We start from the raw sequence: 136,960 nt of genomic DNA, 5'->3' as shown, positions 1-136,960 counted from the left end.
TAAGTTTTTTTTCTACCCCAAAAAGCTTCTGTAGGGAAAGTCTTTGGCTTATCAAAATCGAATATTTTTAGGTACATAAAATTATGTCCGTTTTATAATAATAACTATTTTCTCGCCTAATCTATTGACTCATGTTCTATGAAAATATTTCGTAAACTCGTAACTGCAGTGTGGATTTTCATAAGGGTCGTCCGATTTATGCTCCTGATTTTATGTAGTAGATATATATATTTGTCAATTATTGCTGTTCCTGCATCGAAAGACGTTACCCGTGACAAATTAATACAGCATTACAGCCCATACATTTTACTGGCTTATATTATACTTTTAAGTATAAATCCCAAAAACACAGTAATAATAACACCAACCATTATGTAAAGACGTTTTGCAATATTATTACTAATGAGTGAAATGTACCATTGAGATTCGTTCACTAATATTGAAAAGTCTGGTGGAAATATTGTTGTTTCAATTCTTAAAACTGAATGAAGATGTTTATCCGTTACCTGCGATCTATGAACCTGATTTTATGTTTTTCACGGCACACAAGACAAATAGCTTTCCCATTGCATCCAATAAAAAGTATTTATTATTGACAATTTTTCATTGAAAATTCAACAATCTTTTTTAGGTTTATTATTTAGGTTTTTTTACACACATGTGTTTTTGGCCGGATAGAACTTTTTTCTAACCGATTTCCTTCATCGCCATGGAAACACGATTTTAACAATTAAAATATTCTGAAATCAATCTTTAATTACAATATTACAGCATTCTACTAGATTTTTCTTCAATTTTTTTCCCAAAAAGATAATATTATACACCATGGTTCCTCAATTTGCCTTGCAGAGGAAAATATCTAGTAACATGGCACCTACTTTTTAAATCGAAAAAATATAAAATAAATAATAATTATAATGCATAATATAATATTTCTTTTTCCGATTACACATTTTCTAATGGACATTTTACAATTTATCATCAACTTGGTGCTCTATCAAGATTTCAAGAGAATACTGATCTAATTAAATAACCATATTACTATTATAAATTTATAACTCGTTTTTGTCCATCAAAGTATACCCCGATGTCTAATTTTTTTTGATAGCCAATAAAAAATAAGAAAAACAAGTCCATTATTTTTTTTATCCTATACAGATATAATGTACAATGACTTGTTTCCGATATTTGCGACTGTCTATTCGTATTTTTATATTTGGTGGTCAACTCAAAGATACCATCTAATTTTTTACTAAAATGATCCTCTGAATAAGAAAGGTGTAACGTCCGTGATGTATAGACACACACACATATATATTATAAATATTCTCTCACTTACAAATTACAATAATATGTATAATACATATTATGAATATAATTAAAACGCGGATCGCTTAATATTATAATATTATTATTCAGAGCAAACTATCCGTTTGTGCTCGCCTCGACGCCGCCGAGCAGTAATAAAATATATTTTTGTATTTTTTTCCCCCTGTAGGCCTATCTCGTGGGTCATCTATATACAGGGTGATCCAACAAGTATGCTCAGCCCCCGTTTTTTCTTTAATAATGAAGTTTTTCAAAATCTGATTTTTGGAATCTTTAAATATATTCAAAGGTCATATTTTCATATTCTAGAGATTTTTTTATGCCACTTAGGGAGTGTCCTGTGAAGATACGAACCTTTGTTTTTCAAATGAGAACTCCGCTTTTTTTCTTTAAATTATTTAGTGGATGATTTTTTTGAGAAATTTGATTTTGATGTATCGAATTCAAAATTCGAACTAGTGATTTCCTAGTTATCGGACGATTTGTACAAAGGATAAATAGTCCATAATAGGGATATGCTTATACAGTTCTACACGTGGAATGAGAAAAATAACTAAATGAATCAAGAAGGATTTCACTTGCCATTTACCTAAGTGTTTGACTAGATAAATATAAAATGAGGTATTATTTTGTATTATGTGTATAGACTATAGACAACAGCGTAAACTTGTGTAAGCATATCCTTCTTCCCTATTTAAAACTATATTATCCTTAGCAAAAAATGTGTAATAACTAGAACACTACTATTTTCAACTGCGCTAACTTGACTTAATACTTGACTTTAACTTAACTGCAACAACTATTCGCTACTGGTTTCAATACATCAAAATTCTCAAAAAAATTATTCGCTAAATAGTTTACAGTAAAAAAGTGGGGTTCCCATTTGAAAAACAAAAGTTTGTATCGCCACAGGACACTCCTTTAGCGGTACAAAAAATCTCAAGAATATGAAAATATGGTCTTTGAGTATTTTTAAAGATTCCAAAAATCAGATTTCGAAAAACTTCATTATTAAAGAAAAAAAAGGGGCGAGCATATTTGTCGGATCGCCCTGTATATTTGAATAGCTGTGGAAGTATATATAGTTATATTATTACTTTTATTATTATTATTCCAGCTGAACACTTCATACCGCATACCAATTAAATACCTACCTATACATAAGACATATATACAATATTATATATTGTATAAGTATCCATATGCAGTATAATGCAGGTATAGACTACGAGCTGCAGACGGCTAGTCAATTATTATGATAATAATATTCTCGTAAGTCGTATATAGCCGAATTCACCGGGACGAGGACTACACAATAACAATATATTATCGTAATAAAAAAAAAAAAAACACTACACGCGGTCAGCTTCCACGTGTGAGAGAATCCGACCGCCACCGCCGCGGTATACCTAGGTATATAACGCTTGGTATATACATGTGTAGTATATAATATATATATATGTGGGTAATACACGCCGCTGCGGCGCGGACGACGAATATAAATTATGAACATGTCGGACGTGGAGAATGTCTTTTTCCCGATGTTTTATCGGCCTACAATAATATTATAATAAGGTCCGCCGCCGCGTTTGGGGGGGTATAAGCTTGTATAATAATAATAATAATAATAACAACTGAGACGCGCGCGTGGTGCGCCGACGAACCGAAAAACAACAAATAAATACGACCGCGGCATATATATATATATACGCGTGCATATATTAATGTAGGTACCTATAGGTGGTATTATATATGCTATACAGGACGGTTGACCGAACATGACCCGTGGTGGTCCCCCCCCCCCCATTTTTTTCTACAATGACGGTGCAGCCGTTCAAAATCTGATTTTAGGAATTTTTAAATATACGCAGCTCATATAGGCGGGTTTCCCCGAAATGAGCGGAATAGGGTGCTGTCCGGGGGGGGGGGGGGGGTTTTTAAAAATATATTTCGTTCGTATGAAAGCAGCACTAAGACCAGAAGACACTGACATTCTAGCAGTTTTCATATTAATCTATATCGATATATTCTATTATTTATGGTTTGTGGTCCAAGTGTATTCAATCATCGATTCAGTGTCACATGTATATTTTTGTAAAATCTTTTTTATGCACGTCATCGAAACTTTCGAGGAAATACTGATTTCGTAAAAAAATCCCGATGATTCGGAAACCCGGTCTCAAACATCATAGCTATTTCGAAAGTCAAAAGTGGAACGAATTAGAAAAGTAGGTATATTATCGCCAAGGTGCCTTGGCCGGACGGTCTTCGCTCCGTTTTTGTTCAAGCCCAACTGCCTATGCCTGTCGCTTGAACTCATCACAGATCCTTGCAGATTGTCGAACAGTGTTACTCTGATGAAAATGTAAAGAAAATCATCGACCGAAAATAACCTCGCGGAGAAAAATATATCAAGAGTTCGAAAAAATTATATTTACTCAAATCGATATGATAATATATAATATGACGAGGGTTCGAAATCGCTATAAATCACGATTCGGACGAATTAGAAAAGTGAAAGCGAATAGTGACGATCGTGCTCGGCGAATCGCCCTGTACAGCGGGCATATAACCTCGCCGGGATTAGAGTTCGAGTTTTCGACTTGTGACGAAGTCGCCGGCACACGAATAGCGCCCATAAATATATATATAATATATATATATGTATATGTATAAATATATATGTATATGACATCGTGCGGTGCGTTTCGGCGTGTAAATTTACATATTATACCTACGTACCTCATCTATATATATATATATACTTGCGGACAACCGCGAGTGAATTCGTGAGTACATAATATATTTTTTACCATATTCCTTTTTTTCGAAAACGCCATAATATACAAGACAAACGCATTAAGTCGTTAGCCTGTACATACGCGATGATAATATGCCTATATACATAATGTACATAAGTTATGGGATTCCCTCGGACTGCTCGGCGGCGGCGGCGGCGGCGGCGGCGGTGTCACTTGGTATATACCTAGGCGTTCGTATGGGTCTTGTTTCGACCGAAAGTCGGATGACATTATTGTGTTTATATACATTATACATATATACATATGGCCGAGTCTTATCTTGATTTCAGCCGGGTATAATATGTGGTGCATAATAGTCCGACCACTTTGTCCGGTTTGTATAATAATATAAGACGTTGACTCGACGCGATTCGTTACGCCGCCGCCACTTCACCTCGGACGCGTGTCGTGCCCAATAATATACATAATGATACCTATGTGAACCTAACCAGCTATACCTACCTACAATAATACAGTCTTTATTACTAAACGAATAATGATAAAAAAAAAAAAAAATAAATAACGAATTAGAATATTATAATCGACGTTGCAGTGTATTTTGTAAGACGTCGAAATGCAGCAGTTTATCCGAAAACTAAAAAAAAATAATAAGAACGTATAATTTTTAGAACGACCGATAATAACCTTCGATGACGTTGTACATGTCATCAATCCAGCGACTTGTGGAAAATTGATTACCCATTGTGGTAAATTTTATGCGTTGGTGCTTCTTGGGTGGATGATATTTTAGTGGCTTAATGATTTTAGCACCCCAACGAAAGTCGTAAAATATAGTTTATAAAAATTTCGCAGTACAAATTAACAATCAAAAAAAAAGTTGAATATACTATGCACAATAAATGTGTTCAAAAATACATTTATTTTTTTATTATAATTATGTTTAGAAAACTTACAGCCTACGAATAATTATACACCACAAGTAAAATCGATGGCTGTATATGAACATATACGTAGCAGCATAAAATAAGACACAAGTAGCACTTAACGAGGGAAGTCAGGAAGTCATCCAGCGATGGGACTCTCTAGAAAAAATAATAAATTAAAAATCAAAGTTCAACTAAAGTAATTTTTTTGAGTTTAGAATATTATTTACATCATAAAATGGATTAAAAGGTCCAACTATTCAAAGAATATTCAAAAAATAAAAATATGTGCTCGTTCTGTAAAGCCGAAATCTCGTATCGATCTCTGAGTTTAAGATGAAAGCACAAAGACAAAAAGAGGTGACATTTTTTTTTTTGCTGTACGTAACTGCAATTTCTATCATAATCATAATTTTGATTGTTATAAATTAATAACGATATTTTTTTATGAGATGGTACAATATTACATAATATGTTCACTTCATATTTTCAATCAACTTTCGACGACAGTACACAATTGAGGTAACTATTCAAGTGTATATTGACTATCAACAGGTGGTATTGAATCATGTTACATTATTCTGCGGCCAAATAAAAAAAAACACATACACAAACGTAAGTAGTCGACATTAAAGCCTTTGGTACGACCCCACAACTTAATTCTAAATCAAAGATTATGTTCGATTTTGAAGAAAGTGAAATTTATGCAGAGAAATCTGTTTATTATGACTAGGGCTCGGATTTAAATGCCCTAAAAATATCAAAAAAATGCCCTTTCAAAAAATGCATTTATGACCTAAAAACTCTAAAAAATACACTAAAAATATAAAAAAATTATAATTAGTTGAAATAGTTCAAAATGAAAATAATTTTTATTACTGTACTACTATGTAGTATTTATATTTCAGTGAGGTTAATTTTTTTAGTCATAATACGACAAATAGGTCAAAAATGTCCTAAAAAATTAAAAAATGTATTAAAACAGTCAAAAAATGCCCTAAAAATGCAAAAAAAGCAAAAAATTATTGTGGTTAGATTGCGAAGTATTTGAAACATATTTATAGCTTGGAAAGCATAGCGTAAGATATCCCAAAAAAAGGATGCAAATGCATTGAAATCTGAGCCCTAATTATAACATATTATATTAAAGCAGTGAATCACGATAATTTTGTATTTGCACTATAATTTTGAACTTGAAACAATTCTGTTGTACCGATATGATTTTATTATTAGTTATTACCACGTCATTCTTGCAGCGAAATGTTGACGTGGATCACGATTTTCATATCTTTAATAAAGCCCTCACATATATTTTAAACCCATTATCATGGGTCATGGACTATAATTATCATTAGCACCACGAGCACAAGTGGGGGGGGAGGGCTAACTCAAAGCCTACTCAAGATAAACATTAATCTTCAAACTCATTGTAGCGGATCACATAGTATGTGTGACACCGTTACATACTGTACACTATAAGCACAATTTACTGTCGATTGATAATAAGGAATATGAATTACTGGACATATTATAGTCATTCGAGTATGGTGATAATATTTTCAGAGTATTGTTTGTGTCGTGTTTTCTTTCACGTGGGTAGGAAATTAAAACAAATATTTATAAATTATAATACTATTATATGGATATAGTTAAAACTTGATCTTACACGATTAATTTTAACCAAATAAGACGCAACTTAAAATCAGAAAATGCATATTATATAAATAGAATGTCACCATTGATTTGATAATTTTAAATTATTTATAAAATGAAATGTTTAAAGCTTCTATAAAATAAATATGATTCCATGATGTTAAAGTAAAAACCACCGAATTATTTTGATATTTTGAGAAGTTAAGGAACGCTAGATTGTTGCCAAGTATAATTTTCAAAACAAACTCTAAACTATTCACCTGCAGTTCTAAAACTAGAAAACAACCAAAAATTAAGATAAAAAAGTTAGTTACTTTTTATTAATCAATTGATACCAGTTGGTTCTATAGTGATTTAATATTAATTATTACATCTGTGATATGTATCTTTATGATACAAATATAGTAATTTATCAGCTAACATGTAAAGCTACATCGAGTTACTTTTTAGGAAAATGTATATAGTGGGTTTAGCCCCTCCCCTCAAAAAAAAATTACAATGGTAGGTACATCTCGTGTTTAATAAATAAGAAACGGTATTTTTGTAATATTATGCGGTCGATCGAACGTTTCTAAACGTCATGCGGTCAACCACAGGTTTTTATATTCGATTAGAATAAATGTTAAAATCATAGTAAAAAATATTTATACATTTCAATTTTATCAAGTAAAACATTATTCAACCATACACAAAGGTGTTGTCTGAAATTATTATCTAATTCTAAACACAATGATTTTTTTAAACTATTTTTATGCATTATTAACAATTACAAAAATACATAATGTAATATAATGTTTAAAATACTATTAGTATTTATGAAAAAGGGGGTGGGTGGATGTTTCTCAGCTGTACAAGGTCACAAGTGGATCACTGTAATTGGATGGTGTTAAATATTAATTCAATGATAAAAAATCGTTGTTTACGAAAAACGATTCTGAGCGACGACGTCCTATCAGCCTATATGATATTATTGTGATTAAAGTAATTTATTTTACTATTTTGAATTAGTACTATAGTAGATTAACTACATTTTTGCTAAAAAAATTACATTTTAAAGTTTCGTTGTATGTATAAAATATAATAGTACACTCTAAAATGTTCATATACCCACGAATAATACTTTTAAATTATAACAAAATGACTAAAAATTGTTATTCTTTGTGTTTGTGATTTCGTCCAAATTTGAACTTTGAATAACAATAAAAAATCTGTGTTTATGTATATTTTTACTACTTGCGTGGAACATTTTCGATCGTAAATTTTTAAGCTTTTTGACCCAACAAATAAAATTGTAGTGACATTTATAGAAAAAAAACTTATCATACACTTTACCTAACCTAATGATTACGGACAATCCAATTTTTTTTTTACTTTATGAATTTGTTAAGATTGCCAAACTTGTGGTTAAAAAACTGTACAACGTGGCGCCGTAAGGGCACTCTGAGCACTTTCCAGGGGCACCGTGACTCACAAAAAATTTTTTATTGTAATTTTTGTTGATATCAAATTGAATCATGTAAAAATAATGTAATTCGTGTTCTCCGATTGGGACTGGTCGCATCGAAACATATTATCAATGAGAACAAGTGTTTTATACATGTATTTTTCGGGATATTTACTGCATTGCACCGTGGCTGAATTTAGTCATTATTATTATTATTATTATTTTTTTTTTCGATACCCACTGTATCCCCAGGTCAAGAGTATCAATTTGAATAAGTTAATTTTATTTTAAAAACGTATAACGATATTTCCCTCTGACTGAATAATTGAATTGAAAATTTGGTTACAATTAACAAAATTAGCAACTTTGATTAGTATAAAGATTAATCGTCACTTCCATCGACTCGGTTACAATAATGACTCGGAGTAGAACCGTGGTAGACGACAAGACATATTGTAGTAAAAAAGTCCTAGGAAAAAAATCCGGTGTAAAATATATTAATATTACATATTTACATATGCCTAATATAATATAATATTTAAAATAACATATTTAAAAAAAAATCAAATTAATTAAAATGTATTCAAAATAATACATAATAATAATTTTTTATGTCAACCTAAAGTGTGATCTTTCATGTAAATACTAGACTTTTTTTTTAAAGTAATCATTTAATTAAAATGTATGTTCAGAAATAACAATACCAATTAGAAACATCACGTCTTATTTTTCATTTTACCGAATAATTATGTGTGGCCGACTTTTTTACTATTGATTTTTTTCCTCGAAATATTCGGTAGTCCGCTGACAAAAATACCCGAGAAAACTACTAGTATTTCATTCTAAATAATAATTATTTAGATACATTTCCAGAAATTCCGAAAATTTTTTCCAAAAATTCAATCTGCTGGATATTTTAGAAGAAAAAAAGATGGTTTTAATGTTAAAAGCAATAAGGGTTTGTACCTCCACGAGGATCCTCGACTAGCATTAATAATCTGAGAATCTAATTGAAAATTTTTTGATATTTTAGTGTAGGTACCTACCTACTTAAAAATCCACAGTTTTAATAAATGCGTATAGTAAAATAATGGATACTACACACTTTAGGTATATGTTATGTTTCATGCGATGCACACCTATATAAAATATGTATATTATTATAATAATATAGTGGTATCTTAGTCTCGTTTTTATGCGATGCGATGCATTTATATAATATATATATCGCTGACGGCAGTCGAAAAGACGGATTTAATAATAATTATTGTAAAAATAGTGCTTGGTTATGTTAAAAAACGGTTAGTTTTTTCAGTATACCTAACACCATATTATACCTGTATTGTACCGGTCTTATACCATATAGAACCTTGCAGTAGGTATCCAAAAATCAGTCTTGTCGGAGTATTCCAAATACAGTATTTGGAATTGGAATACTTTTGAAGTTCTCTATCCAAAAGTATTTTGAATAAATATTTAAAATACTTTTCAAAAGGTATTTTATTCCTATATAAAAATACATTTTATTTACATACGTTTTTATAATATTATATACATTTTAAATCAAGCATCAACAACTTCAATGCAATTATATTTAGAATTATTAAATTATAAATGTTATTGGGACTAATTTCAAATTTGCTCCAAGAAAATTACCATGATTTGTTTGATATTTAAAATAAAAACTAAAATGTATTATAAAACTATTTGGAATACATTGTTTTTCATTGCTATTTTCCATAGGTATTGGAGTATTGGTTCTCAACATTTTTTAAGTGTATTTTACCCAAGTCTGCTAAAAATGATCGGATACATTGGACACAATAGTTATAAAACTATTGTGTATTATGACCAATTTTTACACACTTAAGACAATTTTTGACAATTATTATCTATTGAAATTATCAATAATGATTTATAAATTAACTGTATACCATGTGTATTGCGTATCATATACCTCGCGATATAATATACAAACTCAATTATATTATTCTTTAGTAGGTATTGGTACCTACACGATATCATATCAAAACAATGAACAGCAATAATTACAATACGTTAGTGTTGAGTGTGAGCTAAATAAAAACTCGAATTGCTGAAACGTGATTGAAATATGTATCATTATAGTCTTTTAACAGGAAAACAATATAATATAATTATTACATGGCACCTATACTTGAAACAATTATGCGTTGGTGCTGACTATTATAAGTAGTGTGTTTAGTGTAAATGATCTACGAGAAATAACAAATACAATAATGTTATGGTGTAATATGATATTATTCATTATATTATTTCCATTTAACATTCTCGAATTTGAATAACTTTTATTGAAATATACTGCGCGTCTAGCCAAGACGTGTAGCTGAAGTTAAGTGATGTGCAATGGAGGTTAAAACCAAATTAATATTGTGTCGACAGACAGTCGAAATATAATTTCTTTAAACGAAAGTCGTTACTCGTTAAGTCTACACTGTTGATTCACACAACTACACACGTCTTGTAACAAAATATTACCTATACGGTACTATAAACAGACGAAAATAATCGGACTGGTCGGAAATACATAACTAACATTGCTGATGAGACAAAAATATGTTCAATGCCTTTGTTTTAACTATAAATTATAATATTAATAGCTTTATTTCAGTTAGTATTAATTTATTATCATACATTGCGACTCACCAGTCACCAAGCAACCTCATCTCATTTTTCAAAAAACGATAATTCAAATTTTTAAACATACTTTAAGACCATATTGCCAAATTCTTGAGATTTATCTACCTATACTTAAGGAGTGCCATGTGGACTGTGGAGGTACAAGCTTATGTTATTCAAATGAGAAACTTCTCTTTTCTATAAGAAATTATTAAGTGCATTTTTTTAGAAACACATTTCATAATTAAAATCCACACAAGAAGTTTTTCAAAAAAAAAAAAAAAAATGGGGCGAGCACCTCCTAGTTACATTTAAAGTCCCGCTTTCAAAAATAATTCAACCAAAAAGAACAGAGTTCTTAGAATGGTTTCAAATTAATTGTAGAATTATTGTGAAGATTTGGATTTGATCGGAGACAGGGGGAGGGCTGAGTAAGTGGACCACGTTCCTTGAAAAGACACTTACGGAAAAAATAAGAGTTTTCCACTGTTTTCAAAACTGGTTATCAAATATTTCGGATTATTTTCGAATAATGGTTTTGGTTTAGCAATAATTGAACAATTAGGGGAGGGAATGCTTCGCACACGCTGGCAACAGTTAAGACATAAGTTGCAACAACGGTCGTGGTTACCAGGTGGCGAGTGATTTAAATTCTCCACCGAAGAAAACTCAAATGGCCAATTCACCAGCAGTGGCACTTTATTTCTCTATTAATTGTCAAAATTACGATGAAGTAAACGACAATCGTCTGATACTCCGATATTAATTGATGCGCCGAAAAACGATTTTCAATCGACACACACGGCTCGGTGTAACCGTATACAATTACTACAATTACTACAATAGTGCTGTGGTGCTGCGATATTTACGACAATATTTTCCAACGATATTCAACAGCCAATTTAAAATCAAATTTGTTTTTTTTTAAACGAATATAATAATATTGCAGACGTGCATTGTGTTTAGGAAATGGAAACACCACAACGGTTTGTGCATAAAATAAGAATCAATAATTATTATTACAAAAGTAAAAAGTGTGCGACGCTTTTTGTATGAAAAAAATTTAAAACTCGACAGGTGAATTAAATTAAATTAAATTTCATTGAATTGCATTATTGTTGAAACGTTACAAGTTCGAAATAGCCATTTGATTATCCGACGGTAGGGTGGAGTGGAGTTGACGGGCTTTATCGTGTATTTTGTACTAATTTACCTATAATATATATAATAAACAATTCGAACAATATTCATGCGTCGTGGAATCCATACATTTAAAATATAAAATAATACAAACACCGACCGTCGCAGATATTTAAACCGGCGACTGAAAATACCCATAATATTTATCATACTCTGCAGACGTTTCAAATACTGCGGTCAGCGGCCGTGCTATAATAGGGTATTATCGATTGTTGCCGACTGTATAAGAATTATACCGATTTAATTTTGTCATCAGTCACCACTTTCTGCCATACATGTGTACAGTTCGTATTCTTGAGTAATTATTTCTCGAGTCAGTTGCTCCGTTCCACACCGTTACAATATTCTATGTTCAATATAGCAAAATATTGCGAATTTTCGTGTGTACGATCAACCAGTGGTGGATTTATGGAGTGGGGTCCAGTGGCTCTCCAGACACCGATATAATGTATTTATTTTGAAAAAAGTCAATACTTGTTGTCAATAAAAATAAATACATGTTACATTTCAAGATCCTCATGACACCCACCCGACCAAGAAAAATTTTGAAAATCCGTCGCTCTACGCATTGCGTATGCAGAGTGCACACCAAATTGTTCACCCCCCTCGCCACCTTAAACAATAATGCATTTATTCAAAATATGATTTATGACATTTTTGAATATTTATTTGTTCGTTTGTAAACAGAGAGATTCACATCAAGCAATTAGGTAGGGACCTATAATTGTTATCTTTAGTATAAAGAGTGAAGCTATCCAAAAACTACTAGTACGAATTTTGATTCTGCGGATGCCTACGTCATTATGTTTAGAAAAGTTTAGCATACCAAGCTAGAAATACAAGTTATGGATACAATGGTGAGTTTGAAAATCGAAAATGTTTATTTTGTATACTTCGTCGATTTGAGGGAAAACTGATTATTTCTTTATTGTCATGCGTATATTAAGCATATTTAATATTTTCTAAAAAAAAATGAAGTTTTTCTTTCTAAACCTTGTATTTTAAATAGCATTGAATATAAAACTCAATATTTTATTTAACGTGGGCATTCATTGTTATTATCGCAGTCGACTGAGAATTTCTTTAGAAAATCATCTTAAAAATATATTGAAGGTTGAATGCAACAACTTGAAAGGTATTATCAAACATGTGTTTATTTCGCATTTAACTTTACAAATACTGAATACATATTTTTCAATTAATTTTTTCAATTCAATAAAATGTCGAAATGCCAAACAATTTTCCACCGCGTTTCAAAAATTATAAATATATTTTCCATATTTTCTATAAGAATTTTTTTTGGAAACTTAAATAATTTGTATGCATATTATATATTAACTTTTTTGCATATTATTTAACATTTTTTTACAGCATATTTAAGGATTGTTTTGAGTATAATTTGCCTCTTATAGCTTCTATTACTTACTTTCGAGCCTTAGCTACAATAATATCGAACGTAATAGCAAAAATGTTCAAGTACCAATGAGTAATATTTCATAGACAACATCAAAATAAATTACTAAAATCTTTTTTTATTTGTTCTAATAACCAATTTCGTCAAAATGTGAATTCCGAAAGCTTAAAAAAAATTTAAGTACCTTCAGTTATTCATTTTGAATTTCATCTATAGATTTTGTCAAAAATGAATGTGATGTAAATATTACATTTTTCGAATTATTGTTTTAAATAGGTATCTATTTTTTTATCCTTCAAAATACTATAACTAGATCCAATTTCCTACCTAATCATTGATATGTATTATATAAGTCCAATATAATTTTTGTATATTCAAATATTCACATTTATTTCTTGTGTACAAAATTCCTATATTTAATACCTTCTTATTTGGTGATCAATGCAAGTATCTGCTCTCTACGGTTATTTCTATTTGAAAAATAACAAAAAATAAAAAATAAAAATATTTCCGTTTTTCCATTTTTCCACTGTTTTATTTTAGACTGTTATTATAGATTGTTAAGAAAATTTCCAGGAAGTGTATACTTTTTACTTTTGAACCACCACTTCAACTAAATCCAATTCGCTACCAGGAACATAAAAAGGCAGAAACAGTTTTACTAATCAAAAATGTGATGAGAGACTCAAAGAAACAAACAAATATAATTTTATTGAAAATCCATTTTGTTCACCTATTCTTAGATCCACTCAGAATTTAAAATAAAATATCAATGTATTATATCATTGTATTTATAAACATGGTAGTTTTCTTAACGTAAAACATGCTTATTATTTTGAAAAGTATAAACATTTTGGAAAAATTATTGAGATTTTCACCTTAAAATTGTATACATTTTTAAACAAGTATTGTCTCTATCATTTTGCATTTCGTTAATAAAAATACCACGGAGTATCGACTTATGATATTTAAACAACAATAAATACTTCCATTTATTTTCATTTTTATAATCTAAAGCTGAAATTGGAAGTATTTAAAGAATTATTAAATTAATATTATAATTAAATTTCTAATATCAAATACTAAAGCAATCTATTTTTAAAAACAATTTTAATCAGCCCTCATAGTTGAGTGTGTTCTGTGTAGTAAGACATACATTCCTGCAGGGATCTGCAACCTGTTTGATGTCAAGAGCCAACAAATAAATATACATTTTTCAAGGGCCACAGTTTGAATACCTATACCTTATTTTATTTTGAACTAATATGTATACAGTGTTAAAGTCATATCAAATTTATTCATTTTTAAGTTCATAACTCTCAGGCTCGTTCATTAAACAAAATACCTACAACCAAGGTTTTAATCCGCAGTTTCCAGTAAATACTAACTTATTTAGTGACTTGTATACAAATTATAAATTTACCAAATACAATTACAACGAGGGCCACACGTGTGGCCCGCGGGCCTGTATACAGACTTAAGTCGAAAATGCTAAGTGTAGCATTATGGATTTAAAAAGTTCCTCTTGTTGTGATTAATTTGATCAAATTTTCCAAGTGGTGTTTATGGCTTTGCTCTTCCTCCACAGCGTTGATATAGAAAATCTGTTTACTGCAATTGTGCCTATTAAAAAATAGATGAAAATAATAATAGTTTAAATCAATTTCATAATAATTCATTTTTATAGTAATACTTATACATATAGATTTTAAAAAACTGGAGGTGTTTATTTTTTGATCTGTATAACCAATATTTTAGTTATGAATACATTATATATTTATATTATAGTTTTGAAAATGACTTGGGATGGCTTACGTATTTCCTTTGGGTAAACACTATGTTAACCTGAGAGAGTTTACACATTTCCTTCAGGTAAACATAATGTTGATCCTGAAGAGTTCACATATTTACTTCAGGTAAACATAATGTTTACCCAGGAGAGTTTACCCTACAATCGAGAGAGTTTACCGCAGCCCATTCAGTTTTAGATTATGGAATCAAACATTGAATACTACCAATAATAAATAGTAATATTTAATACCTACTAAAAAAGGTGTTGTTTAAAAACCGAAAGTCGAAAAAAGGCTGACTAAAGTACAGAAGAACTGTAAAAAACGAAACAAAATGGGATTGATTTTATGAATAGAGTATTTGTGGCAGCTAAATCATTAATATCGACAGGTAGGTTAGGATAGAAATCCTATTACTTCTGTTATCTTTAATTTAAATTTAAAGTTTAAAAAATAAATACTACTTCAATACTATGTACCTATTGTACCTATTGATTATGTGCGTAGTATAGAAATGATGACAATAGCATTCAATTTTAGATTGTGGAATCGAAAATTAAAAACCTTCTAGCCCGTCGTTAAAAACCCTAAAGTAAATAGTTCACGTTTCAGCAATAATTAATGTTATTGGTAGGGTGAAAAAAAATAAAGGTAATATGAAATATAAAAGTTTGATATAAAACCTGTTAGTATTATGTAATACCAATAAATAGACAATAGTGCATAATTTAAAATAAAAACAACGAAATCCATTTTTAAAATTAATTCTTAACAAACATTAAAAATATTCATAGAAGACAAATGTTTGAAAAAAACTCTTCCCTAAGTATTAAATATTTCGAAAAATAAACTTTACATTATCTCCAGACGAAATTGGGTCAACACGAAGTAGTTTTTAACGACTTGTAAATATTTTATGGAGTTAAAATGTCATTAAGATTACTCTACAGACGGAATTAATTTGTGTATTATAGAATACCCACACAAAAATCAATTTAAATATTTAGATTTTAATGGAAGATATTTACCTAAGTATTCAGCAGCCTCACATTTAATTCTCGGTACCACGAAAACTAACGTTTTCTCAAGCCACAAGATAATTTTATAACGTTTTCAAGATCAAGCGATCACTTTAATAATATGTTTTTATTGTCATCAATTATTGTTTATAAACAAAAAACCATATAACTATAGATGTAATATACTCATAATATATTAAATATTTATATACAGGTTATACGGGATTGCAACTTTCGATAATTGTCTAATATAATTTGGTGTTTTTAAAAAGGGTCAGCACCCGCATTCTTTACTATCTTACTTTAATTTTAAACATTTAAACACATACTTATCTTTGTAAACAGTAAAATGAAGGATTGTTTAACAAGTTTATGCTTGTTAAATGTACACCAAAATATTAATATTGTATGCCAAAATTTTATGAAATAATAGAAATATTTTTCAAAACAAAAAAAAAAGTATGGAGTTTGTTGTCGAAAATATTTTATTTAATAAAACTAAGTATAATGTGTAAGTATGATAGATTATTTATCGACAAACTTTCGTTCCAGGTTAGAATATTCTTTAAGCCCCTATTGCGATTTATCGTTAGCTCGAAAAATGACCTCCCCCCATGCAAGTCTCTGAAGACGTGCCTGACAGGGGCTAAACTCCTACTATAATAATATTGAATAAGCTTAAATATATAAATGATATGTTTGCAAGGGGCTATTGAAATTTTTGGGGAGGTTTAGACCCTAAAGCGTAGGAAACCTACGTAGGTGCTAAAGAGAATATGAACGATATCTGAGTGATATGAGTAAAATATGAAATATAGTTATCTCTTATGACTAATCCATTTAGGTAATTTGTTCTAAATTAAAATTTAATATTATTATAATGAAGTAAACCTTGAATGTGTTTGTTACTCCCCAGTTCTTACCAAATATACGTATTTAATTATAAAAGTACAAACCAGATGTTGAATACTTATAACCGACGAGACAGAATTATTAGATTAAGTCATACTGAAGTCATAGTTATTTAGTCATAGATTAAGTCATAGTTGAAATAGGCAATTTATTGAAAAATTCAAAACTATTTTAGGTGCCTAACCCACTTGAACATTTTTCAACGTGTAAAAATATCTGAGTCCACAAAAATAAAAAAATCTAAAAAAAACTTATGATTTTAAAATCATAGAAATGAAAAACAAGTACCTACGAGTATAATAAGAACTTTAAAATTTTCTTACTCACACATAATGTTACACTTAATGCCTGTGGTGCCTATAATAGGTACCCAAAAATTACTTAAATATTATTATGTTTACCGATAGAGAATAATAGTTAACATTATATCTATTTTATTTTATTTTTTTTATCTATTTTATATTTTTATAGATTATTTCATTTAATATGTTAAATTATTATTTTATTAGGTACTAGATTCATTATCGACCAGAAAAGATACATTTGAGCAGAAAATCAAAGCATTTTATCAGTTATAAATCGTTTACACATTCACACACAAATAAACACACTGTAAAATCAATAGATACATTCGATTCCGCTTCACTCGGCTCAAAATCTAAAATAGAGGGACAATTTCAAGTACTCAACATCGGTGATTTTTGTCCATATTTTTGTTACTGACGGAACGGGCAGTTACGAACAGTGATCAACCGACTATATTGGAAAAGATTAATATTAACGCATAATATTATTATGTATATAATAATAACACTTTGACCACAATAATTTTTTTCGATTTTATTCCATACCGAATTACAGGTAAATGTTATAAATAAATCTGCCCTGTCATAGACATAATGACGTTTAAGCATAACGGTTGATCATCGTTAACAGCAGCTGTGAAAACAAAAACGTCTTTGTCATCTTATATCAAACTGCACTAGACAAAACCGAGAGAAAGAGAGAGAGGGAGAGAGAGAAGTCCGACGCGTTGGATAAATGGATCGAATAATTGTATTGTATAAATAATATTATTATTTGATTTAGTCAACAAAATGTAAATTTATTCAGAACAAATATCTGATTTTACGGATAACTCTGTTTTGTTGTAAAGTTGTAGGTGTCGAGTGTACTCCACCATTCAAGCATAGGCACTGTAATGGACGTGTTAACGAATGTAAGTATTTTTTTTTGGTTTTTCCAAATTATTTTTAAAAGTATACTTACAACTTTCACTTTGACCTCTCAAATGTACCAACTAGATACAATTTTTGCCAGAAGTTTCCCTCGAAGTTGATAATCAAATCATTTTTTTTACTATAAAAAGTGTTTGAAGACTCGAAAAAAATTCAAATACTTACCAACAAAAAATATTAATATTTGTATCTGCTACATAATAGCTATACATACACATAATATTCTATAATATCATATGTGGGCAATATCATATTGTTAAAATGTTGCCTACCGTAGAAAACTCTGTGATACTATGATAATCGGCCGAAAATATCAGTTTATATAATATTGCCGTCTATTAAATGGATCAGGGTGGTCCAACCTTTTGTCATTGGCGGGGCAATTTACACATTTATAAACACTAGGGGGGTCGCTAAAAGAAAAAAATATTTGTATTTTATTTCATAATCATTGCAAACGTATTATAATAATATAATACACAAGTTATCACATTATAAAATGCGTATAAATTAGGACCGCGGGTTGGACCCGCTCGATATAGATAATCTCATACTATGTATTATTTAGTATTTAATTCAGTATGTGATTTAGCCGATAAAAATTTTAATTTATTCAGAAGAACAATTCCGATTATATACCGACAACTCTGTGCAGCTGTGTAGTTGTTTAATGGGTGTCGAGTGTACTCGGTCATTGAGTAGGTATGTGGGCACCGTAATGGATTGGTAAAATTGTAATTCAATTAAATTTAAATCATCGCACGTCCGCACGTGTACGATGAAAAACGGTTCTGTGGGAAGACGATCTACATGTTTTATGCAAATGTCACAAATCAATCATTTTAATAATAACATACCTGTACATATCGTAGAAACTAAAATAAAAATACTATTTAGTATGATTACGTTATGTTTATCGGCCGAGAATAGTAGTTTATATATACCTAATAATATCTTCGTCTAGCTGTTGTACGGATAATCTCATGATATATTATAACATGATTTGACGTGGTTTTGCCGATAAAAATTTTAATTTATTCGGAAGAACCATCTGAATCCGACTATTCGGATAACTCTGTTATTTTTCTGTACAGTCTGTGTGGATAGTGTACTTCGCCAGTGATTATAGAAACCGTGATTTATGACGTGATGAATAATTGGAGTTAAATCGTGTAAATCATTGCAGGCACCTGTTGTATAACAATATTGCGGTGGAGAAAGAAGATTCCTCGGGAAGGCAGTAAACATTTTCGGTAACCCGCGAGATTTCAAAATATCAGTTATCAACGACGTACCTACCTACCAAAAAATCTTGGAAATCAAAATCAAAATACTACTTAATATAGTACCTGCCCATATGTTGTATGTTTATCGTCCAAGAATAAGTATACTATTAGTTTATAAACTAAAATAAATGTCTTCGTCTATCATAACAACTTAAAATAGATCATCTCACATTTTAATATTTCGTATTATTATTGTTATTAATTTAGAGTTTGAATGTTGATGACTTTTGCATTTTTTTCTTTTGATTCTACACAATGCTGCCCTAGCTAAAAATTTGTTTCATGCTCCCTTGATGCAGAATATTCTAATTTTATTTTGTATTTTATGCGTTTTTAGCTATAAATGCATTTTTTTGTTTTCTTTATTTTTCAACATTTTTCAACATTTTTTCAAATTTTAACTCATTTTTTGTAGTTTTTATACTATGTGGAGCATATTTCTCAAATTTTAGATCAGAGCAAGTTTTAAACCCAAGTTTGATTTATTTTCAGTAGTTTTATATAGGTAATAATCTTAAAATGTAAAACATGTATACTATTGTCCGTTGATATTATAATTTATAATTCATATTTTAAATTACCATTACACCCTCTGTCACACCCATATCTCCAATGTCTCCAATATAATATAAATACATTTTTTTTCACTTACTTAATTAGTTTTTTGGACCTTTTTTAAGTTTTCCGGTCATTTTTGCACTCTTTTTAGGCCATTTCTGTGTGTTTCTTAGGTCGTCAACATCCCCGCAACCCCATAGTAACTTATTATCATTACGTCACGACGCGATATCAAATTTTAGTCGATAATGACGAAAATAAAAACGTGTTCGGAAGGACCATCCGATTATTATTATCATTATCATTATTATTATTATTATTATTATTATTATTATTATTATTACTACGGACTACGGATACGGCAATAATACACGATTGTGTAATATAATAATATTGTGTACGACTGTCTTGTTTAACCACCTCGCTCCCCTCCGCGGGTGAACCACGCACCGTGTACGCACTACAACAACTCGGTCGTATAATATATATGTGTGTGTGTGTGTGTGTGTGTGTGTGTGTGTGTGTGTGTGTGTGTGTGTGTGTGTGCGTGTGGAGTAAAGTAATCCGCCGAGCCACCCAGCCGAACATAATATAGAATTGACCAAAAACTGAGCCCTGTCCGGCGATCGGCCGCGTACCGCCAGTCAGTTGTGTGACAACTGCCATTCAGCGCGTGTCAACCGCCGTCCTCCCGCTCCGGTCCAAAGGTAATCACTGCACGTCAACTACAGTCGTATTTATTAATACTTACTTATGCCCGCCTGATATTATCGTTTGTACATTATTATTATTACTATTATTATTATTATAACGATATCGTGACGATGGCGTTCGGATTCGATTCGCTCGTCAATATCGTCCGTCGTCGTTTGCGACATGTTCGACAAAACGCAATAACGTCCAAGTGTGACCATCACCTGCGTATTCCGGTCGACCGTTATTAATCCAAATTTTTTTTTTTATTTATTTTTTTATTTATTTATTTTTTTTTTTCTGTCCGTTAGCGTTTGCTTGTAGTCGGCGTGACCGCCGGCCGCCACTTCGGTTTCGAAAGATTTCCAAGCTACCGGGCAGCCAGACGACAGTTCGATTTTCAACGGACCGCGGACCAAAAGTAGATGTGAGTATATATTCCTTACGAAACAACTACCTACCTATTGTATTTTTGCTGATCAGTCGAGTATCAAATAAAAAGTCTACAGCACTTTTAGCACTCCATGGTGATCATTTATTTGTAAATTAAGCACCAATTTAAGATTATATATAATAAATCATTACTGCTTAAAATATAATAAAAACAACACTGTTTTCCCGTGATATTTTTTCCCAGCTGTAACCATAATTATTATATTATACTGCATGCTTTAACTATACGTTATTATACTACGCATTTGAGCAGCGGTTGTTTTAATTAATATATTTTTTTTTTTTTGTTTGGAATTTTTAAATTCTATTTTTTATTCTCTAATAGTACATTAAGGAAAATATACTATATTTTAATAATACCGCTTGGTTGATAGCTTTGTTATAAAATTTAAATCGAACAAATATTATTCTTATTTTCAAAGCAATTTGATATAGTTTGTAATTAATTTAAAAAACGTCAAATGATTATTTATTTAACAAATATGCGGGTACCCTTCAACAGTTTTTAACATTCCGTACAACGGCGGCGACACGAATTTGAGCTTACGGGTAATAGTTGTTGTTTGTATTTTAATATTTATCTATGGGACCTGTGCTTTAAAACTTTTTATTTATTATAAATTATGTATATATACATATATAATATATAATTTAAGTGATAAATAAATAATACAAAATTAAATAACAGAATTTAACTGAAAAAAAAATATTATTTGAGTTTTTACCTATGTGTTTTATTTGTTAAGTACCTTAACGACAATGATATTATTTGGATTAAATCATCATACAACCATGCGTATATATATAGGTATATAGATGTAAAAAAACTTAACCCATTTCTACCAAAAGTGTGTACTTTCCCTTATCTACCAATACCCGTTCTCGTTAAATGTGATATTGACAGGTTCCACATTTTCACTAGATAAATATATTTATAATATTAAAAGTTGCTAGTTTATTTAAAATACCGTGAAATGTTGAAAAACAGTACATTTGATGAATACATTTATAATTAAATACATTGTACCTACTCACAGGGTACATTGAATAAAATTAAAATTATTATTGATAATTCATGCGTACGAGTTCGTTAAAAGTGTGTCTTACAATATTTACAAAAAACCAAGAAAACTATTATTTATGATATTATTAATTGACCTATCTTTTACTTTTATAATTTTTATTACCATTCTCGATTATGGTGTGTAATAGCTTTAATAATGGTACTCATCTATTGGAATATTGTCCTGACGGAAACGGGCGTTTGTGAAAATAGCCAAAGGGAAAGTTATACTTTTGGCGGAAACTCTGGAAACGTGTTCTACTCGTTAATACAGGTAGTTGGTACCTACTTATATATATTATAGGTATTTTCTGAAAATAACCGCATAATCGTGGATTACGGAAACGTGCTATATATGATTGTCACATTATTGAAACATTCTGTATCTATACGCATACGGCCGACTGTATTTAAGTACCTATATTGATGATTGATCGATAAATGAAATAATTGTGAAAATCCAGTGGCATTGTAATAATAGATTTTGAATAATACCTAACTACGGTATCGGGTATATCCGCATGTAGATTAATATAATGGGTCGATTTGATTACAGATTACGATACATTTTTTTTTTGTCCAAACGATTTAGCGCGGACTAGAAAATTATTATAATTGTACATAGTGAAATTATTTTTTTGAGACCAATACGTTTTTTTTTTTAACTATTAAGTACCTATTTAACGCCAGAATATTTTTATGTTTTTTTTTTGTTTTTTAATTATTTTTTATTTTTTTAATAACGTAATCATAACTTGAACATTATTAATGATATAAATATCTTTAAATTAACGTCTTTGTAAACGTTTCAATGTCGAAATCAATAATATTTAACTTATATTAATTTTTCATTCCATTTAATGAACAATTTTATTGATCGGTTTGTTCTTTGTACCTGCATCACGCGCATAATATTATATCATAACGTAGAAATAAGGAGTAGCTGGACAATTCAATTTTTTAATTTTTAATCGCCTCCACATCAGCAAGGCTTGAGTACATTTTCAACTCTGAAATGTTGACTAGTGCAGACATATAAACACAAACTAAAATCACGATGGCTCGAAATCACTGTGCTGTAGATATTGTGTTTTGAACTTTGAGTATAGATTGGTATCTCTCGGTAATGATACAATACCTAAATGAATAACAACAAGCCGGGATTTTTTTTACGTATTCGTTTGTACTAATCGCCTTTCTTTTGGTTTTTTATACATTTTTCTACGTAGAAAAAAATCAAATTTTTAATAATTTGTGTCCGAGGTACTTTTTAGATTCAAATTGCAACATAAATTTTTAATTTTATATTTAATTAAAACAAAATATTATTTTGAAGATTTTAACGTATAATTATTATGTCAAACACTATTCCAAATATTTTTTCACTTTACTTAAACATTCAAAATGTGAAAGTAAACAGGTAGAACTGCATGCCTATAAAGCTTAAAAATAATACAGTGAACAAGGTATTATATTATAGCTTCAGCTTATGAAATCAAAAATATGAGTAAAAAATGTATTCTTTCACACTGTAAATGGTGATTCGCCAATTACGCCCAATCCCATTGTTTTCTTTAATAATGAATTTAATATTCAGATTTTTGGAATTTATGAGTAGCTATGCCAAATTTATATTTATTTAAATATTCATACCATTATTTATGTAGTATTCTGCGTTTATATACACTTCTCATTTTTAAATAAAAACCAACCTTTTTTCCTGTAGATGATTTTTTTGGAAATTTCGATGTAGGTATCTAAATCAAAATTTGAACAGATTCTGAGTTATTAATACATATAGTTAGTAAACCTAATAATAGTTTTAATGAATTAACGAAGAAAATATGGAGGTAAGCTTGCTTGGTGAGTCACTCTCTGTGTAAGAGAGTGCATTAGTTTTTTCAGTCAAAGTTTGTGATTTAAAAAAAAATGTATAATATAATTCAAGGAACCTAACATTTTTGCAAAAATATCCTAATTTTTACAATATTTTTATCATTATTGTTTTCATTTTTTTTAAACTGCTATCACAATATTATTCTCAGACTATCGATCAACCTGCATAAAATATATCAATCAATAACTATAGAGCAACAGAATTTTTTTGTGTTTATTAACATAAAAAATAAATTTATAAATTATTAATTATTAATTTTTATAAATTTGAGTCAGCTGTTCGGAATTACGTTGCGATAAAACGATATAGAGCACTAAAATACGTAGACACCACTCACTTAAACTTTTGAATAATTCATAACTTAAAGTACAAAAGTTTCAGAAATTATTCGTTTGATATTCAATTCGGGAGTCTAAATGTTTAGACAAACATCCAGAGATTAAAACTGTAGTACATCGATAAAAAACCTAAAAAATCATCAGATTAAAAATTATATTGTTTTTATTACTAAGATTTACTTTCACATATAGATGTACAGTATAAACATTTTTAAAATCACAAACATTGACCGAAAGTGACTGTGTGGTTAAGTTGATCGCTTTGTAGAAAATTAATTTGAAAATGATAACCATCCCCTCCCCCCCTAATTACCACCTCCGCTGATGATAAGTTCATTATTTGATCGCCTGCAATAAATAAACGTATTATTTTAAGTTGTTGTATATTTTATGCACTGCAGATGTCCGACCAGCAGGGAGACGACGGTGGCGACGAGTGGAGAAGATCGTTGCCTCCTGGGCTCTCTCGGTCGGATATAATGCAGTGTACGCCCAAGCAGATCAAAGAATTGAATCTGGACGAATTGCGCCTGGACGAGAGACTTTGGACGGCGTACGAGAGGGGCTGGTGCGATCTGTTGCAGTCATACATGAACATGCAGCTGATGCAGTCTGAGACTTCCTACATGCTGCCGGAACTCGCGAGGCCTGGGCTTCCGGGCGCCGCAGCTTCCGGTGCGGCAGCAGTGCAGGCCGCCGCGGCGAGCGCATCACTCGATCCGGAGAGCGCATCTTCGGCTGGCGAGCAGGCGAACGCATCGGCTGCAGCTGCAGCTGCAACGGACGTGAAGGACTCTTCGGACAAGGCGAACGGTGCACCGGAACCAGTGCGTTCGCCGGATTCGGTGGCATTAAGCGCAGCCGAAATCATGATGAAGGAACACCCTTCTCCCAGACGGATCGACGTTCGCGTTCTCTCGTCGCGCATAAAGCGGACTTACAAGTACGCCGACGTCCGTCTGTGCGAATTCCAGGGACTCGGGCCACGCGCTGTGGTGGATCAGACGCCTCCGGACGCGGACAACAATGGCGAATCGGAAGTGATCGCTAAGCAGCTGTCCTCGATCAGAATCAAGATCACGACACCGGAAGCGACAGAGTTCGAACTCACCGACACGTTCGACGAAGACGAGGAAGGCGACGGTGACGACGAGAAGTCGAACGCCGAAGACGAGTAGTTGCCGTCTACTAGGAACACTGCAAACTTCATACTTTTTAATATTATAATAACCGCTTATCCGTATAAATTTTATAATCTGCTGCAGGGCTTGGAAGTTGTAGAACTGTAATAGTTACTTTTTAGCGCTTTGATGTGCAATGCTTATTGGAAGGCCAAACCATGAGCTATAAATAGCACTAAAAACTGAGGAATATGCATATTATAGCTTTTCGAAGAAAAAAAAAACATTACATTTTTACTTATTTTTTTTTTTTTAATACTTTTAACTTTTGCGTTTATTATTAATTTTAGAACTTTTATATATTTTTCGAAAAATATAAGATTAGGTGCTTCGGAACAAGGTAACTTGGATCAGATTTTCCATTACCACCGGCTGTTCTATACATTTCCATATTATTAATTTCAATTTTAATCTTATAGACATCCTGGATGAGCAAATACAAACAAAACAAATTCAACAAAATTTGTTTATGAGGTGATACCCATAAAAATACCGCTTATAAATTTAAAAATTTAAAATGTTCATGCCAAAATGCACTTAATTTCGCACAATTTGAAAATTAGAAAAAATAAAATTTCGTATTATACATGACATCAACAAATTTTAATATCACTTAGAATGCGTTTTATGACTTACCGAAAAAAAAAAATGCAAATGATAGAACTTCCTAGCCCTGGGATTCATTATATTATTTTTTTTTTTTTCATTATTATTATTATTATCATCATAACGAGTATAGTTTAGCTGTCTTTTTCAAAATCCTAGTGTCTTCTCATCATTACTATTATTATTATTATTATTTCTCCGACACTGGGATATATATTTAATTATTCGATTTTATTATATAATTTATTCAAAGCGTATTATTATAATTTTTTTAAATTATATATTATTAATTATTTTATATTATTTTTGTTTTTCCGTTGACATAATGTTTCTATAATATGTTACACACACATTATACGCGATGCAGCTCACACGCGTATTGGAAAGTGTGTAATAATATTATTTGTCAATTAAAATATTCAAATTTAATTAAAAATAAACAACGCTATTATATTATATTGGAATGTACTTATCTATTTAATTATTGTGCTTAACCTACGAATATTGTTGTTGCTGTTGTTGTTGTTGTTGTTGTGTAACGAGAGTGTTTGTAAACAGATGGCAAACATAATATCATTGTATGATAATAATATGATGATGGAACATGATAGGTATAATATCACGTTTTGGGAATCATAAACACTATAAAACGTATTGTTCTGTATATAACATAAATAGGTAGGTACTTAACGTTATTGAATTTGAAAAAGGAGAAAACATTTTAAAGACGAAAATAGTTTTTCATACAAAAAAATGTACCTTCATCCATAATAAGTGTTTATAAAATCGTAGTGAACTCGCAAGAACGGTTTCCACGAAAGCGTTTGCGCACTTTGGTGTAGAGGTATGTCTGTGGGCTGTGACACAATAAATTCTAAGAATTCATTTTCCACAAAAGAAATATTTTCATAAAATGAGAGATATTTTACTCGGAGAAATTTGAAATACAGTTTATTTTCAAGCTAAAATGTTTGACAGAGGTAAATAAATATTATAGTTTAATTGTTAAAAACGATCTCGCGATCGTAGTGGGTAGACAATTCAGTTATTATTCCGTTATGCGCACCTATGTTCATCGTGTCTCAATATGATTTTAAGCTTAAGTATGATTTCCTCCGGCGTAAAAAATTTAAATAATATAATCGATTTCCAAGTACGAAATAGGAATCAAAAAAAATTTATGAATTTTGATTTAATCATTATTAATTATCGTGCTTCCGTTAATTTGTTCATTTCAAAATAAAGTAAAATACCTATCGATTCTCTGTTATTGGTCGATTCATTTTCAACGATCAACACAAAATATGATCACATAATTGTTGGCCTGTGTCTTCGTCGACAAAAACGTGTTATTTTTTAATGATCACTTACTGCAGAATTGTTTGAGTGTACACTGTACGGATATGAAATTATGGATATTAGTCGAATCATTTATATAATTATTTTTTCTAGTCTTACAAACTAAGATAAATCTCACTTGAATTGTGTTCTGTAATTATTTGACTAGCTGCTCAAATCAGTTATGCACCTACCAGTACCTTACATGTAGTGTATATACCAGCGGTCGCCAACTTTTTGAACCTTAAGGACCACTAAAACCATATTCTAAATTCTACGGACCACGTATAGCTTTTTACATGAATAAGGTTCCACTACTGATAAATTTTACACCAAATTAATATAAAAAAATACATACGTTAAATAATAAAAAATGTTTCATTTTTATTAATATTGCGCAAATTTTGGCTCCAATGTAGTCACTACAAGCCGTAGAGCTTTACTTATTTCTAGCTGATTTTTAGCTATTTTTCTGTGGACCACCTAAATTTTCTTGCTGACCACCAGTTGGCGACCGCTGGTGTATACAACGTCTACAATAATATGTAACAGATATAATAAAAAAATAGAAAATCGATACTAGTTAAGAGTTATAATGGTATGGCAAAAATAATGAAAATTAAATGGATGGTAAATATCTAATTTAAGAGGTATACTTACTTCATGAAATTCCCAAAAAGATTTTTTCGAAAAATTTAATTACGTTTCAAATTAACTTTCTTCAAAAAATATTGATATTTTCAAAAATTGTAAAAAGTAAATGAGTTTTACCACCAACATTTGTCTAAGAATTAGATTTGAAAATTGGCTATTTCAAATGTTTCCAAAAAAAAAAAAACATTTAACAAAATATAAAATTGATTATTTTCAGTGTTCAAAAATAAAAATTAAATAGTGTTATACCGTACTTGTAGCACAAGCGTCTATAAATAATACATAAATAAGAATAAAAATAAATGTTTAAACATCGACGAGAACAAAAGTTATATTTGATTTGACAGGTCCATCTACTACACCTTGTACATATTATGCTATATTGTGTATTTATTATTTAATAACAATAAGGAACAAAAACAACAAGTGGAATATCTCGTTACAAAATCAATTTTTCGTGTCGATGAATGAGAATAATTGAGTCTCAAGACCGAATTTAATTAATTGAACGTTTGCAAATTAACTGCGACAATGTCAAGTATAACAATACACTGATATATCGGTGTACAGCGTTTGTATTTCCGAGTAATCGAAATAATTAATAGAAGTTCAGTTGTAGTGGTCTCGTTGTTTGACAATATTTATGTTGTTCGACGTTTAATTTGATTTTATAAAAGTATGACGATTCTGTGCTACTGTATTATAATAGGAATACCTATATGTGTATTGTGTACTGTTATATGAGCAGATCCTGGATTTCAATGGAAATTGCATTATTTTTGGCTGTTGCGTACCGAGTAACTACACGATTTGTTTTGTGTAGCTGCAGATGCGCCAAGGTGAAACTTTTGTTTTCCCATTTTTAGACCGAACGATTTTTCACCATTTTCCGACCATTTTAATTGTTTTCAGCGGATATTACATCGATAAATTGTACGAGAGTTTAGAGTAAATTAAGAAATGCACAACATTTCATGATGAAAATATATTGTTTTCATATCATATTATTTGATTTAATAGTTTTTAACAATATTTTTCATCCATATTATAACATTATGGTTAACTACGTAATGCGTGTTGTTTGTCAATCGTATTATTATATTGTTTGGCCGCAGTGACGTACGCAGGGGGGGGGCGGTTGTCAGGGATATTGCACCCTCCCGTAAATAAGTATCTGTTCAAATAAAAAAACTAAAAAAAAAATTGAAATTTTCTAACTGAAACATCATCAAGATCAGCCCAGTTACTCTCAGCTATTCAAACATCAGAATTTAATGTAAGTCATATTATCACTCATAAAATATTTCAATGTATAAAAACTCTTTGTTCATATTTACAAAAAACCAACATAGATTTATTTCAAGCTTTATACCATATTGACCTGGTAATTTCTGAACTTCAAAAAATAAGAGAAAAATGTGATGATGAGTTTCATAAGTATTTTGAAAAGCTCACAGAAAGGTCAAAGAAAATGATAGAATAAATCAAATTATTCTACAGATGGCCCTGAGTATTTTTTTAAAATTAGTACATCCCCTCCATTTGTGGACAGCTTAGTTCAACAATATTAAAAGACCGATTTTTAAACCATAAACATATTATAGCTGGCTTTTTTTTCTAATTTCCAATGAAAATTATGATAACCTAGTGATCAAAGACTTAAGTGAGTTTTATTCAAATGGTATTGATCAAGAAGTTTTTGAGGAGGAAGTAAAGCTTTGGCGAATACATTTGCAAAAATTAAATGTGTAAATGGTCTTCTAGATGCTCTTGGCAAATGCAATGAAGACCTCTTTCCAAATGTGTTCAAACTGCTTAAAATTTTTGCAACACTACCTTTTGCATCGTGTTAACCAGAAAGAAGTTTTTCCACGCTAAAAAGAATTAAGACATATGTTCGGAATTCTGTGGGTCATTTTTAAGACTTAATGGTTTGCCAGCTCTTAACATTCGCCTCAAAATTGATACTGAAGTTGAGGAAGTAATCAAAGTACTGAAAAACAAAACCAGTACGACATTATTTTACAAATAAGTATTTTGCAACCATGATTATATATTCATTATATATATTATAATGTATAAATGTTTTGTTTTATTTTATTCTATTTGTATTGACTATATTCTATCATAACACAGTGATAGATGATTTTTTAGTGACGAGTAAAAAAAGAAAAAAAAAAGGTAAATTCATATAATATATTATTATGAAGTATGACACTCCCCGTAAAAAAATCCTACGTACGCCGTTTGGCGTTTAATTTTGATTCTATGAAAGTTTGAAATTTCTGTTAAACTATAACATAGGAAATTAACAATATGTGTATTGTTATATGACCACATCCCGGATTTCAATGCAAATTGCATGATTTTTTGGGTGCACTGTGGCAATGCGTTCCAAGTTTCTCGTACGTAGTTCGTTTCGTGTTACAGCAGATGTGCTTCAAATGTGAAACTATTATTTTGCATTTGTCGGTGTTTACCCGTGTTTTTTAGTCAGTTCATTTTATTTACTCGTAGTGTACATGTAATATTGATTAATATTGATATTGTTTTCATATAACATTCGTTTCGTTGGGTTTTAAGTATTTTTCATCCATACTATAGTTCAAGTATAGTTAATTATTTGTCAATCGGTCTCTATATAATATGAATGCTATAACGTCTTTATACATTTGGCAGTTGTGGGGGGGTGGATGTTTAACCCCCTCCCGCCACCAAATTTTTTCTACTACCACTGTATTATTTCTAATGTTTGTACACGAAAACTGTAAGGAACTCGGTTTAAATCACATTTAACCCTTCCCCCTACCATTTTATAATTTTGGCTGCGCCACTGTCTTTAATACGGTGATTATCGGATGTGGTATCTTAAGCGTCACTGGAATGCCAACAAAACATAATAAATTGGTTGGAGGTGCATTGCAATCGCATTTCATTTTCAGTACTCACCTTTAAGTACTGTAGTCATAAGCTTGATATTTTGATTTTTATATTATTGTTTGTTTAGTTAAGATAAAGAAGACATAATAAAAATACCGATAGCTATGCCGCCATTTTCCAATAGCATGCACATCAAAAATGTCGTCATTTTTCAGGGCATTATTGTTTTGAAAAGGCATTTTCGATTATATCTTAGATAACTTTTTGGTAGTTTTTAGAGCATTTAAATCTGAGGCCTAGAGTCATGAGATATAATTAATAAGTTATAACCAGTGCTCGAGACTTGTGCAGTATTTGCATATTTTTTTGAGAAATTCGCCCCCTCAAATATAGTAAGTGCACTTAGGGTCACCTTAGAGACTACTTTAGGTACCAACATTTCTGTATCACGTTTAGTATCTCCATGGCAAATCTATAAATTTAAATGTGTTTTTTTTTACAGTAATAAGAATAAATATTCTAATTGAATGATATAAGTTTGAAATTTTTTTTTAAGTTAACCATGTTTTATTATATTTTTTAGAAAAGTCTTAAAAAATAATATTGAAATTGAGTGCATATCTACCAAGTTAATGCAAATTAAGTTTTTGGTTTTCAAAGAATAATAGTTATATTTCTATATTAAATACGAATCACTTGATTTAATCAATCTCGATTTGAACGCGGATAAAGGTACTGTATGACAACATGTAAATATCTAATTAAGTATTAGCGAAACTTTGCAAAAGTGTATTTTCAATATTGGAACTCAATAATAAAGCAATTTTACCCATTTCTAAAAATAGAGACATTATAAAAATCTGTTGAATATTGATATTTGATAGGTATCATAACATATTGTACGATGGTTTTTCACGATGTGGTTACTTAATTCTATAGCTTTTCAGAAGGTAACTTTTATTCTTTCGTGAGTGAAATTATGTTTCTTGTCGATATAATCATGTATACATTCATTTTTCAAATGTTATTCAAAATAGGTATGAAACAATGAAGTAGATTGTCATAAGGAAAATCTACGAGATATTGAATCATTACTAACATATAGGTGGCTATTATTCTTATAAAATCAAAAACTTAAGCTTTAACTTAGTCGATTCTCAGTCAATGTTAATCATATTTTTTGAGCTGTTTCAAAATACATGATCAATGACATGGTTGTATCTTAAAATTAAAAAAAAAGCTTAATTGTTTAAGAAGGTGTTTTGCTAATTTTTGAATTAAAAAAAAAATTGAATCTTATGCCATTCAATTAGAATTTCCTACTTATTACCGAAAAAAATAATCTCCACGGAGATACTAATAGTAATACGGGACTTTTGGGACATACTGTAGGTATAGTGCTTAACTTTCAACTAAACTATAGTTTGAACACAAAACAAAATAGATAGGTAGATTCAATTTTACTGACACGAATCGATTGAAGACTTTCATGTGTTCCTATCTATCTTATCTCTTTAAAGTAATTTTTATAGTTCACAAAATATGATAATGTACTTCACATACATATATTACATTACGTAAGAGTACTGAAAGTACTAAGTAGCACGTATATATACTATATAGGATGTATGAAATAAATCAAAATTTCCTTTTTCGTGATGTTTAAGGTTAGATGATTTTTGCAAGGGCATAGAAACGTTGATAAGCCTAAATATACAACAATGTGTTTTTTAAATGTCAATCGCCTCATAAATGATGGAAAATTTCAGCCTATTTACATTTTACATGATGAAATCGACTACAATGAAATACACGAAAATACTCGTATAATCCACGCATGTTACGTGTGTGCTGTGTGGAAAATGGACATGGTCTACCATAATCTAAGGTGGTTGAAGAAGTTAGAGGGCAATATAAATCCATTAATAGTGTTATAATATATAGTGTTGATGAGTAAAGTTTCAACAAAGTTCGTGTTGATCATTTCAAATCTGAAACCACAAGTCATATTAAAATGTTTGCCTAAAGAACCAGTCATCAACTTGAAGTGCATGGATTAAGGCACCTAAGTATATTTTTTTGCACAATATTTTGAAACTTTTTTGTAAATACTTATTAAAGCGCATATTTAGACACTTACGTCCCCCAGTCATAACTATTATGTATTAAAGTATTAGTATACAGGGATGTTCACAACCATTATTTTCAGTTGGTACCAACAATTTGAAATTCGAAATTGAAGAAAATTATTATTTTTAATAATATTTGAACATTAAAATATTAGAAACAAACAACAAAAATGAATATATATATATATATATATATATTAGTTGTTATTATATTATTATAATTATTTTGAAATTGTTCACCTTGATTTTTCATCATATTTTTCTATGACCCTCTCTTTGAAATCAAAATAAATAATCTTGGTAATTAGTCAAATCTTTTTCCAAATTGTATACTAATCATTGCTGTGTTACTGTCTACTGAGTCTATCGTTAATCATATAGTTCTTCTAAACCAGAGATAATCTAGATAATCTACATAATCTTATAGTAACTAAAAAACAAACAACCGTAAATATTTTAAATTTTCACCAATTGTTTACACGGCCATTTTGTATACAAGATAACAATAAATTTTCAAAATTTTTTGACTGTTTTTGATATATTTAATATACTTATAAATATACTTATATATTTTTATACTTCAATTTTGTTTGTTTATTTTTTTTTTTAATGTCAATATAAAATTTGCGGCTTGTTCAAAAAAGTTTTAAAATGTAATTCTTCGTGACTTCTTAGCTTTTCGTAATACACCAATTATGTATTTATTTATTTTTATTGAACTTAAGTCGGCAACTATGACCATAGGCTATTTGTAGGGAGAGATGTGGTTGGTTTGAAACAGGTGTATGTGTGGAGAGGATTTGGCACTAAAAACCCTAGTGGTCACCCATTCGGGAACTAGTGACACCAGTCGATGCTTGCACTCAGAACACGTTCCGTGAGTAAATACAAACACAGCGTCAAATACATAGTCAAATTTTTTTTATAATTTTTTTTTTAGTTACGATCCTTACAACATTTGCCAAAATCACGAAAATTTCGCAAACTATTTTGTATTAGAAATGCTGTTCTTTTTTTATAAGCATTTAAAGTTTAAATTTCGAACATTTTCAAATTATTCTATAGTTTAAAAAAAATTATAACATGTTTAATTTTTATAGCTAAGGATTGAAAATTCAAAACAAGGTCTCTCATAATTAGCTTTTCTTTTCAAAAGATGTATTTTCAACTAAATTTTTAAAAAGTCTAAAACATATTATATAAGCACAGTTTTTTTTATAAATATTTTATGTTGAAATTTGGAGGAAAATTAGATTTTTAAACAGTGAATAACAATTTTAGTCATTTTGTTGTAAGTAAAAATAGTATTCATGGGTACTTGGAACTTGTAAAGTAAATTATAAGTACGTTATTATATTTTATACACATAATGACATTTTCAAATGCAGTGTTTTCGACAAAACTAATTCATCCTACTGTAGTATTATTAATAGTAAAATAAATTACTTTGATAGCAACAATATCATAAAATATACTTAGGCTGACAGACCGTTTTCGCTCAGAATCTTTTTCGTATACGATTATTTTATATTATTAAATTGAGATTGAACACATCCATTACAGTGAACCACTCAATACCTACTACGGCAAGGCAGAGTGGTACACCTTTGCGCCTTGCCTACCTTTTTTAATTCGTTAGGTATTTCGTTGTTTTCAGAGAAAAGTAATCAGAAAAGATTTCAATTTGTATCGTTATTCAAAGTTAAGCATCGTTTTTCATTTATAGCGTTTTAGCTCACACAATTAAGTAATGTAGGTAAACACTAAAATATATTATTAAATTAAAATTCAAAATTTAATCGCAGATTTATTTTAAAGTTAAATACATTTTTTTTCTTCATGCATTTACTTATTTGGATTTCTATTTGTTTTCCGTCTGGAGATTTTTTCTGAGTAGATTTTACAAATATTGATTTAATCAAACTATTTTGTTATTGCATATTGTCGGTGAAGGGAAGTAATATCTTGTATCTCAAAAAATATTATTTTCAGGAATTTAAAAATGTGATTATAATATCAATTTTATCTTATACACAACTAACATTTTTAAAGAAAGTTGATACAATATTTTTTAATTATTACATTTTGTTATTTTTGAGTCTACCAATTGTATTAATTGTCTTGTGTGTGCACTAATTGAAAATTTTAAAATACTCTGTGCTGAGAAAAGTATTCTCAACCAAATGATTCATTATAATAATAAATTATTAACTAAATTGTTTAATAATTAATATAATAATTTTATCAATTTCTATATTTGCGTGATTAATTTTCAATATTTTGTGTAATGATATTATTTTTAATAAATTTAAATTTAATGCACTTGACACATCTCTCATATCAAAAATATTAAATTAAAGTTTCAAATTATGCAGGTATAAAAAATTAAATCGATAGTTCACATTCTTATTCAATTTTATTTTTATTTTATTTGAAAGCATAATTGAAACCCATACAAGTTTATGTACGAATTTGATAAAGTGATTAAAAAACGAACATTTCAGATGGATAACCCTGAGTAGTGCCGAAAAAAAGTAAAAATATAATTATTATTTGACATAATAGTAATTTAAAAATATTTGTGTAATGTATATTTTATAAAATTGGTATTATAGAATATATATTATGTTATTGTATAATACACAGAGCATAATATGGAAAAAAAACCAACTAAATTATTACTATCGACTAACTTGTAAAATTAATGTAATACAAGTAACAATGTAAACATACAACTAAACATGTTTAATTAAAATAGTAATATATATATATATAATTTGTATGTTGTAGAATTATTGAGCCTTATTTGGTAGTAATGGATTTCCAGTGTACGATAACTTAGAATCGGAAAAGTTTGTTCTGATATATCTGCAAGAACCCAGTGCGGAAATAAAACTTCGACAGGATCATCAGACCAGAGGAGAGATCTCTATAGTAGGTAGGTACTCCATTACAATTAATCGATTACTCAGTCTATATTTAGAGAAGAGTGATGTCATAGAATAAATATGATATAGATTCAATGGACATAGGTATTTAAAAGCAAGTATGTGAATAAGCAATATGCAATACAAGTTTATAATATGTCAATATGTGAACATCTTACCAGCCCAAAGTGTTGATTCTTATCATACAAATTACACATCTTAACTCCGATTTATAAAAAAAACCAAAACTATTTAGTACCTACATATTTGTTTAGTAACCATATCGTTTAATAGTATAATTTCTTGTTTTCAGGAACATTATACCCAACTCTATAAACATGGACAATGAGAAAAACACACTGTTACCAAAGTGGAGTGAGTGGAGAAGCACGGTGAAACGTCAAGTAAACATTTTTAGTTGCAACCCAAACAAATGTACTTGTAACTACTTGTATGTTCTAACACTACAAGCTGTTGATTTTTTCCGGGAATTTAAACACGAACCACTGAATGGCACACGCCTACAATCGGTTGTATAGGTGATAGGTACTATAGTACTGCAGGGTTGTTTTAGACAACACGTTTTAAATGCAAACAATCTATTGACGGCACCAATGACCGATAGAGTTTTAAATTTGGTTATGACACCAGTGACGACGTTTATACGTACAATCGTGGACGATGCAGAACCAGATCGATCTGTATGTGTCTAACAATAGGCGTGATCACAGACCAGTTACTTCAATCGCGATTGTTGACCTTAAACGAATATGATGACTAAACAATAAACATTGCAATGAAAAAAAAACTAACTGCTAACATATTTTAGCTTATTGAATTTAATATAAATTTTATTTTAGTTCCCAGGTCCGTTTCTTCATAGTGGATTTTGAATTCACTATGATGGTGACATATTATTAGTGTCCGGCGCCATATCAAACAGCTTAGACAAATAGGTATAAGCCAGTAAAACTTGAGGGAAGCCCTCTCATACTTACTAAGGATGATAATTTGAGAAGGTTCCGGCGCTGTGACTTAAACACCGTTGTGCAAGCAATTAAGAGGATATCTAGACATAAGACAGAACTGATGATACCCTTGTTGGAACAGTTATACCAAAGTGTTAACATACGGGGGGCTTCTAACTTGTCTACGAGCTACGACTTATCTTCAAAAATATTTGCACATTCCTGAAAGGGATCCAGTAATAGTATTTTGTAACGGATCAACAGATATGACTATAATTAAGCGTCTAAGGTTAAGGGGTATACTTAAATATTTAAATTTAACGGCATATAGCGTTAAGAATAATAACGAATTTAATACAAAACTAATAAACGTAGAAATTAAGGAACAATTATATTCAGGGTAGTATAGGGTACATAGGAACAATAAATAAAAATGGCAGGATGTTAAATTTACTTGAGACACATGGACTAGTGTGTAATATAGATCATAATATAACACATTGTCATGATCCAGTAGCTGATATAATTTTAACAAAATGTATTTTTAGCTATGTTGTTATGTTACTAAAATTAAGCCTATTAAATTATTTTATAGATTATGTAGAAGGGATAAGAGACGAAAAAAAATGCATAGTAATATATTTAATTAGAATGATAGTATAAGCGATTACAAATATATATAAGTAAAATAATAGTAAAAAGTATAAAACACACTAGATGTGAGGTAATAAGGGCTTCCTATTAATATACATTACGTTTATTATAGAGAAAAGAAATTCATCTAGAATTAAAAAATATCATCGGCAACGAAGTGCGTATATATTTAGATATAATGAAGATCAATTTCAGTCGATATGCATGTGTCGATATTTATTAAAAGCTAATAAAAGGATTAGTCAACCTTTTGAGTTTAAGCGACTAAACAAAATAACTAGGAACATCGAATTATTTATGAAGGATCATTGTAAGGGGGAGTGTAGGGAACTTTTGAAAATAATCGAAAAAATTATTATTATTTTTATTATTAAATGTAAACATACGAATGCAATAATTTTGGGATATATTATTCACATTAATTGGTGAAGGATTTATAACATTATATTAACACAAGGGAAATTAATACTTATTATTATTATCAACATTATCATAATCATTATTGTGTATCAAAAAAAGAAATATATTATTAATATTATATACCAACGCTAACACAATTATCTGTTAGTCAAGTAAAGTATTATAAATCAATCAATGAATATTATTATAAGAACATAAATAAAATGTGAACTCTGGAACGAAAACCTATTATAAATGGCATAAGCCATAATAATAATAATAAAAAAAAATGTAAATGAAATATGTAACAAATTTTTAACTCGTTTTCCAGACTATGAAATTATAGATTGTAATGGAAATATGACGTAACGTGATAATAGCATTAAAAGAAAACAAAAATTGTAAAAATTTCCGTCTTGCAGACATAAACGTTTTTTTTCGCGGGGAGGTGTGGCGGGCTTTGGAATCTCCGCATATAAAATTAACATGTAACATGTAATATTATAATAATGTAGTATAGAACATATTATTATTGATCTTTCACAATGCCCAAAGTATTACCGAAACCGCGGTCCTCATGAAACATCGTACGAATATATTATTATAACCTGTCCCAACATAAAATACCGTCAGCACGTGACGACCGATGTACTATGACGGGTTAGCATCCACCTATGTAATAGATCACTGGACAGGTACACGATTAGAAATCACGAACACGAGCCGCTGTTCTGGGGATCAGCAAAAACAACCGAAAACTGCACATTACACCATGCAATATACAAGCTGCTGGTACATCGAAGGAACCGCCACCACTTGTAAGGGAGCCCGTGGTACAGCCTAGCTGGGCGGGAGATTGTAAATTCCGCCCGAAATGAACGGGTAAAAACAAGGTCTGTGGTAAATTCCACCCGGAAAAATATCCAAGTAAAAAAGGTACATGTAAACTCCGCCCGAAAAATTATAGGTACAGGTACAAAAATGGTTCAGCTCGGAAAAATAAATATTTTTAAACTAAGCGTTCAGTGACTTGTACGACGCGACCGTATACTTTTCGCGACGCGGCGCGTGTTATAACTTATTATATAGTATTGGGAAGTCACAAAATGTTCGAACACGGAACAATCGTACCTCAAACGATAATCGTCAATCATTATTTTGACTCGTATTTGTTATTATAATAATTTTTACTATTTTACGATTTTTAATACTTTTATATTATAATACATTGTGTTAATTATTGATTATGATTTAATTTTACTATAATATTATGATTGTTACATTTACTTTTATAATTATTACTATTCTTACGATTATACATGACTTATGCTGTAATTATCGACTTAATATGTGAAATATATATTTATTTAAATACCCACTTCTAAATTATAATGTTTAATCTACGTTATGTCAGTAATAATATGATTAATAAGACACATTCAGAAATTTGTTTATTAACAGTACTACATTTTTTCGGTCGGAATTTTCATGTACCTTATTTTACCTGTAGTTCATTTTGTGCGGAATTTAAAATTTTCGGGTGGAATTTACATGCGCCCGCATGGGCAGATGTATCGGCTGGTTACCGAATTGGTTCCCGTTTGAAAAAGATATTTTATTGTGGTAAGCCGAATTGGTACCCGTTTAAAAAAAAATGATATAATGTATACAATTTTAAATCGTTGATTTGGAAGTCAACCATAGTCATCACTAGGTGTAGGTACAAAATACACATTTCAATAATAAAATATAATAGGTAAATACAATTATTTAAAATCATTAATTTGCAAATTTGAAGCAAACTTTCTTTAAGTATTCAATTCGCGTAAGCGTCTCATTAGTGTACTCAGTCATATAATTTTCTAAGAATTTGTTATTTTTTTCTTGTTTGCTAGTAAGTGTTCTAGTATTATCACTTCGAAATTTAATATAATTTAATATCTGAATACTGTTTAGTGTCTCCATAAAATAAAATATATTAGGATGGGCACTAGTAAATTCTTTATTCTATTATTCAGCTTTGAATTGAACGATTCGCGACAATTTGTAGTCCTATCAATATTTTTGTCAAATCTAGCCCAATTCTTCGGTGGAAAGTTACTGTCTGCATCATGAACGTAGTCAAAGAACTGATCCAATTTTGGATAGCAAGGTTTTATGGCGTCTTCGGGTGATAATAAGGGCAGTCCAAAAAATATTTTCACAAGTTGAGACATTACAGTGCTCACTGCTCACCTACATTATTGTCATTCGTAAATAGGATATAAACGATATACCATACAGCGATAAAAGTACATATATCTCAATCGGTATCTTAATTGATCGGGATATCACCGATAATTTTCTAAATTTCCAATACATAAATATATTGCCATCTTATTGTATATTATACTTTAGATTATAGAGTGTAGCCGTGTAGGTACATTTATATTTTATACCGTCTAATTTATATTTTGTACCAATTATTATTAAAAATTAGGTACCAGTACACAAACGGAAACCAATTCGGCTCAACCTAATAAAATACCTTTTTCGAACGGGAACCAATTCGGTTACTCCCGATGTATCATAGCCACGGAGACCAGAGCAACTTCTCGTCACACACGCACACGGTATTATACACTTGAAATATTTTCTGCTAAATAAACGTTATTCTATTCAGTTCAATTTGGTACTTATTTGATTTGTCTCAAAAGCTTACGGCGTTTGGAGCCTTTGAGATTACGCACACAGCAGTACTATCAATACCGTAGCTAGAAAAATATTTAGGGGGATCGTGTTATATTAAATATGAAAATATGAAAATCGAGGCCTTAGCCAGAAATTTCGGGTGGGGGGGATCAGGATTTAACCCCCCCCCCCTGGCTACGGCCTTGTGTACTTTATTAACTTACACAAACTTATCGAACATTGTGAATTTATAGTTGCATTTTTTTAACGTAATATTATGCGTAGGTAATATAATATTGTAACTAAGACAATCGTTATTAATTCAGTGTCAGTTGTCGCAGTAGGTACCTATACTTTATACTACATTCCTACTCGATAGACGGAGAAATACAAAGACAGAAAACATTAATGTTTAACTCTATGTCTCTATAATATGTATTATATGTGTCACTGTGTCAGTATGAGTACAAAAAGTGCAGCATTAGGATTATTTATCAAAGTCACAAGAATTTCGTGTAGAATATGCAACGCGGAATGGCCCGAACGCATAAATAAATATTAGACTGACGTAGACTGTTCGCATCGTACAAATGTGACACGTAGTCGACTAAAATTAATTACATATTAAAATTATATAAAACTTAAACATAATTATAGGTATTATACTGCACTAGAATTCTGTAATATATGACTTTACATTATGCGTAGGATCAATAATATTATAATAAACATAACTAAAGAACAACACACTAAAAATTGTACACCAAAACGTTTTATTCAATATGTATACATAGTATTAACAAAACACATGTCAAAAACAGACCCTCATTGTTGTACATCATTCGTAGTAACATTACTTTTTATTCGTAAATACGTCTATAAAAAATAATATCGCAGGTACAATTTAATACGCAAACCTACTCTTATACCTATGTAACAATAATAACAATAATTGTGTTTAAGATTTGTTTGAATAATACATATCATTTAGTGAATCCAAACGAGACATAACTTTACTGTAAGTCTGTAACAACTATATAGTACATGAGTATAATAATATGACCTATTCATTTCACTATCCATCTACTCTCGTTGTAAACATGCAAGAGAATTCATTTTGTGTCCTGAAATGGCTGAAATACATTCTTTAAATTCACGCAGGTGGTATCGGAAAAAGCAAGCGAAGTAAAACTGTAAAACTTTTACAAGACCCAGCAGAACTTCTGCAAAGCTTTGAAGTAGAGTATTTTAATCTTTATAGAATTTCAAATTATTATTGCCCATATTAATTATAAATTTTAATTTTTGAATATTTATCGTAACTATCAAAAAAATGATATTAATATAAAAACTAGTAGAAAAAATAAATCATTAAAAAAATTTCTTTAAGTTTAATCTGATTTTAATAATATATAAGAGATGCTTCGAATTATAAGCTTCCAAAATTCACTTTTATAAATTACGAAAATTCAATAAAATCTCGCAATTTATTAGTATTTTCTTAGTTTTGTTCAACAGAACCTAAAATATTATTATATTAAGTATGCTTATATAGAGTGTGAGAGAGTTGAAAAGGAGTATAATTAATATCATGATCTCATATAGTTTTATTATTCCACGATCAAAATATATAATTTCAAATTCTAAAAAACAACAACCGATCGGGACTATTAATTTTCAGTGATTTCAGACTTAAGTAAATTTGTGAGTTAATATACAGTGGTTCACGAGGTACAATTCTATAATTAGGTGAATTTATTTGATTAATAAATTTTTATTTATTAATTTATTTAATTGTCTAGTGCATTGAAGTTTAATTTTTTTGATCTATTTTCATTGTTTATGTTTTTTTCTCTTAAATTATTTAAACCCCATCTACTGCTAACAATTGGAAATTGACTGCCGGAAGATTAACTGGCCATTGCAGTTTAAAATGATATACTGATATATCAGGTAAAATTGTTTAGATGCCATGCTGTTGATATATTTTTCAAAAATGAAAACAAGATCATCTTATAAATGAATAATATTTTTTTTTGATTAATAGTTAATACAAATTTTCCTAGGAGCTTACAAAGTTTTAATTCGTATAGTATGTACATTGTACAATATTGTCGTTATAAAATATAATAATTACCTACCATATGTATGTTAATGATGTTGTTACCTGGTTAATACAAATTGTAACGATTAGAGTAAAAAAAATTTAATTTACAAAATATGTGAAGTGGGAATGGTAATTTGATAAACATGTAAATAGATATGTGCTTGCGAGCGAAGAGATCGGTTTTTTTTGCTACCCAATTTGTCTGGTCAAAACATTTACCCCCCCCCCTCCCTAATGAAAACTGAAATTACGGTGCTGTTCATGTTTTGTTTGACATACGATTTAAAAGTTCGATTCAAGTACTCTTCGAAACCATACTCAAGTTCGACCCACCTTTACTACCTAGGTACGTAATAGGTTTAGGCGAAACTATACATCTCGTGCCTATATAATATTAATTATTAATATTTAATATTAATCTGTGTGGACGTTTAAACTATACACACCTTCCACTACTAAATTGGTATATGTGCAAACGGCTAGTACAGTATTTATGCAATACGATTTACATAGGTTCAATTAAGTGGGACAAGAAGAGAACCTAACCTAACCTAACCTTTTTTTTAAAACTATATTTTAGTTTGAAATATCAATTACATCAGGATCTGCGCTGCTGATGCTATTCTAGCCCCCCTTCCGGAAAAAATCTCTAGTTGTGCTTATGATGATTCAAACCCATTTTTCATTGCATTATTAATTTATTTAAATTCTGATTATTGGAATTTTTAAATATACCTACCTAAGAATATTATACATACATATCTATATTATAACAATATTATGTAGATACTATCAATTACCTAATAACCAAGTAATATTTCATCGTTTATACCAATATTGAAATTTATGATATCATAATATCATGTATACTAATATCATTAAATACGGCACTGTAATAGCCTCTTATACTAGTTGTAATTACTTACGTACTGTCTTTACTGCAGTTAATGTGTCTATTGTCTATGTACACCTAATTTATATTTTTTATATACGAGGTAGGTAGCCTACCTATATTAGATGTTATGATGATATTTAGCTTAAATGTTTGATGTTTTTGATTATTATCTACCTATCGTGTAGGTTTAGATTATGATTTATGATAGTGCCTTATCTAATACAATTATAAAGTTGACGTTCTGTTCTGAGTTTCTGACAGTGTATAAATTATAGATAGGAATATATGCTCAATTTTCTCAACTATTTCTAATCATAGTTTGAAAATATTTTGAAAATTATACCACATAGGAACCTATAAAAAATGAGTACCTATATGAATATTTTATGATTGATTTTTGTAAAATGAATAGGTACATTGAATATAAAATAGATAAGAGAAGATAATAAGTTATAATAAAATTATTATAATTAAATATTACATTGATTAACTCCAGTACTTGTACATAGGACTAGTATACATGATATAAAATTAATTAACTGTAATTTAGAACTTGGAACTGTTTATCTTGCTTGGTGGGTTAAAAAAAACATTTTTTTTTTTGTAAAGGAATTGCCATTTGATAAAATTATTGAAAGAATCATAATTACCTTAATTTTGCTTTTGTATTTGTACTGTATCATGAAATTAAAACGGGTTTGTAGCGCGAAGAGTAGGTTTTGAATAAGGGTATAAGAAATTGGCTTTTTGCTTAGAGCTCTGGACAGTAAATTAAATTATTTAACAGTCTATATTATAAGGAAATAATTCCATTATTTAATTATTAAACATTTAAACGTATATATGCAAGAAATTGTAGGTATAGATATTTAGTTCTTTGGACCTACCTAATTGATAAATTGTCAATTTTTCCAAATTTGCAACTACCAATAATATTATAAAGAAAACGATTTTTTATACATTTTATCTACGTATTATGATCTGATTGATATCTTTAATGGCTCAATATTAAAACTATTATTTATTTTATTTTATTTATATTTTATTAATACACCTAGTTTAATTAACTCATTGTTGGCATAATAATTTTAATAATAACGGGAATGTTTAAAATACGCAGACTCGAGAATGAAACATCCCATACCAATGCAGTTAAGTGAAGCCACATACAACCTGATCTTCAATAAAACGTCAACATTATCAACTTCCTAAATGAAATCAATTCTTATAATTTAATTTATTACTTAATTTAACGCATATTAACTATTAAGAACTAATGACCCAGTAGCCGATGCTTTTTTGTAAATAAAAAAAAAGTTAATTTAATTTTACTTATTCACTATGACAATATATGGATAACATATAGTATATTATTATAATTTAAGCCTACCTAGGTACTAGGTAAATATTTATTATACACCTATAGCATGCATGTTTGGTATTTATAAACGGCTCGTACCGAATTGGTTCCCGTTCAAAACAAGTATTTTATTAAGTTGAGCTGAATTGGTTCCCGTTTATAATTACTCATATATTTCCTCTCTATAGTCTATTTCACAGACTTTGTACCATCAACTTTAGAGTAAGCTTGGTTAAAAATGTGAGGTTATGTGTGTAAAAATTAAAATATAATATATATATACAATGAAAATCGTTGATTTACAAATCTTAAGCAAACTTTTTTTCAAATATTAAATTCGTGTGAGTTTCTCATTATGTACTCAGTTATACAATACAGTCTTCCAAACATTGGTTATTTTTTCCTGTTTCTGATAAGTTTCCTTGCATTATTATTACTTCGATATTTTACACAACGCAAATAGGTACAACAATTTATTGCAATTTTACTATACATATATATACGGCTATACTATAGAGTGTGGGTATATTTATATTTTCTATACCGATTATACCTACATTCATATGATTTACTATTGCAAAAGAAAGCTTAAAAATGAAAATTGTATTTATTTGACCTGAACACCAACGGGAACCAATATGGCTCAATTCAATAAAATACCTTTTTCAAACGGGAACCAATTAGGTTGCTATCCCTTAGAAACTATTTATTTTATATTACACTGTTTTACACTGTTTTATTAATAGGTATTGTAATTGTAATTGAATTCCATAAATAAAGATTATTATTATAAAGTACCTATATAGATACCAATTATTGAACCATGTTCAACTAATGAACGTATCAATGAACAATGCAATGTTTTGAAACAAGTGTGGCCATGACAGTTACCAATCATTCACATTACTTTATTACAAATATGAAATAATAGTAATAAAGTACCACGGTAATTAAATGTCACGACGTCAAGTCACTAGAATACTACCTATATAGTATAGGTAGGTACCTATAGATGGCTAGATAAGAAGTGTTCTAAGATCTTTAGTATGCGATTTATATGCCTAGTTTAATATTATTCTAATTTAATATAGTATATATATTATACATATAATAGGTATACCTTTTGAACACACTGTGACGTGGATAATTCGCAATAGACCTAAAGTAATTGACATTTTACTTTATCTTGAAAATGACGAAGGTGTTATATTACAATTACATAAATATGTTACATGATTACCCAATGAAAAACAATGTTTAGAGTACTTACCTATTGTTATTAAATATAATATTAAAATTATAAAAAATTACACTTTAAAAAGCGAGTAAATCGATGTCACTCTGCTGTACATTAGGTGTCTAAGATAACGTTGTAATGAATGGTATCCAATTTGATTGCAATGATATCATATTTGTATACGAAAAACGATTCAGAGCGGAGACGGTATATCAGTCTAGGATATTTTATATTGATATTGTCTATTATTAATATGGTAGCCTTGTAAGTTGAATTAATATTATTATTAAATTATGATTGATGCAAAAAAAATATTGAACATACATATGTAAAATTGGGCTGTTTTAGAACCAAATTACAACAAAATGATAAACGTTGTTAATATGTTAATATGCAATTTTATCCAAATTTGAACTTAAAATGTCTGTAAAAAATGTATTTATATATTTTTTGGATTTCTTAGTTATAGAAAAAACGGCTTAAGTGAAATCTTGTTTTAAATTTCCAATCCTCAGCTGTAAAAATTGAAAATTTTATACATTTTTAACTACAAAATCATTTTAAATTTTCAATTTGATAAATGTAGTCAAAATTTGAACTTTGAATGCGTATATAAAAAAAATCATGCCTATTATATGTATTTTTAATATTTTTCAACTTATATTGTAACAATATATCAAGAGTCTTGAATTAAATTTTCATGCTTTCTGACCCAATCATTAAAATTTTATTGACATTTATAAAAAACGAAAAAAATGAAAATTATAAAATGTCCGTCGCAACAACTTAAAACGAGTAAATACTTTGAAAAATTTATCAAGTACAGTGAAACCAGTCTTATCCGAACCCTAGATAAGACGGAATCCTTTTCTGTGCGGAAATTTTTTATGGTCCAATCTGGCAGATTTCTATTATTTAACATAGAATTAGACCCTTGATAAAACGGAACCTGTTTAACGTATAACGGAAAGCTATTAATTGATCCCGCAAATCATATACACCTCATACTCACTGAAAAACACATCATTCAATAAACAAAAATATTTTTGATACCCACATTTATTTTGCTAATAAGTAATAATCAATTATTAAGGTCAGCGATTAATACGTATCAACAGATAAGTACCTACATTTTATCTTGAATCTCCACACAAGCGCGGATCTAGAACATATTTATAGGGGATACGGGGGGGGGGGGAGCATCTTGAATAAAATTAAAAACGGGTACGGCCGACATGCTATCGGCGAAACAATGCATTTTAACGGCTGCAGAAAATAGATATAATAGACAATTCACCAGAGTCTACGGGGGGGAGGGGGCATGGCCCCTTGCCCCCCCCCCTGGACCCGCGCCTGTCTACACATCAGTACTTATTATTGTCAGTGAATGTTAATTATATATGTCATGGTACTATAATTTTACATAATATGATGTATGTGATTATGCTACTTTAGTCGTCCACGATACCTGGGGTTATAGCAATTATAATAATAAAAAATAAATGTTGTATATTATGTTATTGCAATCGAAAAAGTTCATTAGGTATCTCAAATCTGGCACCTATCTATAAGTACATACATTGGAAAAACATTCCTAATAACTTTTTTATTTATCTACCACTATTTTATTATAGGATATTTTATCTACTACCTATCTTACACCGGAATTCAAACAAATAACAATTCAGTTGGAATTCCATCTTGATAGCTTTTATTTTGAGCTTACTGTTAAAAATGCCGAAAGCGAAACCATCGTAGGATACATTTCTATATTTATATATACCTATATAATATGTATAAAGAAATATTTAAAATAATGTATTTTCAGGATATACTACATATACCTACCACATTTTTTTATAAAATGACAATTTTTTACATAAAATACAATATTTATTTTAATTCTGATGTATGATTATTAATTTGTAAAATAAATTATTTATATTTAGTCAATCCTCATTCCTCAGTATGATGCTACTGGGGATTTTTTTTCCTGGATATTTTTTTGCCGCAATTCACTTGTCTTGTACTAATATAATATTATATACATATATAGGTACCCATCTAAGTCATATAAATCAAAATGTACTATCACATATTATTATGTCTAATGTCTCTTGATCTATATACTGTACATCTATATACTTTACCTGTACTACAAAGAAATCTGTGGGTTATTATTCATCACGAATCACGATGGATGAAATAAAATTTATCTCGATAATATATAAATATTCATCATTCCCGATTTTCGGGATTATATTATTATTATTATCATCATCATTACTATCTTGTAATATTTGTTATCATGGCGCCCGCGACCACTACTACCACGGTCACTTGGCAATGCGCACCGCAGTGCACTGGTGCTACAGCGACAGTTGACCACCGTCACGGCGGCGGCGACGACAACGACGACAAGTCGACAACGTCAATACCGCAGATTACAGCGATTACATACGTTTTTTTTCCCTTCTATCATTGTTATCGTCGTCGACCGCCGTCGCCGTTGTCAGTGAACGGAGACCCAACAACTCTCGGCGTGACGACCGCAGCGCAAAAGCGTCCGACAGTTTATGACCATCTCGTTGATTTTGCTGGAGCCCGACGTCTTGCGAGCGGTGGGTGTGCTGGACGACGTTTGCGTCTGAGACCGTTCCCAGGCAGTGGGTAGGCTGTGTAGACGGGCGCCATTGTCGACTACTTACAGGACTACCCAGGCCGATCGGCGGTAGGCGGTCCCCCACGACGGCCGAGAGATTGAGTGAGAGATTCGTGCACGGTGTAGGCAAAGGTTGGGTTGCTCAGGTTTGACGGTAGTGAACGGTCGGCCTCGCACGGCCACCGACCGTTATGGCTCACCGGCGTCCGGCCGGCGGCACGTCGTCGCCGTCGTCGTCGTCGTCCGTCACCGACAACGAGAATGCCATCAGGCTACTGGAGTCTCTGCAGAACGATTTCAAGTGCTTGTCCATGGAGACTAAGAAGAAATATCCTCAGATCAAAGAGGTGAGTGCGTCCGTTTTACATTACCGTTGGTGTGTAACTACGCCCGTGTCGCGGTTGTTTCCAAACAAAGCCATATCTAGCTGCTACGTTGTTAAGATAATATTGTTGTTATGATGTGTTCGTACAGGCGTCCGAAGAGGCTATTGTCAAACTGAGAAACTCTGCGGCTGTTGCCGCCGATCACTTACAACAACAGCAACAATCACACCATAACCATCACCAGATCTATTATGTTGTCAACCAAATACTATACCCTGTTGTGCAGGGGTGCGAGACCAAAGAACCAAAAATCGTCAAGGTATGTACTAAAAACATGTTGCCTAGGTGTATTTAATGGGGTATGTGTAGTAATCTTATCATTTTTCAATTTTAATTTGTTAAACTTTGATTTTCTTATTATTTCAAAACGATATAGATGTGTCTTGGAACCATACAGAAACTAATTACACATAGAGCAGTCGACCAAAAAGGTGCCCGTTACATAACTGATACCTTGTGGATGTTAATGGAGTCAGGGACTGAGCATGTAAAAGTATTGCAAAGTGTCACACTACTATTGACCACTGACTGTGTGGTGCGCGGCGAAACTCTTGCTAGGGTAATTTTAACGATTTATGGTTAAGAAGAGTTCGCACATTATTTGTTTTCTCTTTCCCACTTGCAACAGAGATAAAACACTTACATCTAAAATTATTTTTTATGACTTGAATAATCTTTTTAAGTGTTTTTTGAGTGTATGAATTATTGGTTTTATATTTTTATGTAATTTGACTCTTTTCGTCTTTCAAAAAAACTAAAAAAATTGTAAGTGAATTTTATTGAGATTATTTTGAGACGATATTTAGACAATTATCTATGGCATACACTTAAAAATATTATTCTCTATTGTGAATAGGAAATTTTACTCTAAGATTACTTAAAAACATAAAAAAATAATTCCCCGTTAATGCGTTTTGTCAATGTTGTATGTGAGTCACAGAGAGAAAACACACAGTGGGCTGCATCCTCTTAATGATGTAATAAACTACTACTATTAACTAATTATTTCCATGCATTACAGAATTTGGTGTTATGTTTCCGACTGCATTTTACCAAAGACTCTCAAGCCGTCATCAACACGGCTGGCGCTACTGTGCGTCAGCTTGTGGCTCTAGTATTTGAACGTGTTATGCAGGAAGATGAGCAGCACGAACAGCAACTTAAGGACTGCAATAATGACGATGACTCACAGCAGCAAAGAAATGGCGTAGACTCCTCTTCCCCTTCTCAAGATCACAGGCAACAACAAAGTAGTAGAACTCAACCATTGCCTCAACTTCACCACCATCATCAGTATAATGGTTGCAATGCAAGTGGCTATGAGCCTATCTCTGCTGTGTCTTCATTGGGCCCGTGTGCAGCAGATGCATATCATATGTTCCAGGTATATTTTAGTTTTATGATTATTATGAACTATTGTTTTTTATGCCTTTTCTATTGTATCTGTGTGTTTAATGCATACTTTATTCTATAATTCTCTAGGACCTTGTGCGATTGGTGAACACCGATCGCCCATATTGGCTGGTGGGCATGACAGAAATGACCAGAACGTTTGGTCTAGAACTACTGGAAACTGTGCTCTCTGATTTTCAGCCTGTGTTCTATAAAGTAATTATTTATTGAGTTGAAAAATTATGTCTGTCAGCTGTTTCTTTTATACCATTTGGACAAGATACATCTTATAGATTATCTCAACAGTTATATTCTAATATATTAAATATTATCTCTAATAAAGCCTAACAATAAATATTATACATTAGGGTAGTACAAGTTATATGTGACTCTAATTGCCCAAATTACGATTGCGATTTAACTAAATTAAATAGGTAAATACTTGGAGCATAATTTTAGCATCTTTTTTGTGATTTCTTTCATCAAAGTTTTAATCTTGTATAAATATGAAGTATAATTTAAACATGCCATTTCTAGATTAAAATGTACTGATACATAAGTGCATACAGTGCATAAGAATTAACAAAAAACAGCTATTCTATGTTAATTAAATGAAAAAAGTTGATAATTTGGAACGAAAAAATCAAAATTAAAATAAATCATCTTTAGATAACCTTACCCTATAAAAATTAATGCATACTATCTATAAAATAATATGATAATTTCTGTTAAACTATGTTTTTTTTTAAAAAAACGCAAATTAATTTAGTTGTATTCTTTTTAAATCAGTATCTAAATGTTATCACTGCCTAATAACATTTCATATTGTATTGAATGTTACTTACGAATTCAACATGACACTTTTTATAATATTGTGTAACTAAATTTAATCTCATTATTTAAAGATACATACATTTCATAAAATTAAATGTTATGTTTTATATACAAAAAAAATTGGTAGTAAACGTATGCAAATACATTAAATTTAATTAAAATAATTCTAATGTTTGGATTTTGCATAAATATTAATTTTTAATTTAATTTTCAATGTTCACGAAATTATCAATTAAATAACCTAATTTTTAAATTACTTTTTTTCTGTTTTTTAATAGTTTTGTACTTACCTATATAATATTAATTGCTAATATTTTAAAAGTAATAATATTCTTTCATAGTGGATAAAATATTTTGTTTATCATTTTCAGTATTTTTAAAAATTAAAAATATTAGTATGTTATTTGCGGTTATCAATTTTTTAAATGTCATAATTGTTTACATATGGAGGTCAGATATACAGTTATAATTAAGAAGACAAAGTAAAAAAAAAATATGTTTTAACTCATATTATATTATTCTATCTTATTCAGTATAAAATGTTTTAAAACTTAATATTTTAAATTGTGTTTATTCAAAATTCAAAATTCAAATATTACTAATTCTTATATTTAATTACATTTTATATGATTTCATGTAATTAATAATATTAATTTCATTATGTTTATTATAAATAAGATATTTCTCAAATATAATTCCAAGGATGGTGCACTAAGTTTCTAATTTATGTAATTTATACTGAATTTTAATATGTGACATACTGAATGAATTAAAAAATTGCAATCATATTTTTCATAATTCTCATGTAATATTAATTAAGAAAAATAACAAAAATAATATAACTTGTAAAAAGTGCTCGCCCTTAAATTATTCTGGATTAAAGTAGGATTGTTTAAGGATACAATAAATATATAATAGTCAATAGGTATATAAACAAGTTAATTCTGTTAATATCAGTTTAAAGAACATTCGACTGAGCTAATAGCTTAATAGCGTCAAATTTATCTTAATAATATATCTTAAAGAATAAACGTCATATAGTTCTATAATTGCAAAAGAGACCCATACTAACATTATATTAATTTATTCTTATTATAATCTAGGGAATTCTAATAATTTTGACATGATTTCATTGTCACCTGATATAAATAAATTAACTTCTATTTAAATTTAAGCTGTAATAATTAATAATATTGTATTTTGAATAGTTGGAAGACACTATACACACAGTTTAAAAATTCTCATATCTTATTTAATAACTAAATCATTGTAAATAAACTAACATACAGACACAGATAATGTTCTTTTTACCATTAAGTTTCATAATAGGTCCATTTACTTTAATTTGTGTACTAACAAAGCTAAACATGAACTGCTGAGCTTAAATTAATGATGTCATGCACTTGTAAGACATAGCCATCAAATGTTTGTTTAGTCTTTTTAATGAGTTTTATAGTTTTAAGTATATAATATTATATGTTAAGTATTTACCATTTTTCCTTTTTAGCACATGGAGTTTAGATACCTATTAAAAGAGCGTGTCTGTGCACTAGTCATCAAGTTGTTTTCTCCTAACGTCAAGCATCATAGTGGCAATAGCTCTGTTAGGAGAAACACAATCACAAACACCGGAACTGGTGGTTCATCTGTTTCTGGCAATAATAGCTCATCGGTAATGATGATGGGTGTTACTGGTGGTGCTGGTAGTCCTACCTCTAATCACCGTGGCGATGATAGACCTCATTATGCTATCACTGTACGACTGTTGCGTCTCGTCTCCATATTGGTTCGAAAATACCATAAACTCCTGGTACGTATGTAATTCATTACATATCATTCTATAGAAGTATTTGATTTTCATTTTAACACTGAAGAGGATGACTGTAATTTCTTAAAACAAAAAAAAAATTATGCTTTTATTTGTTATTTTCTCTAGATCACCGAATGTGAGATATTCTTGTCATTGATTGTCAAGTTTTTGGATGCAGATAAACCTGCATGGCAGAGATCTGTTGCTTTGGAGGTGTTACATCGTCTGGTGGTTGAACCTGGCCTGTTAGCTGCATTTTGTGCTTGCTATGATCTCAAGTTACATAGCACTAAGATATTTAGAGATATCATTGACTCATTAGCTGGATACGTGCAATCATTATTTAATCCTGCTATGGTGGTGTCAGGTAGCGGCTCTATGAACAATGCTGCAATGATGGGTGTGTACTGAAATTTATTTAAACAATGCAGATAATAATATTGAATGTAATTTCATGTATTTAGCGGCAACTGCGAACGCAGCACTTCAAGGACAATCGCCAGCTGTGTTGGCCGGCATGCCAGTTGGGCCCGGTGTATCACCACAACCGGGTTTTTTTGGTCGTGGTGGTGTATGGCTACCAGTTGTGATCCAGTTACCAACTGGTCAAGCTAAATCCATCTAGTGAGTAGCATATAATATATATTATATTATAATCAACTAATACACAACATCAAGGCTGAGAATTAATGAGTTAAAAAGTTAAAGTTAACTTCCTTTTAACTAAGTTGTGTAAATAGTTTCTATTTTTAAATAACTTATTTAGGTACATCGTTATATGCATGTTGAGTTATTCAGCTAATATAATATTATAACACAATCAAATAATTATATTACATTTAAACTACATAACTAAAAGATGAATATTAATTAATACATATTTTCTTAATCCTATATTTATAAATTACATTACACACTACACAGCGTGCTCACAAAATAATACCACAATTTTGATAGGTTTTTCTATTTTTTATTTAATAATAGAATATTGTATGAATTAATTCGTAAATTAGTTGTTAAGTTCTGCATGCCATGGTATTTGAATATGTTCTGTTCAAGTTGTCTTCAATTATCAATGATTATTGTAAAATATTGTAAAATTGTGTTGAATTATTCATTAAAATCTATTGGTTGTTAATTTAATAGCCTGGAAATGAATGACAAACACGATGAACCACCACAAGTTGCTGACGGGTATGGTGTGTCTGTGGCGTATGCTTGCCTAGTAGACGCTGTCCGCGCTATTCAAATTGAAGTGCATCCAGACATACATCAATCAGTGGTGTCTCCGCCTTCGACCACAGCAGTGTCATCCAGTGCTGGTGACGATGGCCGTGGTCAACAACGACATACTGATGGTGTTTCCCAAAAGAATACCCAAGAAGAAGATGATAATGGCAATGATGAACAGAGGCAAACAACAGGAGTTAAGAGATCTCCTTTACATGAACAAATAATCAACAGTAGCTGGTATGGACTACTAACAACATTTTGTCCTTTAATCGAGTCATGGTGTGTATTTATTATTTTCTTTGATATTGAATAGTCTAATCATATAGTGATGCTTGTGTCTTTGTGATTGTCTAATTTGTATTATTCTGTTGTAGTACTGACGAAGGAATCACAGAAAACATGCTGAAAGCGATGCAAGCATATATTGGCCTTTGTGGTCTGTTGGATATGCGGGGACCACGTGATGCCTTCATTACAGCTGTGTGCCGTGCATGCTTACCACCTCATTATAACCTGACAGTATTTAGCGGGACTGTCAATACTTGTTGTGTAGGTCAACCATCAATGTCTTCATCGTCACCAACCGTACAATATGCGACTTCCTCGACGATGTATGATGACCACCATCACCAACAATATAGTAGTGCTACTGGAGGAGGGTATGGCCCAGAATCAGCCGATTACAAACAACAACAGCAAGTTATAGTAGCTGTAGGTACTCCGCTGGCTACTCCTTCATCAGTTCTGCAGACCTCGTCGCCATCGGGTAAGACTATTTCTACTTATATTTACATACATGAACAACTATTTTAATCACATATTTTACATTGGATTTTATTTTTTGATCACAATTGTGCTTTTTAGGTACCTCACTTCAGAACCATGGGCCTGTTATGCTAACTGCTAAGAATCTGCAGTGCATGCGTGCTCTATTAGTACTAGCTCATTGCCATGGTTCCATCCTGGGTTCATCGTGGCATCTCGTGTTAACCACTCTGCAGGTATGTGTATCGAATAATTTATTTCTATCTAAAAATTCTTTGTATTAATTTACTATAAAAATATAAATAAATAATAATAATATTAAGTATATCAATGTATGATGACTCTTTGTACTCAGTGAAATTTTTTAGGATATATCATAAATAACTATGGATAAAATTAAACAGTAAATATTTTTTTTTCAGCATCTTGTCTGGATATTGGGTTTGAAACCATCAACAGGTGGCAGTCTCAAAGCAGGAAATAGTGCTGCTACATCGGTGCCTAACAGACACACAGGTGTCACCACTTCTACCACTGCTGCAGATGGTACAGGGGTGGGCTCATTGTCATCGTCTACTTCTTCAGTGTCAACAACTTTGTCGTCTTCAAATGTTGCTGTCATAACTACGGCTGTCATGGCTGCTGACCTGCCTGTACTTTCAACGATGCTCAGTCGGCTTTTTGAGTCCAGTCGGTATCTGGATGATGTTGCCCTTCATCATTTAATAGATGCATTGTGCAAGTTGTCCCATGAAGCTATGGAATTGGCCTATTGCAATCGGGTAATTTTTTTAATTGTTTCATTATATAACAACAATGATTTATTTGTGTATATTAATTTCAGGAACCATCACTGTTCGCTGTTGCTAAACTTTTAGAAACTGGATTAGTTAATCTTTCACGAATAGACATACTTTGGAGACCTGTGACCAATCACTTGTTGGACGTATGTCAGCATCCACACATTAGAATGCGTGAATGGGGTGTCGAAGCTATAACATACTTAGTGAAAGCCGCTTTGCAGTACAAATATCAGCCTCCACTTAAAGATAATCAAGTCAGTTTAATATTTATGGTTTACCACTTTTACCTAAATTATCACTTGGTACATTAATTATCTTATGGTGGAAAAAGGATAGACTTTATCATTGATGCTCATCATAACTTGATTTAAGAATTATGATATTAATTACATTTCCCCTCTTTTTATAACATATTTGTGTTTGAAATAATAACAAATTATTCTTAAAAACAAATGTTTCCTTGTAACTCATTACAATATTATGTTATCAGAGAAAAATTTTATTTTTATTTTCATAAATAATGAATAATTTCATAAAAATAAAAATAAAATTTTTCTCTGTGCAGTTGATGTTAATATTATTATTGATTGATAAACATTTTAATAACAGAAACTACAGACATTGTTGCTGAGCCCATTATCACAACTATCATTAAACATGAATGGTGATGTCCGACAACGACAATTAGAATGTGTATTACAAGTACTGCATGGATCAGGGCAGACATTGTCGCATGGTTGGCCATTAGTATTGAACATAGTTGGTGCTGTATCAGATCGTCATGGGTAATATTTTATTATTACATTATACTTTATTTTCACTATTACAATATATTATGTTATACTTGTATATTAATATTATTGTTAAAGGTTGTTGAACTGCTTTGACTAATTGTTTAAATTGTTTAGAGAGAACCTGATAAGGATAGCATTCCAGTGCTTGGAACTGGTACTCACTGATTTTTTGCCTCTGATGCCATGCAAATGCTTACCCTTGTGCTTGGAAACCACAGCAAAATTTGGAATGCAAACACGCGATTTGAACATATCGTTGACAGCATTAGGATTAATGGTAATTATATATTTTTATTAAAATAAAATTGTGTTAATAAGCTAATCAATTACAAAATAATGGAGTATTTACAATTTATGTGTTCAGTTGCACAAATTAAGTGGATATGGGAGTTAAGCCCTTCAAATTTGATTTTAGACAATATTAAGCATCATTACAGAATGATAAATACTAATATAACTTTATGATGTTCACGTTTAAGTAGGTACTATATTATAAAACATATCTACGTTTTATTTATTATTTTAGAATACATTATATTAATATAAGTTCAGAAGATTGGTAATTAGGGCCCGGATTTTTATGCAGAAATTATTGTTAAATATGCACATATTTATGCACTCAAAAATTTAAAAATATGCAAAAAAAATTTTTATTGTGTGTTAAAAAAAATGAGCATCTTTAAAACAATTAAAAAATATATTATGTGAAAAAAATAGAATTTAAATATAAATTATTGTGCTTACAAATATATACAAACCACACATTTATACCTATATTCTTCAATTAAATAAATGCAAAATTAAAAAAATAATAACAAAAAATGTAACATTTATTTTGGAACGAGTTCCAACAGGAGGTTACAAAATATTTTTTTTTATTTTCAAATTTGAAATATCTACGGTTGTCACATAACATAGATTTGTATTTTGAAAAACTTCTTTCTACGTCGCAAGACACCGATAGGTGCATACTTAAAACAACAAATGTCTTCAGGTGTCAACTCTTCAATGCCTCCATTGTCATTACTTATTTCTCCGATTAATATTCCAAAAAATTTTATAATTTGAGAATACCCAGGATTCTTCGATAATACTTGCATTAGTTTAAGTTTAGCGAATTCTTTGCCTATTGCTCCTTTTACTTAACCTAATTTCAACATTTTTAACCAACGAGATAGTCTCTCGTCGGTTAGAACCCGATTTTTCTATTTGTAAGATGGTTTCTGTGATTCATTGAAAATTGGTTAATATAACTGCAAGTTCATTTTTTATTGAATTGTCTTTAAATACATCTTGAACTTTTTGAATAGATATTGCATCGTTGTCATTTAATGTATTGATAACTTCTTTTACCTTATCAAAGTTCTTACCATAGTAAAAAGCTGCAATTAGCCATGTACCCCAGTGTGTAATAACAGACTGTGGTGGTAAACTTAAATTTGGGCACATTTCTTTAAACGTATTTGCCCGAGCAGGGGCTTTTAAAAATATTTTTTTTGTGTTAGAAATTAACACGTCAACTTTTGGCAACTTATCTCTAATGGCTTCCGATACCCTATGAAGGCCATGGGACATACATGTAATGTGAGTTAGTTTAGGATAAAACACTTTTAACGCTTTTCCAGATTTTATCATGTATGGTGCAGCGTCTGTGACATAAAGTAATACTTTATTATGTAATACTTTTTCAGGCCACAGTATACTCATGGAGTCATTGAACAATTTTAAAATCGTTTGAAAGTTAGCCTTTTCTAAGTTTTCAATTGTTAAAACTATTTGTTTTGTTGAATTTTCTGACGATAGGGAACCAATAATTACACATGCGACGTAACACCCATCGACATCGGTGGTTTCGTCAATTGATGCCCAGATGGAACTATCCCCTATTTCTTCTCGGATTTTACGTAATACGTCTTCATAACACAATGAAACATAGTTTTTTCGTAGTGTCGATTCGTCAGGTAGGTAATTTTAATTTAATATATCTTTCGAAAAAACATTTGAACTCCGGGTTTTGTAGTTTCCAAAGTGGAATAACATTTGCCACCATTAAGGTACAAGTATCTTTATTGAACTCATTCAGATTTTGATTATTTGTTCTAGTTTGATCAAGCAAATTTTTTATAAACTGTTGACTAACCTGGTCTTTGTTTGATTTCAACTTAGTGTTTTCTATGTGATTTAAAGTTCTTAAATATTACTCAATTTGTGATTTTCTATCAGACGATACGTTGGTTTCACAAAAAGTACAACATAATATAGCTCCATCTGTACGAAAGACATCTGGGTAATCTCTCACGTAACAATGAACTTTCTTTACTTTTGGCATTTTTTTACAGAAAAATAAAAGTATTATTTTATACGCGAACACAAAAACACCAACAAATTTCCTTCGCTAACTAATTGAAATATACAAGCCGTGCATATTGCGTGAGCGTATACCTAATAGGTGCAGATAAGTTATCTGAGTTAAATACACAAACACACAGACTGTCAATAAAAATCGGCGACGGCAATTTTCCAATTACTTAAAATAACTTATGTCGACAGTAAACTTGCCTTGCTTTGTATAAAATCAAAAAAAATCATCAACTATTAATAACAAATGTGAATTTTATGCAATTATATAGAATTATGCAATTAATATGCATTTTCATTCAAATATGCAAAAATAAATATTGGTGGCAGAATCTACGTATTACGAAACGTCCATATATTTAATTAGAATTTCTATACGTCAAATATAGAAAAATATGTATTTGCATAAAAATCGAGGCCTTACTGATAATATTATCAGTAACTCACACATTGCTGCTTAATTAAGACGACACACAATACCATCTAATGTCCTTGCAATTCATGGGGGGACACTTATCAGTTATCCGTATAGAACTGTGGGCAGTTAAAGTTCTAAAAACGGAGAGTATATTATACAAATATCCGGGTTGGGAACACACTACCGATACTGGATAATATTAAAATGTTTATTTTGTAAGTTACCCAAGTAATTTGTACTTTATATCACTGAGTAAGTTAGTACATACTTTGATAAAATAAATATTTAACTAATAATAATTGTTTTTGATGAAATGCATGCAATAATATATATTTTAGAAGTTTTATCCACAAACATTTTTACTTGAAGTAGTAAATGTTCAATCATTCTTGGTGGTCGAGGTTTTAAAAAATGTCTATGTAAATGCTCATCAAATAAATATAAATGCAGTGCCAATTGAATTCTTTGAAATCCTAAATGTCACCTAAACTCTAATAAATTGTTTCAATAAATAAATATTATATTCCATTTTTAAATAATTAAGTTGTTCAAATTAATAATTTAATAGTAATCTAATAAAAAATATTTATTTTTAATTGTTGTGATTTGTTTATTACTACTAGAATCATACAATGTATAATAATTTAACCTTTTGATGTGTTTGGTGTGTTGGTACCCTACCAAGATTATCAGTTTATAATTATAAGTAATACGATTATATATATACGATAACTATATCTGCTGCACACTTGCTAATGTATACATTGATATTTTAGGTAGATAATAATATATTCATGGTACTGTTAATACAGATGAGGCATACATTACATGATTAAAACATGCACTATCCATTTTTTTTACCATATCAGGAACATACATAACTTCAATATGTCACATTTTATGAATATTATTGTAGGGACTCAAGCCTGCCCCCATTAACATTTTATGAGATATTTTGTACTTCAGCATTTTGAATATTTTTGTTGTTCCATATATTATATTAAGAATAATTCTTGAAATATTTACCAAAAACAAATATTGTTCTTATGTGTGCACAGTGGAACGTTGCTGATTATTTCAAAGATAATAAAGACAAACTGCTCTGTAACAACAGTGGTGGTGATAGCAGTAAGCAACGAGGAGCCAGTCGTGAAGCATTGGCTGATAGTAGTAACACAATAGATTCAACAATATCGGGAACCACTGACCCACAAGAACTCGTGTATCCCGATTTTCCAGGTGTCACTACGCTAGCAGAAATGTCCGAGTTTGATAAGTTGTGGATGTGCTTGTTTACAAAACTGGGTGAGTATGCAAACATAAAATATTATAATTTCTGCAATAAAATGTCCATGTATAATATTTATTGTAAAATTATTCTTGTTATTCCAATGCATATTTCAGGTGAACTCTGTATTGATCCCAGACCTGCTGTCAGGAAGTCTGCTGGACAAACTTTATTATCAACAATTTCAGCTCATGCGAATTTGTTGACGCCATCGTCGTGGAATGCTGTCTTGTGGCAGGTAATAAATTCAATTGATTTACCATAGCCTGTGTGTTTATTTATTATTTGTGAAAAATTATAATAATTATGTTGTCTTGTTTGTCGTAGGTTCTGTTCCCGTTGATGAACAAAGTACAAATGCTCTGTGAGTCGGCCAGTGATTCTACATGCAACACAGTTGCGGCTTCTGATGGTACAGGGGGTAGTGGTGGTGGTGGAAGTGGTGGAAGTGGATCGGCTGGTGGTGGTACTATCCTAATACACCATTCACGGAATACTGACCAGAAACAATGGGCAGAAACTCAGGTTAGAAAAAATATTTCATTTTCATTTTTTTAAATCAATGCATATGGAATAACAGTCTTCCTATAATTGTGTATATTTGGTTTTGCATTTCAAATAAAGGTGTCTACGCTGTATGGTCTAGCCAGGGTATTTAACGCAGAGAAATACTCTATGACAGTGGGTGGAGATTTTGTCAAGGCATGGACGTTGCTGTTGGAATACATGGAAAAAGCAGCTTTGAATAGAAATGTGGAGGTTTGTATATTATAATAGACCCACAACTTTTCTGTACTTAATACTTATTATAAATGATGATGTTCTATCATATCAGTAAACAATTAGAAATACTTAATTACCTGTGAAGGATCTGCAGATTCAAATATCGTTATAACTTATAACCAATAGAGTTGTGTAACGCTGGAGAGTAATCATTCCAATTTTTTTCTCCAGAAAAAAACTAGATATAGAATCGAAAATTATTTTGGAAGTTATCTGTTTGTTAAAAATATAGTTTTCTTAATCATTAACATTATCTTAAAAAAATATGTATAAAATGTAAACATAAAATATATTATAACTAACCAGATTCATTGGCTAAATCACTAACAAATTCTGCTTCATGCCTTGATTGAATATTATTAAGGTCGAGAGATTCTACTTCAAATGGTATATTTATCATTCAATTTATGATTTGCCCGTTTCTAGTTTCTATTAATTAGGATTCCATGGTCAGTTTTTGTTTTAATATTTATTTTAAATTATTCCATTTCTTTTCCAAAATATTTTTCAGGATCTATTGTTGCCATTAAATTTGTTGTTTAAGCTCCCAACTTGACTGTTTCTGTTTCAACATCAATGAATCAGATTTCTTACACTCTATTTTATCCCATAGGTTATGTACTAATATTTTTAACAACTTTTCTTTATTGGAGGTAAAGTTCCGACTTTATTTTTCATCTCAAGTAACAAAATAAAACTTTTATGATATGCATTAAATATTTAAAATTGACTTTTAATATTTTAAGAACATTACCTAATTCTTAACAATTTTAAACAACTTTTTTAATAATAGGTTATATTATTATAAGTAATTAACAGCAAAAGTAAAAGCAAGCAATTGATTACAAATTACTACTGACATATACCATGGTCTAATATTATGAAACATACAATGTAGTAAATTTGAAAAGTTATGAAATTGATAAATATACATATAATATATAATTTTTTCGAAGCCAGATGGATGATTAAAATGAATTTAACCACACGTTTGCCACTTAGTTCACCTCAAATATAGTTTTTTTGATTTAGCTTAAGTCTAAGATAAACCACCACTAGAGTGTGCTGCTGTACCTTATTTATTTTATTTATTTCTGAAAAAGCCTTCGGTTTATACTTCTTTAATTAAATGGATCTTATTTTGTTTTAGGTATCATTGGCAGGGTTGCGCTCATTGCACGAACTCTTAATGGTCTATAGCAACTCCAATAACGTTGGCGATGTTACAAATATGACGTCAAATGACAAAAATGCAGCGGCCATGGACCGGCTGCAGCGAGAAGAGGATTGGCAAAGTAAAAATGGCCTTAGTGGATCGACTGCGTCTCCAGCGGCATCACCGTCTCCATTGGTCGAAAATGAGATTTGGACGATTACATGGACTGTGTGGATGCGAATCGCAACGGCCGCCACTGAAACGACAGTGGTCGAAAGTCCCATTAACCCTCCGCCGACAACGACTACCAGCAGCGGCTCGTCAACGGCCGGGACAGAGGACCGCCGTCGTCGCGAGTATCCACTACAACAGCATCATCAGTCTTTGCAACACAAGCAGAAATTTTTAACTGCCCTATTGCAAATATTTCCATTAATATTCACTCGCATTAAAGCCAGGTTCGGGATGTACCTATCTTATTTTGTTTTAGTTGCCTTATTATTAGATATAATTTTTTTTTTGTAATGGGTGGATGTGAAATTGTGAATTTTAGTGCAATCAACATAAAATCCATAGCATGCTACTCAAAATTTTTGCTTTATTAGGAAAATCTATGGACCTTAAATATGTTTTTGCTAATAAGCAACCATGGCACCAGAAAATCAGTTAGAAACAAAAAACTTGTATCTAGCCCATAACCATATTTATGTTGTTAACTTTTTTTGAATTCTGAGTAGATTGATAAATGTGTTGGTCTTACAATGATGGATGTTTATTACTTTTATTTTGTGTCTGTTATCACAATGTTGAGAAGTAAAAAAACTTCAATCTTAAAGTTTAGTGGTGGATTCTGGTATCGAATTGGATTTTATTAGTATTGGTGAAGGATTGAGGTCAAAAGTGAAACAAAGTACATAAAATCGAGAATAATTACACAGCACCAGTTTTTAACAAAATTCATTTTATTTTTGTTGCAATTGAAAAATTAGTAATCTTGAACTTGAAATTTTCTCCAGCTGTATGTATAATAGCAGTTTCTGCTATAAATCGTGATTTATTTTTAAAAATGTTTGGCTTTTTAAACTTATTTAGCTTTTTGAGTTTTTTTTCAAATTAATTTTGATAAAATTTTCATATTCTATAAATCAAGAAGCTTGAAAATGTAATAAAAATTGCATATAAATTAGTTTTGAGATATTTTTCTGAATATATTATTGAAAATTCACATTTTCTACACACCATACAGTTTTAAAATATTTTGATTAGTGTTGTACTATTTATAATAGGCATATGACATTTTCGATTATTATTAGTTTTTTAAATTAATGTCGATAAAAAAATTTTCGCTCAGTAAAAATCTTGAAAATATAATACAAGGTTTCTCATTGATTTTTAATGGAAATTTAAATAAAAAAATTCAGCCTAAATCTAAAATAATTTTATATGAGTAAAAATTATGAAAATTTGTTAATTGCAATTAGTTAGAAATTTGAATAAAATCTTTTTTTAAGCGTTTGAAGTTCAAATTTTTATATATTATATATTTTTATATTTTATACACACAATGACATTTTTAAATGCAATTTTTTCGGCAAAAAATAATTAAGCCTACTGTAGTACTAATAGCTAAAATAAATTACTTATATCATAATAATATCAAAAAATATACCTACTTAATAATACTACAAGCTGACGTTCAGTCTTCGCTCAGAATCGGAAATATTTCATATTATACAATGATTTTAAAATTAAAGTTAACACATACATTAAAATAATACTGTGAATATCTAGACACCTAATGTACAGCAGAGCGTTACTCACTTACCTGCTTTTTTATGGATTGAAAATACATACTTACATTTGCACAATTTTTTCTTAGAGATTTGAAAAGTTTGAATTTATTTACATATGTTGCAGCTTTATGATTTGATGTTGATTTTAGTTATGGAAGGGTGTATTGCGTTTATCTATCATTATTATTTGAAAAAAAATTGACCATTATTATTGATTTTCTCTAAAAAATTAGTGTATTATAAAAAAAAAAAACATTATTTTATACATTTTTTCTTACCATTCTATTAACATTGTATTTTAAGGTTCACCGACCAAGATTTAAACGATCTTTTCCGAGTATTGGATGCAGCAGCCGCTGTTGACGGATCAGCAGCTGTAGTCCTATCTGATCACCATCAATACTATCACCATCAACAGCAACTTCAACAACAGAACTACTATGGTGGTAGCTATAGTCAACAACAATTGACCCGATTGCAGGACGAAATTTTACAGTGTCTGGAAACGTTAGAACGGGAAACACTGATTTTCGACGACGAAGAATTTGCCGGTGCTTCAACATCTAATACCGCTGATAACGCGCCGGCAAGTAGTGACAGTGGTTACGCAGACAAGAAAAACTTGATGATATCGTTAGAGCAGCAAAAACATCGGCATGAGTTGGTCCAGAGATTTCTGTGTCCTCTGTTCGATCAACTGTTGAAGTTCTGTCGCTTCGTGTGTCCTCCGCTACCGCCTTCTGCGGCCAACACCGGTGGCGATCGACAGCCAATGACAAATGGTGCAGCGGCGGTCGACCATTTCCACCACCACAATAAGGTACGTTCATCTTTTGTATATATGTTATATGTATATATTTTATTTTCAATATCATTTCCCGTTCGTGTTAAATACAGTTCGCAGCGGCGGTGGCTGTCGATTCGAATTACGTAGCGTTTGGTGAGAAAGCAGTGCTCATGATTGTCGATTTATATGGTATGACAGCGGCCGAAACGTGCGTTGTCAAAGGCGAGATTCTGAGACGAATCATTGAGGTAAATTATAGTTAATCGGAGTGTGCAGTAAGACATTAATTATTTAATTAGGTATTCTGTATACATAGTACAGTGATAATTTGGGTTCCTTACTGACAGTGTCCTACAGAAATTTGTGAAGCACTATTATACTGCTGTCAATATTTTAAACATATTTTTTATTATTTGATTTATATGTCATGTTATATTTCAAATGGATCGTTTAAATAGGTACTAGGTGTATTATATATTATTCTTATTTAGTTCTTTAAATATTTTATTTTACTTAAATCCAGAATTATGACCAAGAAATTGTGTACATGACGTTAAAGAATGACATTTTTATTTTGAAGTGCGTTTTTTTATTTTGAAAAAAATCAAAAATATAGATAGGTAGATCTAAAATAAAAAAATTTTCAATCAAAATTACTGTTTTCGAATTGTTGATGCTGATTACTTACACAGAACTTATAATAATAAGTTAACATATTTTAGTTTTTTATATAGTATGTGAAGTGCTAATAAATACATTTTGAAATTTAAACTTCGAGATTTATAATAATAATTTTGCTCATTTCGCACACAGGTGTTTTCTGTGCCTCTGGCGGGCCGATACTCCTCCTACCCGACTTCAGCTCCGGCATTTCATTACCACATGGACGCTACCCCCTTGTCGTCAGGAAGTACGCAGCAACAGCAACAGCAACACGTCCAACAGCAACAACAGCAGCATCTCATGTTAGTGCGGAGGCGTCAGCAACAGCAACAAAACACGTGGAAACTACTTGTGGTGGGCCTAATGAACGTGCTGTCGGTGGGCGTGCCCCTGGCTCGAGACTCCTCTGGAGACGATTATATTTCTATTTGGTCACCACTTGGTTCGGTTCTGGAAGACATATTGTTCCCGAAAAAGTTCGTATACTCTCAGTTATTTTTGCATATGAAAAATGTTTTGTTTTGTTATTCGTACCTAACTCTTTTGTTCTTGCTCTGGTGTGATATGTGCAGCTTGCCCCCAGCGTCCTCGATGTTGAAAAGCAACAAATTGGTGGACGACAACGACGAGAATGATTCCGTGATCATCGACTGTCAACTGGTGGAATTCCTGAAGGACGAAATACTATCGCAGTCAACCAACGTGCCTCGGGAGTTCATCATGCGAGTGGTGGTGTTGCTGAACCGAGGCTCGGTGTTGTCCACCACCACCTCGTCGACATTACCAAACTATCCGTACGGCGGTGGTACGTGTTTTCGTCGAAAATAAATTAAAATTAAATAAATGTATATAGACGTTGTGATTCGAAGATTTGTAAAAACGACGCCATTGGCACGCTATTCGCTTCAACGGTCTTGTTTTCGTGTACTAATGGGTGCTGTTGTCGATTGTGTTTATAACAGGATATGATACGATGATGATGGTGGATTGCCGTGACGGAGGCGTCTCTGGCGGTGTCGTCACGAGCTCCGGCGTCGGCGGTTTCTCGCCGCCATCCCTCTTGCGAGAGCAGTTTGCCAAAGTGTGTTTTGAAACGCTCTTGCAGTTTTCATTAGTAGATGGCATATCATCGTCATCGCCTCCGCCAACGGATACCGGGGCAAACAGCAGCGGTAACGATTCGAACGCAGACGCTGAACTGATAACTGGCAAACTTGCTGTAACGGCGCTGCTGCACAGGTTCCAGGAGGTTGTCGAGAAGTTCTGTCACGATCAAAGTTTGACCGGAAAGTGTCCATTGCCCAGGTCTATATGCAATCACCAATAAATACTTAACAATAGTAGATTTAAATTATATACCTCACTATAATATGTTTGTCCTCGTATGTGTTCTGCCTCAACTTAAATACTTACTAATAAGGAACTGATGTATATGCACAAAAAATCCCTAAAATATACTTCTAAAAAGTCATCTTCACCATTAAATTTTTAATCCACATTAATAAAATATGAAAAAAAAATGTTATTCATGTTTAAATTTATATTTTACTTTATTGCACTAAATGATCAAAAGTTGTCTTATCTAAAAATCGTACATTTGACGACTGGTAGTAATTTTATTATCGTTATAAATATTGTTGACCGTCTATATTTTATTCGATTGCGTTGCTTAATATTGTAATAATGCCTAAAATTGCATTTAAAAAAAATACCAACATGGAAAAGGACGTGGACAAACTATATTATTTACCAATTTCTATTTTGTGTCAACAAATATTAATATGTTTTTTTTTGTGTAGGTATCGCATGTCGGAAATATCATTTGTCCTCAAAGCAATTGCTACGCTCATTGTGTCATTGAAAAAAACTCCCGACAAAGGTAAGAAAAAACAGACCCTTATATAAAGAAATAAGTAAAAATGTTATTTAAGACCTTATATGATGTGAGTAATCTAACAATATAATAGTACAAAGTGATTTTTTAAGCATGCTCGATTTTTATGCTATTTTATGCCTAAATTATACATAAATTCCAATTATTATTTTTGGAATTTTCAAATACACCCGAAGACCATATTTTGAATATTTTAGATTTTTGTACCACTTAAGGATGATCCTATAACAATACAAACTTCTGTTTTTCAAAAAAAACCCCCCTATTCACTTATTATTCAGCAGATATTTATTTGAGAATTTTTACGTTTCTAAATCAAAATTTAAACTAGTAGTCTTAGAGTTATATAACTTTGTGTTCTAAGGATAATATGTCTATGGTAATGAGTTAAGTAAATATGGTGCTTGGGCGGTTTTAAAATGTTATTAATGACTATTGATGTATCAATATAAATAATTTGTAAAAATGATCTATGTATAATGAATACCTCATCTAATATTACAAATTATTAATACTTTTCTAAAATAATATTTAGGATTATTGTCTTTAGTACAAACATTTTATAGCATTTTATAACTTGGAAACTATTTGTTAGAATTTTGATTTAGATACAACAAAATCTCTCACTAAATAATTTACAGTAAAAAGGCATGCTCTAACTTGAGAAATAGAAGTTTTGTATCGCCACAAAACACTCCTTGAGTAGCACAAAAAATATCAGGAAATTGAAAATATGGTTTAAGGTATACTTAACAATGTTGACGTACCTATTCTCTGACCAATATTTATAAAATAGCACCAAGTATAAATATGATCAATATTATGTTTGATGGAGAAAATACCCTCTTTGCTCCTCCTCCTCTCCTTTTGGATCCACCAACACACATTAATTGCTACTCGTATCCAAAAATGTCTGATTTGCACTAATCCACTTGCATTTTTATTTATTTTTTCAACAGTTGGTAAAGCCGTGTGGGACCAGTTGATTAGACTCTACCCGTGCCTCGTGCGGTGTGTACCATACACTCAACAATGTTGTTCGTCACCTCAGGTCACGGACTCGCTAACTGAAGCTCTGCTCCAGTACGGCGACCTGTTGCTCAAGGCGCCGCCCTCAACCGCTGCCGACGCTCAACAACAATAACTCCAAAGACGACATTATCGCCGCCTCTCGGAGACATTCCTCTCGTTGCTTCTCGCACGCCTTCATTATTTAATCGTATTTTTTGTCTCATTATTATTTGTTTTCTTTTCCTTGTCGAAGCCCATGCCGCCGCCGCTGCACTCACAATTAATAATGTGTTCTCAATTGTGAATAATTTATATGTACCTATTACCTATAATTATTATTATCTTTATTAGGTATTATTATTATTATTATTATTATTGTTTATTATTATTATTATTCTCATAATTTCCTTCGTCATCGTCACTTAGGTATTGATTTTATTAACCCAATGCAGTTGTGCCTATCTTATAGTTTAGTGAATAGCAGTTTTTAATTATTGTTATCATTATTATTAGTTGTATTGTTATTTACTATACATTACAAATGTTTATTTAAAAAATAGGTATAAATTAGCCGTGGGCGCATAAAAGATACCTATTGAATGACGAGCTTATATTAAAATGTACTGTGTGTGGTATGATGGTCGAGACTGTCTCGTCAACTAACGCATATTATATCCAATGTACTACGGAACGAATGAATAAGTATAGTGTAAAACGCCACGGCGGTGGTGGCCATATTATTATTATTATTATTATTATTTTATTTTATTATAGTGATGACGACGATTATCGTTTCCGTCCTCGTCAATAATTTTTGGACATTTGTATTTGTATTTATAATATTTATACTGTGGGATGATTCCAGAAGAGAGTCTATTTTTTATTTTTATTATAATATTTGAATGCACGTTAATACAATCATGTATTTGTGTAATTTTTTCTATAATATTATAATATAATATTATGTTATGTGTAGTATTTACTACTAACTATATAGGTACTGCTCTCACGCTAAACGCGATAATAACTATACTTTGTACAACATCGTAAAATATTTCATATGATTGTTGTAGAAAATATTGACGTTTATTACTACTATTATTTTATATTGTATTACGTGATGTGTGAGTGTGTAAATATAATTTAAAAAAACTGATTATTATTATTTTTGTTATTTTTTTTTTATTAATCATTTAAAGTCTATTAATGCCTTGCTATTTCTACCTAGTTAGTGATACAGTCAATTTATTTTTTTTAAAGCGTTTAAAGTTAAATCTTTGACGAAATTCATAAACCATTTTCTTTTTTTATTAAAGATTTATAAGTGTAATAAAAAATTACTCATCAGTTTTTCTGCCTTTAACAAAAATAAAAGTTAAATGAAAAGTCAGTCACATTAATTTTTTTACAATTCTTTGAACTGTTTAAGTGCCTTTTTTGACATTGGGTGGTACTTAACACAAGTTAACAATGTTCCCTCATTGATCGAATGTAATAATTTTAATATTTAGACACTATATTTTTAACTTGTCAGAAGTTATTGGACTAAAAAACTACTGAACCACTTTCATTAAAAGGGCGTTTAAAGTGTATTTTTCAACACCTATAGGTAACTAAAGCATAGTTTGCACATAAATAACTAGTGAAAAAATAATTTTTTTATATTGGTATTTATGTGGTTACTATTGGTAACATTACTTTAACAATTTGTTGACATAATATGGTATGTACATTTGTTTTACAAATATATAAATGAAAAAATAATAAAGCTTTATTCAGCATGGATAATGTCAGACTGGACGGCTGGGAAAAACGGAAATGTCTTTTTAATAGAACTGTTCTATAAATTGTTTTTGTTTATAAATAGGGTTGTCAGATTACACATTATCGTAATATAGTATTAGAAGAAATTAGTTTATTTTTCTATGCAACTGGTTGTCACAGATTACATATAAAATAGGTAGGCAATATTGTTATTATGATTGGACATCATTTTGATTCATGTTCACTATATTTTTTATTTGCGTTGGTTTATTTAAGTTATTAGACTCAAAAACTACTGAACTGCTTTTCAATTAAAACTTATGCCACTCAATTCCACGAGCCTTGAAGGGTGTTAATATCCTATTTTTTTCAACCCATATAAATTGTTAAATGGTATTAGTGCTCACACATTGTTTATGTATTAATTACTATTAGTAGAAATATGGTATATATTAAAAATTAATTAATAAAAAAATATTTTATGAATATAATATTATTATTAATTATGAAGTTAGTATATCAGTTAAATATGCACTAACAAAAAAATGACTGAACAAATTACATTTTTTCTTTAAATATTTTCTTTGTATAAATGTCCCATATGTATAAAAAAAACAATATAGCTAATACTGATCTCATTCTTTGTTAAATTTAATATAATTGTTGACCATGATTCACAAAAAAAAAATATTTACCAAGCGCTTTATTTTTCACAAACTATCACTATATGCACTAAAAACTTAAAACATGCTCTTATAATCAAAAATATGTCCTTTAAACCCAAAATATCAATACTTACATGAAAAAATATGCACTAACAACGTTGAATGGGTATTTGATCAGTGATCACATTGATATGCCATCATTTCATCAAGGTTTTTTTTAACCAATCATTTAATTATGCATGCTCACAATGAAAATTTAGCTTAGATAATATTGTGTTATACCTTACTAGATTGAGTATAATATCTAGTATTTAAGCAGGTATATGATATAATAACATAAAACAAAGCCCCCCCCTCCACATACAAATTGCCCAAGTTACAAACATGACAGTTAGGATCACTGCCAGGATTGTCGAATTACAATTAATAATATATAGTGAAGCGTGTGGGTATAGTTTTGTTATTTATTAATTTTTCTCAGAAATTGCAACGACTTCAATTGCCGACAAGAAGAATATACCAATTTTATTGGATATATGACCTGCAGTCGATCGTACTTATTTTTAACGCGGTTACCGACTATACCAGTGGAGCTCATCGTGTTAAATTTAGTACCATCAACAACTGTTTTCCATACAATGTATTATGTACTTACGATTTGTTACTTGTGGATTATTTTTACAAAACTGAAGTCTGCGGTGACTAGGGCCATTGGAATAACGCTATTGTATATTATCTTATATTTTATACATTAATCAAATGGTTAGTCTGTTGGATATAATATTAGATTTTGCACATGTATTTTGAACTGTATAGAAATTAAAAGGTAGAGTTGACATTGCACGGATCGGGATTGAGTGATTCAGGAGCTAACATGGAATGTTTGATTTTCTTCATTCCTTTTCATAGCTTTTTCATTCTGTGAGAATATAATTGACGGTAAGGGAAATACCACACCTGGTGCAAACTGGAGGTTCTTCTCTCTTCGTGATGTTGTTGGTGGGTGATGTGGGTGTGCCCTGTCCTAAGACGGGTGATGTAGGTCTCCTGTTTTTTGGTGATATTTTCAGGAAACGCTTAGGGTAGGTATTTATTTAGATCTCGTATAATTTGGTAGATAGTTTTACCGATATGTTTTTCCAATGGTCGTGTGTGTCACTGGCTATAAATCTTTTAATATTCCGATATGAGGAGTCCGAGGATGTGAGAGGACTAATGAATAAATTGATTAGTTTGATGGCCTTATTAGCATATTCGGTGCCTTCTATTTTACAATTTCCTAGTATCCACATGTACGATATGTATTTAATAAAAAAACGTGGCTCTAATGTGTGTGTGTTTTGTATTTTTCTAGCTATGTCAGTTATTTTCCATTGGTTCTAGAGGCTGGTAAGGCTAGAAAAGGAGTCACAAAGAATTATGACCTGGCTAGTTACAGTTTTGAGTGATACCAACTCTAAGGCTTTGATGATATCTACCGCTTCAGCAGTGTAAATAGAACATTTGTTAGATAACTTCCATTGGACTTGTGTGTCATCATGGATGATACCCATTCCGGTGCATTTTTCAATGACTGAGGCGTCAGAAAATATTATTCTTGTTGAGGTGTTAATAACAAAAATTTATCCGAAGATATTTCTGTAGTAAATGGGGCAGGTAGATTTCTTGGGGAGATGGTGTAAATCCGAGTTGATTTTTATTGATATAATCCATGACGGAGAAAGACTGGTTTCAGTTGATAGTATGTTTTCAAGTTTGTATAGATTGTTTAATATGGAATAAAGCTTTGGGGTGCTCTTACCATTCTGGCTGCGATCTTGGATGTTTGTTCAGACCATCTGATTGACAGAGAGGAGGGGGGCATTCCCGCTATGCTGAGGATTCTGCTAATGGCACTGGATCGGAAAGCGGCAATGGATAGTCATATTCTAGTGCTATGTACTAGTTATCTACTATTTTAACTTGAGTTTTGTTTTCAATAGTGTGGTTGTCCATGTTTATTGACATGTTTTCCTTTTTCGTTTTTTGATTGATATGTAAGAAACTTGCTTTAATCGGCGCAAAGCAAAGTACATACGTTTTGGAAAAGGATTTAAATTTTTTGGTTGGGTCTTGCAGAAATTGTTGTGTAGTGCTGCTGTTGTAACTGCGGCAACTGATTGTGAAATCGTCTGTTTATAATAGACTGATGTTAGAGTTACATACATCTTCGGAGATATCATATACAAAAGTCCAGTTAACTTGATGTCGTCATGATTATAGGACCAGGACTCGATGAACAAATAACAACATATAATGTTCCCAATAATTAATAATGTCGGTGACACAAACTATGGGGTACGAAACATTAGACGGTGAAAAAAATAATTAAATCCTTTGTCTGTGATGATACCACGTAACTAAGATTGTGGATGAACAATTCAAAGAGTTTGGGTCTTAACAGGTCTTTGAAATGTTGTAACTTGTAAGTGAACTTTTGAAATTAATTTTTATTTAGAAAATATTATTTTCATTTTTCAAGGAATGATTAAATGTGTCAATACTATATCGAAAATTCGGCTGGAGTTTCAAATTAATAGCAGAGATATTATAAAGTTATACATTTATTCTATTTATACTATTTATGAAACAAAATATGAAATATTTTAGAGGTATGGAGAATATACTCATCTACTTTGATGACATATTGATTGCAGCATAATCAATAGATCAACATGAACAAATAATGAGCAACGTAATAGACAGGGCTAGAAAATATCATATCAAGTTTAATGTAACAAAATTACAATGTAGAAAAAATAAAAATATAGAGGTTAAATTTTTTGTATTAAATCTTTACAAGAAAAGTGTAAGTTCATACAGTGAAAGAATAAATGTAATTTAAAAATTAAAAAGTTAAATTAATAAGAAGAAGCTTCAACAAATTTCCAATGACAATTTATACCAAATATATCAAAGATAATTTTGCCAATCAGAGAGCTATTATAAAAATTCTGTGTGGAATTGGACAGAAAGGCATAGTCAGATATTAGAAACAGTAATAATTTTAATCAGTGAAAAGTCATAACTAGTGCATTTCAATGCACAGATACAGTGTTCCGCCCTAATAGGAGTTGCTGTGACCAGGTTATGGCACTTACTACCCATATAGAAAATGGGCATGATAGAAATGTTAAAACAGCAGTGGCATTCATTGACCTATAATCTGCCTATGCCCTATGACACTGTCTGGAGGAAAGGGCTTTTATCAAAATTCCTAGTGATTCCATGCAAAAAATTATTAAAACTTCTCAATAATATGCTTAGTAACAGATTTTCTAAAGTAAAATAAAGATGCTAAATAATGGCCTCCCTCAAGGTTCTGTCTTAGCACCCCTTCTCTTTAACCTATATGTCAAGGACCTACCAGCGACAACTACAAGAAATTTATATATGCTGATCACCTAGCACTAGCCTACCAGAGTAAAAAATTCGAAGACCTTGATGTCAAACAATGTCTGAAGACCTTGATACATTACATAAGTTCTACAATCAATGGAGACTCAAACCAAATCCATCAAAAACGGAAGTCACCCTCTTCCATCTGAATAACAGAAGAGCAAATTAGAAGATACAGGTGCAGTTTGGAGATCAGCTAGTGAAAAACAACCCCTATCCTAAGTACCTGGGTGTGGTATTAGACAGATTGCTCAAGTTCAAGAACCATCTAGCCAAACTTTCAGCGAAAATAAAGACCCGTAATATTATAATTTCCAAATTGAGTGGTACATCCTGGGGAGCTGATGCAACGAATACCCTACGAATCAGCACGCTAGCACTAGTATATTCAGCTGCAGAATTCTGAGCCTCAGTATGGATAAATAGTGCACATACAAATAAACTTGATACACAGCTCAACTCAGCAATGAGAATCATTGGGGGAACATTAAAAACTACCCCTTTAAAATGGCTCCCAGTACTTAGCAATATAGCTCCTCCTAAGATCCGAAGAGAACAAGCTCTCATCCGGGAATGGACTAAGATAAGCAATAACAAGGACCTTCCGATACACGCAGATGTAAGACTAAATGTGGATAGACTACGTCTTAAGTCACGCAAACCGCCCTGGAAAACCGCAGAGATTCTATTACTCAAACACACAGGGGGAAATACCAAATGGCTTGAGGATTGGATGGCGAAGAACCCTGATGGACAAAACATTGTTACCAATCCAACTTCCAAGCAACCAGGCTTCGATCTGCCTTGACAAATTTGGGTGACCCTAAATCGCATTAGGACCGGCCATGGAAGATGTAACCACATGATGTACAAATGGAAATTACACACTACTGCTTCATGTGACTGTGGAAATGATATGCAAACAATTTCCAATATAGCAACTGAATGCCCTTCCCGTGCATTCAAAGGCGCTATAAATGATATCCATACAGCTAACATGGATGTGATTGATTGGATACGAAATCTAGACATGAATCTATAGCCCATAGTTCCAAATTCATCTCAGCTATAATAGTTACCATCTGTCATATTAGACATATTATTATATTATTATTATTTTTTTTATCCTATTACATACAATTTTATTATTATTTACATGTTTAAATTTGTTGCTCTACTTTGTCATACGAAATATATATATTGTGATGCTTCTAAAGATGCTTTTGCATATGTTTTGCTACACCCAAACAAGCCAGTGTGGTTAACTAAGTCGTGAACTGATACTATGCAGCTGTATGCGATTACAGAAAAATAACTTTTGCAGTTAAGAAATTTCACTATTACATATATGGGCACAACTAAAAAATATACACTGAACACTAACCATCAGTGTCGATTGTAAATTAGAATTTAAAGAAGGTTGAAAATATCAGACTAAAAAGATATAAATTATTAAATTATAACTTCACAGTAGAGTACTTACCTGGGAAAAATATATGAATACTGTAGACTTACTGTCAAGAAATATAATATATACAAATAAAAAGATGATGAATCATTGAGGAATTTAATACATACACTAAAGATTGCGGAAATAAAATATGGTGGAGAAAAACTGAAGGAGTTGAAGTCAAAGACTAATAAAGATATAACACTAAAAAGAGTTGAAGAATATTATATGAATGGATGGCCAAACAAACTAAAGGAAGCAAATGAAATTAATCATTTTTATAAAATTAAATCAGAATTAGTAATTGAAGATGAATTAGTATATTATGAAAATATGGTAGTAATCAAGAAAAAGTTATCAAGCCGTGGAAAAAACAAATCAGTTAGCTAAACAGCATGTAGACTTGTCACCTGCCAAAGTATTACAAAATAGAATGTTAAGAACAAAACTGCCAAAAAAAGATATACAGGTCAAAAATATAAATATATATGTAAAAGAAAAAATAATAATACAAAACTAAAAAAAAAAATATTTTAATAATAAAGGGATAAAAAAAGAATGAGTATTTGAAGAAAAAAAAGGTATGGTTACAGGATAAATTTTAAGAAAACATTTATCGAGGCAACAATAATAAAGAAGCTAAACTGGCCAAGTTGTTACTTAGTAAAAGATTGGAAGGGGAGATAGTTAAGAGGGAATATAATACTTTTCGAAAAAAGAGAGCAGTAAGTTTAGAGTTTGAGGAGGAAGAAGTTAAAGAGACGAAGAGATAAATAGTAAACAAGTAAGAAAATCAAAGATCACAAGTCAACAATTTGATAGGTTAATATACTATAGATAATAAAATGTAAGTGTATATCATTATTATATGATAAGAAAAAAAAATGTAAATCACTTATTATTATAATTACATTACAAAAAAAAGAATGTATTTCACTATGATAATGTATGACAAATGGGGGAATGTAATGATAAATAATTATTATCATTGTTATTATTATTACGAGGCTGAGAGGTAATGTTATAAGTTTCATAACATTATTGTTAATAGAATATTGCAAACGTACTCTCTTCATTCTGCCGGTATGACCAACACAATATTATGTAGTTATAAAATATAAATGTCGTTTTAAATAATAATTGTTAATAATATTATTACTCTTATACTTGTAATGAAACATTTAATTACAATTATAACAGCTATAGTAGGGAGAATGAAAATTTACCGCTAGAAATATGATAGGAACATTTTTTTTTCGATAAGCAAGGATTGTCAAAGTAAATCACGCAAAGCGTGGTTGACATTATTATTAATAATTCAAAACGCTTTGTTTTCAAAATGTTTGGGACACAATGATAAAAATTTACCTCCGGGCGTGCGGATATCAGTGGCTACTTTTAATCAGTGGCGGCTCGCCGGGTGAGGCAAGTGAGGCACAGCCTCACCTGAAATTTATCATTCTAATAATTTATTATTAACCTATTATAAGTATCTAATAATCAAATTATCTTTCAAAATATTAAAATGAATTTTATACAAAATGTAATTTATAATTTTATCTTAAATCGTAAAAGACAAAAGATAATGGGAAAATAACTGATAACATACAATTTGGGCTGCGAAGTCCCGCGGCAGTACAAGTGTACGGCACTACGCACCCCACCCCACGAGGTCTACAGACTACAGCTAGAATGGACTGTGGTCTGTGGAGCCACGGGCAGGTTAGGTTAGGTTAGGTATTATTAGGTATTATTAGGTACTCGCCGAGTAGCGTTTACGAAGCGAACCGATGAGTCCCGAGAGGCAAACATTTTTATACTTCAGTTACTATATTGACATATAAACATTATGTGGTGGGGGCGAGTTGGAAATATACGGTAGAATGAGGCTGATATAAATTAGCCTCAATGACGTCAGTGGTATTTAGTGGTTAGGTTTATTAATAATCATTCTGTTCAACCCACGTTCGTGGTTCAACTTAAACGACAAAACTGCACATAGATATTATAATAGAAATAGGAATCGATAAGATGTCCTTATGTTCCATTAGTCATTACATACCCTACTATTTTCATAGATTAATTAAACGTTTATCACTTATCAGTCAATATTATTTAATCAATACAAATCTAACAATTTTAATCTATATTAGGATTTACAGTATTTACTATTTAGTATTTACTATTTACACCATTATCGGGCATTATACTATTATAGCTGAATAGCTTGAGCCTTGAATTGTTAAGTGTCATACGTTATTCGCTAAATTCGATTTATATTTTATATTGTAGTTAAGTATATTGTGTAAAGTTTAAATATGTTCCCGTTCAACGATGTGGTTATGTCATTAATCGAAACTCCATTTTCCCGTAGAAGTGAAATTCTAAAAAAACAAATTCTGTTTGCTGGTCGTCCTACAGATAAATTAGATAAAATTTGTATACCCGCTCAGAAAACTAAAACTAAAGTAAGTTCTCGGTCCTTCAATGTATGTTGGTACGATACCCACAAATGGCTGTGTGGTAGTTTTTATAAACAACGACTGTTTTGTTGGCCTTGCGTTTTGCTTGGTAAAGTTAAAAATGTTTGGGTAACTGATGGCTATTATGATTTAAAAAATCTGGCCAGAAGTGTTAAAATGCATGAAGCATCTAAAGACCATATACATAATTTTATGGGATTAGTTCGTTTAGAAAAAAATAAAAGTACTATTGCTGATGCGTTAAATGAAGGGGCTCGTTTGAACAAAACTATTTACAATGAAAATGTAAGAAAGAATAGATTAATTTTATTGCAATTAATTGAGGTAACATTACTCTTGGGGAAACAAGAGTTGGCCTTTAGAGGCCATGATGAGAGATCTACTTCCTCAAACCAGGGTAATTTCCGTGAAGTGTTTAATTTACTTATTAAAAGGAATGATGAATTACTATTACATTACAATAAAATTAGTAATGTGTTCACTGGACAATCCAAAACAATTCAAAATGAAATTATTCATTGTGTGTATGAGTTTGTACTAGATGTGATTAAATCAGAAATTAATGATGTTTTCTTTTTTTCTATTATATCAGATGATACTACTGACATTGTTGAAAAGTCACAGTGTGCAATAACTCTTAGGTATGTTAAAAAGACTGGTGAATTAAAAGAAAGATTTTTAGGCTTCCATGATGTAAGCAGTAGTAAGAATGCTAAAGCTCTTTTTAATTTAATTACAACAGTTCTAGAACCTTTTGATTTTAAAACAAAGTTAATAGCACAGTGTTATGATGGAGCAAGTGTCATGGCTGGGCATATTAATGGACTTCAACAACAAATTAGAAATGAAGCACCCCATGCTCTTTTTACTCACTGTTGTGCTCATAGGCTGAATCTAGTATTACAGCAAGGTAGTTATTGCATACCACAATCCAGAATTTTTTTTTCCACCCTTTTAGGAATATCTGTTTTTTTTAAAAAGTCTCCTAAACGTACATTTGTTTTGGATACTATTATTGGTAAACGTATTCCTGTTGCTAATGAAACTCGTTGGTGTACTCGTTCAAAAATATTAAACTTTGTTGCTTTGAATTTAAATAAGTTAATTGAAGTAATGCAAAATATTATGGATAATCCTGAGTCAGGTATAGAATCCATAAATGGTGCAAAAGGTTTCATAAATAGTTTGAAAAAATTTGATTTTGTTTTTTTTATGGTTGTATTTAAAGAAATATTTAATATAACTGATACTTTGTATGCAATTTTACAAGTCAAGCACTTGGATGTAGTATATTGTATAGATCAAGTTAATACATCTATAAATAGAATTAAACTTTTAAGAACTTTTGAAAGTGCAACATTTTTGTTTAATGAATCTAAAAAAATTAGTACTCCAAAACAGCCCCGGGGAGTAGTTGAAGGGGATCTTTTCAATAAATATAGTGTGTTGCAATATGAAATACTGGATAATATAATCACTCAACTCACTCAACGTTTTCAAGATTTAGGTAAACTCAAATTTGTAACATTAGTCGATTCTTCAAAATTTAAATTCTATCAAACTGCCTTTCCTAATGAAGGACTTGAATGTTTATCTTCCTCTTATAAAGATGTATTTGATTTAACGTTATTAAAAAATGAATTGTCAGTTGTTTATTTTGATTCCCAATTTCACAACCAAAATATTCAAGAATGTGTAAAATTACTAAAACAATTTCAAGATTCTGGATTATTAAGGGAAGTATATAAACTATTTTGCTTAATTTTGACCATACCTTCTACAAGTGTATCAGTAGAAAGAAATTTTTCTTGTCTTAAACGAATAAAAACATACCTAAGAAATTCTATGACGGAAGAAAGATTGTCTTCTTTGGCAACAATAAGCATAGAAAAGGAATTGATCAACTCTTTGGCAGATAATGATGGAAAGTTTTATGAACAAATTATTGATAGATTTTCATTGTTGAAAGATAGAAGAATAGATTTAATTTATAAAAAGTAAATTAGTAAACAGTTATATATTTGTGTTATTAATTAAAAAAACTAGGCTCTCTTATAATGGTTAGTTGTTAGTTTATTTTTGTAATTTGTGATAAATAAAGTTTTATACTATTTTTATAGTAGTTAAGTACAAAAATTAAGAAATGAAATAAATTTTTTTTTCTTTTAAATATTTTCTGTTATATTATTAATCCTACACTGCAGAATTAATTTTGTTGGAGAATCTTTCTTAGGTAGCTAAACTTTTACAACTGTTAAGAACAGTAGGTAATAATAATTAGAAATACCTATACAGATTCTAATACCTTGAAAAAATTTATATTGTATGTTGCATTTATTTTACTAAATTGTTGCCTCAGCCTCACCACTTACGAGACCCACGAGCCGCCACTGCTTTTAATTTAACTTTGCATATGAGGGGGGCTCTAACCATCCTGAAAAAGCTGGCCATCGGCCCACAAATAAACACATTTACCCTACCCATCCACCTCCTGCCTATCTGATGCGCTCTGCTGCCTCCTTTTGCCCGAGTAACAAAACTAAGATTACACCATATAACCGATATAAGTGATAAGTGAAGAGAAATCTGTGCACGGGGAGATAATTTTATGCTATTTAAGTATATGCGGATGTATGACACAAATAATTTTTTTATTTTATTAATCAAGTTATACGAATAAATTGTATATTAAAATCTTCCCTGAATCTAGACCTATTAATTAGTGAAAACTGTATTAAAATCCATTGGGTACTTTTTGTGTTATGCGCGTATATACAAAAAAGGGGGTTCCATTTTATATAGATTGTAAACAAAAAAAAAAATATTAATTTTGAAAACAAAAAGAACAGATCTTTATGATCTATTGTTTTCAAACATTTATCAATCAGGCAAGTAATTTGGAATTTAAGAGTATAAAAGAAGTATCGATTATCTATTGAAGTACACTCACTATATGACTTACTTATTTAATATATATGTAGGGTATATCACTATACAAATTCTTAGAATAACAAATATTTAGTCCTTATAATATAGGATGTCAGATGTCAGATGTGAATGGATAAAATATTAAAACTATATTAACATATTTTAATATAAAACAGTATAAGTGCTGACTAGGTACTTGATCATCTATATTATTATCTCTTCAAACTGATATGATTGCAATATCAATAATTATAGGTATTATAGTCATACTGCCATAGACCGATATAATTAACCATAAACCTTAACATGATGCTCAGTGCTCTCAATCTCACATAATATTATGAATCTAGGAAGTTTCCCATCCCTCGACCGTTTTGCCACCGACACAATGGACGTTTTCCCCCAGAACGGGACGATTCTGGGGATTAATAAAAAAATTTAAATATTAAATAATAATAATATACAATCTCAATATAATTCTATTGCATTAATGTATAAATATAATTCAATAATATACTCCATAATAAAACTTTTGCTATTTGCCAAATGCCAATCCAAATTCACTAATATAAATAACAAAAATATTAAGCGCTATACAATTACAAGCAATAAATACTTATAATTTTTATCCTGGTAATATAACTCACTGGAATTTAAAAATTTTAAATACCATTATTTGAAAAACCTTCACATAACTTTTTTAGCCTGTCGTATTTACCTAAATTATTACAAAAACCTCCTACTCTTTAATTTAAAATGTTTATTGATGCACTTGAGTTGCTCATCTGTAAGGCTTCAATAAAAACGTGAATGATGATAGTCAATAGATAAGATGATTGCATATTTCGGGTAAAACAAAAGAACCTATTTTCCAACTTATTATTATGTGTAAAAAAAATAAATGTTGATTCAGGTATGAAATGTCTCTGTCCGGGGGGGGGGGAGAAACGTCCAGTACTGCTAAAATTGGCAGGGGTAAACATCTAAATACCATTAATTAAACATAACCTAACCACAATTTATTTTAAAAATCATTGTATTATGTATTAATTACTCTCAAATAAAGGAATAATGGTTAGGTAGACTTTGTTTTTAAGAATCTTAAATAAAACAATAGATGTACTTCTTTAATGATGTTGATAATTGATTTTAATGTAAAATAAAAAAATGGGAATTAATAACTAACTTTAATTAAAAATATTTATCTTTAGTTTGTCCCCCTGCAAAATGGTTGAATTTATTAAAACCTATAATTTTGATTAGAATAGAGAAGTAGAAACATAATAATTCTGTTGGTATTTACTGAATGTTTATTAAATGTTCATAATAAGCCACATATACTATGACATAAATTACAAAACAAAAATAATAGAATGAATAAATTGTACATAATATGAAAAATCTAATTTTTAGAAATAAATAATAATTAACAATTTTTGTATTTGTATTTGTTTTTGTTTGTTGGAAAAATACACGCAGTTTTTTATTAAATAAGTATGTATGGAAAAAAAAAGATTCAACTTAATATGAAAGATAGTTAATTAATTGAGACAGTTAACAGTCAAATCATTGAATTATGGAGGACTAATAAATTACAATTCATCTTCTTCATCCTCGTCGGGCAATTTAATTTTTTCCGCCATTTCTATTTCAAATTGATTTATCCATTTTATCCATTCAGGGTGCATCTTAATGCATGGGGGTGTAGGAGCAGGCATTTCAACAAATTCCAGGTTGGGATCGCCGATTAATTTTCTGGCCATCCACAGAAATGGTTTTTCGTAATTGTATTGACTCTTTGCACTAATTTCGTAATACTATAAAAAAAGTTTTAATCAATTGTTTTAATTTAAAATAAAAGTAAACTATTTACTTGTAAATTCTTCTTCTGGAAAACCATTGATTTAACTTTTTCATTTACATTTGTCATATCCACTTTGTTTCCACAGAGCACAATCGGAATGTCATCACATATTTCCACCACATCTTGATACCAATCGGGTACATTTTTGTAAGTGTCAGCACTGGTAACATCAAACATAATGACAGCACATTGACCCTAAAAAACATTTAATTTATAAACTTAACATGATAGTGCAACTCTCTTTGTGATATGAAATATGTGTTCTCTATTATTTTTAGTTAATATGCCATATGTAGGTAGTACTCAATATTATATAAGACATCATTTTAAAGTCTTGTACATTACATACCTTAATACCTTAAATTTCAACTTACCCAAACGTTTAAGATGATGAAAAAATTGTGAAAAATTATGAAATATTTTTCAATAGAACTGTATACAATGACAAATATATAGATACCGATGAATCCCCGATATTTATCAAAAGATAATTTAATAGTTTCCTAACTAGTAACAGTTCAATCATCTTAATTTATACACATTTTATGATAACTTTCTATTATTATTATTATTATTATTATTAAAGTAGGTGTATTAAATAAAAAATATAAAATTGTATGTACTGTCTATTGATATACATTACTACAAGATAAAATTTGTATACATACTTACTAAGATACACACAAATCATTTTATTTCTTTTAATATAAGCAACACAATACAATTACATGAATATAGGATCTTTCTCTGAGATCTCCAAATGGCTCTTCTACTGCAGCATCCCAAACATCGAATTGAATAACACCACGAGTAGTATGAAATTTCAATGGATATACTCCTACTTCCGAGGTTGAAACATATTTCTTTTCAAATTCACCCGTCAAAAGACGTTTAACGAATGTTGTCTTGCCGGTACCTAAATCGCCAACCAATAGACATTTGAACACAAGTACACCATCGAGTACATCCATTATTACTCTTTTCTGTATAATATAAATACAATTATTGTTAGATAAATGAAAACAATAAAAATATAAAGGTTACACACAAGGTTTTCAATAATTTACAAAATATAGATTTATAGGTAATCATTTTATGGAATAAATCATAAAAAAAAATTAATCAAAAAATACTATAAAGCACATAGAAAGGCATTAAACATGGTTTTCTTTCTTTGAAAAGTGACTTTTAATAATTTTATCTCATATTTGTATTTTCAACAAGCAACAACACATATAATTGTGCGTACATTTAACTACTTGTTTTTTCCTAAAAATCCAAAACAATATACAATTATCACAATAAAATAACGCTGTAAACTCAATAATTTTATTGAGTAACCAAAGAAAATGGTTTATTGTCTTGATAAAGACATCTAACTTAATAGTCAAATAAACACTCAGTAGTTAACACCATAGACATAAATAAACAACTAGATAGCCGACTATCCAGAAACACTGTACAGAATTTTGAAGTTAGTCCGCCATTTGCCTAAACGACAATGTTTACATTGTTATGTGATGCCACGATATAGATAATCACGATTAAAGATATATTAGGTATTTCTTTAATTGTGTAGATAACTGACAAAAACCATAGACATAAAGGGTTTCGGTTTTTTTTTTATCATTTACTATTATCACATTAAAATATAAACATTGCTGTTTAACCATATGGCAATTTTGTCTTCAAAGATAAACCAAAGTCGTCTATCTATAGTTGTTTATATATGTCTATGGTTAACACTAATGTTGACGATAATTTGTTTACACTTACAGTATAATATACTCGTCTTATAAACGTATAGTAAATGACATGGCTCAGAGAAAAATATTTTGAAAGAGAGTTGCATCTAATGAATCTTGTAAAGTACACAAGCCAAAACGAATTAAATGGTTAACCAAGACTTATTTTTTTTTTTTTTAATTGATCTCAAATTAGCTGTTTGCAGGGGAAAACGGTTTAATTGTATAGAACACGTGTATGTTAGGCAGAATTTCTAGCGGGCACCTGTAGGTTTTTGCCCGGGAGGAGGGCGGCGGCCTGTTTCTCCAGGCACCGTGACAGCCCTAAGGGCGACGCCGCCCGTGACCGAGATTCGAACTAGCGCGTCGCAACCGATGCTTTGGTAGACTCGACCACTTCATCAGTCCCCCGACTTATTATATGAATTGAATATAACATTTTGTAAGAGAGAAACCACCACAGATTATAACCTAAGATTTTATGAACCTGGATTTATGAAAAGACGCCCAGTATAATGTACAACGGTAGAAGCGATGATAATTGTTCACTACTTAAAGTTTAAGTCTAAGTCTTAAACACTAACAATGGCGAAATAATGTGACTACTTACGTGTTTTATAGATTTGTGCAAGCAATGTCGGCGAAAGCAAATGTAGTAATGACAATACCGTACAGTTCAACTGTAACAGATTCTACAGCTTCGTCGGAGTCGTGAGAAAAACGTGCTCGGAGTTGTGATTGTAAACAAAGAATGATGGCGCCTGGCCGTCAGAAGCGTAAGCGACCGTCCCCGATGTCGTCAAAACTCGTTACAGAAACTGTAAAGATTTACAGTGTTGCCAACGGTGTTGGGACTTATCTAGATGAAAATTTCATCATCTATTATCTTAACTAGATTAAAATATACGGGTCATCTTTTTTTTTTATCTTAGATGAAAACTTCAGTTATCCATATCAATTTATCTAGATAATTTTTTATACATGTGCATTTATTTACTATAATCGTATATTCATTATACATTTCATGTTCAAAATCAAAAACCATAGTAATGTAATGTAACAGAAGGTATATATTACAAATTTAAAGCAGTCACAAAGTATAAAAGATATCTTGATAGTCAATAGTCAATGGTTGTAGTTGTTGGCTGTTTTGTTATTTCCATTTATTAATTTAATGTTCTTGTAGGTTATTACCATTGATTATAATAGAACTATTTAAAATCAATGCTATTACTTATTAGTTATTTCTGACCGACGGTGGCGACAAAAAAACAATATTAAATAAATACGTAAATAATTTACGTATTTCTGCGTAAACCGTTTTATATTAATCTATATAAATACTATTATGTATATTATATATATACATTTACTATACGTATAATATTATTATGTATATCCTGTGAAAACATACGGGTTTGTTCCATACAAGACCCTCGACTTCGACGCATTACTGCAGTCATAAATATAGTCATATATTATAATATATTTATATGTATGATGCACCAAAAATATCCATCTAAATTTTATTGTGAGGTATTAATGTATAAAAATACACTACAGTAAACAAAATATTATGATATACTTTAGAGTTTTGATTATCAGAACACAGTCACAGTGTATAAAGTATAATACATTTATGCGAGTACACAACGTGGACAGTAACGTAGTTTTCTCGTGTTGTTGTTATTACCTATTAGTTATATAGGTACCTTTCCTTATTTCGGTTTATGAATTGTGATATTTAAAATATTTAAGTATGAAGTGGCTTTTGACTGGAATATATATGAATGATTCTAAAAAATCCAGAAGTGGATCAACGGGATTTGATTTAGCTGAAGTAGCTGTAGACGAACTGGTCATTTAGATTTCGAAGATTAATTGTATGGAAAAATGTTTATTGATAAATCGTTATACTCATCATTCCAGTAGCGTATTTAAGGTTGCCGAGGGACCCGGCCTTTTCCTAAGTCTGTATACTATACAGGCAAGGCTAAATATTACATGGTGCTTAATCTAATGGTCCACCCATTGGGATATTTCTGGCTATGCCACTGCATCATTTTTTCCAAGTATAAAAAAATACTATAATAATTTGTATCTATTTTTTTATCAAGATAAATCACATTTATCTATTATCTTTATCTAGGTCAATTTCGATCAATAATCTATTATCTTTATCTAGATAATATTTTTGTTATCTATTCCCAACACTGGTTGCCAAACATAAGTGTGGTCGCCGTTGCTATTTGTATTTTCGGGCGCCATTGTTTGAATTAAAACCATCGGATACTGTTTTGTCTACATTTTACTTTACCCTACCGTCTAAATAAAATATTTTTTATTCTCTTCGAGTGTACCTTTTGATGCTGAAAACGATCGTTAAATTAGAAATTGGAAGTTTCAGCTGAATTATGAACGTTATGGTGAAATCAATTGTATGAAATATCATATAAACACAAAAGTGTTAATAATAGCTCCATACGTAATTATACTATTATATTGTGTGCGCAATGGTATAATATAATAATGCATTGGGTTAAGAAGGTTTATCGAGGTACCCAGTTTCCCGGTTCGATCCTACTATTTTTATCGACAAGCTTTTTATAGTATATACTATATACCTATTATACCTACTAAATTCTAAGATGACTAGAACTGTAATCAAATGGGTAATCGGGAAAAAATCCCCAAGGTTATACCTAAATGTTGGATATAGCTGTCAAAAATAATTATAATAAAAATGTATACAATTGGAATGATAGCCGATAGGTCAGACCTCAGTTTTGCATAAAACAAAAAGCATAATGATAATAATAATAATAATAAATGATAATAAAAATATATAAAATTGGAATGATTGGTCAGACCTCAGTTCTCCATAAAATAAAATAACATTACACCTTAGAACATATTTTCCAAATTAATCAGTTTACTTCCGTATGTTATAACTTACAGATATTCAAAAATCTCCAATGTTTAGGTTATTTTCATTTTGTCTTCTAACTAACTTTTTCAGTCGGATGTTAAAAGTTTTAATGTTGCTTCTTTTTTACTACTCTCTTCGGGTTCACCTTATAATTAATACCGAATAACAACAGAAAACAATTTATCAATGACTGGAACATAACATTGGTGAATTAATAATTATATAATATAGTTATTTTTGTAAAACTGTGACTAAATACTGGGTACCAGAGCTATGCACCCGAATCATTTATTCGGATTTCGGGTGCTAGATGTATTCGAGTGTTCAAACACCGAATTAAGAAATTCAAAGAAATGTTTGTGTTTTAATAACTGTTTTTATACGGGTTAATATTGGTTAATACGGGTGTCGAGTAGTCTAGAAAAAATATAATTATTTAAATTTTATTGAAGGCTAAGCCCCACACAAAAATTTAAAAAAACTGATTTATTATTTACAAAGAAATATGAATTATTGACATTTGAATTCTCAACTCGAATGCTACAAAATTATATATCACATGAAGATTGTAAAAAACAAAATTATTCGGGTTTCAGCCGACAAAAAAAAATGAAATGGTTAGAATGAAAAATATACATGAAAATGTTAACATGTGTATAAAATGAAGTTTTTGTAAATTATGGTAAAAAAAATACTTTTTTTCTCAATTGAAATGGTTAATGAGATATGAGTAAGCTAGTATAGTAAGCATTGTGTGAAGCACTCTGATAAACATGTGTATATAATGTTGGGCCAAAAGGGCCGTATATTGTTATTATCATATCATATTATTGTCTGGCCAGAAAAGGGCCGTTCTTTATATATTATTGTGTATTATTTAATTTCGTATTGTGTGTTATTTTAAATCCGTAAAATAATACAAGTCAGTTACCAGCAACCGTGTTACCTTTTTATTTCATTGGCCTTCCATTAGTTCTAAGCCTACACACACTCATACAATATATACACACCTCCACACCACCACCGCACACTCTAGTCTTGCTCGGTGGCCCCGTCCACTTCTTTAGAGTCGCTAAACATAATACGCACAAATACACAGGTCGGTGTGTGAGAGTAGCGCTACGGAGTATTTTGGTGACCGGGCATCACGGACAATTATTGTCTCAATTGTTATCAATGTATAGACAAACTTATAAGAAATCTTGTATTCAATTTTTAAATATTAGATATAAAAATAAAACTTTTAAAGTATCCCTAACTAAAAATTATTTGCTAATTTTCGTGATTTTTACGAATTTTGTCAAAATTCTAAGTTTAAACGCTCTTACAAAAAATTATTGTGGACTTACGCTGGCCTTTTTTTTTTTTATTTGCACTAACAACTACTTATAAACAAATACAAATATATAATGCTGGAATGCAAATGTTGAATTAACATTGAATTCTAGGTATCGTGTAATTTTGCAAAGCACTATAACTATCGAACGCCGAAGAGGAAAAAACTACATTAAAAAACGTTCAGTTTCAAACAACATTTAAACGTTAAACGCTTCGCAATGATTAAATTTCTAGAACGTTTACACTCATAAGTTGACTAACGTTTAATATTCATACAACGGTAAACGATATTATTATTTTTGATTTAAGCCCTTGTTGAATTTGAATGTGTCATAACTTTTGAATAAATACAATATATTAAATGATTATAATAATATTATATTATTAGGTATATTATATTTAAATATATTATTTATAATTATGTAGGTATTTACCTATTTATGTAGACGCCTTATTCTTACAATAAATTGTGATGACTGTTGTTATAATAAGACTATAAGGCATACCGCATACACTATAGGTGTATTGTTTTTAATAAGAAATAAATGTTGGTAAAATAATAACTGTGTAACATATTTTTTTCACAATAAACATAAAATAACACTAAAAAATAATAAAATACACAATTGCTTGCTACATTATTATGATGATTTAGGGAAGTATTTAACTAAATAATAATATGTTAAATTGTTGCTCCGTAATATTTTTTGGCTTTGTGCATTGCTGATATCTGTGAACAACTATCTAAATTGTTATTATATCTGAGTTGAAAAATAAACTTTTTCAACATTCCTCACGCTTTTGATCCTAGCAATGACATCGATATTCATTCAGTACATTTTTTTTAATCTCTTGTGTAATACTTTACCATACGTAGTTATTTTTTAACAATGGATTATTTTGTGCATTGTTTATAGTACAGTGTACCTATCCCAAAAGTCCTGTATCGCCATTAGTATTTCCACGGAAAAGCAATATCTTTAAATGGAGTTCATTATTCGGTAACAAATATGAAAAAACTGATTGAATATCATAAAATCAACAAATCAATTTTTTTATACAATTAAGTCTTAAACATTTTCAAGATAGGCACTTTATTGATCATATTTTTGAAAACACTTCAAAAATAAAAATATTGGACTATATAATATATTTGTAAAAATAATTGATTTTTTTTTAGTTATTAGATTTGTATAACACATTAGTTATTCTTAAAAATGTAGTCTCATGGGCTATTTAAATTGTTCATGAAATAAATTACAAATTTGAATACTATTCGGGGTTGAAAGTGAGGTGATTATGTGTTACACAATCACTGTTTATATATTGCATTCACTATAATATATTATTCGAACCATATTATATTAATTATTATAACATTTAATCGCCGGGCGGCCTTCGTGTGAGTCCAAATCAACTGCACGTCTCGCTGGCAACGCAAATCACAGTCGAATCGGTTATAATTTTCTACTTTTTATTATCATTATTGAAATTTTCATTATTGAATGTTAACGTTTTATATAATTATGGTGTATCGTACATTGCAAATAATGTTTGATTTTGTCTTTTGTCTTTTTATTTGTCGTTAGGTACTTATTTTGTATTGAATTCAAACTGCGTATAGGTACATACAAGTACGTGGTGAGTATTTTCGACAGACAAAATATTTTTGTCCCGTTGGTCATGCATATGAAAAAGAAATCATGTTCTGCGCAGTACGGTTCTATTTTGTTAAAAAAAATAGTGTGTTCTTAATTCGAAATCAACGTGCCCATCCTCTGCCGTTAATATTAATGGTTTTGGGGTTCAAATTGAAGATAGTAAACATTTACAAAGACACACACATTCGCGGTACACTTGTAAAACTACTGTATATATTTTTAGGGTTTTCTGAACCTGCCTGTGTGGTCATTGTCGATCAACACTGCAGTGTTATATTGAATTATATTCGTATCGAATCTATGATAGAAAGGCAGGGCCGGTGTTTGTACTCTTAATAATATTCCATAATAACTATAACATAATGCATTGTATATTATACAGCCGTGTTTGTGCATCGCTTACTCGATCGCCTAATCACGCCTTCTAATAAATTTGGCTCGTGACACATAGATAATGTTACGGTAATATTAGAGGCAGGGTGATTCTATATGAGTAAATACTGCGTATAATCTAGTGACTACAGTATGTAATATCCATTATTTAAATGGTCGACGCGTCGACGTGAAAGAAAAAAAAAATAATGAGAATCGTTTGAAAAAAAATCAGAGTGCATTTAAATGAAGTTATAAATCTGCTTTACTTCTATAGTTTTAATAATATTCGTAGATATGGCAAAACTGCAAAATATATGTTTCACCAAAAAGAATAAAATTATAGCATTTCTTTAACCATACTATGTAATATGCATTATATCGCTTCTGTTGTTTAGTAGTACCAATATGTATTTTTTATTTTTCAAAAGATTTTTCGATACCTAAATATATTACTTTACATTTTATATGCATTTTTACATTTTACATTTTTGCATTATTACATAATGTATTAATTCTTCACACCTTTTTATATGTATATTAGTTGTTTCGGGGTAACAAGGTTATTTGTTGTATAAAAAATTATTCGGAACACCATGCGTTTGCTATGAAATCTCAAGAATATCAAGATTTCAAAAATAAGATTTTGAATAACTCCATTATTTATAAATAAAAAAGGATGAATGCTCGGTGAATCACTCTGTATACATATAATTAATGATATTATCTAGTGCTCGTTATTGCGATGCTGTTAGGATCCTATAAATTTTAATCCTATACATGATGGATTATGTTTTATTATTGTTTGAAAAGTAAGAAGTACAAGTCAAGATATGCAATATGGGTGGTTAAATTTATTTAGGTGAGTCTGCAAACTGTAAAATATGAACTCCCTTATTATTCTTCATCTTCCTCTAATATGTCAAAGTCGTCATCCACATCTGAGTTTGGCATTTTGGCGACAGATTTTTTACTTGTCGTTACACTAATCGGTTCGGTATTATCGGTGGAGTCCGTGCTAAGACTTCCAGACTCCTCTTTCTTCCTGCCAACATTTTTTTTATCACTGCCATTCTCGCTTCCGTGGACGCTATTTGTGGCGCTTTTCTCGAAAAAATCGTCTAATTTGGGTTTGGCTGGTTTTTTTGGTAACGAATTAGTCGTGGTTCCAGTGTCGACAAACCAAGGGTCTTCGTTGGATTTGGCTTTTTTCTTTGGTGCTTCGAACGTGGATTCTGTTTTAGTGAACCAATCGTCATCGGCCTTAGGTTTGGCTGGTTTTTTCGCAGACGGTTTCGGTGCGTTTCCCTCAGCAGTACTAGCTTTTTTAATATTATTAGCAATTGGCGGTGGCGTAGATTTTTCAGGGACGTCATCTTCAACATAGTCATCTTCCTCCCCGTCATCTCCCGTAAAGAAACTAGTCAGTGAACCAACAATAGAAGTCGGCTTCTCCGAATTATCTCCTCCCACTGGCCCTGGAGTGTCACTGAAACAAAATGTAAAAAAACTATAGTGTTATAATATGAACAACTTTAGTATCGTAATTTAAAGTACGATCGTACTCAAAAATATTTAAAAACTTCGTGTTTAGGCCTCTAATGTTTATTTTGTATATACAATGTACTACACTTTTAGTGTATAAAGCTGCATATGTATTTAGTATATTTCTACGGTTCTCATCTGTATTTCAGACCTATAGTCAACTAAGTTATTTTTTTAACCAATATGTTAGCTACGCAGCACCGCAAGTTTTGATTTTGTACATGAAAATTCCAAAAGATTATGTGGCGAGATGTAATAACGATAACTTTTTTTGTATCATAAAGGAAGTTCAGATTTTAGTCATTAATTCCTGGTGCTGGAATGACGTTTAAAAAGTTATAGCGATTATATTTCGTTATTAAATGGTAACAAAATCTTGTGAAATGTTCGAACAAAAATGTACCTATGACTTCTTACAAATTACAATTATCATAGGTATTTTTATGGTTAGAAAAAATGTATAAAAATTCTCTGTTAAAAAAGAGTTAAGAGTAGTTTTTGTCATCTGTTTTCAAACAATATATTTTTAAATCATAAAAGTAATCATTATTATTGTGTTTATAAATATTTAATTTTAAGATATTTTTTTTCTGATTTGTATACCTACGAAATTGTTTTATTTATTTTAATAGTCATATTAATATAATCTGTAAGACTGTAACCAATGGCAACCATTTAAATAGACAAAAAATGTTGAATGCCCGTGAGTCAAAACTAAATGCATCATTAAGATTCCATCGGTACATTTTTAGACTATTTAGATAAAAATAAATGCTAACTTAATAGGTACCTAAGTAGGTAATGTGAATTTCACCCTAAAAAATCAGATTCAAACATTGTATTGCGCAGTTATACTGAAATTTACACAGAAATAATAAAAAAAAAATTAAAAATTAATTTGTCAACAACCAATATGGTTACACGTCTTTTGAAAAAGTAAATATTACCTACGTCTTGTACTCTTATCAAAATAGAACGTCAACCTTACAAATGTAAGTATTAGTACCCATCATTATCTACAAGAAAATAATCAAATGATCTGCGGATTATTCCATTTAGGAAATAATAATAATAGTCTATGCATATCTATGACATTTAGGTAGTTTTGTTATTGATTTAGCCTTAAATTGGGAAAGGAAATGAATGCAATTATAGTAATAATTAGTTATAACTTTAAATTTAAAATTAAAATTGGTCGAAAAATAATATCATCGGAGTTTGTGTATATTTTAATGGTCAAAAGTTAGCAACAATTGAATTTAATTTTGTTTTTCACAGGTTAAAAACCTTCTTCATTCGTAATTGTTCTGTAACAATAGTTTTCACAACAGTATAGATTACGCGGTGATCGAAAAAAAATTCCCATACTATAGGAAAAAAAATCCCGGGATAAAAGTTTAATGAAAAATTTACCGGATTACTGTTTCTTGTGCCATTTTACAGTTGTACATTGTATTTTAGATGCTGCAGGAGATTCTAGAAATATTAAAAAACTATAACAAACCAGGACCGTAGAAAAATGTCTACACAATTTATATATACAATTACAAGCAGGCGAAATCGGTGTGTTAGATTTTTTAACAGCCGTGTCATAATATACAAAAAAGGTGTGATTAAAATATTATATTGTAATTTGCATGTATTTATGTTTATTTATGTTTTGTTTTGCGATTATTTATTTATTGCTTATACTTATTTATTATTTTAAACTTTTTTAATTAGACTTTTTCCTAGTGTGGGGCTTTTATTACCGGAACTTTTTTTACTGGGACTTTTTTTGGGGGGATTCAAATTACCATAGTCATTACTGCGTAGGTTTGAAGTTGTATCCACCCAGTTGACTTTTTTCGCAATTCAAACTCATTAGTCATTATAATTATAGACCAATGCGGCAATAGGTATACACTGGAGAGCCTTAATATAATTTATTTATTATTAAGGCTCTCTAGTATACACTATGCACTAATTATGTTCACAATTATTAGCTATAATAAAATAATGATAAATAATATACTCTTCACGGTTCATCTATATTTTCATAAGTAAGTAAGAAGAATTGTCAGAAATTGAAGTTGTTCAAAATATTTAAATACCTATTTACAGGTCCCAAAAAATCATTTCACTTATAGCTCCAACGGTATATTTAGCGAGAAGGCCCTATGCACATCCAAACTACTCCAAATAGTAATTTTACCGTCGAGTAAGTAGTACAAGACTAAATCAAATAAGATGCCAGGCGGTGATTGATTACAAATTTACAACTACGCTGTAAACAATACCTTTTGAACATGGACATCATGCCCAAGGCCGATTCCAAAAACGCTTTCGTATCTGGCCCGGTGGTCAAGTCTGACACCAACCCCGCAATGGTTTTCAACATCATTTGTCCATTGCTGCCCACGAATACATCTAACACCATCCGCACGTCTTGGGGAGACAACGGCAATTGATCGAGCAAGCATGCTGTAGACGGACTGCCGTCCAAAACAGTGAGAACCAAACGCACCATGGCTGCGCTCACCTTGGGGTTACTCATGAACTTTTCCATAATCAAGGATATCGAAGTGGTCACCTCGTCGTCTGTGGCTGCGAAAGTCGATACCGTACCCACATCATTGATGAACTGGGTCACGCTGCCTTTGGCTCCTTTGCCAACTTTGGAACCTTTTACGAAAAAACACGAAATTCTGTTTCATTTGCGTTTTTATAAAATATCATATGAACACTAAGCACAATAATATATATAATACAATATTAACACAGTTGTCACAGTATTGGGGAAGTTACTTTTACTTGGTTAGTAAATTACGTTATTAATTACCTTTCAAAATAATGTAAATAAATTGACTTAAAAACGTAACTTCATTGCAATAAACAACTTTCGAATTATAGTTATTTTTTTTCTCAAAATATATCATTAAAACTTTATATAATAATTATGTTATCAATATAAATTAACTATGTAATAATATTAAACAATATGAAATAATAAAGATACTGTAATTTTACATGAATAAAATTGTTGATGGGAATTCACAATTCCATATCAATAAAAACTCTTTTCTCGTCAAATAACTTTTACAGAAGTGTAGGTATATAGATACGATAGAAAAAACGAACTTTCATGAAGCTGTATATAACATTATATGTTATAAATTGCCAATTGGTGCATAAGATCGATTAGCTCCCCCCTCCATTAAATACGTAATTTTACTACGAAAACGTTACTTAAATCACTTTTAAGTGTATAACACGTACACATACAAATATACAATACAATATAATTTAATGACCATCAATAAACTGGAAAAGTAATTTTGTTACAGTAACTTGCTACTTAGGTTAAGTTACTCCCCAATACTAGCAGTACCTATACTATACGTTTCCGGTGACAAATTAAATGACGCACGTGGTCTTACCTTATCTTAAAACCCTTTAAATTTAGACAGTAAATGAATCAATCTGTTAAGATTTCTTATTTCGTAAAGTTATAAAGATTTAACGGTTTAAAATATAGTACCTAACTAATAGTATACCTACGATGTATGGATGCGTATTTCCCATGTTTACTCAATCAACATTTTACTTTGGAAACATGTGCCTAGGTATAATGTTGGGTTAGGCTGGTTTAATTAAAACTTTAAATGTGTTGGTTGTTGGTTAGCCTGGTTAGGTTACACACCTATGGATATTACGATTATCATAATTATCAGCATAGTCCAGTTAATATATTAATATTCGATAGTTAACAAATTTGAAAATTGATACTAAAAATTATAAGTCATTTAAAAATGTATCTTGCTTTTATTATTGATGTATATGTAATTATTTCTTTTATCGCTTGATTATTTAATATTGTTTAATGTAATATTATATTTTACCAAAATGTAATGAAATAGTAGAACTCTCTCTCTCTCTCTCTCTCTCTCTCTCTCTGTTTAGCACAAATAAAGATTTTAAAGAGAGAATCGATACATAATAATATTTAATATATATTCATACATTCTTATTTTGTTAAATATTTTTGTAATTTTTTTTTATTATTATGAATTTTAATATTTATAAACTATTAGTCTATTATTTTATGATTTATTAAGACATTATAAAGTATTAATATCATGGAATATATTATATTTAATATTGGACACTATATTCTCAATGTTAATACATAGGTACCTACGAGTTTGTATTAAGTTTTCGCAGTAGTCCAATTTTTGGCAAAAATATACATACAATTTTAAGTATAAAATGACTGAACTATTAAGTATCAAACAGAAAACGTGTTAATGCCTATTGCCTTTTATAATATCTTGGTACCTTTAAATTTAACTGCCCGAAATGGTGACCAAAATCAGAGTGAATCAATCTAAAAAATAAGTCATAGAAAAAAATAATGTTCGTTTCAATTGTGCGTCTGTTATTTATTTATATTCATACATTTTTAGGATAGGAATTTCGTTTTTCAAATTGTCTTATATGTATAAATTGTATGCGTTTGAAATAAAAAATATGAGTCTCAAACAAAAAAATCGAGTAAGTGGATGTCGCTGTGCTGTACGGTTAGCTTACAGGCGGGTCACTGTAATGGATGGTGTTAAATTTGAATTCAATGACACGAAAATATGAATTCATTACTATAAACAATTTGACCGAAGGTGGTCGGGCAGTCTATGATATTACCAAGTAGGTATCTATATTTTATGATTATATTATTGTAATTAAATTAATTTATTTTACTATTATCCGTTACTCATTAGTATAGGTACAGGTATTACAGTAGGTTAAATTTATTGTTGTCGAAAAATTGCAATTTAAAATGTCATTGTATGTATAAAATATAATAATATACCTAGTCTAAAAGTTTCAAGTATCTACGAATAATATTTTTAAATAACAACAAAATAACTAGAATCGTTATGGTTTTCCACTTACGCGTAACCTTGTTTTAAATTTTCAATATTTTGCTGTAAAATTTGAAAATGTTGTAAATATTTAACCACAAAATAATTTGTAATTTTTCAATTTGATAATTTTTTTCCAAATTTAAACTTAAAATAGTTATAAAAACAAATTGTGACCATTCATTTTTATTATTTTTCAACTACCATTGGAACAATATATTAGGAGCCTTGTACTCAATTTTCAATTTTTTTTATCTAACAAATACAATTTTAATGACATTTATGGAAAAAAAAACTACAAAAATTGGAAAAACTGAAAATATCAGTGCACAGCTTTACAACAACTCAAAATAGTTTTATTCAATTTTATAGTACATATAAAATGCTGATACAAACATTCAGTGATAATTTCATGTATATACGGTGATTTGTTTTAAGAATTTAAAATGTTTACCGATGACCCAGTGCACCAACTAGACTATAACTTCCCCATCGAACAAGAGACTGAAGTTGAAAATCGAAGCATTACTATTCGACTACTTATACATTCTGTACACAGGCACCAAAAATAAAAAACATACATCATTGTAAAATCAATACATTCATCGTTTCGCTCGGAATCTAAAATGTTATTGTAATTGTAAAACATACTATTTACGCTAATAACCAATGTTGTTAAAGTGAACTGATCGAAAAAAAAGGATGATAAAGTCATAAAAATATCAACACAAATCGATAATAGCGTAGTTAAGATCGTACATAATTTGGCACAAACACAACATGTTTCAAGAAAGTTCACGCCCTACGATTTTGACGCACTATCTGAGCATTTGTTTTAAAATTTTGAAGACGTTATAAACGTTTTTATAAAAAATATTGTTTAATTTTAAGTTGCCTATAATATATTGTTATAAATCCAGGAAAATAATCTCATTGACGAGATGCACTTGCTGACGTCTGGCGTACGAGGTAGATACGAGCAAACTCCGCGAGAGTATTGCAATTTCGACATGTGCGCACGATAAAAGTAGTGAATTTGGCCTTACAATATTTGTACACGTGTAGCGTGTTGTGTGTAAGTGCATGTATTACACCAACGCCTATGACATAACTCTGTAGGTAAACGATAAAATAATTAATTGTCCCGTAAAGAATTTGAACTTCAAACATCAATTGATGGATGGGTGTCCAAAATATATTATAACTAAAACATGGGCATCGACTAGTTAAAAAGCTTAAGTTAAGTTAACTAGTTTGCTTAGTTTTAACTCATTTAACTGATTAATCGATTTTCTAATTGACTTTAGAACTCTAGATTAACAGTGACTGTTAAAATTACTTAGATTTGTACAGTTTATTGAAAATAAATTCATACATTAAAAATGTATTTAAATTGTTGATTGGTTGTGTAATGCATGCGTAGATACGTTAATTACTACAAGGGATTTTTAAAGAAAAATAATCTAATATATATATATATATATATGTTACGGGCAAAGTGGAAAATTCGGGCAATGTATACAATGCCCGGGCATTGTACACAGTGACCGGGCATTGTATACAATGTCCGAGGTATATTGGGCAATGTAAATTGTGAAGTATTTATACAAATAATCTGCATGATATTATTTAACCTAATCAATGATATTATATACTAATAATTATTATACTCGTTTATATGGTTATTTATATGTGAGTATTACAATTTTTTTTTAATCAATTAAATTTTAAATGTATTTAAAGGTTGTTCAGTTATATGATATTATACATGAAGTTCATTTGTCAATTGGACATGGAGGTAGAAATAGAATGGAACACGAGATTAATAAAAAGTACAAAAATATAACTAGAGATGTAATAATGGTATACTTAAATAATTGCGAATCGTGTAAAAAGAAGGGAAGTACAGCTAAAAAAAAGGGTTGGTTGTAAAACCAATCATATCTTCTAAAATGAATTCTCGCTGTGAAATTGACTTGATCAACATGCAAGCACAATCAGATGTCGATTATAAATTCATATTAGTTTATCATTATCATCTAACAAAATATATTATGCAGATTATTTGTATAAATACTTCACAATTTACATTGCCCAATATACCTCGGACATTGTATATAATGCCCGGTCACTGTGTACAATGCCCGGACATTGTATACATTGCCCGAATTTTCCACTTTGCCCGTAACATATATATATTTGATTCTAATTCTTGATAAAATAGTATTATACATCAATAGATAAAGAACATTATTTATGTAATTGAAGTGGTACTTATTAAAAATGTAGATTCACCTTTTTAACGGAGTTAAGTTTAACATTTTTATTTTAACTTTAAACTTAAAGATTTAAATTTATTTTTTTTAACTATTAACTTAACTTGAGTTGAGTTAATTTATAATATTATTTATTATGTCTGTTGTAGTGTTGTTAATGATGCATTTAAAAAATGCATACGCCCCAATTGCTCATAATAGTGTATTATTATTAATTAATTCGTCGATTTCATTGTAAATAAATTTAAATAAGATTTGATTTTACTATGATGTGTGTTTCATTGAAAGTTTTATTTTGTTAATATTTTTATATGAAGTAAAAAGAAAAAAATTCTAGATATCAAAATAACAACTAACAAGGAAAAAAATGAAGAAAATAACAATTTATATGCAGAATCAATTTTTGGAAATCGATTTCAGTTTTTTGTTGTGAATCAAAAATGGAAAGGTCTGTGGGGACTAGAAATTTTCACCAAATATTCACTAGACTTAACATATATTTAAAAAACTCCTATACTGTTTTATACATGTTGCCTGGAATTTGACAGATAAATGTACTGATTTTATAATGATTGGTGTTTTTACAATAACTGCAGGTATAAGTACATAAAATGATCAAAAGACACATACAATTATTATTGAATATTTATACTAGTTTTTTCTATACACCACACAATTTTCAACATATTTTGACTCTTTTATGTTATTTATAGGCGTAAGAAATTTTATTTTTTCATTAGTTTTGTTTTAATTATCGTCGTTAAAAAATATGTTGCTCTGACAAAAAACTTGAAAATTGAATACTAAGTTCCTCATACGTTGTTATTAGTGTAATTTAAAAAAGTTGAGAGTAAATTCACAAAACCTCTTTAATGAGAGTTTAAACTTTATGTCAAAATCACGAAATTGAGCAAAGTCATTTTGAGTTACTAATTCATACAAATTTTTCTTTTTATATTTAATATTTAAAAATGTAAAACATATGTTTTTGTTTCTCTGCCTTAAACAACAAAAAAAAGCTCACTAATTTCTTATGAAGTTCACATTTTTACGACATTCTTCAACGATTTCTCATAGAACAATTTTCTTATCTAGTTATGTGCTTATCGCAGATGTTTGATATTTTCACCAAATGTTTATATTAGCTTGTTTTACATGGTATAATTTTAAAAGCTGTTAAAGCTATTAAAGGATTAGATTATTATAAACTATTTATTTATAGCTATTCATACATTTTTAATTTTCAATTTGTTTTACTATAACAATGTTAGTTATTTCATCGTAATCCAAAATCATTATTCGAGGGGACATATAAAATTATAAACGGTGCAATATGCAATGATATATTCAAAAAAATTAGGTTAATTTTGAGTTATAACCTACTTATTTATATCGTGGACGATGGGCATTATGTTCTCACTGTCTTATGGTTAGGCGGTATTGATTCCAAAGTAAATAACAATAACAATAACATAATGTGATTGAAATATAGACTACCTAAACTATAATAATTTTTGTATTTTACCTACCTTATAATCTCATCATGTGTGAATTTTTTTTTTACGAAAATATACTCTACAATACCTTTTCGGTGGTGTATCTATTTTCCCCTTACTACGTGTATAAGCGGAGTTAATGGTACGACAAAAAAGTGCACGCCTAGTAATATATAACAATACGGATTAACAATAATATGAGCTCCAACCTCGTCTCCCACATCACACAGGTACGTACCGACGTATTTGACCAGCATTTTGAATATCTCCTGGTTGCCACTCTTGCCGTCCAGTTTGGCCATGATCTTGTGCGTGCCAATGTTGCCCAACAGCAGACCGAGGTCGGTGACCTGTTCAATGCCCGCGATCCCGGTGTCGAGCATTTTGGCCACCCTCTTGACGAAGCCCGTCGGTTTTTTCACGGCGTCTGCTTGTCGCTTTACCGGTGTCCTGTCGCTGCCCTCGTCCGATTTACCAGCGGACGCCGACGAAGATCCGCCGGCCCGCGACCCGCCGATCTGTTTCCGGGCCACGCGGTACACCTTGTTTGACACCCCCTGGAATGCGTCCATGCCACGCTGCACGACTCTGACGCTGGTCCGCATGAGGCTCTTGAAAATTTTGTTCGGCTTCCGGAACAAGAAATTGCCCAGCCCCCCGAGACCGCCCCTGCCGGTGTCCTGCGGCTTGGACGGTTTGGCGACGGGCACCATTGCAGTGTCGGTGTCGATTTCGGTATCGGTGTCGGTTTCGGTGTCGGTGTCCACGTCGGCGTCGGTGTCAGCGTCGGAGTCTGTCGATCGTCCGCCGCTGACGGTCGACGAGCGGGCCGCCACGGTCACCGCGGGCATGCCGGTCGCCAGTTGTTGGGCCCTCGGCGCACGTGAAGAGCTCTTTGTCCTCACGTGATCGTGGGTGGCCGCCTGTGTTATGAAAACGGTGATGGTATAATAGTATTAGGACGTAGGAAGGAATATTTTAGGGGCTGTTTTAATTTTTATTTAAATGATACAGAGTGTGCAGCCATGATAAACGAATGGGTATTTGGATCAGGTGTTATTCGCCGATGGGTAGGGGGACGAGGGTAGAAGGATAGTCCTGTGACCGTTGGATCGGGAGATCAATGCAGTTTCAGTTGACGCCGGGTTTTCGTCCTTGCGTGCGCAAGGCGATTGGGGTAGAGACATTTTTTTCAAATTCGTTGTGGCATTACGAGCTTAATATTTACGACTGCACGAGGGAGGCAGCCGGTAGAGACTAGAGGGGTCGACGGGGAAAATTCCCCCCCCCCCCCCCTGATTTGGATGATATTCATTATACACGTGAAACACCTAGTTATTTAAACTACAATTTTTAAATCTATAATAGGGATAAAATATTTTTTTGTTGCAAAATTAATTCGACCAATTTCCGACATACCTATAATAATTAATAATAGCTACCAAGGTAGGTGCATAATTAGTGAGCACTATTAGACAGACTTAAACAATTTTAGATTCGTTTAATTGGCAGTTTTAGTTTTATAAAAATAATAGGACGTAGGAGTCACCACAAGTTGGAGAAATAAAATTTAATAGATTTAGTTCACTAAATCATTATGCGTAGGTACCTACTATAAGTACAAACCACTTAAAACTAAGCTAAAAATAGTCAGTTCACATATGGTTACTGTTGATAAATTACAAGCTAAGGTTTTAGTTTAAACTAGATTATTATAAGAAAAAACGGATCAAGTTCACATTAATTATAGCCATATGAGTATCTAATCAATGAGGTTGTTTTCAAAAACATAAATTCGGAATAATGCCTGTTCAATATGTTTAGTTAATAATATTTTCTTTTTTCATCAATTATTTAGACTCAACAATATCTAAATGTAGACATGTAGTGCCCACCTACATTTTAATAACATTTTTTAACTTAATGTCAATAATTTTCATTTATTTAAAATAAACGTATAGAATTAATTGTTCGTGTACCCACACACTAAAAAACATGCAAATATGTGGTAAAAATATTTAATTTTCAAATCACGGTAATACTACAAAACAAATTTGTATCGAATCCGATTTATTATATATTTTACTTTACAAACAAATATGCAAATTTAAAATGCATATTGTTATAATTTATCTGACTATTATCTGTACTCTAATATTTTCGGGCACATTTTATTCGATCTTTTCGGCTCTATAGCATATAACAATTATTATAGCATACACTTCTGTATCCTGCCTTAAATTGTAGTTGTTTAATGTTTTTTTATTTTTATTTTTGATTTATACTTAATAAAACAGTTTATCTGATTAAATGTATACATTTATATAATATTTTATACTTAGGTGTTATTGTCATTCGAAAAATTCAAACAATCCTCTATATGGACTTATTCACTCCAAAAAATGGAAACATTCCTACAGAAATTACTAATATTTTTAAAGGTATTTAAGAAGATAACTTACCAACTTACCTCTAGTTACATAAAGAATTAACGAAATTATACAATTATAAACCTACAAATGGCTGCAATATAAATATAACAGCCTAATTTAATAATTAGTTAACAAATTTCTAACTACCAATCTAGGTAACCCCGTTTAAATAAAATTGACTAAACTGGTCTATTTAGATGGTTTTTGTATTTTAAGAGGAATAAATAGATTAAATAAATGAGCGGAATTTTAGAATTTGTATGGAGTCTAGAGGTTTTGTACCGTTCGCGTTCAATCGTAACAATATTATCGAATGCATCTCTAAAATCTACGCACGTGGGTTTGGAGCTCGGAAATTATACATCATAAATCGTGATAGCCAATCGATAGTATTCAATGGCGAATTCTACGTCATACATAATTATTAGCAACATCAATCATCATTATTATGTTCGGACGTAGTGTCGTATAGTACCTATACAACGTCAATAGTGAATGTTTACACTTTACTATAAGCGGTCTTTTAAAAGTATTCGAATAAATGTGTTCAAATACTTTGATACTGTTTTAAATACTTTTTAAAAAAATCAATTAAAATACGTATTCTTAATAATTGTTGTTTTATTTTTTATTCGTTAAAAAAATTTTTTCGAACTCGAAAAATAGTATATACTCGTATTTGTGACGAAACAGATTTTTTTATTTAAAATATATTTTCTCTTTAAACGAAATATGATTGACCCACATGAATTTCCAATCATTCCAAAACTAACAAATATTCGAGGGAAAAATTAAAATATATTCTAATTGTATTCGAATACTAGAAAATGTGTTCTAATACATAATTCAAAATTTATTATATTAAATGTAAGTAATACGTATTCTGAATAATTTAGTACTTCTTTATTCGAAAACGTTTCCGAGTACAAAATAAATTTACTCTTTACAAGTCAGCTTAAAAGTACACACGGTCGTGTAAAGGACTTCAGTTGTTATTGTTATTTATCGAATAGTCTATAGGTATCATTGTATCGCTTTTTGCAGATTAAAAATTGAAAATTAATTTAATAACAAAAATATCTATTGTTTTTTTTTTTTTTTTATTTGAGTCCTTCACATATTCTGCCCAAATATATTATAGAAATAAAATTAAGCCATTGTGTAGCTAAATTCTAAAATCTCTGAAGGCCACCATACAATTCTAATGTAATACTAAATTTAATTGTAATTCGTAATCCCAAATAATTAACTCAAGTTAAGTTAAGTTAGAATGGAAAAAATATTAACATAAATCAATTCATAAAAAGTTAGTCAACTTTTTTAATTAGCATGCGAATCACAGAAAGTGTACCTATAACCTATTTATTAAATTTTGTGTCCATCTATATATTACTGTATCTGTTTAACATACATTATTTTATCAAGAAACCACATACCTATACTGTAATATTAATTACTATTGCAGTTTCTATTTTATTTTTTTTAAAACCTCGTACTTGTACCTACAGTTATTAATCTATGAAACCAAAAGTTTCAAAAAACCTTTTTTATTTTAACTCGATGGATTATACTAAATCTGCAACTGAGAAAATCCTATGTTGTTCCATCAATTAACTATAAATCGGTTGAATTTATAGGTCAGTTCGACAATCCGGTAACCAAGTAAGTTAAGTATGTAAAAGGTCAAAAATTTAAAAAATCACATTTTCAACTTAACTTGAGCTTTTTAACTAGTCAATGTTCACCTTTGCACTCACTTGGTCGTAGTAACAGCACACCAACCACAGCGCAACAATCGCTGCGCGCTTGGTGGTCGCTAACATTCCGGCGACGGTGACCGGACACGGACGACGAAGGCGGGCAACAAGTGTCGGTGCTAAAATAATACAACAAGAACAACAACAATAATTATTATTATTACGCGAATCGTCGATAAAAGTTTAATGTTATGACAATAATATAATTATGTATTATATTATTTGGGGAGGCGTCTACAATAGGCAGGCCCTCGGGTGTCAGTCGTCGGGGCCGTCGGGCAGAGCGTAGTCTTGTCTTGTTGTATAATTATTATAATAATAATTAATTGTTGTACACGTCGTTTATCATTTATTATTACTTGTCGGCTTCGCGGTCCGCGACTGCAACAGCGCACTATAAATTATAATATTATATTAAAATAACATCGCGCGCTTTTCGACAACCTACGACGATCGCGGCGACGTCCGACCGGGCGCGTGTCAATATTGGCGCGGAAACGCTTGACGAGTGCATAAAACATTATTTTAATACGTACTCATCACACTATAATAATATTATACAATCATCATATAGTGCCGTCGTTATTATTATGTTTCGGCAATGTATACGCAAGTGTTTCGTCTAACCTTCTATGCGCACTGCGTTTCTCACTCATCGCACGGAGCCTACCTGTGTTATTGCGAGCGTACGCAAACACCGCTCGACGATTGTTTATTTTTTTTTTTTTTTTTAATTAAAACTATTTTTTTCCCCATATTACACGTAGCCGAGTACGGCGCGTAAAGTTAAAGTCGATAGGAAACATTTGAAAAAGTTTAATGTTTATAGTTATCTCAATTTTCTAACTTAGTAAAGTAAAACATTAAGTGGGAACTTACAATGGCCGTATTAACTTAAGCTATACTATTATTATGTATTTTTAATATACATAAATAGACAGTAATAAACTCGAGAATGTATACTAATGTGGTTTAAATGATTAAAATAATAAAAACTAATAGTTATATGCAATATGAATCATTAATAATAATATTTTATTATATTTATTATTTAATAATATACTTTGTCTGTTCAAAAAAATGACTCAAAACGTACCATTTCCTCGTTTTTTTTATAAAACGTACTATTTCCAAAAAAGGTTATATATTGCACTATTTCCCATAGTACGAAGATAGGGAATGTAATGGAGTTAAATACATAACTTACAATTTCTATTGGTCTTAAATTTGTATACAACAGATTTTTAACTATATTAGTGGTAAATTAAATTATAAATAAATATTGTGTAGATGAGGGAGGTGCCTACTTAGTTTCATTTGCTTGTATATTTTATGAGCTGATAATAAAATCATCAAAGTTGATACCAATTTCTTTAAAATAGACCAAAAATTATAAAAACTACCTAGGTGTCTTATAAAATACCAATATTAAATATTAATAAAATAATAAATTGTAATTTGCAGCTAACATTACAAATTATGTTGAAAAAAATTAAGTAGCAAATTACCGGATTATTAGAAAATGTTGCGAAATTATTTTTAATATTATTTCAGGTATAGGTACAAATAAAGTTTTATTTTACAAGTTGTACTAGTGTAGATAATTAATAATGATAATATTTAACATATCAGTCTGGCTTTTAAATATTTTTTAATGTTATTGATTTTCATTTAAATTTAAAATAATAGTGGCTGACTGTAAGTACCTACCTTTATTAGGTGCTATTAAGTACCTATACAAATATACAATATAGATACCTACATTATTGACTAGGTAATACAAAATATGTATGAGTAACTTGTCAGTAATTAATATGACTGCTAAAAAGTATGCTTTATTACCTTGTTTTCATCACTGCTAAATGCTAATACACACATAATCATAAAAATCGAAAATGCGATCAAAGATGTCTAATTTTGTTTCCCGTGAGCTCAAATCATGTATACAAATAGGTAGTTTTGTTTTAGGTAATTTATTTTTGATAATAACTAAATTATAAAATAATAAAAGTTTAAACTGTAACTTATATCATCTTAATCATTAGTTACCCATCTTGATTGTTGCGTATAACACATTTAAATTTTATTGTTAATATTATTAATGATTGGAGGATCTTAAGCTTGTAAGATCTCAGCTCTCAGCTCTTAAGATTTTAAGCAAACCCGTTTTCTGACAAAATTGATGACATTTTCATTAGATGTTTATATATACCAACATTTTTTATATGATCCTTACAATTTCAAAAATCTGTTATTTTTGAGCTATTTATAGGCATAATAAAATTTTGACTACAACATTTTAGTTGTTTTTAATAACCGTCAGAAAAAATTTTTTCGGTAAAAAACTTGAAAATTTAATGCAAGGTTGCTCATAAGCTGATGTTAGAGCCTTAGAGGAAACTAGAAAAAAAATTGTATCGCTAAACCACTTTTGCATCTTTTTACGTATAGTTTCAGGCAGAGAATTGCTAAAAAATCGAGATATAGTTTTGACCTATAAAATATTATCTATCTCTAAAGGACCAATGACCATTATGTTATGCATTTGTATATTATGATATACCTACCTAATAACTTAACCATTTTTTTTTTAGTCAAATAATTTAATTATCTAGGTACATTTTATTTTACTTATATTTTAAATGTTAAATTTTAGCTAAACAGAATTTTATACTATTTAAAGAAAATCATTTCTGATAAAAAATATAAATAATGCAATACAAAAATATGGTTAGTTACCTACATAAAAGTATTTTTTAAATTATTGTGTTGAGTTATTACAAATTAAAAATAATACTTGTGTATTAGATATTTACATGTAATATATCATAATTCATAATGTATTTTTTATTTATTTACATTATAAACTACTTACCACAGTAGATCTGTACAAGTGTACTAGTGTACAACGTATCATTAAGGTATTAATCCGTCTTTCATTTTATTAAGATCTGTGTCATTTTCAATTCTTTATCAGGGGTATAAGTATAAGTTAAAGTAAAAGCGTTTTAATGTCCCGAAAGATTATCATCAATTTTCTCCAGTAAAGTTTAAAAGATATCCGTACGTTTGTGTCTATTTTCTACATCATACTATTAACTATTAAGAGTCGTCACTGATATTTTTATACATTATTAAAAACTGAAATAATAAGTACACAAATCTTATTACAATGTTAAATAATAAAAAAATATTATGTCACGAAAAATATTTCTCAATATACGATCATAATATCGACAATGTTGTCAGTCATGGCAGTCATGTCTGTCTTAAACTTGTGTGAAATAAACAAATTAAACATTTAAAAAACAAAATAACTACATAATTAACCAATTTATTATTATGAAGTACAAATTACCTATATCAAAACAATTTTTAAAATTATTTAGGAACTAAAATTGTTCTTTATATTTAAGAACTAGGAAAGAAACTACCTGGTTCCTCTCTTTAGGCAAAGAACAAGGGACGATTTAGTTCCTTTATAACAAGATGAAAGTGCACGTGAACCAATTAATTTTTAAAGGAACTTTCCAAGCACCGGAATCTTTAGCCAGGAAAGTTTGCCGTCTATCGGACACATCTGTCATCTAAATGGATACCTATATGTACAATTTTAGGGAGGGTCAAAATAAGACATTTTCTAATGTAAGATAACAAAGATATTTTAATGTTTTTTTCACATATAAATGATGTAAACATGCATGTTATATTTGTATTGTTACATATATATATAGTTGATTCAAAAACATTTTATTAGGTATAAGTATGTAAAAAAAAATGTATTTTCATACTTAAGTATTTCATATTTTATAAGCGTGATTTCAAAAATAATTTGTCTTGGTCGTTATTTAGTATCAATTATCATGGCAATATTTAAGTTCATATATTTTTTTCCAGGGGAGGACAAGTGTCCTATCTCCCCCCCCCCTCCCCCTCTAATGGGCGCTTATGGGCATCCACATGGTAACATTGATTATAAATACCGAAATACTATATAGATCGCTCACTGCGGCATAAAATAGGTATAAGCTACCCTGAATTTACTTGCGATCCTGGTGTTGATATCCAGAACTGACTTGGCGGCGGCGGCGTATCCAATAATCTAGCAAGCGTACTGTGCGTAGACCTGATAATATATGATATGATAGATCTATTATCTAGACCTGATAAGGTCTATGGTACAGCTGTGGCTAACATTTGTCTAGTGTAGTGCACCTGTCGTAGCACTTTCCTTTAAACTTTTAAAGTCGACCGATTTGTCCGTGCACAGTTCACGACTTCACGTTCGTTTCGCGTCAGCCGCCGGTCTGTCCAGAGTATTATCGCAAACGATTTGTTCCGACATCCGCAGTGATAGCGACTAGTGAGTTCATATCTGCTTACATTTTATAGTTTTATTTTGCTCTATTCATTTTTCGTACGCAGATTGAAGAAATGATAAAGAAATTCGAAAATGCAATTTTGCTGATCGATTAATTAGGAAAATACGCTACGATATTACACGGTAGGTACGTCTATACAGCGCAGTATGACGAAAAAATATCAACTGTTAAGTGCGAAATTAATGAAATAAAAACCAGAAGATTACAGATCGTAAGTACGATGTCATGACTGTTGCTGGGAAAGAAAAATCGATTAAACCCTTAACCAATGGCGCAGTTCTCTATTATTTGAAAGCGGACGAAATGTCTGACGTCCTGTATGCTTCTCATATTGAAATTGGCCACGGGGGGAGAGATATAACGATGACTGAATTAAAACATAACTTACTGTAACTTAACTAAAAAATCAATTATGGTTTCTTACGCTTCTGTTGTTTAAATTATCAAAAAAAAAAAACAACCCGATCAGAAAAAAAAGTTTGGTTTCAAAACCTATTGTGCACACAGCTTTTAACTTTTGAGCACAAAATTAACCTAGTCGACATGCAATCACATTGTTATAATGGTCATCGTTTTATTTTTAATTACCAAGATTATCTTACAAAATTTGGATTATTGCCGCCTCTGAAGTCAAAATATGCTGAAGAAATCGCTTTAAATTGATTATATATTTATATTTCTTTCAGGGCACTGTCAATTTTGTATTCTGATAACTGACGAGAGTTTGTGAATTCATCTAGCTATGTAAAAATGGTTTATGGCAAACCACGGCATAGCCAGAGCCAATACTCGGTAGAATATGCTTATAGAGATATTAAAGCAGTCTTAGCTGCATGGATGTCGGACAATAATAGTGAAGATTGGCCAAACGTTTTCAAATTAATCCATTTTCAAAAAAATCAAGTGTTTAATTCAGGTTAGTAATCTTTACTGTTGAATTATTATTATTTAATTAATTAAATAATTATAATACGAATATGTTCAAATAGGTATTATGATTATTACAAATATGAAAATAGGTAATAAATTAATACATTTTTTTTTTTGATTGGTCTAATTATAGGTCGTTCTCCTTATGGACCCATGTTTGGCTGTTCTAAAAACTTGGATTAGCTTCAACAAATATTCCTTACAATGACATTTCTAAATTGAAATTGGTAGAAGACTTTGAAAATGTATGAAAGCTCTATAGAACGTGAAGTTGAAGATGATGGTAGTGTTTGAAATTAAGGTAATTTCCAAGTCATAGTTGTAAATATGTCAACAAAATATTTGATTTTTACAATATTGCCTATGTTTTCAGTTAATGCTTAGGCATTGACGATATAGTCTACCAATGTTAAGAGTTTATGATATTGGCTGGGCATTTATGTTATTACCTAATTTACATAATTGACTGTAACATTAACAAATTATCAGTTCCAAGTAATATTACTATCAGGGTTGCGTTTGTTCATATTAATGAAAAGTTTTTGAAAGTATAGGTATCAAATAAGTTTTTAATTTGTTAACTTTAATTGAAATTGTTCTTCATTATTTGAAAATAATTTCAAATACTGTTTTAAATTATTTTAAATTGTTTATTCAAAATGTATTTGAGCAATATAGTGTTAATGAATAATTAGTATAATTAGTGTTATTTTTAACACTGATCTTACATTCACCTGATATGTTTTACTCAGATATAATTTTTGGCTTAATTCAACAATATATTAATCAATATTCAATAATAATTATAATACATACATTGATCAATTTTATTTTCTGTAATAAAACAAATAAGGCACTTTCTGGAATTTGGTCTTCCTGTTACAATGAATGATCATATTTTGTATTAGACATTTTTATTCTTTATTTTGAATCAGAAAATTCAGAATTTTGAATGGTAGTCTTTATAACAGATTCCCGTTATAGAACAATAAATACATAACAGAATCTTTTTTATGATATCGCTACATTTCCTTGAGTTATTGGATTTTAATTTTCAGTGCTTGTTTGTACTGATGTAAGAATACTAAGTCCTGGTTATAAAATATTTAAAATGTTATATTTATATTCATCTTACTTGAGTAAAAACTAAAACAATTTAAAATTTAAAATGCCTATAAATAACTTCAAAAGAGTCAAAATATTTTGAAAATATCATGTATAGAAAATGATAAAATAAAGATTTGATAAAAAATTCAAATACCTCTCGGTAATAGTTTTTGATAAACATCAAAATGAGAAAATCGTTGTATGAAAATTTGTTAATTTCCATTGCCTAACTTCAAACACTCATCAAAAATTAGTTTAACTTTTCGGCAAACATTTTGTTTTGTTAGGATAACTCAAATCTTGTATTAAATTTCCAAAATTGTTATGAAAATCTAATTTATATTTTTGTGATTTTGATAAATTTTGTCAAAATGTTAACTTCAGATGCTCATAAAAAATTATTGTGGAATCAAGGTCAACTTTATTTTTTGATTTTTACTTTCAATAACTTATGAGGAATGTAGTATTACTTTTTCAAGTTTTTTTGATTGAGCAAAAATGTTTTCATTGACAATAATTAAAGAAAAACTAATACAGCTCAAATTTTTTTTATGGCTATAAGAAATAGCTTTAAAAGAATTGCAATATTTGGAAAATGTTATGGTGTATAGAAATTTCTTATATTAACATTTAGTGAACATTTCATCTATACATGGTTTTTTTTTAAGTTACACTAAAACATTTATACTTCTACAATCTCAAAATTAACTATAGGTATTACTTATTTATTATAATTTTGTTTAAGATTTAAAATTCAGATGAAAGTTATCAAGTCTAGTAGGTACTCCTAAATCAAAAATAAATGTGGGGCAACTACTATTATCGATATACATTATTTTACGCCTTGGCTTTTCCAAAAATTATGTCTACTGATATGTCATAATAGTGTTATAGTTTGAGCTGTACATAAAACTCCTTTTATTTTTTGACATAATGATGAATAAATTGATTGTGACTGAACTAGTTTTTTTTTATAATTGTTTAGTATTGTGTAAAATATTAATACCCACTAATGTTGGTTAACAGAGCCCATGCCTTATTATTATTATTATTATTTTTAAACTTTTTATTGTAAAATATAAATAAGATGTTTGACATATTATTAAAATGTTTACAATAAAGTATCTACCTCCTTTAAGCACAATGCTTGTGTTGGTGGTAGAGAGCTACATTACATAGTAATAAACAAAATTACATACAAATAAACCTAATTCAAATTACAAAAATAAAAAGATGAGAAACATAATAAATTTCATAATTAACATTCAATGTTTCATATTATCTTATTCCATACATAATTATATAAAATTGAAAATGTATTAATTTATTTTTATAAAACTATCAGTGAAAATAACCACGAGTAAAGTTGTTTTTTATATGTAAAGTCATTGCATTATAATAATTAGGACCTAAATACCATGTAATTTGAAACCATGTATATTTTAGGACACATGTTGTCATTAAAATTATCTACATTCCCACAAAAACAGAGTTTTAAATCATCATGATTGGTCTCTTCTTTGTTCATTGAAAAATTTATAAAATTAGTTTTGTTATAATTTATTGATAGTTTCCTATGATTTAGATAATTAATCACTTTTTTAAATTCTTTAGTTGCTTTTAAACTAACATTTTTCTACGGCACACCAGAAAACAAGAGACAAGTGTCATCAGCATAGGTTGTGATTTGTCCATCAATTTTTAAATCGCATATTAAATTAATATATAATATGAATAATAACGGGCCCATGACACTGCCTTGTGGTACTCCACATTTAATACTCAATTCTTCACCTGCAGAGTTTATAATTTGCACAATTTTTTTCCTGTTATCCAAATAACTTATAAACCACTTTAAACTACAATTATTTAGACCGAAACTTGGTAAAATGTTACAAAGTTCACTATGATTGACCGTATCAAAAGCTTTAGTTAGATCTAAAAATATTGCCATTGCTTTATTGTTATTGTCAAACGCATTATATATGAATTTCCTAGCACTGTACAGTGCATTTTCTGTGCCCAACCCGGGTCTAAAACCAAACTGGTAAGTTAGGTAAACAGTAAATTATTACTTTCCAAAAACTACTAATCTATACTTTATAATTTTCTCTAATATTTTTGCGAAATTGCTTATCATTGATATTGGTCTATAGTTATTCATGATCTTTGAGTCACCATTTTTATATAAAGGTTTGATAATTGCAAGTTTAAGTTTGTCAGGAAATATACATTCAGAAATACATAGATAATAAATATATGTTAAAGGTTCAATAATATTTGTAGCAATATTTTTAATGTTTTCACAGATACTCCATCAAATCCTGCAGCAGTATCATCTTTCAAATTATTTATTATTTTTATAATTTCTTGATTGTTAATTTTCTCTTTAAAAATCATGTCAAATGAGGCTTTTGTGCTTGGTTCATCATAATTAAAATCCTATTTTTTTATTTTATATGCAAAGTTTGCTTTTAGTCAAATTTTGATCATTAGTATTACAACTTGTTGCAGTTGTTTGTCATGCTTACGTAGCATTAATTATAGTGTTAAATACTTAAATGAGAATTATGAAATGCGTAATGGTTATTAATACTCAAGTAGGTAGGTAAATAAAAAAAAAATATTCACAAAACCTGGTATAAAAAAATGTAATTTTTAATGCATGTGAATTTTTGAATTTTTTTTGGAAAATAGTTTCTATGAAAAAAGCAACCGGCTTTGATACTTACTCATTGACAAATTTGAAACCTGCTGTACAGCGAAGCATTACCCACTAGCTCAGTCTCGCCATTTTTTTTTTAGTACTATAGAATGAGAACACAAATAATGTTCTTACCTTAAGATAATAATTGGTTATTCACTCTAATACAGGAGCGTCTATTGTCATTAAAGTTTAATATAACAGCTTACAATCATAGGCTCAATGAGGTAAATATTTTTAGGGGTGCACAAATTGTTAAGAATTCCTAGAATCTTAAATGTTTATTTTAATATGATCGAGTTACAGATTAAGAAAATAAAATGTATCTCAATAATATTTTTTCTAGAAAAATAAATGTAACCACCTGTAGTAGGTACTAATGCTTAATAGTAAAATAAATTACTTGAATAGCAATAATATCATAAAATATACTATAGATTGTCTTCTCTCAGAATTATTTTTTGTATACAATGATTTTACATCATTATAGTCAGTCAATCTCTAAATACCTAATACACTGCAGAGCTTTACATATTTACCAGCCTATTTTTTTCTATCCGTCATCAACATTTGGGATAGTAAAAATTGTCGACATCAGTATCTTTTCTGATAAAAAAGTAAATCTAGTTAGCACTTTTGGGTGGTAAAAATTAGAAATTCTCAATAGTTTTTAAAAGCGTTGAAAAAATGAAAAAAAAAATGAGATTTTTGATATTTCTTTAAGAAAAAAATCAATTTTTTTTATGGATGGTGACGGTTCACCACCACAATAATTTCACAATGTCGGTCACCCTGCTATATAGTTTGTACCACTGTCCTCGCCGAACTCTGTCCACGGCCCACATAGCAAGTGTTCAACCACTGACAGGTAACCTTTGGCTGCTGCAGCCATTCACCATCATGTACAATTTTGTAGTGTGCACACGTTTTAAGTATATTTTAATTTTTTTCAATAGACTATCAAAACTCAAACTCCAACCCATGTTGGTGGTATAAGGAAAGGACATATTACTGACCTAACTCGAGACCAGCAATTTAATGAAATTTAAGCTCGATTTACTACCCTGTAATAATTAGCCTACTAATTTGAAAGAAATTAATATTGCTTATTTTATTTTATTACTATTTTATTTCATTTAATATCCAATGTAAATGCAATTTAAATACAAATTCAATGTCATATATGTTATTTGTGTTTGGTTTTACCTTTGATTTTTTAGTTGATACTCACAAGTACACAATACACCATTATTATTTTAATTTTATAACTTTTATTTTAGCCTGGAATGAAAGTTTCCTGACAACCCAGCTAACTACAACCCAATAATGTTAATATGTACATTATGAGATGAATATATGATACTATTCTTTGTTCAAAGTCTTAGTGTCTTCATTATACCAAGTGGATTGTCGAATACTCTAATAGATGGATTCCAATTCGTTGGACAAGGTAATATTTTATATTATATATTATATTTTATATTTATATTATATTATTTTTATACTTGTTGAGTTATTTTTATAATAAGTTTTTCATTGTAAATAGATTTTAAAATTCCATTCAATGTAAACTCGTATATTTTGATTCATGATTTTTTATGTAAAAATCATAGCATAATAAAAACCTATACAACAAATATTAGTTGATTTGATAAGTATTCATATTCATATTACAATTGTTTTTTACAATAATTAGTTGATTACTATAAATGTGTATTGTATAGGATTATCAGGAGCTCAGTCTGCATGCCCGAAACGGCACCTTTCTCTTGTGAGACAGACTATAGAAATTAAATTTAGTATTTGAACTTACAGTTTATTAATATTTCTCCTTTGAGCAGAAAGTATTATAATGTGTAACAGACAATAGTATATTTAATAAGTTGGTATTAATGTTTGTATTTTGTAAATTATATTTATTATGTTTATATCTTAAATATCTGATAATATTATTATTTTCGTTTTGATGTATTTAAGTATACATATTATCCTAAAATAATTTTAAGCATATTATCTTTAGGATCCTATCTCTTGTCAAGAACTTTAATAATAAGTTACAAAAACAATTTTGGTAATAATTTGTTATAAATTATAAATTTAATTTAGTATTATGTGCAGTTTATTAATATTTCTCCTTTGAATATATTATAATATGTAAAAGACAATAGAATATTTAATAAGTATGAATTTTGTATTTTGTAAATTATATTTAGTATGTATATTTCTTAAATTATATTGTTTTGTTTTGATTTAATTTAGTTTACCTATTATTCTTAAATAATTTCCAACACAGGGTATCTCTTGTTGAGAACTTATGTTTTATTATCGATGTGTTTGTATTCTAACATAACATTTATAAGTTTCTACTTTTTGCTGACAGTGTGAGGTATTCCTATAGTCTTTGATTTTTAGGGAAAGGTCGCAGGGGGAATGAGTTCCTTAATTAAATGTCCACATAATATCTTAACCATGTAGAATGGTATCTACTTCATTGACAATATTTAATGAAAATAAAATTTATATAACTTTTTATTCTAAACTAACAGGTGTGTGTAAAAATTGATATCTGATAAAGGGACAAACAAGTGATGATTACCTATGTAATAGTTAGGTACATTAAATATTTAGGTATAAGATAATAAGTAACCACGGTTGTTGATAGATCTACAACATTGTAACTGCAAATGAGTAAAAAGTTAAAAAATATTCATTAATATGCACTAAATATCTAAAATTATGCTTACTTAAATAAATAAAATAAAATTTATATTATAAAAAATATTTGAAATGTCATAAAAATTACATACAAATAAACTAATTTTTATTTTTTTGTCACAATTAAAAAAAATAAATTTTAAATACTATTATTGATCTTTCGTGAACTGCGTATTATGTTCGTCTTTGTCAATAATTTATTTTATGAATACGTTTTTTTTCGTCAAATATTAATTATTTTATAGTATTTCCATAAAAAATGCATATTGATGTAAATATATAATAATATGAATAGGCATATCAAAATCATGTAGGTATGCCAAAAACGATGAAAACATGCAAAAACGTGCAAAATAAGACTTCACATATCTCACCGTGGTACCTACCTTGAAATGGATTTATATGCCATCTACTATTAAATACAACTTAGCAAGATTTATATGCAAATGCATGAAATTATACGAGCTCTGAACTGATGACATTAATTTAATGTAAAAACCCACCACCAAACTTACTGAACTGACAAACATCCTATCGGTCGGTAGGTACCTAGGTATTATTAATTGGGTATTGATTCAATGATTCGGTAAATTTTATTGGAGAAGACTTCGAGACTCTCTAACAATGAATAAAACTTTATTTTACTACTGAATAACAGCACGCACTCAGTCTATTTAACTCCGACATGTTTATTTTATTTATATTATACCTATAGTAATATATTTTTTCTATTAATTATCACGTGCCATAAGGGCACCATTGCATGCTATTATAGCTACTGTAAACAGTCACGGCTGGGTTGGTACAGTTGTTGCAAACTCGTGTTTGGAACAAGGTTTTTGCCGCTAAGAACCCAATGATGGTCACCCATCCGGAAACTATAGTGCCAGTGGACGGTATCGACAGCAACAGCGCCACGCCAGTTTATATAGTAATTTATTTTAGTACGATACCTATGCGCAGTGGCGGCGCGAACTTTTTGAGTCTTTGAAGCAAATTGTACATTTTTAATATTTTTACCATCAACCATCCCCTTTATTACATCAAATAATGATAATTTACCATGTTGAAGCTATGAAGCAATTGCTTCAAATAGTATTCTATCCCACCGCCACTGCCTATGCGTTGGGTTATCTAATTCTAAACTATATATATGGTATAAAATAAATACAAGGTTTTCAATATTAGCAATTACCATAAATGAGATATTATAAGATATCAAATGCCTCTAGAGATTAAAATGTGTAGAATGCAAAACAATGCGTATAATAACTATGCATGAAATAAATTAGACTTCATTCTGTAAGGGATAATTAATTGGTCTTCGTACGCATAAGTACCTACCTATTAGTTATTATTATTAGTATAAGGCTCGGAAGTTGATGTATTTTGCATTTTTTTTTTTTTTTGAACTTTTTAGACCATGCTCTTCTGGCCACAAATGTGTTTCATTAGCATGTGAATCTAAATCACTAATTTTTATTTGCATTTTTTTGTGTTTGTTACTTTCTAAGTCATTTCCCCACATTTTTAGTCATTTTTACTGATTTCATACTAGTTCACTTCTTATCGTTTCTTGTCGACCATTATGTCGATAACTTAAAATTTGAAAATTACTATCGCGGGCTGAGATTAGTGCCTATCCGATTTTATCTCGCCGATTACATTTTAGTCGTTGTCGTGTTGTGGTGAATATTATATTATACAAACATTTTATTTTATTTTTCTAATATCTGATTAGTATCCGTGTTCGCGCGAAGTGCAGCGCGATCTTGTGGCACGTCTGTCGCATATACCGTTCCCACTATCAGCTTGAGTTCTGTTATCTGAAAGTCGTTTTTTGTTCATTTTTCAAATTTCATATTTTCGTATATTCTTATTTATTATGGTCTTGTGTCCACTCGATCTATCTTTATTTTGCTTTCATAGATTTTTATAGTGTTTCTGCTGTGCGGCAGTGTCATCAATTATTGTGCTAAACGTATTATTTTATTGTATCCTGATGACACTGTCCGCAGCAAAGTCTATAAAAGGCTGGACGCACTAACTATGCTGGCCTTTTTTCTCTATATTTCTTCGGCCCGAAGACGCCCGTCTTGTAACACTATTCTACTATTCATATAAAAGATATAATATTAAAGATAGATTGTTTTGTAGATGAGCATTTATAACAATTTCAATTTTAATTTCCAAAATTTCATATAAGGATAGTAATTTAAATTATATTATTATTATATTTTTTTTTTTAGGGTACTCTGACATCCACCTGTAGATTCAAGAAAAAATTTAGATTTTCTATTAATAACTGTAAAATCTTACTCTGCACCTGAAGATTCAATTTATCTAATATTTCAGAAGCTTATACAATTTATTCATCAACCAAAGGTGTAAATGAGATATTTTTACTCAATAATAGTAGGCCAGGTCTAGATAGAATACTTGTTGGTGCCGATGAATCTGCTTGCAATGTGGCTACTCGTTAGTTGTAATCTTTTTTTTACTTATTCCAGCTAAAATTATCATTTAATTAGTAAACTGTTTGGACTTTCACTGATTAGAAGAAAATAACTAAGTGTGTATAGGTACCTACAATCATTTTTAAACATCAATAAATTATATTATGTTGTATCTCAACATTTAAGTATTTATAATAATTATGATAACCACATCACTTTATTTAAGGCCACTAGCCGGCCATGCCCATGATCTTCTCCGAAAAGCTATTAATCGTCATTACTGTATGTTGAAATGAAGCTTGAGAAAATAATGTCAGTTGAATAAAAGAAAAAAACCTATAAGACAATTATATAGGCAGCAAATCGTGAGGGTTGCACTCTTATGGCAGTATGATGTCAAAAAAATGTTTCTAAAATAATAATGATTATGACTAGTAAGAATATAGTATATTAGATTAAACTATACATTTGTTATATTAATTTCAATACAAATAAACACATACAAGATGTGCAATCAGAAATATTATAATATTATAGGTAATTATTTATTCAATACGAATTAAAACATCTTAATAATCTCGTTACACAACATAATACAATATTAGTTATTACAATATACATTTATAACTTATCCTAGGATAATCCTGGATATGTCCTAATGGCTTTGCTCCATTTCAATCAATTTATATCGGTAAACCTAAAAAATAAGTATTTCAGTTGACCAAACCGGTCGTTGCAGTTCAATCAGCAGTTTCAAATAAAAAAAGAAATCATTTTATAGACCCAATTAAATCGTTTTTGATGTCAAAACATGTCTAATGTTAACTTTATTCTAGTAAATTATTCTGTTTAGATAATTTCTTTTAGTAATACAAATAATAATACAATGTGTTTGTCCTCAGAAATGTATGAAGGTTGGCACAGTGACACGACGTGTCTCCGCTAAGAACTGTTTTTCGTATTCAATGATTCAAAATTTAATTTAAATTTAACACATCCATTACAGAGTATCCTACCTACTCAATCACTAAGTAGGCCTACTAGCGAAACCTTTTTTAAAATAGCGTCTTAAATGGTTTTAAAAAATTGTGTATGTACCTATAATATAATATTTTGTGACCATAGGTTAGGTTAGGTACCTACCTAATTAAAAATAATAATACCAATTGTGAGAATGAAGAGAAATAAATATGGCAATGTATAAACTATAATTTAATATACAATTATAGCATGTTTACTTAATCGATACCTATTTAATTCTCAAACAGAAATGTTGAAATCAATTAATCGTAGATGTATCTGTTGGCATTTAGAAAGCGAGAAATCAAATCTTAAGATTAACTGTATTATATTATAAGTGCGTAATCGAACGTTTTTGACCATTTGTTACACTATTCAAATTTTTATTTTAATGTTTATCGTCTTAAAAGATAGTAGGTATTTTATTATAAATAAACTATTTTGCAGTTGCAAACTCATAACGTTTTTAATTTTAGTACTCAAAGTTAGAAAAGTTAGTTACTCATTAGTCTTTAACTTAGATAAGTTTTTCTAAAATTTTTCAAAAATATAGAGAATACCTTCATAATGTGTAGTCCATAATATTATATTTTTAATAACCGCTTGAAATTAAAATTTTTGCGAAATCGGACATATTTTAAACACAATTATATACAATTTAAAGTACCTATATATTGAATGAGGTCCAGCTTTTTTCAAGTGATTACCACGGACAGCTTTTTGTTTTAAGTACTTATAAATACTTCATTAGGCATGTATTCATTGATATAACTGTTTCAGTTTATTTTCACCTTCGTCTGCCCTCACAGGTAATGGTTCACTGAAATCCACTTAAAAATCATTGTAGACACACTAAGCTCTCATATAAAATAAGAACATACCCAATTTTTAGTCAGACAATTTAACAAACCTTAATGTAGACTAAGTGTAGTGTTATTTGTGACAGTTTAAGTATTTACTTTTTATAATTTCATTTTCAAAATACTTAAAGCATTTAAGTTGGTACAAAATGCAGATTATGATCCTGTGGATTAAACCTTGTCCTGGAAATATTACGATCAAAAAAAAAAAAATCAGCCAAATCGGTCGAGCTGTTCTCAATAGATGACATGTAAGAAATACTGCTATCGATTTTTATTTATATTGATGATTGATATGTGTCCATTAATTTTAATTTGTGATCAATGGCAACCAAAAATTGCAATATGCAATACTTCTACTGATCATGATAATATTATAATATTATGTATCCAATGGCAAGCATATTAAAATAAACGAAAAAAAAATTGCCTTTTTCAATTATGTTTTGGCTGCCTTTCCAGAGAGTCTTAAGTTCTACCTACTTCTTCGGCAGATAAGCACCAAAATGAAATAACCGTATCGTACAAACGAGCCAAAACCCTAGAAATCTGTGTGCCACAGTTAATAGATTAACCTAGCCTGCTTGTGTTTTATTCCTGATGTTAGATATTTAGAAGTATACACCGTTCAAATACTCCAAACGTATAATCTCAATCGACAAATTTATGATAAGACACGGTAGACTGTCACAAGATATATTCTGAGCAGTTTTGTATTATTAATTTATAACATATTGTTAGTAGGCCATATGTTTGCAATGTGCACGAAGTACGTAATTTCATTATACCTAAATACCTAATTCATATTAATGGGCATAATATAGGTATCAAATATTTGGTGTAAAAACTTATTTTTTATACTATTATGAGCATATTATAATTATAACACTTAATATAAAATATTAATAATGTTATGTACGTATACATAACAATACATTTACATATAAGCCCAAAGTGCCAATCGTGCATGTAACAATATCGCAATACGGTACGATATTTTCTACCGAAATGTGCGCTTGTACAATTATTTACATTCTTTTAGCTTTAAGCTTTAAGCTGTATAAAAAAGATTATCGGCCCGCAACCGTTCGTCGATCCGATAATATTGTACCGATGTGGTTTTTTTTTCTATATGATGGAATCCTAAAAAAAAAATTCACTAACATATTTCAATACCCATGTTTTTCCTGTGATAGTTCTAAACCTATTACTCAAACACAATCAGAATTTCTTCGTCTACATTCTATATGAATATAATATTATTCCTCTGTTTTGTTTTGATCAAATCTATTGACTGTAAAAAATAGACTTTCGCAACTAATGTATCTTGACACAGAAAATTGAGTGATTGAAAATATTTTTCATCGTTAAATACAGCTGCACAAGATTGAACTATTAATACAATATCTGTTATAGTTTGGTCGACGTGTTCCTTAAGTGTAGGTACCTATCTATATTATATTATAATACATATAGTGGGCATAACGTTATTATACATTCATACCTACCAATTCATCTGACTTATGTATGATATAATATCGTTTATGGTCAATTGGTTAAAACCTTTCCACTGTGATCGTACTTCAGAGCGATTTATACACTTAAATTTACGATATTATGCAAATAATTACAATTGTATCATAACTTATATTAGGTCCCTGAACTGGCGAACAGCACCTACATAGTGCGTCACCTATACGACATAAACGACAACAAAATGTGCTCCTGTGGTTTGCGGTTAGAGCGCGCTACACAATATGCACGCCTTAAAAACTCCGAAAAAGAAAAGGCAATTCTATTTGAGTTTCAATACAAATCCTAAGGCAAATTTACCAACGAGAGCAATGACCGGGTTAAGTTCAAAAAACCTCCTACGTGACATTATAAAAATGTCTCAGTGGCGTACCAATAGGGTGGCATGACGGGCAAGTGCCACGGGCCAGGGCCCCAGAACGCCGGGGAGGGCCATTCAAAAAATGTGGCAATTTAAATAAAACAGATTACCGTTATTACAGAATTTTAGTTATTAATAAGTTCTAGTAAAATTAAATCACTTTAAAGTAAAATAAATGTAATAATTAGAAAAATAACTGATACACACAACACGCGTATAGGTCGATTATGGATTATATTTTTATGTGCAGCGTCTGCCCGCATACGCGCGGCGACTGCGATATTACTATATTAGTATAATAGATATAGAAATATAATAATTATTCTGAAACAGAAATAACAAGAAAACGCACTTTATATTTAGAATATAACCTTAAGTCTAGGATACTGTATTGAAGTCTCAGAAGTCTGTTGATTTTTCGATTCGTTATCAATTATCATTTATCATTTTATACACTATACAATCTATTATACTGCCCAGCTGAAAATTGAAATAGCTACCGTTTTTCGATATTATTTTGTCATTAGTTATTCTGTCATCAGTTATGAGTTGTCGTCACTCGTTGAACCAAATAATTAATATTGTGATCATGTCGTAAAAGGTAAGATTCATATTATAATGTGTAACAAAAAATGACCATATTATTCATAAATTCATAATAGTATAATAAATATGCTTTTAATTATTTATTACCTTTTATAGCAGGGGTGGGTCTAGATATAAATTGTGCTCTTCATATTACAAATTTGTAAGACCAAGGCCTAAGGGCCCGCTGGATTTTTTTGCCGAATCGATGTTTTAGTTACGCCAAGGAACTGTCTACCTATATATAGTCTAATGAAATTATCAATATGGCAAAACATTGACAGTTTATAGTTTATAGAAAATTTCCACAAATACTTACAATGAATTATGGCTTTAATTTCTTTCAAAATAAGATTTTATGTAGCTTTAAAATATATAAATTGGTTTCTGTAAATCAATGAAATAATGACATATTGACATACAATAAATCACAATTTATACGTTGCATGCTTCATTCACTGGCCACTAAATTCTCATGACGAATAGTGCAGAAAGTTTTCATGAACATTATAATAACCAATTTTATACCACCACGTCCACACGTCAAAAGTGAAATGGATTTAAAAATAAACTCAATACAAAATAATGTAATGCATTATAAAAGAAAGGAAACTGTGCATAAGGAAGAATACTTACAAGATAGGTATGTGGAATATATATAAAAATAAAACTATAGGGAGAGTAACTTAAAAAAAAAATTTTGGAAAGAAATTCCATCATACAAGTTGAATTTAAAATAAAAATAATTACGAGGATACTTCATATTAAAAGCTGAATTGCCCGTCGTGCCGGGTTGCAGTAAAAAATATAAGACTGCTGAATAATTAAGAATATATTAATGTGAATAATGAATATATAGTTATAATAATACGACAATGATGTTTAGGAAAAACATAAAGTGGAAATCAATTTGAGTTCTTAAGTCTTAATAACATTTATAAATGTACGCATAACATATCATAGGGAAAAACTGCAAATATTTCACCCAACACTACGAACAAATTGACAGTTAAATGAAAATTTAAATATATTTATGTATTTTAATTATAGAATTCTTTATAAACTATATCCATTGTATCTTTTTTGTTTTTCGGTATTATTTGTAATCTTAATTTTTCAAAAGATCTAACTCTGGACATGACCACATAAAATTGACCATGACTAAATACAGGTTTGGGTAAATACAATCTTACTTTATTCAATGATTTTCCCTGTGCTTTGTTTATTGTTATAACAAAAACAATTCTTATTGGAAATTCGACGCCTATGGAGAGTAGAATCTGACGGAGTCAAATCAATTCGAGGCAATAAAATATTGTCTATATTCTTGTTGAGAATCGCTGCTATAGAGTATACTCTAACTGTACATAATGTAAATGTCAAATTGTCTTGTTTTTTCTTATTTTTACCAGCTTATACTTTTTTTAAATTATTGTGCGCTCTCGACGACGACCGGACGACCGGACGACACAAGACCCCCACATACAATTCTGAACCTCTGTACTAAATGTTTGTCCGAACCCTTTATAAAACTTTCAAAAATACAATTTACCATCTACCATATAATATATATATAACAATTTTCGGAATAATATATTTTTTTTAAATTATACTTACTAGAATTCAATATTCATAGTTAAGACAGAACAACATCTGTCGGGTTAGCTAGTTATTTATAAAAAATCAAGATTTATAAGAATTTTATCATTAAAATGTCTTTCTTATTTTTTTATTACGATACATCTAAATTTAAAAAGGAAAAAAATATGTACATCTTAATTAATATTTAACATACTTTTTTAAGTTAAAATTTTATTTTACGAGCTTTGAGCTCAGCGAACTCGGATATTATGCCTTAAAAATTGATTGTCGAAGACAATTCATTCTCCATTGTTGAAAGAGCAATTGAGTTTAATCGTTCTTGACTCGTTGTATATCTTTGCCACGTCTTCAGTGAATTTTCCAAGTCACTGAAAGACATTTCTGCTTCTGCTGCGGCCACTGGAATAGTGCAGAATATTCGGAGACTAATACACAAGTTTACAAAAATTGTTTACACGTTTTTCGCGTGAGTGGAATTTAATAGTTCGAGTGGTGGCATTACATTGTTTTTTTGAAATGTTGAAGAATATATATTCAATATAGTTTTCGGATGTAACATTTCTTGACACATATTTTCAGATAAATCAGATGTGTACAGGTGATTTTGTTTTCAATTCCAATTATTCATTGGTCAGTGATAAAAAGTTTAATAATGACTCGAATATGTTACAAATATTTTTTATAGTTTGAAATCGATGTTCTAAGTCCGACAGAATAAAGACCGACGACGCAACAGTTCTGCAGATTGCAGTAGACGTAGGAGTAGTGTGGGTTGTAAAGATGTGTGTGTACACGTACGGCAAACGACGTGCGTTGCCACGCAAATACATGGAAAACTAAATATTTCCAAAAACAATTCAATTGGTAAATTTTCTGAATTTTTTCATTAGATGTCTAATCTGCACACCGAGTACTCAAGTTAGAAAAATAAATCATGAAGATCGGTCCAGTAGAACTTTAGATATAACAGTCATAAGTAGGGCTGTGAATTTGTAGGAAAGTGCATTTTTTTTGGTGATTGTGAAATGTAGCTACTAGCTTTGCAAGTACATCATTTGAATAATGTAACTACGAATCCATTTATGCAACTTTTATTTCGCATTTTTTTGAATTGTTCAGTTCATTTTCGTGCATTTTTAGGTCATATTTTCTTTTTTTAGTTCATTTTCCAATATTTTCAATCAAATTCTATCGATTGACAGAAAAATTTTGAAAAAAAAAATTGTTTTTGAACACAGGCTGTATATACGTCGATAAAATAAGGCAATTGCTAGATAACTACATAAGTTATTTGTAAGTTATTTATTTCTTAAATTTTTAAAAAATGTTCAGTCGAATTGCATTAACTATAGAAAATTCGAATTTAATCAACATTATTATTATTTATTTTTTTATTCTTAAAAAACACTTTTTTATGCATGTAATGTATTAATGTATAATATCCTGTGCCTAATATTAATATAAATATAAAAATTAAATTAAAAACCATTTTAAATGAATTTTATACTGTAATTGTTGGCATTTTATATTGTATTTTTTGCATTTTAAGTGCATATTATATTGCATATTCTTGACATTTTTAATGCATTTTTAAGGCTCTTCAGTGCATTAAATTCACAGCCCTAGTCATAAGAAAATAAAGAATACAGATGTAGTTCATGTTCAGGCCCGTACGGAGTTTTCCCGGTGCGCCCCCGTTATCAATTGAGAATTGAGATATTAGCATCCCTCTCCCCTTTTAGATTCTGCACGGAGTGATGAATATAATGATTTTACAGTGATGTTTGTTTTATTTTTTTTGTGTCTGAGGACAAAATGTGGAGCAGTCATAATCAGGGATGCTTTCGGGTAGCAAAGTGAATTTATATTGTACTTTGGTGGGTCAAAAGTGAAAAATTGGAAAAAACCCGTCATTTTTACGCAAAACCAGTTTTTGATAAAATTAAATTTTTAATTTGGCTGTTCCTAAAAACAAAATCTGTAGATTCTTGAAATTTTCATTAACTGGTTCCCATTGCCTTAAAAAAAAATTAAAAATCAGCAGTTGCAACTTTTTTTTTAAATTTCAAATTTTTACAAAATATGTTAAAATCCCGAAAATTTTAAGTATTTATACCTAAGATTTGAAAATTTGGTACCAAATTTTCCATAAGTTTTTCTTTGAATATCTGTAAAAAAAATTCTACCGGACAAAAATTTTTATGAGCGTTTGAAATTTAAGCTTTTACAAAATCACGTAAAACAAAGATTTAGCTCAAACGATTTTCGATGTTTATTTTTATTCAAAAAATATAATCCATAGAAATTCGAAACTTCCACCAGTTGTTTATTGAGACATTTTCTTCACAGAATTTTTTTTCAAAATATTTCGTTAATTTTTACAGATATTATAGGCATTTGAAATATTCGACTTTTTTGTTTGTTTTTTTTATAAATGTCGATAAAATGACATAAAATACATATGTAGGCACAATTTTTTTTATAGGCGTTTGAAACTCCAAATTTTTATGAAATATGATATAATCGCGAAGTGGATATATAAAATTATAGTTGGCGCCCTAAAAATAAATTTTTCCCGCGCCCCTTAGAGGTAGCCAGTACGGGCCTGTTCATGTTCATATGACTATTGACTATGGGTGCGTTCGTCTTGGACGCTTTTGCGATTACGTTGCTGGCTCACTGTATATGAACCGTTCGCCTTGGCTAGTAAGCAACATTAAGTAAGCTCCAAGACGAACGAAATTAGTCGTGCACGATAATTTCAGTGTAATCACTTTATTAGTTATCACTAGGGTGCTGATTTGTATTTATTCAGAATTAAAAAATATGTACATATATATGAATTTAATTTTGTCCAAATATGTAATTAAAAATACAAGAAATGTAAAAAAAAAGTTTTTGTTCTTGAAAAAAAATGAGTTAATTAAATAAGTAGGTCAGGGATGGCAAATCCATGGCACGCGAACTTTTTTACTATTATATTTTATATAATACATAGTATTATAGCCTATAGGTAAAACGCTTACGGCTTTTATTGGCCATTAACAATTAACTGATGAATGCAGTGCCGCGTGTACTTTATTCAAAGTTACTAATTATAAACCAAATTACAACGAATTGGCATCAAGTGTTCAACAACAAAAATCACATCAAAAATACAAATTATTACAATTATTATTGTAATTTATTATACATTATTATTATATGTACCTAAACTAACCTTTTTATACTAATAGATTAATTGTACAATCAAATTATAGTATAACAGAATATAATATTTTTTTCATTTCACGATCTAAAAAAAGAAAAAGGTAATTTTATACACGCTGTGTTCAAAGGGTTTGCCATCCCTGAAGTAGGTAAACATAAATTATACAACACTACATTTTATTACTATTTTATTAACATTAATTAGGAATACATTCAAATTAAGTATTTATTCATTGTACTTAGGATGCTGAAACAACATCTATTTCAAGTTTGGAAATCACATTTTCAATGACACTAAAAATTGTCGCAACAATATGCAGCAGCATGTAACCAAGTTACCCCAGCGAGTTATCACTGGCTCCGGGGGAGGAGGTGTTTGGGGGTAATTTTCTTTGAGTAAATAAATTTACACGACTGGGTGCTTTGAGGAATTTTTTTTTTTAGTTGATGTCAAAAAAATCAACTTCGGAAAATTCTGATCTAATTTAACCCGGAGAAGATAACACATAATATAAGACGGCGACACATTATTAATTTTGTAAATAGCTCCATATTGAACATATAAATTATGTAACACGAGTAAAATATATGTAATTAAGATTAAATGTGTAATATCAACCATGACTTAAAATAATCAGACAGTCCTGTGACATATTTCTCTAAAGGAATCGTTCGAATATTATCATTCGCGACAAATATGTAAATACATACAAATCTGCACCCTAGTCATCACATATTTTCATAGAATTTTTCTATATTCACTCGAAACACCAACATATAAATCCAATTTCTAAATTCTAATTAGTAATGGCCGATACCCGATGTGTACCTATAATTATTATTAATGGGTGACCAAAATAAACAAGAGTTAGTTGAACTAGCTTTAGAACTAGTTGGAAATACTGCAGTTGGTAACGAATGCCATGACTAAATGCGAGCAAACGAGTTGTATCCGTGCACGGGCATTTGGAAGACAATAAACACATCTTCGAAAAAACTATGTTTTGGAACAAGTAGTATAATTATTTAAGCATGCGGAATAGTGCCGCAACTTCATAATAAGGGGCCCGTGTGCGATATTTTTTTTGGGCCCCTTCCCAAATTAATTTTACTGTAAGTATTACAATCTTTGAGTGCCAACGTTTTCAGGTTTTGTGTATAAGTATTAGGTACCTACATATATATATAAAAATAAAAAGGCAGACTAAACACATTTCAAAGGCCTCCCAGCGTACTAAATACCTGTAAATGTTGTGTGCGTCGTCACTCGTCAACCGTCGTCGTTTTCCGCTATCAGCCTGTTGTTTTTCCGACAATTCGACAAACAACGACCCATAGACGCGATGAAAATAGATCTTATGGAAAAATTGATGGTACTTAAAAAGTTAGAAACGTTGACACCTGAATACTTGATAGGTACCCACCTTTTTCTAAACCTGCCATCCTATTTTAACATACCTACTTATTACTTAATCTAATATTACTGCACCAACAACTACCCAAACTAATGTTTCAACTTAAAAAAAAAAAAGTATCGCGAATAATTAAGTTTTGAGTTTTAAGACAATTTCAGTGTTTGCCCCCCCCCCCCCCCCCCCAAATGTATGTAAGCCTTGAGGCGCGCCGCACACTCTGCACACTCGGTTTTTGCGGCACTGATGCGGGACGTAAATTATTTGGAATAATAATACTTTGCGGAACAAAAGTTCAGACTTTGATCCGACGTATGAGAACTTTTATTCCGAAAAAAAAAACAATAGTTAAAATAATAATATGTCCGTTGGCAAACAACTTTTTCTCTGGGACAACACGACATCGTGCACGAGTGCACGACCGTACGAGTGAAAACTGCTCGGTCGCCCCACGCGGCGATTTGTTCGCGACGACAAAAACGTCCTCGCGCAATGTGTACCCAAACCTTACGGTACACGATATTGTTGTGGTTGTGGTTGTGACTGGTCTCGAAACAGCGTGTTGGGCGAGCGGCGGCGCGGGGTGGTTGTGGACGTCGTGTTGTTGGGGGCCGAGTGGTGGATATTGTTTGAACGGTCGTTTTGTTGCCGTGCGGTTTACCGTTTTTTTTTTGACGGGGTCTGTCAGGTCGAATAATAATTATACGATTCATACGAATTAACGCATTTGGTTTACGTTTTCGTGCGAGGTAAGTACAGACAACACTTTTTCCATTTACGATTATCATAAAAATACTACCGTATAGGTTGCACTTACGACCCAACACGATATTATATCATACAATCATCGTTATATAATTGCATTTTTTAAAATTTGGAAAATAATCGATTTGTATTCTAAACAACAATTGACAAGGTTTAATTGGAACTTTTTGACGGTCGGACGATCTTCAGTAGGCATTGCGTAGAATAATATATGTTACAACGATAATAATAATCTAATGACAAATTATTCAAGCAGAAGACTTGAACCGAATTCGGCCCTTTGCCATCATGCCATGTGGTTTAAAATTATTGTTCAGCCCCAACCATGTAGTTTCACTTACACAGACACATAATTTCAAAATTACAAACATAATGCATATAATAATAATAATAACACATGTACAGTGCTCCATGTATAATGCCCATGTTTTAATATAATATAATAGTAGGTGCTTACAAAATTTGAGCAGGTACGAATCAAAATTATAGGTTATTAATTTTGTTTACAATGTTTTCAATACAGTACGCACTGACATATTCAGCGATATTATTTGTCATGTAGAGAAGGGGATGGCTATTACATTTTTGAAGATAATATATTGTGTGTAGGAATTTTGTGTACTGGAAAATTATTGTCTTGATGATTATTGAATTGTATTTGGTTGTTGGAATATAAAATGTCGATGAGTTTGAGTGTATATAGTGTAATAATATATGCATGTATGGTGTGTCTGCTGTATATGAAGGAACATAATTTAGGTGTATTATGAATTTGTAAGTGCAGCTATTGGTATTAAATTATTTGTATCTGTTAAACAGAAAAATTGCAATCACAGCGGTATATGTATTATTCTAATTTCTAAATATATATTATATTCAAAGATTTGTATGCACCTATAAACAACAACAATATTGTTATCCTATATATAATTGTTCATTTTTGCTTCTGTAACTACATTTTTTTCAATCCAAAGCTTTAGTATACGATGAACAATCAACACAATAACTATTCTAAAAACAAAACAACCACTCTTAAATTTATCCTTTGTCAATTTCTAGAGAATAGTCATAACTGTGATGAATATTTTCACTTTTTCAGCTCCTTTGTGGCTTGTAGTGTAGCAGTTGCAATACAATCCATCTTCAACCAGCATTATTTTTCAGTTTTCTCAGCATTCACTATGGACGAGTTAAGAACAATAATTAAGGATTCCAGAACAAATTCCGAGTGAGAAAAATTACATTAACAGTGTAACATTATAAAATGTTATTTTTGCTTACATTTTGAAAGATTTTAACATTTTCTTAAACTGTGTTTGTATCATTGATGAATTATAATAATTTTTTTTTTTTGCAATTTAGAACTATTAAACAAGAATTTTTTGAAGGAACAAACCAGGATATTGAAAGTCGTTTATTACAAGAAAGGTAAGAATTACTTAATATACTATCATAATGTAATATGAAATGTAATGATACTATTTTTGACTTGACAACCATATATTTCAGTTTATTTTTTCGCCTACAAAAAGATTCATTTTTAACAATTAATGAACCATAATATTACAACATGCATTACATGTTACATTTTTCTTAATTTTAAACAATTATAATTCATAATAATTCACCACTTCTTTACTACCCAGTCATGTAAAAATATTAGACTCTATTAAGCATGTTTGTGACGTTTGTGTAGGCATCAGCTTTCAAATTAAAAATACTCCAAACAAAACAATTACAATTTTCAGTACACATTTTCCACATAAATAAAATATCAATATAAATAAATACATTTATTTTTGTTTTGTTTATATTACATAATATTATAGTTTATTATTATGCAAACAATTATTGTGTAGTTTAATAATAAAATAAACCTATCGTAATAACACTAAAATTATCAATAGTTACTAAAATCATTTAACTTCTATAATAAGTAATGCAATATGTTATGATTCTATCTGTGTTTTTTCTTGTCGTAGGCAAATTTTAATTAGTGTTATTATATTATGTTTAATTGGGCTCAGCCTATATTGTTGATAATAAATAAACATATTCATTTTTACACTAAACACATGACGTTTAACTATATAAGTAAAAGTTAGTGTTATAAAAATAACATTTAATTTATACATTCATTTTTATACTAAAACATATTTATAACACTGTTTTAATCAAGATTTAATTTTTATAAGATTCATTAACTTTGAGATATTAGTTAATGTGTGTATTAACGTATACATATAGTGTAATGTAATGTTCTTTATTTACGACATGAAAAGTCATAAGTTTATGATTTGAATGATGTAATTTATAAATAGTGATTTATTAGTTATAAAAGTATAATGTGAACTTATTGTATTATTTAATATTTATGACTTTAAAAGTATTTATGTATAGACAGTATAATATCAGTATAGTTAATAGTTAAAAATTCAATAAATTGGAGTACAATTCACAATGATTCTGATTTACTGCCCATTCATGTTAAAATATTTAAGCTTGTAAATGTAAGGTAGTTTTAAAAGCGGCATGAAAAACATGGAAAAAAATATGGAAAAACTGAACTTTATATACAAATATATTTTTTTAAATACACAGTGCACACAACATTTTTTTGAAACATTGTGACTCCTTTTGAAATATTTATAGGCATAAGAGTTTTTTTTTTATAATTATTCCCTAGTAGAAGTAAAATCCTAAATAAGTTTTTATGAGCACCTGAAGTTCAAATTTTTACAACATTTATCAAAATATCAACAATTTTCTAATTATATTGTAGTTATAAAATTATAAAACTTTTAATTTTTATAACCAAGAATTGAACATTTAAAACATCGATTTTCATAATAAACCAAAAAATGTAAAAAATGATGGAATATAAAATATATAATATATTTATTCAATCTTTTCGAAAACTGGTTCTACCAAAAAATTCCCATTTTTCCTGTTGCTTTTGAAATTTATTGGGCATTTTAGGTTTTGACCTCTCGATTGCACCAACTATTTTTCTACCAGAAAAATTGCTGTTTAAGTTTCAAATTAAATAAATAAAAATGTAAAAAAAACCACACATCATTGTAAAATCAATACATTCATTGCAGAATACGGAATCTAAAAAGGTAGACATGTGGGTACCACTTGCTGTACAGTAGTTGTCGAATTATGTCATTGTAAATTGTAATAGATGAGTTGAAATCATTTTCTAAATGTTCTAACTCTTTTTGAGCTATTTTTAGCTTTGAGAAATTATTTTAAAATTAATATCGATGTACATTTTTTCACTTAGTAAAAAAAATCAATTAAAATATTGACAAAATTCATTAAAATAGTGAAAATCTCAAAAATTTGTAAATTATTTTTTTAGTTAAAATTACATAAAAAATTGTATTTTGAGATAATATTAGAACATTTAATTGATGATTTTTCATATTATTTTCTACGTTTAAAAACAAGAAATGAACATTAATTTTATGATTGTTTGAATTTAAAATGTTTATGATGTTGGAAATTCAATAGTAAATAAACGAATAACCGAATTTTCCCCAAGCAATTATATTTTATTGAGATAAAAATAAAATATTAACTCTCTGTTTCATTATCTACCTACATGATATTTTTGATTGAATTGTTAGAGTTGATTCCTTGTCGCCATTATTTAATACACTAGAACGATAGTACTATATAATATATACTATACTATACTAATAGTACCTATTCCCACTTTCAATTCTAAATACTGATATTTATGTCATTAAGCTTACTCGAAATCGACTTTATCATAAGAGTTATTAGTTAGAAATATTAAGTAATAATAAGTAATAAGTAACTTCAAACATTTAAACTAAATAAAAACGTTTATTTTCATTATCGAATATCTTAATATTTCTTTTATCAAGTTTTTGTTAAAAGTATTGTTTGCTTTATTTTCTTTTTGTATTTAACATATTTTTCGATATAACAAACAGTTTCATTATGTTCAATAATTTAATCACTATGATTTTAAAATACATAGGTATATATTATATACTACAATATAGTATCATACTGATTAAATTTGATTCACTAATTGTTAAACTCATGATGGGAATAAATCGTAATTATAAGTTTTAAAATATAATAATTCACTATTGGGATTAGATGAAAACCTACCTTTTTTAAATGAGATAACATACAACTATTTATCTAGATAAGATAAAAGGTAACTAAATATTAATCTAGATAAGTCTCAAGTCACAACACTATATAATTTTAGTCGATGTGTACGTTTGATATATTTTAAGTATTATATAAATTGGTTTGTAAGCAATATAAATTAACTCTCAAATGTATTTATAATAAACATAATATGTAGTTATAATTATTGACCTTTCTTTTGTATATTTAAGATATGTAATTTTATTTTTCAGAACTAAAAGTATAATTGAAAATACTAATGATAACAAAATAAAAGTTGAACGAGATTAAATTGGAGGTTTTGAATTTTTGAGAATAGTTGTTACTGAAAACAATGTTACACAATTTATTGATAGTATGGAAGATATGTGAAGATGTAGTGTCTCAAGACATGTGAAGAATCATAACAGTAACAGAAAAAGTCATTGGGTTATGATATTTGTAACAACTCATATTATAAGAAATGAATGTTGAGAAAACACTTACTACGTCATAATACAGAAAAACACCTGAAATGTACCATGTGTGTTGAAGTCTTTTCTACTGAATTATATTTAAAAATGCATTCAGGGACACATACTGAAGAAAAGCTGCATACATGTAATACTTGCTATCAAACGTTGTCTACTGCAA

At 29.9% G+C, this 136,960-nt stretch overlaps 5 protein-coding genes and 2 long non-coding RNA genes across 16 annotated transcripts; 5 read left to right on the top strand and 2 right to left on the bottom strand.

Moving 5' to 3' along the window:
* The first annotated feature begins 17,629 nt into the window (after nt 1-17,629).
* On the top strand, nt 17,630-19,690 carry LOC111034381. The gene is made up of 4 exons (XR_002604530.1): nt 17,630-17,965; nt 18,041-18,203; nt 18,261-18,323; nt 19,529-19,690. It is a non-coding gene; the product is annotated as an uncharacterized LOC111034381 (long non-coding RNA).
* A 1,104-nt stretch (nt 19,691-20,794) lies between these two features.
* On the top strand, nt 20,795-46,672 carry LOC111034372. Of its 3 annotated transcripts, XR_002604522.1 has the most exons (5): nt 20,795-20,893; nt 21,191-21,306; nt 36,209-36,356; nt 36,659-36,749; nt 45,159-46,672. XR_002604522.1 is itself a non-coding variant. In XM_022315560.1 (3 exons), exon 3 carries the CDS (start codon nt 25,032-25,034, stop codon nt 25,806-25,808), a length of 777 nt encoding a protein of 258 aa, XP_022171252.1. In that variant the 5' UTR covers nt 20,795-20,893; nt 21,191-21,306; the 3' UTR covers nt 25,809-26,460. The 3 variants fall into 3 exon arrangements, 1 of the variants encoding a protein (XP_022171252.1); XR_002604521.1 differs by lacking the exon at nt 45,159-46,672 and having other exon boundaries at nt 36,659-38,448; XM_022315560.1 differs by lacking the exons at nt 36,209-36,356; nt 36,659-36,749; nt 45,159-46,672 and adding an exon at nt 25,032-26,460.
* A 2,816-nt stretch (nt 46,673-49,488) lies between these two features.
* LOC111034371 (protein MON2 homolog) lies at nt 49,489-70,378 on the top strand. Its single transcript, XM_022315558.1, has 27 exons — nt 49,489-49,644; nt 49,772-49,942; nt 50,060-50,242; nt 50,705-51,067; nt 51,166-51,291; nt 53,417-53,719; nt 53,846-54,119; nt 54,184-54,343; nt 54,866-55,231; nt 55,327-55,718; nt 55,817-55,953; nt 56,140-56,499; nt 56,562-56,774; nt 57,130-57,305; nt 57,429-57,591; nt 61,149-61,395; nt 61,495-61,616; nt 61,706-61,903; nt 62,003-62,137; nt 63,312-63,775; nt 65,414-65,930; nt 66,008-66,145; nt 66,711-67,036; nt 67,133-67,365; nt 67,523-67,865; nt 68,360-68,439; nt 69,414-70,378. Exons 1-27 carry the CDS (start codon nt 49,489-49,491, stop codon nt 69,596-69,598), a joined length of 6,531 nt encoding a protein of 2,176 aa, XP_022171250.1. The 3' UTR covers nt 69,599-70,378.
* An 8,722-nt stretch (nt 70,379-79,100) lies between these two features.
* LOC111034378 (zinc finger MYM-type protein 1-like) lies at nt 79,101-81,266 on the top strand. Its single transcript, XM_022315568.1, has 2 exons — nt 79,101-80,313; nt 80,767-81,266. Exons 1-2 carry the CDS (start codon nt 79,101-79,103, stop codon nt 81,264-81,266), a joined length of 1,713 nt encoding a protein of 570 aa, XP_022171260.1.
* A 2,397-nt stretch (nt 81,267-83,663) lies between these two features.
* Nucleotides 83,664-86,533, bottom strand: LOC111034374 (GTP-binding nuclear protein Ran-like). Its single transcript, XM_022315563.1, has 4 exons — nt 86,413-86,533; nt 84,786-85,040; nt 84,067-84,252; nt 83,664-84,010 (listed from the first exon to the last, which is right to left on the bottom strand). Exons 2-4 carry the CDS (start codon nt 85,026-85,028, stop codon nt 83,786-83,788), a joined length of 654 nt encoding a protein of 217 aa, XP_022171255.1. The 5' UTR covers nt 85,029-85,040; nt 86,413-86,533; the 3' UTR covers nt 83,664-83,785.
* A 5,810-nt stretch (nt 86,534-92,343) lies between these two features.
* Nucleotides 92,344-107,008, bottom strand: LOC111034376. Of its 3 annotated transcripts, XM_022315566.1 has the most exons (5): nt 106,869-107,008; nt 106,498-106,628; nt 102,559-103,243; nt 95,927-96,311; nt 92,344-93,591 (listed from the first exon to the last, which is right to left on the bottom strand). In XM_022315566.1, exons 2-5 carry the CDS (start codon nt 106,573-106,575, stop codon nt 93,000-93,002), a joined length of 1,740 nt encoding a protein of 579 aa, XP_022171258.1. In that variant the 5' UTR covers nt 106,576-106,628; nt 106,869-107,008; the 3' UTR covers nt 92,344-92,999. The 3 variants fall into 3 exon arrangements, with proteins under 3 accessions (XP_022171258.1, XP_022171257.1, XP_022171259.1); XM_022315565.1 differs by having other exon boundaries at nt 106,498-107,008; XM_022315567.1 differs by having other exon boundaries at nt 106,510-107,008.
* Nucleotides 107,009-110,643: 3,635 nt separating this feature from the next.
* On the top strand, nt 110,644-117,515 carry LOC111034379. Of its 6 annotated transcripts, none has more exons than XR_002604526.1 (6): nt 110,644-110,872; nt 110,935-111,102; nt 111,578-111,807; nt 111,955-112,122; nt 116,913-117,082; nt 117,357-117,515. It is a non-coding gene; the product is annotated as an uncharacterized LOC111034379 (long non-coding RNA). The 6 variants fall into 6 exon arrangements; XR_002604524.1 differs by having other exon boundaries at nt 117,179-117,515; XR_002604523.1 differs by having other exon boundaries at nt 110,646-110,872; nt 116,913-117,515.
* The last annotated feature ends 19,445 nt before the right edge of the window (nt 117,516-136,960 follow it).

The sequence above is a fragment of the Myzus persicae genome, unplaced genomic scaffold (assembly GCF_001856785.1).
Source record: "Myzus persicae strain clone G006 unplaced genomic scaffold, MPER_G0061.0, whole genome shotgun sequence".
In the NCBI taxonomy this organism is placed as follows: domain Eukaryota; kingdom Metazoa; phylum Arthropoda; class Insecta; order Hemiptera; family Aphididae; genus Myzus; species Myzus persicae.
This window is presented reverse-complemented; position numbering and strand designations above follow the sequence as displayed.

Coding starts and splice junctions, on each gene's coding strand:
- LOC111034372 (XM_022315560.1), top strand. CDS start 25,032: ATGTCCGACCAGCAGGGAGACGACGGTGGCGACGAGTGGAGAAGATCG.
- LOC111034371 (XM_022315558.1), top strand. CDS start 49,489: ATGGCTCACCGGCGTCCGGCCGGCGGCACGTCGTCGCCGTCGTCGTCG. Junction 51,292..53,416: donor TTCAGCCTGTGTTCTATAAA/GTAATTATTTAT, acceptor TTTCCTTTTTAG/CACATGGAGTTTAGATACCT. Junction 61,617..61,705: donor GGAATGCTGTCTTGTGGCAG/GTAATAAATTCA, acceptor TGTTTGTCGTAG/GTTCTGTTCCCGTTGATGAA.
- LOC111034378 (XM_022315568.1), top strand. CDS start 79,101: ATGTTCCCGTTCAACGATGTGGTTATGTCATTAATCGAAACTCCATTT. Junction 80,314..80,766: donor TCCTGTTGCTAATGAAACTC/GTTGGTGTACTC, acceptor AACGTTTTCAAG/ATTTAGGTAAACTCAAATTT.
- LOC111034374 (XM_022315563.1), bottom strand. CDS start 85,028: ATGGATGTACTCGATGGTGTACTTGTGTTCAAATGTCTATTGGTTGGC. Junction 84,253..84,785: donor GAGAAAGATCCTATATTCAT/GTAATTGTATTG, acceptor AATGTTTTTTAG/GGTCAATGTGCTGTCATTAT. Junction 84,011..84,066: donor TCCAGAAGAAGAATTTACAA/GTAAATAGTTTA, acceptor CTTTTTTTATAG/TATTACGAAATTAGTGCAAA.
- LOC111034376 (XM_022315565.1), bottom strand. CDS start 106,575: ATGTTAGCGACCACCAAGCGCGCAGCGATTGTTGCGCTGTGGTTGGTG. Junction 103,244..106,497: donor ACGACCAAGTGAGTGCAAAG/GTGAACATTGAC, acceptor TTCATAACACAG/GCGGCCACCCACGATCACGT. Junction 96,312..102,558: donor AATGCTGGTCAAATACGTCG/GTACGTACCTGT, acceptor TTTTCGTAAAAG/GTTCCAAAGTTGGCAAAGGA.